General features: G+C 42.0%; 6 protein-coding genes across 6 annotated transcripts in view; 5 read left to right on the forward strand and 1 right to left on the reverse strand.

Annotated features, from left to right (window-relative positions):
- Positions 1-8653, forward strand: part of kirrel1a (kirre like nephrin family adhesion molecule 1a) — a gene marked incomplete at its 5' end in the record, with an annotated part of 17972 nt that extends 9319 nt beyond the window's left edge. The window contains 13 exons of the mRNA XM_030780289.1: positions 133-282; positions 599-756; positions 957-1107; positions 1359-1464; positions 1611-1759; positions 2110-2237; positions 2522-2648; positions 2939-3039; positions 4139-4355; positions 5601-5708; positions 6261-6388; positions 7198-7275; positions 8039-8653. Of these exons, the coding sequence (XP_030636149.1) occupies positions 133-282; positions 599-756; positions 957-1107; positions 1359-1464; positions 1611-1759; positions 2110-2237; positions 2522-2648; positions 2939-3039; positions 4139-4355; positions 5601-5708; positions 6261-6388; positions 7198-7275; positions 8039-8653 (2216 nt within the window). The remainder of the gene's footprint in view (positions 1-132; positions 283-598; positions 757-956; positions 1108-1358; positions 1465-1610; positions 1760-2109; positions 2238-2521; positions 2649-2938; positions 3040-4138; positions 4356-5600; positions 5709-6260; positions 6389-7197; positions 7276-8038) is intronic.
- A 4727-nt stretch (positions 8654-13380) lies between these two features.
- On the forward strand, positions 13381-20071 carry ndufs2 (NADH:ubiquinone oxidoreductase core subunit S2). Its single transcript, XM_030779700.1, has 14 exons — positions 13381-13484; positions 14562-14665; positions 15106-15296; positions 15537-15657; positions 15893-16005; positions 16395-16469; positions 16565-16642; positions 16771-16856; positions 17191-17310; positions 17425-17554; positions 17712-17807; positions 19236-19319; positions 19447-19504; positions 19912-20071. The coding sequence occupies exons 1-14, from the start codon at positions 13381-13383 to the stop codon at positions 19947-19949; spliced, it is 1398 nt and encodes a 465-aa protein (XP_030635560.1). The 3' UTR covers positions 19950-20071.
- Positions 20072-20553: 482 nt separating this feature from the next.
- On the forward strand, positions 20554-26430 carry fcer1g (Fc epsilon receptor IgFc epsilon receptor Ig). Its single transcript, XM_030779701.1, has 5 exons — positions 20554-20656; positions 22458-22552; positions 23575-23613; positions 25201-25230; positions 25891-26430. The coding sequence occupies exons 1-5, from the start codon at positions 20596-20598 to the stop codon at positions 25951-25953; spliced, it is 288 nt and encodes a 95-aa protein (XP_030635561.1). The 5' UTR covers positions 20554-20595; the 3' UTR covers positions 25954-26430.
- A 3856-nt stretch (positions 26431-30286) lies between these two features.
- hacd4 (3-hydroxyacyl-CoA dehydratase 4) lies at positions 30287-35043 on the forward strand. Its single transcript, XM_030780882.1, has 8 exons — positions 30287-30368; positions 30958-31064; positions 31913-32040; positions 32471-32583; positions 32985-33091; positions 34248-34379; positions 34658-34773; positions 34983-35043. Exons 1-7 carry the CDS (start codon positions 30364-30366, stop codon positions 34738-34740), a joined length of 675 nt encoding a protein of 224 aa, XP_030636742.1. The 5' UTR covers positions 30287-30363; the 3' UTR covers positions 34741-34773; positions 34983-35043.
- Positions 35044-35103: 60 nt separating this feature from the next.
- focad (focadhesin) lies at positions 35104-77732 on the reverse strand. Its single transcript, XM_030780253.1, has 43 exons — positions 77647-77732; positions 77337-77411; positions 76813-76967; positions 74315-74413; positions 69995-70096; positions 69351-69576; positions 68655-68861; positions 67835-67922; positions 67364-67557; positions 65992-66252; positions 62260-62364; positions 61045-61146; positions 60060-60190; positions 59730-59856; positions 59213-59347; positions 58811-58861; positions 58591-58674; positions 58248-58392; positions 55613-55801; positions 52944-53065; positions 52362-52454; positions 51529-51617; positions 49988-50029; positions 49110-49218; positions 48859-48975; positions 48367-48605; positions 47814-47903; positions 47287-47434; positions 46799-46918; positions 42957-43079; positions 42709-42786; positions 40251-40322; positions 39897-39999; positions 39661-39741; positions 39284-39412; positions 38922-39037; positions 38300-38560; positions 37383-37472; positions 36939-37116; positions 36583-36680; positions 35991-36242; positions 35719-35794; positions 35104-35459 (listed from the first exon to the last, which is right to left on the reverse strand). The coding sequence occupies exons 1-43, from the start codon at positions 77701-77703 to the stop codon at positions 35386-35388; spliced, it is 5433 nt and encodes a 1810-aa protein (XP_030636113.1). The 5' UTR covers positions 77704-77732; the 3' UTR covers positions 35104-35385.
- A 4343-nt stretch (positions 77733-82075) lies between these two features.
- On the forward strand, positions 82076-125360 carry mllt3 (MLLT3 super elongation complex subunit). Its single transcript, XM_030780812.1, has 13 exons — positions 82076-82087; positions 82670-82850; positions 104463-104545; positions 104710-104853; positions 106308-106340; positions 106441-106569; positions 109097-109708; positions 120013-120085; positions 121437-121575; positions 122333-122432; positions 123089-123157; positions 123275-123346; positions 125229-125360. The coding sequence occupies exons 1-13, from the start codon at positions 82076-82078 to the stop codon at positions 125358-125360; spliced, it is 1779 nt and encodes a 592-aa protein (XP_030636672.1).
- Positions 125361-143012: the final 17652 nt, after the last annotated feature.

Here is a 143012-nt window from a genome sequence, read left to right on the forward strand (position 1 = left end):
AGCACTGGTCCAGTGTAAGTGAGCGTGAGGAATAAGTGTGTATGTGCGTGTATGTGTGTATGTGTGTGTTTGACTCTCTCCCTCCCTCTCTCACTCTCACTCTCCCTCCCTCTCTCTCTCTGTCTCTCTCAGCCTGGCCCAGGTACCGTGTGTTGAGGCTGGTGGATGTGGGTCAGTATAACCTGGAGATCTCTGCGGCCGAGCTCTCTGATGACTCTCTTTACGAGTGCCAGGCTACGGAGGCTGCTCTGCGCTCCAGGAGAGCCAAACTCACCGTCCTCAGTGAGTCTAACACTCTCGCGCTCAAAACACATCCAAAAACGCAGCCTAAAAATATCCCAGCACCCCAGAATTATGATCCCAAAACCCTCGCTGGTCACAGTTAAACAGTCACTGCATTCCAGTTCAAATCAGCTCCGAAATAAAACCCGAAACAGGATTGTGTGCGCAACCGACGCGTGAATGGTTATAGCGAGATAATATCTTTTAATAAATTACCTTTCTTTTGTCTGTTCTCCTCTCTGACGTTCCGAATGATAACTGACAGTTAGAGTGTATGCGGTGTGTGAGTGTGTCTAATGGTTTTGTCTCACTGCAGTTCCACCAGATGACCCTGTAATTGAAGGGTCTCCAGAGATCCTCCTGACTGCAGGAGTACCCTATAATATGAGCTGTGTATCCCGGGGGGCCAAACCCGCGGCCGTCATAGAGTGGCTTAAAGAAGGCCTACCAGTGGAGGGAGCAGTCAGCACTACAGTCAGTGGACTGCCTCAGTCTCTCTCAAACACACACACACACACACACACACGCACACGTGCACACGCACAAGCACATGCTTTTCAATAAAGTGTAATATCAGTTGTTTCTCTTTATCTAAAACTGAGCAAGAATTGTTTTAAATATGATCTGAAGTTTTTATCGAACGTTTCTGAAGCAATTCTGAAATTCCTTCACAGGAGGTTCTCCCGGATCGGAAGCGGGTGACTACACGGAGTTATCTGCCAATTCTACCTGTAGACACAGATACAGGGAAAAATTTCACCTGTGTCACCACTAACCTCGCAGTGCCCATGGGCAAACGCACCACAGTTACTCTGAACGTCCACCGTAAGTGTGTGTGTGTGTGTGTGTGTGTGTGTGTGTTTCATACATTCAGACAAAGATGTAATGCACCAAAACACAGGTTACAAATGCTAAAATCCATAAAACATTTATAGTTTCTAACTGAAAGTGTGTTAATTTTTTCTTTAATTCAACACTGTTGATTTTCCTCACTGAGTAGGATTCCCAGCTGTCTGTGTATTTTGGTGGATTTGAAACACCATGTTAAAGGGGACTGTATTTGGCCTTATCCACAGACCCTCCTGTGGTAACACTCTCCATTGAGCCACGGTCAGTCCTGGAAGGAGACAGAGTCACCTTCACCTGCCAAGCTACTGCCAACCCACCAATCATGGGCTATAAGTAAGTGTGCGTGTATCTGTGTGTGTGTGTGTGTGTGTGTGCGTGTGTGTGTGTGTGTGTGTGCGTGTTTGTGTGTAGTGTATTTAAACGTGTTTTGAATCCCTGTGCAGATCAGAAGTTGAGAACTGACTGTTTATTCCTCACAGGTGGGCAAAGGGAGGTGTCGTCATCCAGGGGGCGAGAGAGAGCGTGTTCATCACTAAGGCAGATCACTCGTTCTTCACCGAGCCCGTCTCTTGTCAAGTGTTTAACGCCGTGGGCAGTACTAACGTCAGCATACTGGTGGACGTCCACTGTAAGTTCAGACCAAGCTGTAGGACCTAACACAGTGTTCGTGTTACCATAACAACCCAATGTCACCATAACAACCCAAGACGCCTGTCTCATTTGGCATTCCTCGTTTTCCGTTTAATTTTCATATGCATCTCAATTGCCTGTGCACCAATGGTGAAACCAACCAATGGGTGTCAGCACTGATTCACTTGTTCATGTGCTCATCTATAATTCACTGTGTGTCAGCAGCTAGCCTGTCTGATGGGATTAACTTCTTCTTGCACACTTCTGTAACTCATTCAACCTCACGTATGTTCTGTAACTCTCTCTCTCTCTCTCTCTCTCTCTCTCTCTCTCTCTCTCTGTCTGTAGTTGGTCCTATCCTGGTTGTGGAGCCCAGACCAGTGACAGTGGACATTTATTCTGATGTCAGTCTTAACTGTAAGTGGGCTGGAAACCCTCCTCTTACCCTCACCTGGACCAAAAAGGGCTCCAACATGGTGAGACATTGTCTAATCTACACCTGTTTCTCTCATTCTCTTTATGTTTCACAACATTGCACTGTCTTCCTGTATGTGGTTTGTTTCTGCTTTGTAGTGTGTGTGTGTGTGTGTGTGTGTGTGTGTGTGTGTGTGTGTGTATGGTAGGGGTGTCTCTGTCACTTTGTTATTTTGTCTTATCATTGACACCATTACTTCCTTCAGTTAAAAAAGTTAGGATGAAAAGATTCAGTTGAAAGAGCTCTCTCTCTCTCTTTCTCTCTCATCCCTCTCTCATTCTCCAGGTGCTCAGTAACAGTAATCAGCTGTTTCTGAAGGCGGTGAGCCAGGCAGACGCTGGTCAGTATGTGTGTAAGGCCATTGTGCCCAGGATTGGTGTGGGAGAGACTGAGGTCACTCTAACAGTCAACGGTCAGTCGCAGTTTTACTGTCTCTTCATCGTCATTACAGTTCAAACAAAACAGAACATCTTAAAAAGACAATAATGAGGGATTTTCCTGTTTTGTTCGTTGTGGGCATGTAAAGACATTTGGGAATTTAAACTGTGATATCGGGCTTGGATTACTTTCATATCATTACTCATACATTCTACAACTGGGATTTTTGCTTTAATTACAGTAAAATAAAACATTTCGAATATGTACCCTACATTTTTTTTGTTCAGTGACGTTAAATGTACCTTTTTATTTCTGTCCACTCAGGTCCTCCCATCATTTCCAGTGACCCTGTTCAGCACGCGGTCAGGGGAGAGAGAGGAGAGGTCAAATGTTACATAGCCAGCACTCCTCCTCCTGATAAGATAGTAAGTGTTTGGTCATTACTAACTCGGTGTCATTAACAACTGATTCTGGATCAGCTCTCCCTCAACCTGCATCGACATTTATAACACCGTCATCGAAGTTAAACAACTGACTCTGTAACAGCAAGAATCTTACAGTTGGCCGCTTCATTTCGAGACAGTTCATTTCTGTGAAATAATACTTTGTAATATATAAAAACAAATCTAGTATGTTTGCATACATCCTCAGAAGTAGAATTAAAAAAAAAAGGCTATTGTACCAGTTTTATCCCTGAGGCTTTGTTGTTTTAGACATTGGTTGTGTATTAGTTTTGGCATACGGTCATGCTAATGGTTAATGTTAAAAATAGGACTCGGTATCTGATCTCAGATCTGCTTAGACAGCTTCCGCTCAACAGTTAGACTGCTAGCAGCACTCTCCCGCTAACTCAGCCAATCAGCCGAAAAGTTGTACAACTGTTTGTGGTTTAGCAGCACCGTCTCAGAATAGCTCACCTTTAGCCAGCCCCTGCGATTTAGATAGCGCTGATCGTAATTCAAGATGACTGCTGCCGGGTCCTAATGCAGAGTACAGAGGGAGATTTATTAAATATGAAATATGGGAATGGAATAGTCGTTCCCTTTGATGCTTCGCACACCGCTACGTTTCTCGGTTTCCGGAGTAAATGGAAGCTTACCGTAACATGTGGAGTGATGCATTTTTAAAATATGTTCATGGTTTGTATGAATAATCCAATGTTTTTTGGGTGGGAGTTTTAAAAGGAAAATGTAGTGTTTTGTCACTGCTTCTAAATCCTAGGTCGCTGCACAGAGAAAGCATTTACCCCCTGTGGCTGGTGTGACTGTGTGTGTGTGTGTGTCTGTCTGTCTGTGTGTACGTGAGTGTGAATAAGTGACGCATGTATTTGCGTGTGTGTGGGGACACTGTTGCAATTCTGCAACCAACAATCAAGCACAGCCGCTTCAATTTTAATGTTATTTCCACAGCAATAACAAAATAAAAATCATTTCAAGGTACTTTTCTGTACATATGTTTGTGTGAATTTCTGACCTCCAAAATGCGAGCTCACAAGATGTGTGTGTGTGTGTGTGTTGTGTGCAGGTGTGGGCGTGGAAGGAGAACGTATGGGAGAAGGAGAAAGGAACCCTGCCGGAGAGATACACGGTGGAGCAGAGCAAGCCCTCTTCTCAGGGTGGAGCCGTCTTATCCACTTTAACCATCAACAACGTGATGGAGTCCGATTTTCAGTCCACGTACAACTGCACCGCCTGGAATGCCTTTGGGCCCGGCACCATGATCATTACCCTGGAGGAGAAGGGTATGCCCATGGAAGCACACACAACATACGATTGCTGTAATGTAACAGTGTTACAGTAGTTATGGTTACGGTAGTTTGTCACTGTTACTCCAGTTTCAGCTTGCCTGTCTCTGTACAGTTTAAAGTCTCATTTAGGATCTTACCAAGACCCTTGGTTGAAATCTTATCAGGTGGTATCCATGTTTTAAACTTGTTTTTTTAAACTCAAAAGATTTTGCATCAGTTATGCATCAAGAATGCTTCTACCTGGAACCATTAAGGGTTCTCCTGTGGGGACAAGCAAAAGTGACCTGAATACGATCGTCATAGATATTGTAGATGAGCTTTAGAGATATTGGCAAGTTCTCAAAGCGTTTCTTAAAATCTTAATATGGTCTTGTAAACTCTACACTGAATCTTAAGAGATCTTGATAGGACCTGAAGCGATATTAGAAAGTTCTTAAAAGAGGATCCTTTCAGGACCTTCAAAGACTCTTTAAAGCTTTTGGTGGTGTCCTTATGACATTACCAATTTTTCTCTACATCAGATCAGTTTTTCTTTAGCTTGTATCTTTGGTTTAACCTTGCTCAGGTATTTTTGAGTGAGACCAGTCCCGTATTGGGGTCACTTGCGTGACACACTCTTAAACCCAGAGGTTTGAGTCAGGAGTTCTGCCGCGGGCATTAATGTAAAAGCAGAAAGGCTATGCTTTCCTGTAATGGGTTTATATCACACCATGTCGCGTGGAGCCTTCAGGGATTCCCCACTGCGCTCCACCCAATCATTATGCATTTCCTGCTTTGTGAGGAGGGTGGACATTAGTACGTGTAGAATGGGTCTTGATGTATAGGGCAGAATTTTTTGTGTTTTCCCGGGTCCAGGCTCCTGTTTGGGCGATGATTTTTGAACCGAATTATTATTATTGTTGTTGTTATTATTGTTATGTTTATTGTGTTTTTATTTTTGTTATAATAATAATAAGAAGAAGAAGAATAGTAATAACCAGATCAGAGCTATCACTTACCATCCCATTTTCCAAAGCCAAAGTAAAAGAAAGTAAAAGATTCAGTGTAGTTCTCTGAGATCTTTGTTAACAGGGCAGTCAAACTCCATAAGTAAAGACACTTTAATCAAATTTAGTCAAATTTTATTTCAAATTCTTTCATAAATCCAAATCCAGCTGTGTAGTTTTAAAATAACTCTTCAAAGCTTATTGTAAACTGCCTGGCCCTTGGCGTTTGAGAGTCATTGTCTGTGGTTTGTAGAAATACTGCCAGTCGGGATGATCGCTACTTTAATCGTGGTCGGTTCCATTGTGCTGCTGCTTGGACTGTTAGCCTTAGTCGTCTTCTTGTATTGCCAGCGTAAAGGAAGTAAGTAACACACACGCACGCACACACGCACATGCACATGCACACATACACTGGCACTAGAGCTGGCACAAATATTTGTAATGATTATATCCTATCCCAGTTTTCTCCAGTATTCCTTTTTCTCTCTGACTTTGCTCTGTTGGTCTGCAATCTTAATTGACTGGATATGTGAGACTATGATTAAATCTCAAATGAATGTCATATTCGGTCCTGTCAATACATTAGCGTCTCTCGCTCAATAGATAAGGGCATGAGAGATGAGACCATGAAAGAATATCTGGACAGGGTCCTAGTATTGAATTACCTCAAATACATTTTAATTATGGCCTGACTTGAGCATATTCAAGCTAGCAGACAAAACACACACACACACACACAAACACACTCACGACTTGTAAACAAAACTGCTCTGCCAGAAATTCACGGTTGCAACTTTATCGTAATCCTAACCTTCATCATTTAGAAGAAAGCAGGTCGCTCTCTCAACATTTCGTCGGCAAGATCCTCTAGCAGCTTCAATGTTCATGACAACATACAATGCTTTGTCATCAGGTCGGCGTGGGGTCACGCTTGGAAAGCCAGATATCAAGGTCGAGACCATAAACAAAGAGACGCACAGTCTAGAGGAGGACACGGGCAGCGTTTCCACGGCAACCCGAATGGTCAAGGCCATGTATTCCGTGAGTGTTTATGACAGTGTACATTAGACGTCATAGGCGGAGAGGGAATTTGAGATTTCAGCGCATTATAATTTCTAAATAGGAAAATAATTAGAATTTTATTTTTCAAAATAACTCCTTTAAATGTGAGCTAACCAGCTAATCATCATCTGAAACTATTCGTTTCATCTTCAGCCACGGCCGCTGAAACTGTCATAAAGTTTTTAAACTTCAAAATGATTCCAAAATTAAAACTGCAGTTTAATTTTTAAAATGACACTCTGAATGTAGGGCTGAAAATAATTTATTAATTGGAATATCAGGCAGATATTAATGAAGTTGATTCGTCTCCAAAATCATTAAAAAAAAAAATTTCTGCATCCAATAAAATATGGTGTAGAAATGATCAGGGTTTTTCTTAAATGATGTTGTTTAGTTGACTTGAACATCTCTTAATTCAAATCACAAAATTAATCACAAAGCATTATAAATTCTTTCATTAACTGCCTTCTTACGTAAACTTGTACCTAAATTTGCTAACCCTGCTAACTGTTGTCTTACTGACCCACTTTACACCGCTTAACCTCACTGTCAAAACTGAATTAATCTTCTCTTCTTTCTCAATCTCCCTCTCTTCCTTTTTTCTCTTTCTCTGTTATCTCACATTGGTTTCCACCCCTCTTTGCGTTGCATTTCTTCTTCTTCTTCTTCTTCTTCTTCTTCTTCTCTTGGTTTCTTTTTTTCCTTTCTTTGTTTGTTTGGGGTTTTTTTTTTTCTGTTGTTTATGGTTTTAGTTTTTGCCCTCTGTGACCCTTTCTCCCTCCTCCCAGCCCTTTAAAGACGACATCGACGTCAAACAGGAACTGCGCAGTGACACGCTGGACACTCGCCAAGACTACGAACTCAAGGTGAGTTCTCTTTTTCTCTCTCTCCCTGTCGCGCACACACACACACACACACACACACACACAAAGTATTTCTCCCCTTGACTTCATCGTGCCAAAGCTATAACGTTATGTTTGACTCTACACGGACAAACGATGCGGCGTTGAAGATAAGTAGGAAGTCGCTAACAGACGACAAGATTATATTTTATTGATTTCTCAGAAAAATGTTCAGTGAAGAATGGTCCCTGCATTTGTAGTTAACCTGATTAATTGCCTAGATTATTGCTCTGTTGTGATAGAGGACTTGTGTTGAGGTTATTTTTTTTTTTTACCAGAGGGAAAATAACTGCCGTTTTTATTTACTTTTTTTTTAATTTATTTTGAGCCTTTAGGATTTAAAATGTAAAGGTATGCCCAGAGCCCTTAATCAGACCCAGGACCAGATGTTACACTACTATAGACACAGCTACCACGACCACATAATCACTTCTGCATCACACTTCCTAATCATCACACTTAAAGTTTCACTTACACGTCAAACCAAAAATACACTCTCAATTCTCTATTTAACACCCTTAGTGTCTTGTATATGAAAAGACACAAGTGTGAGTAAGTTCAGAATCCCTGTAACAAAACTTTCACTTTTTTTTTTTTAAACTTATTTTCCACTGGCAGACCAGGGTGAAGCCATTTCTTATTTATGATATTATAGATAGACTGCATGCTGCTCTGAGAAAGTCTATGATAAGCCATAAGAGAAATTTTTCTTTCCCTTCCCCTGTAGGATCCAACTAATGGATACTACAACGTTCGAGCCTCTACCCACGATGAGGGTAGGCCTGCTTCACGCTCCATGCACTACCCTGAGTTTCGCCCCTCCAACCAACCAGGGGGCGCTGCAGCAGTCGGCAGCAGTGCAGGAGCCGCGGGGGCCACCGGAGGTCCAGGCACACCGGGTAGTATGGCCCCAGGGTCTCGAGCCGCCTGCTACGACCCCAGGCCCCCGTCTAGACTCTCTCACAACAGCTACGCTCAGTTCAACACTTTCACCCGCGCGGGACAGACTCAGCAACCGCCGCCCAACACCGCCCCGCAGACGAGCGATTTCCCCGGTGACTGCAGCCTCCTGGACTCCTCGCCCCAGCTAGCTTACGACAATTACGGCTACCCGTCCCACTATCCGACGTACCGAATGGGCTTCGCTCCAACCAGTTTAGCTCCGTTGGAAGGAGGGCCAGCCTATGAAATGTATGGGGTGGGGCCCAGTGTGGGAGCTGGGACTGCCACAGGAGCTGAGACTGGACTCGGGAAATACGGGAGCTCCACCCGTTTCTCTTACACGTCCCAGCATTCCGATTATTCCCACCGACACACACAGAGGATGCAGACGCACGTGTGAAAGAGAAGCGCTATGCCACCCTCAGTTGCTTCAAACACACACATACACACATACACACACACATATACACACACTTACGCAAAAACATTCATAGACATGAACGCATTATTAAACACAAAGTGGAATTTGTCATTGAAGAATAAGGAGGAGGGTTGGAGAGAGTGAGAATTAGTTCAAAAAAGAAGAGAGGCCAAGAGATGAGAGAGCGGAGGAGGAATAGAGACAAGGGAATTCTCTTTCCATCTCTTTCTTTCTCTTCCCAGCTTTCACTTTTTTAGTTCTCAGCTCCAGGAGCTGACAGCGAGAGTCACAATCAAGGCGAGGAGAGAACAGAGGAAAAAAAAAAACGGAAGATCCTAGATCTTGATAATAGTGAATGAATAGCATAGGCTATAAATTGAGATGACCACCAAAAAAAAGAAGAAAACAAAAAAGAAGAACAGAACGAAAAACGGAGGGAGTCTCTCTGACTATTTGTTTGTGTGTTATAGTACAGGAACTTGTATGATCACTCTTAAATGGCTTTCTTGACTCATCTCCTTACTTTCTTTTATGACTGACAAAAAATGGATGGACCAAAGCAATATGGCAAAGAGCCAATTCACTGAGTGCAGCATTTTTATCAGTATGGTCCAGTGATGTTTCCCAAATGGGGAATTTTGTGCTGTCTTCTAATCGATAAGAATGTTCCTACTTCCTCATTGGTTGGAACATGAATTAGAAGACACACTCATTGGCAGCTAAAAGCCCCAGAATTAGAGTGCATTTAGGTCCTAATAGGTATTGTTAATCAGGTTAGCAAGCTTGTTAAATAAGAGCACAAACAGTGTATGGTAAAAATGGAACATGTGAGGTAATCCACGCAAATGGAATTGATTGGAAACAAATTGATGAGCTCCCTGTTTTCCTAGTCTGCTTCCTAATTAATATCTATCTAGCCATTTGCTTTGCTAAAAGAGCTAATCAAATGCTAAGCAGCATCATTGCTAGCTCACTCCCTTACCATGATAGCCTTTCCCATCAGTATCCATGGCGCAGTCAAGAGTCTGATTTAGTGGCATTTAACTTGTAATGCAGCTTTTTGACATTAGATGGCATAATTCAAGACTGTGAAACCATGGGGACCAGTGGAGTTCTAGAGCTAAAAACTAAGGCTTGACTGACTGATAACTTCAGTCATACCAACAATAGAGACCAATAGTGTCATTCAAACTTACAATATTATCATTAATGAAATGCTTGGTAAGTTTAGTTCAGTCTGCTATCACCCGCGAAAATTATTTAGTTAACATATTTTTCTGTATTATTTAGCATTGCGTAATGTTTGGGGGGGTTTTCTTCTAGTTCTCTTGTGACAGGAAGGTAAGGAGACCAGTAAACAAAGCCATTTAATTGTTTTCAGATCAGGATGATGGTTTTTCTGACAGCCATTTTTTGTTCACAATGGTACACGTTACAGGGGCGGGACACTGACCGGAGGGTGGTGTAGGTTGGGTAGGGATTGGGCTATCATGATTGGCCATATATAGCTTTTCGCTTAGTGTTTTACGTGGTGATTGGTCGATCATCTTAGAGCACATATGCTTACATATATACAGTATACACATCAGAATGCCCCACGCTTTTACCACGGTGCTTTGTTGTGGGGTCATTTGTTTGCACTGCATTCTGGTTTTCGAGCTTAGATTACCCTTTTATCTATCTGTACTCTCTCATTTGCACACTAAGGCTAGAGCGTTATCTATGTTTGAATATTGCCGAAACACAGAATTATTTTTGTCATATTTCTGTAAGGAATTGTGGACCAAAGGTTCAATGTTAGTGTATTAGTCATTATTTGGGTGATATTCACCTCAACAAACAAGGAAATATGCAGATTATTTTTGTTTTTTTGTTTTTTGTTTTTTGTTTTTTTTGGACTCGGCTTGTTGTTTGGCAGGAAATGACCGGGAGGTGTCAGAAAGAGTAGGGCTTTTCAGAGGGGGCCCTGTAAACCTGAGGTTTCAGCTTTTGGTTCAAAATAAATTACTAACTAAATATATAAACCATTCCCCAAACTGCTTATCCAAGATCAGGTTGCTATACCTTAATACCAGTTCTTACTGGCATTCGCAACAAAGCAAAACTGTTCTGGAATCAGCGCTTGGGGAGCATTTGACCAGTTCAGAGTCAGTATTCTTCATATGATCCTATATAACAGTAATGTTCACTCACACGTATTACTTCTGATTATATGGATTATTTTCTTAACTCGTGAAACATGAAGGTTTTTTTGGGTGGGGTGGTCTCCTTACACAAATATATATATATATATATATATATATATATATATATATATATATATATATATATATATATATATACACACACACTCAATAACACCCCTCCCAAGAAGAGATAACTGACATTTGTGCCAAACAGATGCCTACCTTGAAGTATTTTCCGCTGATACAAAAACAGAAACTACCTGATGAGGACTGTTGGCCTGAGTCTACCAGATGCCTACAAAAGAGACTAAAAGAGAGTCCAGTCTGATGATGATGATGATGATGTTGGTGGACCTTGACAATGACAAAGATAAAGACACTGTTGGAAAAGGCTCTCGGCATTTTGGCAGCGAGGTACTCTTTGTAGCCAATTCATTCTTGTCCGAATTTCGATATGTTTCGAGTGAACGAGTCCTGTAAATACTTTTCCTGTGTGTTACTCCTATTTCAATTATTATTTTACATCATCAGTGTGAGATGCTCTTAAATGCAGTATTATTACTTTTAACTGCTTGAGGGAAAAAACAAACAAACAAACAAACAAAAAAAGAACACAACGGAAAGACTGAGGGTTTGCAATGTGATTGACAACTCACAGTACAAATGGAGGATTTACAGAAACGAAAGAGTAGAGAAACCTCGTGGAGCTGCGCTGAACTTCACTTGGGTGCCAAAGTGCATTAGATGTGTGGGGAAATATCATGTTTAAAAAAAAAAAAGTCATATATTTACCTGAGCTGTCATTCACACTTTTCACTCAGCCTTGAAAAATGCAATAGGTCACTTTTGAGTGTTCTGATTGGCAAGAGGAGTCAGGTGTTCTCTTGGCTCATTTTTGGGACAGTTTGTATTCTCTTCCTGAAGGACTGAATTTCATGAAGAAAACAGAAGAGAATAAAAATGAAGAAGGGGTATTTGGGGTTAAAAAAAAAAATAAAGAGTGGCCTTAGGAAAACATGTCTTTTTACTTAGTTAGTCAATCCCTCACTTTATCAGCCCTTAGAAGGCCAGAGGAGTGTGTGGAGTGTTTAAAATGAAGGGGTGTGTGTGCGCGTGTATGAGTGTGTGTGTGTGCGCGCGTGCGTGTGGGTGGGTGGGATTGCGTGTATGAGAGTGGGTGTGTGTGATTTAATGTATGGATATCTTTATGTAACCTGTTCATTTACTTCTCTGACAGGCCTCCTATGCTTTTATTCTGCTGGTAGGACTGTATCCTGTATTATTGTGTCTTTGACTTTAGAAAAAATAAACGTTGATCTTACTGTACTGTTCTTCGTAGCTGAAAATGTTCAAAAAGACGTACAAACAAAAGTTATCGAATTTTCAATTTTTATTTCTTTTTTTTTCCAATATTTTTTAAAAATGGTATGTAATTATTTTTTCACAGTATTACAGAAATAAAAGCACTGTTTTTATAAGAATTAATTATATGTCTCCTTGTACTTAATACTGATAAAGGAATCTGCTTCATTTTCATGTTGCAGACTATATCGCCACTTAACCACTTAAGTGCTATTAAGCTGAATATTTTTGTCTGGACCTTGTAGCACTTAACGTAGAAAATACTTTTTAAATCCTTGCCCTGATTATTTGAATAAGGAGTGTTAAGGCTGGCCCTGAAAAAAGAAAAGGAAGAAAGCGAAGTGGTCGTTTGAACTGGAATAAAGAACGAAGAGCAGTACTGTATAAATAAATAACACATGTGATCGTTTTCTCTCCAGCAAATGTCCATGAACCAGGGCGCTGTGCTTTCAAGCATACACACAACCCGAAAATGACTGGTCTGAAGTAGCAAAGCCATTACCAGAACTGTCAATAAGTTATGAGTTATGACAGAAATCCCTTTCCTCGAGTGTCCTGCAATTTATCGAATTCACTGGAAATTCAAGTGAAGTGCCGTGCTATTATGAATTCACTAGTGGTAACCAGAAATTAACGCGTATAGAAATGAAAACCTTGTGTAGTTTATAGAGCGTCTCCAAAAGCGACACCCAGTGGCTACAACTGCAACATAAATAGGTCTACAGTGGTATTTCTTGCTTCAGTCCCTTGGATCCTTTATGAAGCACAGTCGTGAACTAGCCCGGCACCACCATGCCTGAGGGCTCGATGATTAATAGAATAGTTGAATCTGGTGCTGACTTAGAAGAAATGGGACTAACTGAGTACTAATGTCAAAAAATGTGTTGTCGGATAGATGTTGAAGACTTAGATTGGGTGACGCGGGTCTACATTATTGTTGTCAGTTGTTCGGTGTGGCAGTCCCCATCTTTTAAGAGGTCATAACTCACATGGCATAAAAACCGCACGCCAGTGTTGAACTTGAACTTCAGCGTGCTTGACGGTCTTAAGTAATGCTAGGTTCTAGGCCTCCGAAACGTAGGCGGCAGTAGTGAAGCCGGTTCTACTCAGGGGGCAGCTTTAAAAAAACAAAGTGGAAGACGTTTACTGCCAGTGAAGATGGCGGCGACAATGCTGAGGTCGCTTACCAAACTCGGACGTCCTTCAGCTTTAATTTTAAATTCTAATATCGCTAGTCCGGGGTGTGCATTGCTTCAGAAGAGGTAAATGTGTTTACATGGATAAATATGTGTGAGTGTGGTTCTTATCTTTGTTTCCTCGATAGATGGGGAACAAATTCTAAATGTTTGGCTGAAGAGATGCTAGTGTTAGCTGCTTAGCCGGTCAGTGCTACCGTAAGGCTTTAAAGAGCACAGATGTGGGTCTTGTAACTGTGCAAAATGAACGGTGAAGTTAATCGCTTATGTGGACTCTATGTGTGTGTCACATTTGTAATTGAACAGTGTTTTTGCCTTTGTAATTCTGTTTTCTGATTTGATAACCTAAGTTGTGCCTGTCACTGTTTGGTAACAGCTAGCCACGAAAGCAAGATGTGTTGCTGGTTTTGCAACTAAGACTGCTTGCGGGAGACCTGCCAATTCATCTTCTTAATGAGTCGCTGAGGTTTTAGAAATTTGGATTTTTGAGGACAGTCTAGAATGTGCCTCTTAAATGGTCTCGCCCCGACGCAGATCACAGTATAGGAGGTTGACATGTAGTACTGTATTAGAGTTTGAAAACTGTAATACGTCAAATTTGTGGAGGTCAAATAAAGCAAGCCTCTCTCGTTTGTGGATTAATGAGGATTGCTAACAGAAGGTTATCCACTTTAATATCATCGCGTCCTCATTAGAGATGTACCTCTGTTCATGTCTGCGTGGCCGTATTTTAAAATAGTTAAGCAACAGCGTAAATAGTTGCAGTTTATGTAATGCTCAGTTTAACACTCTTGTTGACAGTGATACATACACAAGTATAAAGTTCGCCAATTGTTATTGTTAAACGAAGCACTGTAAACAAATTCCCTTTGACTATTAAGTGGGAAGTGAGGTTAGCTTAATTGTTCCCTCTGAGGTAGATCATGCTATGGTGCGAGATACGCAAATTCTTTCATGAGAAATGGTATCTTCCTTGAATCTCAGCTTTGTTTACACACTAAAGTTAGTATGAGCCAACAATAACGGTAGCAACCTTTTTCAGACTAAAACAGCTGACAGTGATCAGGGGGTACCCTTTGGCGTTTTACATTACGAGTATACACATTCTCTAACTGTGTGCGCGCGCTTGTGTCTGTCTTTTAGGCAGAAGCAATGGCAGCCCGATGTGGAGTGGACAGAGCAGTACGCTGGGGCAGTGATGTACCCCAGTGTAATAACTGAGAAATGGGCACCCCCACCATGGAATGGTATGTCCGTCTTACGCTGTCATCCCACAGGCTAATTTCTACCCCTCCCCTGCTTTAATTCTGTCTCTTTCTCTGCATGTTACTCCTCCCCAATCATTTTTGAATATGACGATGACCTGAACTTATTTTCCTCTACTCACGGATATCCACTTCAGATTGTGTCCTCCTTCAGTTGTTCTTTACATTCATCCTAACGTAAAAGGATTGCTAATTACCATTTGTTTTGTTTGACAAATACTTACATTGCGAAGGGACTTCAGAGAATAGATTCAAAGTAGGAAAGAAAACAGTATTGCCAGGAACGTCATAGGACAAGGCAGACCCAGATACATCGTCCGTCATTTCAAATGTCATGAAGACATAGCAGCAATGGGCGTTATTTGTATGTGTTTGCACCATGTAATCGAAGCCCCCCGCCCCCTCTCTCGTTCTCTCTTCAGATAAGGATCCACCTGCAGAGAAAGAAGTGTCTAACCTGACCATAAACTTTGGGCCCCAGCATCCCGCGGCCCACGGCGTGCTGCGTCTGGTGCTGGAGCTGAGCGGAGAGTCGGTGAAGAAATGCGACCCCCACGTGGGCCTGCTGCACCGCGGCACAGAGAAACTCATCGAGTACAAGACGTACCTGCAGGTGGGTTACCACGGCGAACGGCCTCTTGCCTCACGCGGGGGCTCTACGGCGACGGTCTGGAGCCGTCGCTAAAAAATCGCCGCGCTGACCTTTCCGACCGGTCAGAAAGCGGGCGCGCCCCTGACGTCACGGCGCATAACGCAATTTAAGACTGACCCAAGCACGGCGTACGAGTAACAGATTTAGGCTAGCCCGAATCTTGTGGTGTTAGTGACTTTCTGTCTGGTTCTGTGATTCTAGGCCCTTCCGTATTTTGACCGCTTGGACTATGTGTCTATGATGTGCAATGAACAAGCCTATTCCCTGGCCGTGGAGAAGCTGCTTAACATCCAGGCCCCGCCCCGCGCGCAGTGGATCCGAGGTGAGATTTCTTTAGGTCCCCATTCAGTCACCTTAGCAACCGCCTCACTGCTCTACTTCAGAATTACAGTTATCTGCTCGCAATGCAGAAATGGTGTGTTTTTGTTTTTTTTGTTTTTTTTCCTTACAAGTCCTCCAGTGCTATTTACACTAAGAGACTGGTGTCCTTGGATTATCCATCCCTTAGGTGGACTGAGTGACTGAATGTTGTTGTTGTTGTTGTTGTTGTTTCTCAGTGCTTTATGGAGAGCTGACCCGCATCCTAAACCACATCATGGCCGTCACCGCCCACGCCCTCGACATTGGAGCCATGACCCCGTTCTTCTGGATGTTTGAGGAGAGAGAGAAGGTGGGGGTTGAGGTGGAGGTGGAGTTACAGAGGATATCTCCACCCCACTGCTCTTAAATTCTGTCGTTCCTTTTTTTCGGTTTACGAGGGCCTCTCTAGAGGGGTGTGCTATGGTGCGTGGTTTGTTCTCATACCCCTTTCATACCCCAAGACCACAATGTGGAGAGGAGGTGTTTCACATGTGTGAAACTGTGCTACTAGCTTCAAAGATGAGTTAATTTAAAAAAAAGAAAGAAAAGAAAACATGTCGAATCTATGACAATGATTATGTAAATTGACACGATTACATTTATATGTCTGAGTAAAAGAATTTTGTCTTTCTCTCAGATGTCAATTGATAGATGATTACATTCCTATTTTTGAACAAAATATTTCGGTCTTTCTGTCAGATGTTTGAGTTTTACGAGCGCGTGTCCGGAGCGAGAATGCACGCGGCTTACGTCCGGCCTGGAGGAGTCCATCAGGTGAGGTTTCTATACCAGTACGTCGAACTGGTGTATCGCACAGATTCGTGCCTTTGCCCTGGTTATGGGTCTGAATAGAATTGTCTTGGTTACAGGACATGCCTCTGGGACTCATGGATGACATCTACGAGTGGTGTAAGAACTTTTCCTTACGCATCGATGAAGTGGAAGAGGTATGGGGCCTCTGTGAATGTGTGATTTCAGATAAGGCAGATTTGACCTCAGGTGTTTTGAGAAGACCAGTTCTCATCGGTACCTTGGTGGGGGGTTTTTTTTGTTTGTTTTTGTTTTTTTAACACAGATGTTGACCAACAATCGCATCTGGAAGAACAGAACTGTGGACATCGGAGTCGTTTCGGCCGAGGACGCTCTCAACTACGGTTTCAGGTGAACCTCGCAGAGAGATTTCTGTTTTACGAGAGTTTTATGCAAATATTTGTTTTTTAGCACTTTTATTTATTTCATGGAATTAGAGTGAGGTCGATACAACCGTGCAGCTTCACAGCTGTGCGTTTTTGGTTCAGACTTGGAAAAAGTGAAAGATTTTAATCTCAATCCCTCTCCCTCTCCCTCTCCCGCTCCCTCTCTCCCTCTCCCTCTCGTTCTCTCTCTCTCTCTCTCTCTCTCTCTCTCTCTCTCTCCCTCTCGTTCTCTCTCTCGTTCTCTCTATCTCTCTCTCTCTCTCTCTCTCTCTCTCTCTCTCCCTCTCTCTCTCTCTCAGTGGAGTGATGCTGAGGGGCTCTGGGATTAAGTGGGATCTGAGGAAAAGTCAGCCCTATGACAAGTATGACGAGGTGGAGTTCGACGTGCCTATCGGAAGCAAGGGTGACTGTTATGACAGGTTGGTATACACCATGCTGACATGCACACATCCCTAAATGACAAAACTCATTATCCACAGTGTGGTAAACTTGGATTGAGTCTCTCTCTCTCTCTCTCTCTCTCTCTCTCTCAGGTATCTGTGCAGGGTGGAGGAGATGAGACAGTCTTTGAGGATCATGTTGCAGGCGCTCAATAAGATGCCAGCCGGAGAGATCAAAGTAGACGACGCTAAAGTAGCTCCACCCAAGAGGTCTGAGATGAAGGTGAGAGAATCAGCTCCGTTTGGGGTTTGCTTGCGTGTAACAGTCAGCGTCTGTGTGCGGTTGTTGCAGTCACTGTGATTTGCGGGTTTCGTCGAGGGGCATGTTGTAATGCCTCAATAAGACTTTTTTTTTGTTTGTTTGTTTTGTTTCTCCATAGATGTCCATGGAGTCACTGATCCATCATTTCAAGCTCTACACAGAGGGTTACCAGGTTCCTCCTGGAGCCACATATACCGCTGTTGAGGCCCCCAAGGTCAGTGTGGACGTGTGTCTTAATCATTTCTGTCGTTTATTAGAGCTGCACAGTTAATTACATTGGTTGCTAATGAGAGGTGCTATAGTTTCTGTAGTGCTCAGTTCAGTTCACAGTACAAGTCTAATGAACCGTGGATTTTTTCTTTTTTTTTCACCTCAGCTCTTGAAAGTGATTTTTTTTTCTTTTTTGTCTTTTTTGCGATCGTGACGCCAAATCATAGCGAATGCATATTCTCGGTCTCGGTGCTTTTAATCACTGAGAATGACATTAATCATAATTTGATGACAGTACACCTTTTATCTTTCTTTTCTTTCTCAATGCGAGAAAATATCTGCATCGTGATTATTGCGCTGTCTGTATGCGCTTTCATTGAGTGGAAATTTACAGTAGCATTATTGACGATTTATTAAAACTAGTTGCTGACAGCGCTGTACAAAGATTTCATATCTGACAGGAAACACACAAAACATGACAGCAGATCATCAAAAGGCACCATAACCAAACTAATTTTTGAACCGTGTCTTTTTGAACCGTGACCCAGGAATAGAGGTACAGATCAAACAGTGCATAGGGTGATCTGTAACACCTCCACTGTTAACCGTCTTCGTGACTTTGGCCTCTGTGAAATACTAAACACAGACAGACTGGGTTTAAATAGCTTCGTTTCCTTAATATACCCGCGCAGTCAAGCAGCAGTTGTCTGCGTATGCACGCGATCACGCTAACCAGTCACTGCCGTTTTCATCGAGCGTTCTGTAACATCTGACCTCAAATTCACACAGTCCTCTGTATTATACACGCTTTCCTACGAACGCGCCATAAACAGCCGGCTTGTGAACCAAAATTTAAAAAGTCTGTTTCTCTGTGCAGATAATGTGTTTGTTTTTGTGGGGTTTTTTTAAGTTCGGCATTTAGAGAAAGAACCGAAGCGTAAGAAAAGTTGTTTTTTTTTCAGAGACATTGTCACTTGTCCTCTCTTTGTAAGGCCTTAAAAATGCACTTACGCCATTTTGATCTGCTTATGATTAATTGTTGTTGACCCGCTCACATGTTTTCATTGAAAAATATCATCGCCGCACTGACAGAAGAACATATGGAGGGACAGAACTAATACAATAACTTCATAAATTTTTCCTCAGCTCTCTTGTAAACGATGTATAAAAACAGCAGAACTGTTAGTGTTTGTGATGTCAGTGAGGATATCACACAGATAAGTTTGTTATGTACATACATACACAACTGTTTGTTTCATATTCCCACCCCACCCCTCAATAATCGTTCACCCCTACCTCTATTAACATATGAACGATGTTATCAGGTCTTGGCACTGGAGTTGGGAGTGTGAGTTTTGGGAGGTTTTAAAAACGCTGTTTTGTTGAGCTTTGGGGTTTTTAAAAAAACTCTGTTTTTCAAACTCGCCTTCAGGGGGAGTTTGGCGTGTACCTGGTTTCTGATGGATCCAGCAGACCGTACCGCTGCAAGATTAAGGCTCCGGGGTTCGCTCATTTGGTAAGGAACCCAATAACGGGGACGACACCCAGATGACGTCACCTAAACGATGCTATTTATTATAAATCAGTTGGTCATTAAAACGTGTGTGTGTTGTTTTATTTATCTGTTTGGTTTTTTTTGGCAGGCCGGCCTAGATAAAATGGCCAAGGGGCACATGCTTGCTGACGTGGTGGCCATCATTGGTGAGAAAGATGTTCTTTTTGGTTTAAAAGTATTTCTGACCGCATCATTGTTTGATTCTCGTGGACCAGGGCTGTAGCTCAGCATTTTGTCGGTGCTGTAGCCACAAGAGGAGCGTATTAAAGATGTGACTTTGGAGGCTTTTTTTAATTTTTGCAGAAGCGCAAAACTGACCACAAAATCAACCACTTCACTTTATCGCTTCCTATCGACCTTAGCGATAGAAAGTTCTGGTTTTCAAAGTGCTGTCCAGAGAGAGTTTCATTTTCTGACTCTCCTATGAAGTATTTAAAACAACAGCCATCGTAGTTATTTTTGAAAAAAAAAAATGAATAAGAAATAAGTAGTTATGAAAAAATAGCATGTTTTTAAGCTATTATTAAAAGAAAAATTTCTGTTTTCGTTACAGGCACGCAGGACATTGTGTTTGGTGAAGTTGACCGTTAAAGAAACAGTTCCAACGACTGCTCTGTCTTGCTCTGTCTCTCCAGTCCGCTGTCGTGTTGTTTAGACAGACAAATTCTCTCTTACTCCTCCATGTATAAAAACTGAAACTTAATAAATATTTTAAAACTGAGGCACTGGGTCCAGCCCCTTTTTTTCTTCATCTTTTTTTTTTTTTTTTTTAACAGATTGTTTCATTTTGGCTTTGGGGTAGTGTTGTCTGTTTTTTTGTTTGTTTGTTTTTCCCTTTTTTTTCTGTGTTTATTTTGATGATTAACGCTTTGTCCGTTTTGTCATGACATGTACATACATTACAAGCTACAGTATCTCATGCAGTCCTGCGTCTATTACAGTAATCAAGTAGGCCTACTGTCAATATGAGGTAAGGGGGGGGGGGGGTTAGTTGGAAAAATGGCAAACAGAATCAAGCCCCCTCCCGCCCCCACGCCTGTCGCTTCGTCACATCGCTATGTGGGAGTGGTCTGAACTTCAAAACGGACAGAGTATAGACCTAACCACAGTTTCCCCTCTGTGCCTATCCCTACCGCGTCTTCCTAGTCGAAGCCTTTTTCAGAGGTACTTCAAACAAAGTGTCCGGCAGGGTATACACAAACAAGCAGTTTTCTGTTCTGCTGCGATAGCGATCGCAATGAAAGGTCAAGTCTCTTCTCTCGCCGTTCTTTCTCTGTGGATGAGCTTCGGCAGTGTGAGTAAGTTGTCTTTGAATTAGTCTAAGTGTTAATTCGCTAAAGTCTGTACAACTTTAGGCCAGCAGCACATGACGGCCTAAGTCCTTGGTTTAATTGACACCAATAGAAAATATATGATGAGGCCTATTTATGAATTTGTGACAGGTTGAGAATGAAATGAAAACAGACATTTTCAGCCATTTACTCTATAACTATGTTAATGAAATGTTATTGTGTTATAGCTCACTGTACTCTTAATTAAACAGACGTGATAACATTAAAAGATTATTCATTTCCTTTAAATTTGTATCGGCTTGCCATTATTTCAGTTGCGGACACGTCCTGCTCCGTCAGATGATGTTCATACTTGTTTGAAGTTGAGTTTTAGAGAATCGTGTTATAGTTGATAGTTCTTATCAGTGTTTAACATGTTATTGTAACCTAATCGTAACAAACTGTTGCTCTTATTTCACCATGATTTAGACAATTAGTTCAGTAGTCAAGGCCGTTGCTGTTTCCATTATGTGACAGGAGGGGGGTGGGGGGGTCAGGAACCGCCTATTCAGTGCGAGTGTATTTCTGTGAAAAGAGAAGTGATCGCTCGCAATTTTCTCTGCCTGGTGGTTTCGCAGCAAGACCAGAGCAGCTATATGTGTTCAGAGGCTATAGCTATCTCTGTATATAGGCCTATCAGTTTCGGTCCCTCTAGCGCGACAACATTTATACGCATGTAAGCTATAAAAAGTCTTCACGTCTTATCGAAGCTGATTAATTAGTTGATGTGAATTCATGCTCAAGGAGATTCCAGCTCTCACTCTGCCCTTGTCCGAGGTCCCGATATTCATATGCTGTGTTCGAAATATCCACTTGTCCACTCACTCACTCACTATATATTGTTTTCGACGTCGAACACTTACTATGTAGTGCACTATATAGTGAGTGAGTGGACATTTCGAACACAGCAATCGTGTCCCACCGGCTTATGTATGACCTTCCTGGTCATGGTAACGCTACATATCGTCATAAATACAAACATTTCGCAAAACGTTTTCAGTCGCTCACAGACAACTCTGTAGAAAAAAAAGACCTAAGAATACACAATTTTGTTTTCTTTATAAGGCTGATGAAAGAAATATTATTATAATTAATAATAATAAGAATAATATCAAAAACTGCTTAAATAAGTTAACTATGTCCTCCACCATGAATGATTTTCACTTTTCCATGGTGAGGATTAAAATGTGAGTGCGAACAATAAAAACATTCACAAAACACGGGGGCATTTCCACTGCACAGTCTCAAGTGACGTATCTTACATTCAGCCTTTATCAATGTATGCGCAATGCTTGTGTGACTGGCATGAAGTTGAGTATTCCAGTGTCATGATTTCAAAAGAAAGCATACTGGAATCTGAGATTCTGAAATAAAAATATCATAGATGTCTTGAGCACATTACTGAACTTTTAGTAAGCCAATTTGCTAGTGTTCGGTGCAGTAGTGCAAGCAAATATGTACTGCTGTTGGTTTGTTCTGCGTAATGCACACGACGGCAGAAGAAAAGAAAAGTTATAAAGTTGGTTACAAAGAACAAAAACTTTAGTCCTTTTGGTGGGTAATAGCATTCTGCCGAACAGAACACCTAAGTTAACAGAACAGAGAACTGAACAGTTAAGAGGTTCTCATCATGAAGAAGTTCGGAAAGCTCTGACCAAATATCAGTTCAACGTTGGATGCATTAGGACAGGTAAAAATGTTTCGCGCTGAAGTCTTTGTCTCTGTGAAATGGGGCCCTTTTTTTTATTGTTTTCTCCGTTTCTTTGAGGTGCCGCATTGGAGGAGCCTAAGATTTGCTACATCCTGGATGGTATTCTTTTCTTTTATGGAATCCTTCTCACCATTCTCTACTGCAGACTCAAGGTACACCCATAGATTCTTCACATCTTATTTACACTCTCAACACGGACGAATAAAAAGGTCACAAAATAGAATCAATTTATGTGTGAAGTAATACAGGTACTATGCTGTGTTTAAATTCTCAGACATGTGGAAAATGTTCCACATTCGTAATAACTGAGTAAAATTGACCAAACTCCTTACAAATTCAATTCATTCATTACATTCTAATTTCAAAAAACAAACAAAACAAACCATTATGAATGCAAAAGACTAACCTAAATTTAAGCTTTGTGGCTCTATACAGCTATGGTAGTTTGTCATCGTAAAAATGTACGGTAAAGTTAAAGAGAAGTTTGGCCCTATGATGAGAGCTGCTGGCGCATCTTTCACTTCACGAGAAGTTTTGCGCGTGATTATCCGCGGATTCTTACTAATGTCAATGGAAGAATAAAGTCCAACATATACTACAGCATTTTAACTGAAAAGCTTGGTTCACTGGATGCTTGCGAACAGAGACAGACAAAAGTAGATTTCATGGCCCAAAATTAGCTACAAAATGACAAACATGACAACGAATGTATTTGTTTGTTTGTGTGTCTTTCCAATGACCATTTTAGAGGTAAACGAAATCAAATATGTAGCTGCAAACCAGCACGAACCAGGGGATTTAAACTTTTATCTTAAAAGAACGGTCAGATTACTTTCTTATTAAAGTCCAAACTGTTTCATAATTGTTACAGGAACAGTTCTGTCTTAGTGCTAACGCAGGTCGTATAGATTACTGAAAACAGACGTGTTAACATTTTATGTTAATGTTTTCAGATATGTATGCGTGTTTGTATGTATGTATTTAGTAATTTTACATTTTTAATAATGATTACCAAAGGAACCTTCTCGCTGCAGTAGGTATATTTAGAAGGGTCTATCAAAACTGTGAGATCTCAATTATGTTGTTTTTTTTTTTTATTTCTCTTATTCCCGCACATAGTTTTTCTGTGTCACTGTGTCATGTTCTCTCACTAATGGTACACACCCCTTTATAGGTGATGAAGGAGGCTGAGAAGAGCAGTTCCTACAGTGTGGTAAGAATGACCCTCATACCAGAAGAGCGTAATGTCCAACATGTCCTGATTATTATATCCAAGTAGAAAGAACCAAATATTATCAATTCTTATCACTTAACTCTCCAGGGGTGTTCTTGTCACATACGACACGTTTTTGGTTGCAACATCTGCGCAGCTATATAACTTCATTAATTTCATTAATGACTTTTTTTTCAGCATTGTGACACTCTGTGATACCGTCGGCAAATCTAAAAATGCAAATTGAATTTAAAAAATTTGAAAATCTCATTTAAATTTAAACAGTTTCATGTTTTTCCAATGAAGAACGTTCTTCTGAAGTACAGAAAAATGGATCTGATTAAATCAGACTTGTTGGCCAAAAATGTGTGAGGATTCACACACACACAAACACACACATATGCGTACATCGCAGACTCACTCTTGTCTTCCAAACAAACACACCACCAGAAGGAAACACACCCAACACGTAGAGATGAGTTGGACCAATGTTACCCAAATACCCAAGGATTAGTAAATAAATTGCCAGGGTGTTTGGTTCTTCAGGGGAATCACATTACATTACATTTATTTAGCTGATGCTTTTATCCAAAGCGACTTACAAGTGGGGAAACAATTCAAGCTACAGTATAGTGAGAGACCTAGAGTAAGCACAAAGCACTATATCTATTCAACAGGGCAAGATGCAAACAATAAGTGTGAGTTTTCAGGAGATCAGGCAGAGAAGAACACAGTAGATGCAAGTAAGGCATGCTAGGGTGTTAGAGGTGGTAGATGTTCGGAGAGGAGGTGCTCTCGGAAGAGGTGAGCCTTCAGGAGATTCTTGAAGATGGACATCTCTTATCTCTCTCTGTCTGTTTCCCTCATAACAATTCAAAAACGTCATCTTTAATTCACCACAAATATGTAAGATTTTGCATTATTCTCATATGTACCCTCAAAATATCATTCTACAATCATTCTGCAACTACCAGTGTTCCACACCTAATAAATTACAGACTTTGGCCGTTGAGAGAACACGCGGTTGCTCTCATCTGATTCTCCCCATGATAAGGTTCATGATGATGAGATTAGCTGTTTTCTTCCACCACCGACAACCCCCCCCCCCCCCCCCTGCACCCCCTCCCCCTTCTCGCTTCTACATCCTGTTTTAGGTTTCCCACATGTATTTTCACTGACTAAACACATTTTTACCTGTCCCTCTCCAAGTCACTGTTAAGACACATTCAAAGAAACTGTTGAATAGTGTGTTACTTGCGCCAACTTTGAAAATATCATGTTTACACGTTGCAGTGTAGGGACAACAGCTTTGTCTTGCCCAGGCTCGAGTGACTGAAGTCGTGTGACTTCAAAGCTATGGAAAATTTGCAACAAAAAATTTCCACAACAAGGTGAAAAGTGACCCTGAGGGGCGTAGTGGACCTTTACGTTGGGGGATCATGTTTTCTGTGAATTTTTTTTTTTCTTTCTCAGTTCAAGCCAAAAAAAAGTTTGATGGACTTTCCATAACTTGGTTTTGTTTAATGTGCTCAGAGGTGCATCAGTATTGTGCGTTCTCTAATGATGGTTGTAAATATCTTTTTACAGAAGAAAGCAGCTACAGAGGGGGTTTATGAAGTAAGAGTTTTCATTCATACATACATTTGTTTATTTGTTTATGCTTGTTCATTTTTAACTTACCAAACATTCAGGATATAGGCCTACTTCTCTAGAATATGTTTCATTTAGACAAGCAATCACCTTTCTGATAGTGTAAAATTTTGGCAATAAATTTTAATTATCACACCGATAAAAGTGTACAGTTCCATTTTAAAAAGCTAAAGCAATACTAACCCGTTTCAACCCAAAATGAACATTATCCATGTGACAGTGTATAGCTTCATACACTAATGCATTATCTTTATGTGGCACCATATTCAGAAAATACTGTATTATTATGACTGTACTGTTATGGGGATGTTACATACTGTTACATGCTGTTACATACTGTTACATACTATTATCTACAGCTTAGCCCTCAGTGACACTGTTTCTTATAAAAGGGGACCTGGAGGAGGGCCCTTGGTTTGGTTTGTTCATTTGAAGTGTCACTCGGCCATTTTTAGTCACTTCCTTTTGCTTTCTTTGCAATCTCTCTCTTACGCACTCTCTCTCTAACACACACTCTGTCCATAACACGTACACTCTCTCGCACTCACTCTCTTTCTCGCTTCTCTCTCTCTCTGTCTCTCTCTCCACCTCCCTCTCTCTCCCTCCCTCCCTCCCTCTCTCTCTCAGGGGTTGGCTCCTCGTGATCAGGACACTTATGAAACCATACAGATGAAAAAAACAGGCCAGTGAGAGAGGAGGAAAACAGAGGAGATTAAAAACGTGACAATAACACCTTTCTCAGGGGCTTCCCGACCTCTGTGCATCATCGCTCTGTGGCTGGACATCTAAGCTCTTCCTCAGTATTGATAACTAGTAAACGTCATGTGTGTCTTTTAAGACGCCGCATGCATAGGAACACATGTCTACTGCTACTGTAATATGTTACCCAATGTCTTCGTCCTGTACTTTCTGATATGCTTATGTAACTATTGTAAAGTCCAATGAAGTAGCTAATATGCCAGTAACTTGCCCAGTAAGAACTGTGTATACTGTAAACTGTGTAAATTCTTTTATTTATTCCTTTTAATGAACTGGAGGACTCAGTTCTCACTGAAACAGCAACCTCCTACCCTGACTAATCAGGCTTTGAACACGGAAATGTATAATGTATATTGATACATAAACTATTCATAAATCTTAGTTAGTAAACCCTTAAGTCATGGTTTTGAATAATTTGTAACTTTAATAAAAAAAAAGAAAGAAAACCGCTTGTATTAATGGACTTTTTTGTTTTGTTTTCTCTTTGTTTTTCATTTTTTTTATTACCTGTATCTTAAGTGTATATATTATATACAGTTAATATGTTTCCACTTTTTTTAAAAAACGTTTTTATTAAAATACTAATCAAATGATGTGTGACTTGCTGTTGATTTCATGTTTTGTCTCCTGTGAGAGTCTGTCTGTCATTTGTCAGGTAGAGTTTCCGTTCTGGGGTACCATGGCAACTTGGCCCTCACTCTAACCACGTAGGCCTAGTGTCCAACTCACTTCCTGTTTCATGGGACCGCAGGGTTGGCCTGAACGCTTAAAAAATAGTGTCAGTAAAAAATGTGTCAGTTTTTTTTTTTTAATGCTTCTCCTTTTCTGTGAAATGAAACCAACTTTACAATGAAATGCGAGCTTGGGTGTGTGTGTGTGTGTGTATTTATGTACGTGTGTGGGAAAGTTTCATAGGCTATATTGTACTTTTATACGTGCCACCAAAATGATGCTGTCAGGCCGCAATAAAAGACACATTTGTGCTCTCTGTCATGAAAGTAGGTCCGGCAAATACGTTGCTTTTTGTGGTACTAAATCCTAAACCAAGCTTTCTCGGAAGTTGCAAAAATTAGCACTCGGGCAAACTAATGAAAAAATGAATTTTCGCCACTAGAGGGCAGCGTGCGGTCACAGTTTACTCTTTTGTCTGTAACAGCTATGGCTCTTCAAAAAGTCGACATGATTATCCAATCATGAATACTCTCTAAAATCTAATCTAATCTTTTATATATTCGCACACAATCTAACAATTTCATGATCAGTCCCCCTCACGTGTGAATTTTAGTGAGTTCTGCATAATGTCACTGAGGACTATTTGGAATTACAGTTTTTTAAATGGAGTTTTCCTCTCACCCTCACAAATGCATTAATTATATCATGTTTCGAGAAGTAATCTATATTTCCTCTTCACATTTTTGTAAAACATATAATTTAGGGGGAAATGTAAAACATTTGTAAAACATATAGTATAATTTAGACATAAAACATAATTTAGAAAGAGTGTGAGGGTAAGAGTGTGTGTGTGTGTTGGGCGCAGATAAATTGCTACGGTCAACTGCGGCATAAACCTTAAATTCCGCAACCATCAATTCCAAGTGTTGGTTCAGGACACAAAGCTAAACAAGACAAGAAACTGTCAGTCTGCCGATTGTAAATGTCAGTCTAGCGCTTAAGTATACTGTTTCTTTAAGACTGGTCGGTTAACAAATTAACAGCCGAATTACGGTCAGTTTGCAGTGCGTAAACAAATTATTATACCCTGAAACTGCACGTTTACAAGTAATGTGGTTTCAGTAGCACAGACCGTGGTCTACTGAGCAATGGGGAGAAAAAAACAGATGGTCAACTGAAACTGAGGCCAAGGGGTAAACATATTTACACCGTGCATTGAGATTTGATTTTGGTGATCCGATCACAAATGAACAGCTTTAAGTACGCCCGTTTACACCTGGCTTTAGAATCCGTGTCTCGAATGACCACTTGAGATCGGGTCTCACTTTCCCGCTCTATCTGAAAATAAGCACGTCAGTCATTTCCAACACGTTACCCCTTTAGCTGCCCTCAATAACTGAGTGAGTACGTGTGGAGTGCACGCTAAAGAAACCCACAGGCCAAAGCCCTTTTTTCCGTCAGCTCTGTTATGGCGTCGTATGTGTAGGCTATTTTTTTCTGGCATAGTTCAGGGGGGTATTCCAGAAAGCGGGTTTAGTGAAAACTTTGAGATAGTTAAATCAGAACAAGTAGGCTAGTATAGAGGAGCCCTTATGGCTTTGTTTTTTTTGGAGAATGTAGCCATAGGGCTCTTCTATTAGGAGGTATGACGTATCTTTTCTGATAAGTTCCAAACTTAACAGAGGAATCTATAACAAGCGACAGTGAAGCTGCTCTGGTAGCTAGTGACAGCCCAATGATGTATAATGACGTTTTATTTTTGCTGTTACTTTCCGACGATAGATTATTTTCAAAGGCAATTTGATTTGACAATACTGCCCTCCCATGGAAGTATTGTGCTATTGCAAACACAGCAACCCCGCAACAAGTGAGATCGTTATTTGGAAAAGCTTCACGCTTTATTTCACACAAGAACCTCCAAGGTAAGGAAACAGAGTTTTATGCATTTTTGGTGTGTACTTAGCAAGTACGTTTGCGCGATTCTACTGGATGGCAGCTGACTTTTTCATTAAATGGCAGCAGAAATGTCAAGCCCTCAGAGTCAAACTACAGTGTCACTAAAGTAATTTTGATATTCATTCATTTGTTCATTCATTCATTCATTCATTCATTCATTCATATAGCCCACTACTACTACTACTACTATATTAGCAGTAGTAGAAGTAGGCTATATGAATGAATAATAATATAAGTTTATTTAGAGCCCAGTTTCACTATCTATAGTCTCAAAGGGCTTTACATGTCTACTAAGTCAAAACATGAATTCAAACAAAAAATTAAATAGGTGTACCATGTTCCTCGTAGTCCACCATAAACAACTTCATTATTTTGAAGATCCTTGTTCAGCTGTTTATATAAATATTGGCAGCACCCCTACACCACCCAAACACACACACACACACACACACACACCACCCCAAAGATCGATCTGTAAGTACTTATTTGTGAAACTTGATTCTTGTGGAACAATAAAATGGCACGAAATATTTGAGTCAATGTAGTGGAGCTATGGCAGGCAGCATCTGGATTTAGTTTTCATTAGCCTAGTAGTCATACAACAAGTGGCCTAATAACTGCAAGTAGGCAAGGCTGACTACTGATATTAATAAAAATTCTACTATCAGTGATCTTAAAGTAGTGCAGTTTTGTAGGCTACTAGACTTGAGGAGATGCTTGAAGGTTAACCCCACACCAGACGGCGATATGAAGGCCTAACTCTATGCGTTTTTTCCGGGAAAAACGAAATTCTTCGAGTTGTTCAGGTTTTTATCGCTCTTTGCAAAGTCCAAATTGATCTATGCATCTATTCTCATCCCATCAAAGATACTGAAACAAAAGTCTAGCTGAAAGAGGTGCCGTTCAGCTAGGGCTGCGTTGCCTGGGTGACAAATGATGCAGTATCCTACATTGAGACAGTTTTGAACATGATATCATTAGTTACTGCTCTGTTATGAGTAAACAAAACATACAGAAAGAATCTTTGAAAACATTTGATAAGCGATTTTGGTATAAAAAAAGGGATGCGCTCCTTGAGCATATTTCCTTTATATTGCCTGTGTCACGTCAGCACTAACGTAGTTTAACTCCGTCAGCAGTCGGCAGTGCAATTTTGGCACGTTGTCAAAGCCAAAGCCAAACACTAGCTATAAATAATTGCTGAGAGTGAATGGCGCGTCAAGGTTTGAATGAAACCAACCAGCTATGAACTGTCTTTAACAATTTGGCTATATTATCAAAACCGATTTAAAAATACCTCGCAGACAGCAATTAGCCTGTAAAACGTGAAAGTTCTGATAGGTGAAGCGACATGTCAGAGGGATACTATAAATTGGAGTTTGTTTGTTTTTTTTAATTCCTTGTATTAGTATTTGTATCATGTAAATGTAAGACGTGAATGTAATTTTAGTAGTGCGACATAGTTCACTTTTCATCTCCATATCCACCACACATAAACTTCCCATTCTTCTACGGGACCGTTTTGCTTTAAAAAACAGTTGGAAATTTTCATCCTGTTTGGGAAAGCCCACTGGCCATGATTGCCGGGCCTTCCTCCTTGACGTCAGAGGGAAACGTCTGATGAGGACTTCCTCGAGCTTGGTTTTTCCAAAACAGAACTTTTACAAGGTCTCTAGTAATACGACCATCATCTTTACTGGTTACCTGAAGGAGATGAGGTAAGCATCAAAGCACGTCCAGCTGACGCGAGTCGCGTGGTTGAATTGTGTTACATAGGGATGTCACCAACTCAATCGTTCGACCCATTTCTGACTTTTCGCTGAACGTTAGTGAAGGAAAATGTACACAGACCAAAAGCCTTTTCCAAAGCATTTCTCAGTTATGTATAGTTACAGTGCACACTTATTTCTTTAAAAGGCAGATTAATGGTTAATTTAAATGTTTTGACTGTTGTATTTTTCCATTTCAGCTGCGATGAATTGTGTAAGAATGTCATGCATGGTCAGTTTGTCGGCACTCTCCAACGGCATAAAGTCAGTGCAATATGACTGAGTTATGCCGAACTTGTTCTTTATTTATATATTTATATTAACATTAGTATTTATTCATCCTTATTACGGTCACAGAAAGATTTGTTTAGAAAGCCAAAGTCGTTTCCCTCTCCTTATAATCATAGTAAGCAAAACCGTCGAATGCAGTTCATTTACAAATTTCATTAAGGTGGTTGGTGATTTTGTGGTGTTTAAAATGCGCAAATATATGACTGCTTCCACTAAAACACTTTTTTTAAAATACGTTTTTTTTCAGGTGCAGCTTCCGACTTGCATACTTATTTCTATACAACCTGCTGCAGTTTTGCGGGCACACATGGATATTCGCGAATATGACTGCAAGGTTCTTGTCGTTCGGTGGGGGTAAGCAACCTACATTTGTATCTGAAATTTTCGTTTCTATTTAAGCAGTACCGAGGACCAGCCCTCAAGCGTGTTTATGCTGCTGCCAGGGGGGTGCTTAGGATGATTTAGCAGACGAAAGGCTGTCTTTTGATAGCCTACTTGAGTTTTCCAAATAACTAACGCTTGTTAAAATAAGAAAACACTAAAAACTAAAGCATGGAACCCAACACTTGCATGATTTAAAGACATTTTCTGGATTCAGTTTCATCGAAGACATAAAACTATGTCAAATACCATGAACCTACGATATATGTGTATGTCTGTCACAAACGTAAACACTATTAAGGTAAAACGGGCAATTGTTTTGAAAATCCACCTTAGTCCGGGAAGGTCTTCCACAAAGCAGGATTTCTTCGTTGGCCAAAAGTCAAAACTGTCCAATGAGAGAGCATCTCCAAGTGGCTATTCTGGACTTATGACTGAAGTTATCCAGCGAACTGAGAAATACTTCTTCATGGAAAACCACCATGGACTAAGTTGAATCAGTATTCAGAAATCCAGCCCCAAAGTGTTTAAGGACACCATCACCTGGATATCATCACTTCTTTAACCTCTAACACCAGCTGTCCCCCGAAGAAAAATGGAAAAAGCCAACTAGCGCACAAGCTATGAGCACACACACACAAAAATACTTCTCTTTTTCTATTACATATGCATGACTGACCTTTTACGGTTGACAGATCTGAGACTGATTTTTCATACCTCCTCTCATTCCAGAAATTGTATTGCATTGTTTTGTTTTGGGGTTTTTTTTTTTGTGTGTGTGTGTGTGTCTCACACTAGATTGTGTGTGTGTGTGTTCTTAGACGCCCTGGCAGACACCTTCTACTCAGTGGGTGTGATGATGAGTCTATGCCAGCTGCTCTCTGTGCTTGAACTGTTTCATATTGCAGATGGCATCGAGAAGGGCAGTCTCCTTCTTCGCTTCATCCAGGTACATTATAGAAACTATTACAACACAGACATCCATATTCAGCACTGTTCTACGCATCTTGTGTTAGGCCGTGCTAAATGAAACTGCTGTATGTATGCGGAAGCACTGGTTCTCTAGAAAAAGGAGAAATATTTGACTTTCATTTGGAATGGAGAATCTGTTTTTGGTCGAGTACGTAGCATAGTTTGTTGTCTTGGAAACCAGCCCAGACTATCTACTGTGGGCTTGTGTATCCCGGCCCAACCTCCTAATGAATGTAATTAGTGCCGGTGTTGTAGTTCGTGAACCGTTCACGTTGAGTGTTAGCTCAAATACCGACGAATGGTCCAGCACAACTTAGACACTGTCTTTCATGTTCGTTTTTGAGTACACGTTATGTTTTCTGAACAGTTTACAAAAGAGTACAAAGTCTTCTTTTCCTTTTCCTCAGGTGATGGAGAGAAATTTCGTTCTTTTTGTAGTGATCATCAGTCAAGAGGATTTTCAGAGTAAAACTATTGTATGTGTGCTGTTTTACCTATGGAACATACTGAACTTATTCAGGTTTGTTTGATCTCACTTTAAAAGAAGACTATATGAAGTCTGGATCTACGTGGCAGTTAAAACGATGGCCAAATTTTAGCCACAAGTGTAATGGGGAAATTTCCTGTTATCTGCTCAGATGTAATGGAATGTCTGATCATTCTGAGCGTTTTCCCCCTCAAAGTCACCCTATATATTACTATTAATTTCATATCTCATCTATCTGAGCTTTAGCACAGTTTAAAAAGCTTTTCATGTTGTCAGTTAAGTCTTTAAAAAAATTAGAATTAGAGGTCTTTGTTTGGGGAAAAGACCAAAAACATGACATTAAGTGAAGGTGCCCAAGGAGAACTTTGGGAGACGATAGCGTGGAATTATGGTATGTACAGTGTTGTGTGAAAAATGCCTTTTGGATCTAACAGGTATCCACACAGATTAATGTGTCTCATTAGCACACCATCATCCAACATGCTGTGGGTTCGTCACACCCTGTCTATCCCTGTGTACTTACTCTCCGCCATAGCAGAAGGTACGTCCCAACATGTACCATGCACAAGAAAAGCAAACAGCAACAACAAAAAATAGGACTGACTAACACGGAGATGGAACATACATACATATATATTATTTATTTATTTGTAAAAGGGATTGGATGAATGAAGTGGTTACTAAGAAGACTTCTCAAAGTTGCATCTAAAGTTGATTGTGAATTAGACCAGGGAGTGGTTCCATTGTTTTTAACCTGCGTAATTCAGTTATGTGTCATACGGCAGTCATATCAATTCACTACATCAGCGAAGTGTTCCAAAGGAAATAGGGGTGGAAGAGAACATTGAAACGCAAATGTTCGCAAAGAATTTCAGGGAGGCTTTCCTCAAGTGATACTCATTTAATACATTTGCTTCAAATACTTTTCATCAACACATTACTCAGCTATTTAATATATTCTCCCATGTGCTTTTAATAAAGAGGGTTTTTTTTTTTTTTTTTCAGAATTTGCAGTATGAAACCCTTATTGGCTGTAAGCTGGCCAACACTGAACAAAAACCAGATAATATCAATGAAATAAGATGACTTCATATAAAAGACAATGATCCTAAAGTGTGTTCCAGTGTGTTCTAGCAAGTCCAGCCAGGATGTGGTTTATGTATTTCAACGATTGTGTTTATCTCAGAAAACACAAGTCGAAAGGGTTTAGTGTAGAACATGGCATGCGGTGAGGAAACAGCAGTTTGAGTCAGCAGGAAGTGAGTTTGTAGAAGGGGCAGAGAGAGAGAGAAAGAAAGAAAGAAAGAGAGTGTTTGTGTAAGCTGGGATGGGGTCGGTGGTATGAGGGAGTCAGAAAGTGCAGATGAGTACATTCCATTTTTTTGACAGACCCAAGTGTAAGAGAGAGATGAACAATCCATGGGAATGAAGCAACTCCCAGAAGAAGTGACAAAATGTACCAAACGCTTCATTTTAAATGGCAGAACAGAACTTACCGAGCGGTAACGAGCAGAATTCCTCGACATTACGAGGCCAAATATTTCTCTTCATTCGTCAGCCCAAAAAAAAAAAAACTCACCTCAAAACACAGCTCAAATAATTAAAAGTGCCCTTTCGGAAGTGCTAGCAGAAGACAGAGACTTTGCCAAGTCAGTTGAATTTTTTTGACTGTTTCTTTCTTTCTTTTTTTTTTTTAGGTGTCAGTATTTATCAGGCTCTTCCATATTTTGAGTCTCAGGGCATGTACTCAGTCCAGCTGACAGTGCCCGTCTCTGTTTACATCCATTTCCCTCATGTCCTCAGGGCTTATTTGCCTCTGCTGGCCGCAGGTAAGTCACGCTCGGAAACCAGACCAGATTACGTAACGCTGCACACTCGCTGAAAAGTAGGTAAAGCCATAAAGTGTAAAACAAACATTGCTAAAAAAGAAAAAAAAAATGCACGTGCGATACTATGACAACGCTATGCTGAAAACTGAATGTTGAGTGTAGATGTTTTTATTCTTTTGCAAATTACAATGGCAGTTGTAGGCTTTATGTAATTATTAATCAAAATGAGAAACTGAATGTTAGAATGGGCTGACACAACTTTAAATCTTCTGTTCTAGGGGCATGTGTAGCTGTGTGGCTTTTGCTTCAGGAGAGGCAGCAGATTCTGGACAGTTGGAATAAGAAGCAGAAAAGAAAGTGATTGGGGGAAAAGGGAAAGCATACCTCATTTCCTGTAAGATTCATTCATTTCTTGGATGGCTAACAGGAAAAAACTATGAAAACCAGATGCACTTTAGCTAGAGGGTATCAAAAACAATGTAGAACAGTCACTCCAGGGTGGTCTTACTGCGTACACAGTCAGTGTGTTTCTGTCCTGCTCCGGATGTAACCTTTACTGCAGTGTTTATATAATCATAATACTTTTTTTTTTTTATCTTACAGGACCTCTGGTATGTGCTGGCTTGAACAATCAATTCCATGGGACACTGATAAAGGAAGTCAGTGACAAGTCATTTTTTATTGGTGTATATTTTCCAAGTGTACTTAGTCCCCACCCCCGCCCCCCCCCAAAATTCATGGAAGCAAAGCTGTACATGTTATCTATACACTATAACGAAAGCTACGGCTTTGATCAGGCTTTTGACACACGTCACGTTTAAGAAGACCGTGTAAGTCAACGACAGTGACTTTTTTTTGCGCGTCGGCTGTATCGGAGCCTTCCCGGTGTTCTCCTTTCTCCGTCCGTCAATCAGCTGCGGTCTGTAGCTGACCGTAAGCGCGTGCGGCGAAGCGGTTCAGTGGTGCTTGCGCGATGGATGGTTGGCACTTGCGCAGTCTGCTTTGGTTACCAGCCGTATGCTCTGGTCCACATAGCCTTCTTCTTGAAATCTGGGAGTGATCTTAGCGCCAGTAAAGAAGCTGAATGGAAGAAAAGGGGAAAAAAAGAAACTCACGTAATGCAATATGAGGGCTACGCTCAAAAAATACAGAACAAAAAGAGCTCATGTTTATGGAATTACATTCAGCGTATAATAAACTGCGACAAAAAAAAACAAGACACTGGTCAATTTTCTTCATTTTTCCTCTTTTTTTGTCCAAAGTATGATCATTGTTTTGAATGTAACAAGTTGTTCTCATACAAACACCTCATGTTCAGTATTAAGAAGTTCTCACTAACCTTTGGCACTACAGACGGCTGTGTCTGAAAGGCTTTGTGCTGGACCTTCAGCAATGCTGAAGAGCCAGTCGATAAACTGTAAAAACACACACACACACACACACACACACAAACAAAACACACAAAACAGTCGTTACTTTCAAATTCCACCGCACCTCCGATTTCACTTTAACCTGATACGTGAAAATTTTTGCTATCTTTTGCTATCTTTATCAAATGTAACAGACAATTAAGGTAAATTTATCACCTCTCCGTTATGTAAAATGACCTACTTTTTGTGTTTGGGACTTCCATGGCTCTTTGGCTAACAGTCGCTTTACGCTGTATGGCAGTCCCACCAGGCACTGTGAAACTGTCTGCTCAGTGATAATAGGGTCACCATATAGGCCACAGGGCAAAAGAGGTTGCTTCGAGCACTGTCTCCATGGAAACCACTGGGCCCTCACACCAATCAGTAGCGGCATGGAGTGGTCGGCCCAGGAAACCAACGCGGCAGCAAACACGCACAGCAGGAAGTCTGTCGCCTGCGAGGAAATATTGGAAATATTCACCAGTGCAACACTAACACAGAGAGAAGTATGAAGGGGTTCTTGAGGGCAAATTGCAGTACTGAGCAGTGAAACACTTCAGAAGTCACACCCCCTCCCCATACCTTCAGGCATATATTAGCTTGGTAAACATTCCAGGAGAAGTCGGGAATGCTGGCGGTTTGCTTAAACTACTATACATTTGGCCAACTGCAGAGGAAAACTTAAGAATTCAACCCTTTGGCTGACGTATGTGAGCATGTTTTAGCTTGTGTCATTCCACACTATTTTCTCGAGGAGTGGAACAAAAAAAAAAAAAGAAAAAAAAATTGCACACCTCTTTGACACTACTGCATTTGACGTCTGCTGCTCCATACACAACATTTCTGATGTGTCCCATAAGCTCCAGAAGCCACTCCATTCTTCTGGAAACGCCTGAGGAAGTGAATAAACCTTCACTCCATCCATGTTGCATGGTAAGATTCTTCTTACATTTCTAACCACGACTACTTTAATTAGAGGTCATATGTAATCACTTCTAATTCACTAAAAACACAAATATGACGACAACAAAAACAACTCGGTAAATAAAACACTTGGTAGGGATACAGTTGCTTGTGGCATTACTATTCACCTGTATGTTGTCTGTCTGATGTGTTACTAGGCAACAAAAATGACAGACAAGCAGTTTACCTGTGTTTGAACCGGAAGTCAAACGTGTTTGGTAGAAGCATTGCGTGAGCAGCCATCCTATTGGTTCCTTGTTGGCGGTTCTAAGGGCGGTGCTGATGATGTCATTGAGGCCTAGGAGGGGAACTCTACCCCGGGAGCATAAGTAGGCCAGGATAAAACCTGTCTTTTCAAGGTTGGTCTGAAAAAATTAACCCCCGAGAGGATGAGCAAGAGCTGACTGATTTTATGTACGTAACGTTGTCGTCTACAGTAAGGGAAAAGTTGATAATGCAGTCTCTAATCTCATCTCTCTGCGGTTCATAGCTTTGATAGATCTGAATAAAAAAAAAAGCTCGGAGTGCATCATAAACACAAAACCCTTAAATTTAAAATCTTTTAGTACAGTGAGTCCCACAAATTTGAAGGACAGTTTCTACCTGGTGCCTTAGTGAGATTTGACCTTACCTCTGAGACTTTAGTGATTCTGTCTATCTCTGTATCGCTCAGTTCAGACAAACATGACGAGATTCCCTCGTAAAGCTCCACTTCACTGGCCTACAAAAACAAAAATAAGTCTTGATCACATCACACTCACACAAACGTAATCAATAACTGTTAAACAGACCGGGTTTTACTACAGGCTTTTACAAGAGACGGGGTTTTACGCTGGATTCAAGCCCGGAAATCTCACAAACAAGTTAATGTCTGTCGGCATCAACGTTACATTAACATGTAATGATGGAACTATTTAAAAAGGAAACAGGCCTTCATTTGACCTATTGGCTGTCATACTGACAAATTATTGAGATATGTTTCGACATGTAACTATAAAGGTATGAGGCAACTAATTAGGAAAATATCATGGATTTAACATTGCGAACGCTGAACTTTCTTTGCAAAGTAATATCAACCTAATGGACAAGCGACGGCAGCAACAGCCATTAAGAACACTTGAACACTTCTTTTTGTCAAAACAATTCATCCTTGAGTTCTTTGTCCCTTTAATCTTTATTCTTTTCAGTGCTATTCTCCTTTCCATTTTATACCACCTTACATGTGCAGTTGGTATTTCTGACTGTTCTAGTTATGCATGCGTTTATTTTTTTGGAATCTTTGTATTTAATTATGTCAGAGCCACTGAGCATGCTGGCTCTTTTTCAAGGCCACCGATTGGGGGGGGGTGGGATGCGGGCGCTGCCGTAGTGCCATGTTGCAGCACCCCAGGTGAAATTTGGGGTTAAAAGCCTTCCCAAGTGGCACAAAGACAAGCCAGAGAAACAGCAGGGACATAGGACCCAAGTCCTAAGGTACCATGTATTGGATTCAAACCAGGTTTTCTTGGCAGAAAGCCCCAGCTCGGCGAGCATGCTGGTGTATTTTACCTGGATACGGTCTGGCAGGAGGGAGAAGATCTTCTCTGTGGTGGAGCACAGGCTGGTCCAGCAGCCCTGGGGAGGACTGGGGAGGGCCATGGCCTTGGCCAGGCCACGGAGGACGGACTGACAGAGGGGGAGGCGCTGGCCGCGGGTGTCTGGGTTAAACTGCTGCACGGCTAGGCTTTCCACATACACCTGCAGCTTGTCATCAGCAACATGCTTCATCCATGTACCCAAACATTCGTACAGGTGAGCCTTGGTCCGTGACTAGTGGGGGAGAGAGGAGAGAGAGAGGGAGAGGGAGAGGGAGAGGGAGAGAGAGAGAGAGAGGGAGAGAGGGAGAGAGAGAGAGAGAGAGAGAGAGAGAGAGGGAGAGAGAAGAGGACATCAGGACAAGAGAGGTTTTCATTCGCCATTCATCAGAAACTGTAACATCAAGGGACAGTAGGACTCTGCTTTTGTGTAAAACAAGACTTCAAATCAGCGTAGTGCTTTAACCCCACCCAGCTGAAGAAAATGTTCAAAGTTGAATTAAAATGATGTGTAAAAAAAAAAAAAAAAAAAGGTGAACCAGAGAAATCTGGAGATGGGATAATCTGGTATGAAACAAATACACTGGAGGACTCACGCTCAGACTGTGGACCAGTGGGGGGGCGAGCCACACGCCCAAAAACAGCGAGGCACTCTGGGATGACTGGGCCTGGGTGGCGGCCAGCTCGACACAGTGGTGCTGCACCTCCTCGCCTGAGGGAGGACGGATTGAATACAAACAGTTTCAAATTGATGATTCTAACAAACTTCCACTTTCAGTGCCTTACCGTAAACTGTAACCGAAGATGTCCTCATTATTAAATCCTTTCAATATGTTTTATTTGTAATACAATCTCTCCTGTTTCTTTTTGTTTTGTTTTGTTTTTCCCTGATTAATATATCCATTCACTTCTTCACACAGAAGGAGTCTAAAAGAATGGAGAAGGTTAGAGTCATTACCAAAATTGAGTCTCATTAGAGGAGAGAGGATGGCACTCCAGTTGACAGGAGGATACTGGAAGTTTCCGCCCACAGTTGCCAGTGGTCCTAGAACTGCTTTCACCAAACTGGGGTGGGTAAACTCAGGCCCTGTGGACAAGCAGTACACCACAGAATATTACTTTAATGCTATGATGTCTTATGCCCACGAGAACTGACTCTGGGTCAGTGTTAGTGCTTTGTTCACAGGTATTTTGCCCAAAAATGACAAGAGACACACTGCTCTGTAACAGAGCTAGGAAGGTAGGGTACAAGACCAGTTAAAGAGATGATGATGTCAAGAGACAACAGGGTCATCAGTGTCTGAACACGTGAACACCCGTGTTCTGAGCCGGTACCTTTCCTTCCAGCTTCGGTGATGTAATCAACAATGGCTCTGATGACACTCCGTTCGGGCAGGTAACTGAAGTCCTGAGGCACTGTGTGGGCGAATGATAAGAGTGTTTCGCAAAATCCACGAATGAGCAACTCCCTGCCGTCGATATCATCGCAACGAGGGTTAGAACTCAAAACCTGTTGGTTCGAACCGACGGAGCTGCTCGTCGGGGAACACGGTTTTAAAGGGCGGCCTTACCTGCAGTCCTGCTGTGGCTACTGGACATGTGCGCCAAATGCAGGTGCCCAACTAGGCAAGCACCGTTCGACTGAAGCCCTATCGTTCCCGAAAAAGTGATGACCTGAAGAGGAAGAACAGATGGACGACGGGAGAGAGAGAAACAGCGTTTTAATAGAATACATACCATCGCGGTTTGCTCTAAACTGGAAAGTTTCCAGACAAATTTTGTTTTGAACCGGAAAATTTGCAGGAGGAGTGAGGTATAAATGATTGATATAGATTACATGTAATGGTGTGGTGTGAAATGGTGTGTCTCTTTATCGAAACAGGTGTGTGGGTGAGGAGGTCTGATTATAAGCACTTGTCTGGTACCTGCGTAATGGCTCTGATGACTTCATTCAGCCGAGACTGCTGCTGGGACGACTGTTCTGACTCGCTCTTCAGCTGTGGAAAAGAAAAAAAAAAAGGCTCTTAAATCAGACCGCTTCTTCTAACAGCCTCAAACAAATCATATGCGTGTTTTACATGTTTCTCGTAGAAAATGACCCTAGTAGTCAAAATGTGTTACTGGTGAAATACATTTGGGAGTTTAATTTGTAGACATTTCCCCCATCTCTCGTGTTTTAAAAGTGACTCAACATTGAAGTGGGGAAAGTCAAAAGATACTGTTGGACTCTTATTGTTAAGTTAGCTCAACAGCGCAGTCATGTGGTTAAATCTGGAAAACACAGTGCAGACGATTTAATTATTATTTTGGAAAGAGGTGACCCAAATCCACCAAAAGACAGCTCTACTAGATAGAACTGTCTATATAGAACATATAGGACATGTATACATAGCCTACCTAACGAACATATATATGCTTCTTTTACATAGATATGAGGGAGGATTAAGTGAAGACACAATTAAATGGAGTTAGTCCAGGCCAGCGAAAGCTTACAAATTACGCTAGGCAGCTCCCTTGAGGTGAATGTGAGGTGATGGATTGACTGAGGCATTTATATGCCCCGCTAAGCTTCACAAAACATCTCAATATCAGATGTCCTATTCAGATTAATATAAAATAACGAATAAACATAAAAGAATAAACTCAATCGAAGCTCCTCTCCGGCCACACTCCAGCCTCCAATCAAAACCAGTGCTGCTAGCTCTGAATACACCCTACAGGCACCGAAAAATTCATCCAGCCCACCAGTATCTGCTCTAGTGTTTCAACTTGAGTGTTCCTAACGATTTTAACTTCTGTATTGTACAAGGGCCAACAGTTTTGGCAAGTCATTTTTAAATTTTTTTTTTTTTTTACATGGTTGGTCGTATGTCAATGCTTTGACTGACTGCAATAGGACACAATTACTAGTTGTTAATTGCTATAATTACAATAATGATTACTATCAGTTATTATTAACTTAGCCAGGACGAGTTAGATCCCTTCTGTAAGATGACATTGCGAACTACGCAGTGCAGTCTGCTTTTGGTGTTAGATTGTCAACATTGTTGTATGCAACTCACAGCTACACAACAGCACTTAGAACTACACCGGGACTGTCTGTTGTCTCATGTCAGCTTTACTGTTCATGTATTGTATGTATTCATTATGTCAGTCACTTTGGATGAAGGCATCTGAGAAATGAATACATGTAAAAGTAATACATGTCTTTTCCAGCCAACTGGGAAAAATAAGACAACACCTGTAATTCAAGATGATTACATAAAGTACTGAATTGATACACCAAATACAACACTGTTTAGTTAAGTACATCGGGAAAAGTAAATTTTCTACGTTTTTCCTCAATGTATCAATTTTCTCCACCTTCTCCACCACCTTCTTGAATGAGAGGCCTCAAAATTTGCGTTTAAGTATTTTATTTAAAATAATCAAGACTATGATGGATGAAAATGTATTTTAAAACACCTGTATTTTTCCAACCATTTAAAATGCCTTAAACACACGTTTGAGCGACCATTCAGGGGCAGCAGCTCTGCAATCAAGAGAAATCCAGAAGGATCCAATTCAGCTAAGAGTGAGAGAGAGAGAGAGAGGGAGAGAGAGAGAGAGAGAGAGAGAGAGACAGAGAGAGAAAACAACCCTGCCTAACCACTATTGTCGAGTCTCGCCGTTTCCTTGGAGACACTTCCTGGCTGCCTTCCAAATGCGGTGGCATTTGCATTTAAATGGACGAGACGGGGGTGGGTGGGGTGAAGGAGGCGGGATAATGACTGGTGCCCACCGTTCCAGTGGCAAGAGGGAGGGGTGGGCAGTGATGGATGTAATTTGCCACACAAAGCCTCCGCTGGCACAGGTGTGGGGTGATGGCAGGGCAATGCCCACAAGAGACTGGCATTTCCATGGCATCAGCCCAAGAACTTTAGACTTACCAATAATGGCTCAGTGGTGTGGGCTAATTAGCAGGTAGTCAGCTGATGCTTAATGCCAGACTTTTAGTCAAGCTATTTGAAGCCTATTCATTCCTACCCCTCTCTTTAGCAAGTCAGTCAAATGAAGAGCAGCTTTCAATGACCTAGGATCCATAAATATTGTATGTTTCAGTCATGAAGACCTAATTTTTCTAAACAGCATCTTTAACAGTGATAGTTATTTATGATCTCCAAACTCAATGACCCAACGATATTCAGGCTCACTGCACGGATGCTGAATGGAACGATACAGCTATAGCAATTTAATTTGTATTCATTAATTCTTACAAAGAATTCATCTAAGTCGTTCTGCAAAATAGAGCTTCTAGTCGGATTCCATAAATGTTGGAAATTATTTCGAAAACAAGCACAGAGAAGTTTGAGTGTATGCAACCATGTGATCCCATTGACTTGCCTGAATAAGAGCACTTTCAGATCCCACCAGCGCGATTAGACCATTGAGTGCAGCTAACCTCTGCATGGTAGGGCAGCCCTAAAAGAAGGGAAGAAAGGAAAAAAAAAAAGAAGGAAAGAGAGAGAGAAAAAAATGTGAGATAGATAGAGAGAAAAAAACAGATTTTAGAACTGACAACATTCCACACTTGAAACCATATGTGCAAAGAAAAGACAGGCAGTGCGATTGTGACGCTCTGCAAGATGCACCTCTGCCAAAAGTATTTTGGTCCAAGCAGCCAACAGACGTGGGTAAAGGTCTTCTGCTTTGCCATGGCCACAGGAGGACAGACCGTGGATGATTAGTCCAAGAGCCAAGGCAAAACCTGGAGTCTGCAGAGTACACATGGAAAATTAATGGTGTTACTTGTATTCTGAGCTAATTTGCAAAACACGTTTGCAATATTTTACAGGGAAAGAGTCTTAAATGTTAAGTCACTATCTGACCACTTTTTCATGTGTCAAGTTTAAGCCCCCTGAGAAATGAACTCAAGTGAGATCATTCCAGTCAAGGAGTGATATCTGGCTGCTAATAACCTGTTTACCATGTAATTCTGTGAAATTGGGGTGGTAACAAGCAAATACGCCACTATATCTGGTGGTTTCCCAGACGGCTTGGGAAATCCCGCTGGGCTGTGTTAGCGGGGGGCGTTTAAATGGAGGATTAGCATGATTAGCAGGGTTATTACAGTAATCCCTGTCACAGCGCTAACCTAAATGAGGCTTACGCACTGATCGGGCTCTCAGCATGTCAAAAAGCCTTTTTTAATAACCAGAAGAAGAGACGTATTCGCTGATGAGAGATAAGATATGTGTGTTGTTTGAAATGATGCATGTCAGATACTTCCCACCCCGGCATCCACAATACACTTGGCCAATATTGAGATGCGAGGGATTGTACAGAGTACGCTGGCAAGGTTACAACAAATGTTAACCTGCTAAAATATTTCTTAACGGTTGTTGGCTCGAAGCCTTTTCAAGGCAGGGCAACAACACAAGGTCTCAGAATGTGTCAAAAGATCAAAGGAAGTGAGTCAACCTCAAATCCGAGCCAGGTTTCACCAGAAGTTCTTTCGTTACTTGTTTATGGAATGGAAGCCAAAGCTAATGACAGTTTTGGCCTCATTACCACTGACAGAAGCACAAAAGAAAGACTGCCGAGCAGTAAAAAGAAGCTTTAGGTGAAAACTTTATTGACGATTATGGGATGGAAGGGATGGCGAGTTGCAGCCATCTCGCAGACATCTGTGCAGACCCAATAAGCGTCTGCCGTTTGTGAAAGGACGACAAGAAGCCGAACAACAGAAAGGTGAGCGAAAGCTCGAAGAGGAAGTTTCCATGGCAGCCCGGCTTAACAACACCATTGCTGGGTTTACATGCTATTCAGAGATTACAAATACTTGCTGAGATCCAGCATATTGCTGATGACGCAGGCACATACCCAGGTGCTTTTAATGGCTTGGGAAGGCTTGTTAGAAAATGGAAAATAAAGCTTTGCTGACTCTTACGTTCTCTCCATTCTATGGTGGATCAGCAGCAATCATAGGGAATGCTAAAAAGAAGCTCAGCAGAATAGAGGAGATGGGTGTTATAACCCACAGAGGAAGAACCCACAGAGGTGGTCTGAAGGTATGGCTCCTATGATGAAGCCCAGTGGGGTAAGGCGACCTTACCGAGCTAAATAAATGTCTGCAGAGAGAAACATGTTCTGTCAACTGCTGGCAAGACGCCGGGGAACTCAGAGGGAGCCAAACTGGCCATCAAACCGGATCCCACCTCTGGGTTTTGGAAAGTATTGTTCCAGTAAAACCTTTCACCACCTCCATTACACCATGTTTGCCTGACCGGAGAGAGAGCTGACTCACGACCTGCTGAAAAATGACAACAGCTGGACATCGATTGCACAGCTGCACAGAACCTTCCGAGAGACAAACACGGAACGTAATTTTCCAGTGTTGCTGGCACAAAATAGTTTGGCTCGTCAAGTGATTGTATCAGCGAAGTGGGCTGATACTGCTCTTCCTAATGCTTTGTCCTGAGGCTTGCTGTCGTAGGAACCTGTCTCAGTAGAGACTGATTTTGTCTCCACATCTCAGGGTCTCACCACAATGGAAATCAGGAATGCACATGTTAAAAAAGGATCTGGCAGTGACTTTGGCATACAAACGCCCAAGTAGTTTTTCGAACAGTCTGGAATGTACCGTAGGAACAACCCATGGAACCTATGGCCAAAGCCTCAGATATTTTCCTGTCCAAGATTCTCAGATTTACTCTGAATTGCTCAGATTCGTTGTCAGTATTATTCATGTGTGTGAAAACAATCTGGTCGCTGTTGCTGCTTTATCCATAGCGTCGCTATTCGCCATAGTGACAAAAGCTCAACAAGACAATGAGCGTGGACTGAACATTGACCGTAGAGCACGAAGCCTACCAGCAACACAAAAGTTTTAACAGATTCAGAGCAATGTACATAGATGTGCTCAGCCAAGATATTTCAGAGGAAAGCTCGAGGAAGGCTAATCAGAGCATGTCAGGCTGGTTCCCGGGCCATTCTGGCCATCTCCCACTCCGGTTTGAGAGAGCAGCTCTGCATTCAGCAGATGGATTATTCATCAAAGTTGGGAGGCTTCTGAAACCATCCGACAAGGCCACTGGGACGCTAATGTTTGGCAAGGGTGCATGAATCTGTAGAGCTTCATATGATTCATCTGGTTTTGTGACACAACAGACAGCCTAGAACCACTTCTCATCACAGACTTATGTAGTACACCTTGGAAGAAGGTTGGGGCCGACCTATTCCAATGAAAGCAGCAAAGCTACTTTGTAGTCCTTGATTACTTCTCAAGATACGCCGAGGAGAAGATACTCGGTTACTTCAAAAGCGACTATGGAGTGACTCAAGGCAATTTTTGTCACATGGGAGTTCCAGGAACTCTAATCAGTGACGATGACACGAATTTCTCTTCACTTGAATTCACTCAGCTTGCAAAAGACTTTGATTTGGCTCACGTGACAAGCGGTGTAAGGTTTTCATGCTGGAATGGGGAAGCTGAGAGGGTTGTTAAAACTTGAGTAACTCCTTGGAGGACTTCCTCAAAGCTACTCCACTGACACATGAGGTTTGATCAACACAGCTGACGATGGGAAAGGGAATCAGGACATCTGTTCCCACACCAACCAGCCACTCAGCTGGAGTCAACAATGTCCTCTGTTTCACTAAGAAAGACACTGTACTGAAAGACAAACAACATGAAAAGTACAGAAAACAAAGAACAACTCCACCGCTGCAATTGGAGCCAGGTCAAAGATTTAGGACAAAGCATGCAAAAACAGGGGGAACGGTGGTGGGTCCCCCAGCCACAAAAAAGGTCATGTGAGGTGGAACACTGAGTGAAACAGTTTTCTCCAATCGTTTTCATCTCTGAGTGGTTCTGCTTCATCTGGCTCCGAGACTGTTTCAAGGTCAGTGAGGTTATATAAGCCCCGAGGGAGACCAAAGCAAAAATGAGAACCAAACTGGACCATGATGGAAAACGGATTTATTGTGTTCTGTACAAAGAGAAGTTAATGACCATAACATTACATTACCTGTAAAGCTGTTTAGTGACATTGGACGAAATATTAATATTAAATATTAATTAATTAAGTTCTGATGTGTGATTATATAACATAAATGAGTAAACCCTCAGCTAAAACGAGGGGAGGTGGTGGTACTCAAAAGGCATTAAGCTTACACTGAGATAAGAGAGACTGTGGAGGGAATGGTTAAAATAAAGGCCAAGCTGTTAAATTATTTCCCGATGGTTGCTGGCTTGAAATGTGTTCAAGATACGGCAGCCTTACGTTCTGTAAACACAATCTCAGTAGTGCTTTTCTGGTACTAAAAGTACTAAAAGCCGGATATTGTAATTTAGTACTTTTATCTTTATGGTTCATAAAAAGTTTTACTTGTTCACATTACATCAGCCAAAAACTATAACGACAGACACTTCTTGATGGTTAAGAGAGGTTTCGTCTACGTTTGATGAACGTCGCGGGAATGTAAGACTCACCTGCTGGCTCTCTTCTGTCATGGCGCGCAGTGTATTCATGATCTCCTCAGCTTTACTGGCGTCAGAGATACCAGCGCTGAAGCTTGACACTCCTACACAGGCCACTGAATAAGCAAGTACCTACAGAGGGTAGGATCAGTTTGTCTGATGTCGTTTATCTGATCAGTCATTCTGACTGATCAGATAAACGACATCAGATGGCTTCAGGAAAACGGCAATTGTTATCACTTCACTATGACATAGTTACCACTCGCAAAATGAATATAACAGCCGATGTTTTATAACTAATTTCTTGTCATTTCTAAGAACACATATGAGAATGTGTTCACTTCATAAAGTTTAAAATCTCTCAAACAAAAAAAAAAACCTGTTTATTCCAAAATTTACTGCAGTTTTTAAACTGCTATTATTTTATTTTTTCTTAATTTCAGATGGCTAATTCTCTCCGACTGCGGCGCTGAGAGGATGTCGCGGTTAAAACGACTTGCCTCCTGCAGCATGCGTCCCATGTTGCTGCTCTCCTGCAGGGCCTTTAACAGCCTGTCCTGGGTGAGGGCCACACGACCGCGATGCGCCACCTGACTGCTGGAGCTCAGAGAGCTCAAAACAAGGCCTACAGCCAGCACGCAGCCAGCACTGAGGGACAGAGAGGTTACGCGCATTCACCACTAGCATTCTTACCGCTGTATCAACAGTACAAGTAACGTTAAGGTCTGAGCTAACAGGGAAATGGCAGAGCTGAAGAAAAAATATTTAGCATTGGGGGGGAAAAACACCAGCACTTAAGATGCCAATGTTAAAGATAACTTTTAGCACTGACATTTATGTAGTCTATGTAGTTAATCTATATTTAATACAATATATAGTCAGTAAGTGCTAAATGCCTGACTGAAAGTCTGAAATGTCAAATCTGAGAGTTCTATATTGAGAGATAGGAGTAGGAAAAATGTAAGAACTTCAAGATAAATATTTGTGCTTGGAGAAGAAGAGTGATGTGAAAACAAAACAGACTGACTTGTACTCCAGATTGGGGTTGAAGCAACAGGCTTCCAGAGAATCCAGAGGTCCCGTAAGGAGCTCGTCAGTTGTTTGTCCAGAAATGTCACTGTGTACAGAACGAGGAAGGAAAAGAATCGATTGGATGGGTTGAGACACCTGAGAAGGTGACCTCAGCAAGTTCTGTTTAAGTACAGGGCGGTGAATTTCTACCGCAGGCAATGTGGTAACACTCAGAGAAGCAGACTCTGTTTGGTATTTTAAAAAGAGCTGAGAAAACAATTTGTGTGTGCGTGTGTGGTAAGCTACACCACAATGACCTGAAGAGAGTAATGCTTCATACGCAGAGACATGGAAGACTATGAGAACGAGACTATGGAATACATAAAAAAGGAAAAAAATCAAACAGAACCAGCTACCCTGTCTACGTTTCAATAATAATATAATATAATATTATATTATTATATTATATAATAATACTTTATATAAAACCGCTAACAAATCAGTCCAAAGACGTTATTCTTTTTCTCTGTTGTCTACAGCAGTGGGCGCCTGGCCAATGGAGAAGTTACCTGACTCTCTCTTCATGCAAGGCGGATAGAAACATGCCCAGGGCCAGGCCTGTGTGGAACTGCACCGCCTGGGACTCGTCCGCCCCCCGTGAACCCGGCAGACCCATCCCCAATATGTCCAAGATAGCGAGTACGCTGTCCCTGTGGGAGGTGACCAGCACGGGAACAAGCAGCGACAGGCCCAGAGCGGCACAGGAGCGGGCGATAACGCTGGCGGTATTCCCTCCAGAGTAGGAACGCTGCAGAGATAAGAAACACATTCCCAAATGCTTCACAGTATTGCTCATTCTTGACGTAAAAACCACATACCACATACTAAAAACGATCCACTATCTCCTCTGACATTCAAGTTCGGGTTCTATAACTACAGCTTCTGCAGAAAGTTACAATCAGTAGACTAAAATGCTTTAAAAAAAAAAACATACAGCGTATGGATCTGAAGCACTTCTTACAGTAAGTTACTCAGTTTGAGAAGCTGATGTGAAAACTCACATGAAGGAACCAGGGGAAGACCTGGCCTTTGGCACGATAACTGGTGCTCACGATGCACAGCAGAGTGTCAATCACCATGGACAGCCAATGAGCTGTCGGAAGGATCTCTGGGCCAACCTTTATGTAAAATAAGTTATAAAATAATATACATTAATTCATTAATAGTCTGCGCATTAGGTATTGGGCATTGTAGGTATTGGTATTGGGTATTGTTTTTCTGGGCTTCATGAGAAAACTGTGAGGGCAACTACCTCAAGCCCTTCCTCAGCTTCTGTTGGAAGACTGCTCTCGTACTTGGTCAGGACTGCTGCTAGGCCAGTTAGAGCCAAAATGGAGTTTCCCTGAACCACAGAACTGTCTCTGTTAATAAAAAGATACCATCAATTAACAGGCCAACAAGGTTTCAAAAATAAGACCATTATCAGTCCACTGAGGCATTAATCTCTCAGATCAATCTCTCAGATTCGCTAAACCAGACAATTTTACAACCAGACTGTCCAAGGAACTTTTTTTTTTCTTTTCTTTTTCAGAATAATGGTCATACGAAATTAATTAAGCCAAAGGATAGACTCAGAACTCGAGTTGAGTGAGATATCTGGAATCAATGAATAAATCACATTATCCTTTCCAGAACAGTCAAGCGTATCAGAGACTGAATGGTAATCTCTAGCCGCACAACAGAGATGATCCGACAGATATTCCTTTCACCGAGTCGATCGTGGTGCCTTGTAACTGATTTTTATCAGACAATAACCGTTTTAGCCTTCTGGCAACTGACAGCAGTTCCCACAAGAATGTGTCTGCAAATACTCCTGAGATATATACACCAGGACCAATTTTTTTTTCTCTTATTAGTCTGATTCCAATCTCATAAAGTGAGTGGATTTGGTCTGATGCTTTTGATTCAACTCTCTCCAAGAGTGTTTCAAAATGTTTAATTTAAAATGATGTAAGATGAATCAGCAGTAAATTCCGAGATCCTGAGGAGAAAGGAGGATGAAGAGGAGAAGACAAAGTGGAGGTCATAAGACGTAATAAATGGGAATGGGAATGAGGGGATGGAGAAGACATAATAAATGGGAATGAGGGGATGAGGGGATGGAGAAGACAGCTGAACAATATCACTCACTTTGCTGCAGACCTGATAACATCAGTTAGCTGGTCCCTGACCCTGAGAGAGAGAGAGACAGAGAGACAGAGAGAGAGAGAGAGAGAGAGAGAGTGAGCAAAAGAGAGAGAGAGAGAGAGAGAGAGAGAGAGACAAACAGAGAGATAATTTATTGTGCTGTGCAGTCAAAAAGGAGAACCTTTCATCTCCTCAGGCCATGATTTAAGAGCTCAGGTAACACACGCACCACACACACACACACACACACACACACACACACACACGCTTCTCGGTAAGACAATCTCTGACCCTACAACCCCAATGTCCTCATACATCCAAACTCCAAACCTTGCCCAGGGGCTCTCTGACAGCTCTCTGCTCTGAAGTCTTATGGAGAGAAATGTATTAGAATTTATACGGAACCCATCAGCACAGAACCAAGGTTGTCAGCAGGATCTGGGACAAGACACAGAATCTCAGCCAGAAACTGCTTTGTTCAATCACGTTCACTCACTCTACAATGGGGGATTTCAAAGAGGATCCATACTGCTCAGTCAAACGGTTGAATCCAACAACATGATCAAAGGTGGTATGTGTGTGTGTGTGTGTGTGTGTATGTGTGTGTATGTGTGAGCTGGTAGGAGAGATGAGGAGAGGCATGCCTCAGTGTGTACAAAACAAAGGGTTGTATGTGAATGTAATGAATTTTATGTGTGTGTGTGTGTGTGTGTGTGTAAAGAGAGAGAGAGAGAGAGAGAGAGAGAGAGAGAGAGATGGGGGGGGGGGGGGGTCAAGAGTCTCAGTTTGAACAGATTCAAATGTAAACGTAGTTAGTTTTAAGCCTCAACTAGGGGAGACTTCTGTCTTTACACATTTAGGTATGAGCATGTACGTATGCATGAGTAAACATACACACACACACACACACACACACACACACACACACACACACACACTTCCCTGTACCTTCCCTCTTCTGCAAGTGATTTTTGGGGCATCTCTAAAGAGTACTATAATCACTGCTTAAAGGCCGAGATCTGTTTTCAATTATAAAGATCCAGGCCAATAAAAAGCCTCCTCAGCAGAATTTCTGACAGTGAGAGTGCTGCCCTTACGGCTCCATCACTAATTCAATACAGTCTAATCCCCATAAAGGTCACTGCTACTCGCTCTTGATATTTTTAATAAGGTAATACACGACCAAAGAGAAAGTGAACGGAGCAGGTGAGCTGGGCAAGTGAGCTTGTTTCTGACAGCTGCACAATAGCAATAGGTTGTCAGTTCAAGCCTGACACGTCGGTAAATGTGTATACGAGTAGGAAAACATGTATTGATGTCTAATGGGCAGGTACGGGTTTGTGTGTGTGTGTGTGTGTGTGCGCGTGCGCGTGTTGTGTCCCTTACATCCCAGAACAGAGTGGTGTTCTGTTGTGTAAGAGTCTGTAGGTGTGTGTGGCTGTCTGTCTCACATATAGCATATAGCATTTGCAATGTTTTAAAGATGCTTTTTTTGCACCCTGTGCTTGTGGTGCGTGTGTGTGTGTGTGTGTGTGTTATCTCACCACAGCCATGCACAGTGTTGCTTGTACTGTAGTTCCTCTGGACTCTCCTTTCCCTGCTTCTGTTGCATCTCCAGCTCTGCTCTCCGACCCTGGACAGCACAGTCACAAAAACCATGACAACAGGTTACTATGACAATTATGACGACCAATCAAAGCAGTGGTCATGACAATAAACCGATCAGTAGACATTTTAAGGAACAAAATTTCTTTACAATGCAAAAGTTCTTTCATGAAAAAAAATAATGCTCAAAAAACAAACACAGAAACTATCCGGGCATTTATTTTTTAAATATTGTTCAGAATTGCAGTCACTTCAGACATGTTGTTATGTGGCTACGTGTGCTGGCTTTTAAGCCACTGTCTGACTTCCTACCGCTTTTAAGTCAGAGAGTCAAAGTGCTCATGTTTTGAAAGCCTGTTTCACTCTAGCACTGCAGAGTACTAATGTGATTCAGTTCTGGTGTATGTTTACAATAATCTCGCATTATGTGCCCCTCTTTGAAGAGGACGTTGACAGGTCGTGTTGCGCGTGCGTGTTTGTGTGTGTGTTTGTGTGTGTGTGTGTGTGTGTGTGTGTGTGTGAGGTGTGTGTGTGTGTGAGGTGTGTGCGTGTGGGTGTGGGTGTGGGTGTGGGTGTGTGTGTGTGTGTGTGTGTGTGTGTGTGTGTGAGGTGTGTGAGTGAAATCAACAGAAGTGTGCTGACAGCCAGAGTCAGAGGTAGAACACACCTTACAGGAATCCAGAGAACCCACATAGCACGCAGATACACACATACACACACACACACACGCACACACACACAGATACACACACACACGCACACACACAAGTACCTGTAGGACGGCATGATAAGCCCGACTCATGAAGCCTCTCCAGGCCTGGGGCAGGAGGAGGGAGCGATGCCATTCAGATGGCTGAATGTTCACCTGAGAGAGAGAGAGAGAGAGAGAAACAGTCAGAGAAAGAGAAAGGGAGGAAGGGGAGAGGGAGAGAAAGAGACAGCGATTCAGACAACTGCTAGAACTGAAGCATACAATCATAGGCTCCACCAGGTGGCGTCACCAAAGCTCAAGATGAAATTTGGAATTGTTTTCTGACTAAAACCGAACCACTTTCAAAAATAAAACTGCTGGAAAACACTACTAAAACATTCAAAAGAAAGAGAATAAAACTTAACTGTGCCTCATTCAGCCAGTGAGACCAATATGTCTGTTTCTGCACTGCATGCCATTTACGGATCAGTTTTGGTCACACCCACTTTCAAATGAAGCCATTTTTTTTTTTTTTAAACAGCAGGTAACAGAAGTTATTTATAAGTGAGACAGACAATGAGGGCATCAAGAAATGAATGAGAGAATAAAGAAGGGTAGACAGGTGCAGGATGGAGGTAGAAAGGAGTATGTGAATATAAGTACCTCATGAATGAGGGCAGATATCATTTGCTGATAACTCCGCCCTCTGCTGACGAGGAAGCGGTTGATTGGTCGTCCATCTCTGTCAGTCTGCACAGGCAGATCGTAACAAAGTAGAAGGCCGGCTGAAATGGAAAGGTTGCAACTTTTTATAAGTGACTTTTTTAATTTAACTTTTAATTAACTTTTAATCAACATTTATTAACTCATGCTAATAGCCTCTGTACTTTTAAGGCAGAGATGTTTTCAGTGTTCATTAGTGTCTTAATTACTTTATGCATGAATTTAATTTGTACAAAGGTTCTTCCATCACTAATACAATTCAATTTTATTGTTTACAACCAACACTGACACAAAGCAGCTTTACAGAATACTGTGCCTGGAACCTAAATGAGCAAACCTACATCAACAGTGGCAAGAAAAAAACTCCCTTTGGCTGAAACAGGAAGAAATCTTGAGCAGAACCCAGACTCAGAAGGGGGTGCCCTTCCTCCTCTGACAGGTTTAAGTTTATGAATAGTCGTTGGGCTATTAAGTGGTATGAGAATATATAAAAATCTACAAGAACTGAAGGAAGAGTAATTCAAGGGAATCCTCTGGTCATTCCAGACTTGGTGTGGTTACTGGTTATGTTTATGTTGCTTAAAACAGCTCCACTGGTTTGTTCCACTCCACTGGCTGTAGTAGCCATGGTTCATGGTTCTAACAATTAGTCTCCTTAGAAGAAATCATTATTTTGGTTGATGCTAATGTTAGCATGCTCAGCTCCGGAAATGCATCAAATCTCAGTCAACAGATTAGTTTTAATCCAAGAACCCAATGGTGAATAAACACGATCAAAGCAGGCAAAGATTTTTGATACACTTTCACCTTTGCCTTCAAACAAACACTACATCAATGTTCACCTGAGAGAGTGAGCCAAGGACAGAGAGGGAGAGAGAGAGAAAGTGGAGAATCTGACTGGTGTAAACGAGTATAAGTCATGTGACTACAGCTAGTCATGATGACCTCTGTTTTCTGAGTATTGTTCATTTCATTCATTATTCATAAAAAAAACCTATAATATTGGCATAGTATTGTAATTAAAAAATATATATATTCATATAATTATATACATATATTAATTACAGATCATACCAATATTATTGTTTTTTATGAGTTATACTTATGAGTTATATATACTGTATATATTAGGCTTGGGCGGTATCGATTTTTTCATACCGCCATACCTTCCGGGCATTTCACAGGGGTATACGGTATATGACGGTATTTGTGTAAAAAAAAAAAATCGTAAAAGTTGAGCTGCTGGTGACAGCAGTCAGATACAGATGTCGGAGACAACTCCTTGCTGAAGAGTTAAAAAGATCACCCTTTGTTTATTTCTCATTCCTCGAACACACAACATGATCACCCCGGGGCAGGGTGACCAGATGCAAGTAAACCAAATGTGGGACAAGTTTGCGTAGGACTGTGGGACATTTTACCAACGCTGAGAGGTAACCTAAAACTCTGATATAACTATAACTATAATTATCTAACTGAATAAGAAACATTTGTACTCTGTCTTTTGGCTCATAAACACCTACACTTTGTCCTCTAGTCGATTCCACAGCACGCCAGTTAGGCCATCAATATCCCCTCCCTTGTACAAAACGATATAGAATAAAAGAAAACGAAAGCAACCTGTACAACGTGAAAAAAATAAATGCGCATATGGAATCGATATTCATCATACAGTCGTAAAATTACTAGGGCGTTTAGATAACCACTGACGGATTAACCAACGGCTGATTCTCAGGCTGTCGGTAAACCTATTGTCGCTCGCAGTGTTAGAGCAGTCATGAGATATCGCTCGGAAGCATACAATGCCAAGATGAGCGGGCTAATATAATTTTACTATTCCTCAACTGGAAAAAAGTTAAGTAAGAAAACCCAGGAATATGTCGCAGCCCATTATCTTCTAAAAGGACATTTTCCTTTCTTTGAGGCCATGATGTCGCCTGGCAGCTTTTATCTTCGTATCTACCAAGTTTGTTTGTGTGACGTAGCCGTGGAGTTCACAGGTCTGCACAGTTTGATTGAAGGCCGTCAAGCCTCTTCATGACGGCCTTCTCTGCTCATTGGATGAAAGGCAGGTTATTGGAAAAGCTTTGGTAGGTTGCATTTTTATGAGCCAGGTTGGTGATTTTGACTTAGCGTTAAATGACTGTTCAATAGAGTAGAAACTATGCTGCACCTGCATAAGCGGCTCACGTGCCGGGCGGGTAAAAGAACGCATCCGTGTGTTCTTATTTCTGTCAATTAAAAACCCAATGACCAGTGAAAAAGTGGGACATTATCTCAGTATGCAGGATGCAGGACGAAAGGTGAAAATGCTGTGCAGTCCAACACAAAGCGGGACACCTTGTCACCCTGCCTCAATACAATATCTCCGTATCACTTTTTGACGGTATAGAAAATCATACCTTCAGGATCTCTAAATACCCCGGTATGCCGTAATACCTTGATACCACCCAATCCCAATATATATATGTGTGTGTGTGTGTATGTACTTTAATGTATACTTTAAGTAGTGTTTTTAATACATATTTTAATTAAATTGCCCCATGATCACAAGTGTGATCAAAGCCACTCCATAAAAATCATAAAACTATGTCAGACAAAAAGCCTACCTGCTAGGCCAGGTTTCAGACCCGGCTGTTTGTTCTTCTCATAGGTTTTCAGCATGAAACCTGGGATGCCAGCCACAGTTTTTCCCTGGTCTGAGCGGAGGTTCCCCCCTCTCAAGGCAGAGTGGTACACTCCACGAGGCATCTGGCTCATCTCCTGCTTAACCAATGAAGTAAGGAAGCTTTCAAGTGCTGTGTGAAACAGGGGTGGGGGTGGGGGAGGGGGAAAAAGCAAGTTAGACAATAAAGTCAGTGCTGATTTTTTTTTTTTTAACTGGTGAACACTCTGTTAACTCTTACACGCAAATCTTTACTTTTCTAACAGTCCTTTCCACTCTGCTGGATCGAACTCATGCCTGAAAAACACCTTTCCATTCCGTGGTAGATTAAGCGATTCTGCACAGAGAACTGATTTGAAGGGGACAAAAAAAAAAAAACAAAAAAAAAACTGCACGCTGAGGTAACAACCTCAACATATTGAAATGTGTTACCCCTAAATAAGGTTTAGGAGAATTCAAATCCAATGAGTCTTGACAGTTGCTTACTGATGTAATTCCCATTCTAGCCAGTCCACTGCACTCCCATTCTGAGTCCTTTGAGACTGTGTGTGAGTCCCTCACTAGGACAGATTTGGCCTTGTTCAAAGTTAACCTTGCTCCGAGACGCTGACCCCCAAAGCTTCGGAGGGAACAGAAAGGGTAAAGGGGCACAACACTGGGTGTTGGTGGGGGTTAAGGGGGGGACAGAAACCGTCTCGGACGAGGATGAGTGATTCCTTTGTGAGGGGTAATTACAGTGCTGACAGAATGGGGCAGACATCGACTCCTGCTTACGCAAACTTAAGTACTTTCACACACAAATACACACTTTCATCAAATCCCAATCACGCCTCCTACTCGTCTGTTCAATACGGAGGGGGTTAAAGATATCTTTGATCCATAGAAAATAGCGTTATGTTTTTTGGTTTCCTTAGTTTGTCGAACACTTTGCATATTAAAGACCTACAGAGAATTTCATAATGACTGAATTTACATTAAAATCATCAAATTTTTCTTTAAAAAAAACCTAAAAACTGCAATTTCAGGGATGATATCATGTACAATGTAGTAGGCATGTTGGCAAACCATACATGTACCTACTTCTGACAGAAAAAAACAAACAAACAAACAAACAAAAAAATCCGTTTTCCTTACATTCTCCTTACACACATCATGTAGATGTTGCTCAAGTGGAATTACACAGGTTGGCACACGGTGAACTCCATTAGAAAATTAGCTCCAAAGTCCATCTACTCCTCCTATCTGTTTCACTTGCAGTTTTTAGCAGCTAGACAATAAAGACGTTGGGATCCACAGGAAGGGAACTTGACATTTGATGTCAGAGTTTTCTGCGAACGTGTATTACGTTTCACGTGGGGTAACAAGAAAACCCATGCCTGGTCAGACTGATCATCAAAGTCGTGTCAGAAAAGAGCACAGAGGGTCAATTTACCAGTTTAAAATGTCCCAAATACTGGATATGACTGATACACTGGGGTTCAAGACGACCGAGGGCACGTGGAAAGAAAACTGCTTTATGAAAAGCTCAAATCGACTCCTCGGGGCACACATAACTTTCCGGTTTACCTGCCGACCGGGGTGGCGACGGCGGTTCTCCTACCGCCTCGGTGTTTTGTTTCGGCACAGAGAGTCGAGAGGAGAGCGTGACGGATAGTTTAGATTTAAGATAAAGTCATCGTGCTTTCTTGTGGTCTCGAGGGATGACGAGCACGATAAAGTCATGGTGGTTTCTGTGGTTTCAAGGGATGATGTGTCGCAATACATTTTTTATTCAGCTTCTAGTAAAACACGGGACTAAACTGTTGTCATTATTTCTTTTTATACATTTCGCAGACGCTATACAGTTGTTAAATGTGATGGATGGTTTTGAGAGAAGATCTCATTCATCCATTTTCAAAGCTGTTTATCCTAATTAGGGTTGCATGGGGAGCTGGAGCTTATCCTAGCAGGGAAACATACTGGACAGGTCACCAGTCCATTGCAGGGCAGACACACAGACAAATACATTCATGCACACATTCACAGCTAGGGGCAATTTAGTATCTCCAATTTGACTTGCATGTCTTTGGACTGGAAACCGGAGCTCCCGGAGGAAACCCACACAGAACATGCAAACATGTAAACTCCACACAGAAAGGCCCGGCCAGGAATCGAACCCAGGACCTTCTTGCTGTGAGGCGGCAGCGTTACCCACTGTGCCACCGTGCCACCCCCCAGAAGAAGATCTGCAAACTTTTTTATTCATTTGCCTCATAATACAAGCTCACATGGTTACGGTTATTTTAATATATATATTTATGGATGTAAATTTAACAGACGAGATTTCAACTTAATTAATTTAACTCAATTCATTTCTTTTGCGTCTGTGAACCTTAAAAGACCATTTGTCTTGTCATGCAGCAAGTCTCCAGAACTCCCAATTCTGAATTTTAAAGGTACACCTGCACCTTCTTACGCTGTGTCTGATATAGCTCACCAAATCAACATTTAACCTAATTTCCAACTCTAAAAGAATGAGTAAGAACCACTTGATGGGTACTTCATGTCCTTTCCATATTTAGGAGGCACCGTGATAGTACCTGGTAGCACTGCTCCTGGTGTGAGACCAATCAGCTTTACGTAAGAAGTTCCTGGTACCGAGACATCTTTCTCTTCATCTTTTTCTGTTTCGGCCTCTTGGGTCTCTTCATCTTCATTGTCTGGCTGCTTGACCAGCGGCCTCGCCTAATCGGAAGATTAAACAATCATTTTAAAGGATGTTATGACAAGGATGAAGATAAAATTTCATGACACACTTTAATGAACTCATACTGAAAATTCTTTTAGTGAAGTAACACTTTACTAAAAGAGTAACTGATTTCTCACGTAGAGACCGCTGGGATAAAGTCATAGAAACATTTTTTTTTTTTTGAAGGTTCTTACTTGCTCAGGGAGGTGTAAAATAGAATGACATGATTCTGGGAACTCCGAGAGTGCCTTGTAGCCACTGCTAGCCACCTCTGGGTCCTAAAGAGAAACGGGAAAAAAAAAAAATAAGATAAAAAGCCTATTCTGTAATTTACTAGGGTTGGGAACAATTCTTTAAAATTTCTGACAGATCAAAGAATTTGTACTTGTTACCAATAGAAACGTCAACACTGACCCGATTGAAAGCGTATCCCCAAAGAATACTGACAGCTTCACTGCGGAATTTCTGTCAGAAAAAAAAGGCGGGGAAAAAAAGATCAAGGACACCAGTAAAACTTCAGACTATATTCAGCAAAAAAATATATTCCACAACTGTGCTCCAGTATGTCCCCATTCCAGCCCAGGGGGGATCCGTGGCACTTTTTCTCTACTCAGCACTAAAGTACTTGATTTACTTGACCAAAGGCTTAGCGATAAGTGAACACTTGCAAACGTGAAGTCTTAAGGGTACTCTCAACTTGAACCCGAGAGACGCTACGTAATTCGACATCCATCGTGTCGATTACGATTGGGTTCACGGTTAAAATAAAAATTAAAAAAAAAAAAAAAAAAAAAGAAAGCACAGGAGGTCGAGTACCTCATACTCCTCTGTCTTCACATTCAAGTGGGGCACCAGTGCCAGCAGCTCCGCCGTAGCCTTCAACACCAGGGGTCTGGAGTCACAGCTCAGTTTGGGTGAAAGGGCTTTCCATGTGGAACCAATATCGACCACCTGATTGGGAGAAAAACAACAACGGAACGGGCGAATCGAGCAGGAACGGCCTGGATTCTGAAAGCATGCTGCGTTGCGTGTTAAGCTGAAGACAAGTCTCCATCGCTGTAGTCTTTGATGGATCGCTTTTGACAGCCTCGTGCAATCAAAAGGAGTCTCTGTCACGATGCGTGAACATCCCGGCAGCAGCTACTGCAAAAAACGTCTAAAGCGACGCAAGGCCGTGCATTTTGGGAGCTTGAATACGCAAGCACAAAAAAAGTTTCACCCCCAAATAAACAAAAAAAAGGATATAAAAAAAACTAGAAAAAATCCAACTAAAGAACTGAAATACATGTGGGTGGGTGTGTTTGCGGGGCTGTGAACAAAGCAGTTCTCTGACCTCTGCTCGACAGAGCTCTTGGAGGGCCAGTAGGGCCATGGCTGCCGGGGTGGCTTGATCCTGTCTGCTACACTGGCCCAGAGTGTGAGAAATAGCAGCCAGCATATCTCCCCCATGCTGGTAAGGCCTGTAGGAGGCAGAGAAAAGAAATATGGAAAGGTACAAACTAAATAAGTCTATAATTACGGTTAGCTCCAGAGCTGTGTTGAGCTAAGTGAGGGAGGGTCAGTTTGCTTTTAAGAACAGGCGACGGCTGTCGAGGGCGGGTCGGTGAGGTGAGAGGAGAGCGAGAGGAGAGTGACAGTTGGTCGTGGCGAGGGGAGTCCTGACCTCTCTCGGCAGATGTCTCTCACGCAGGCGGCTCTGGCCAAGATCTGCTCCCACTGCGTCTCCTTCCCCACCACCGTGGAGGATTTTTCCAGGACCGCCATGAGTTTTTGCAGGTCAGGATACACTCTGTCCTATACACACAAGCGCATGCACATGCACACACACACAGAGAGAGAGAGAGAGAGATGGGAGCAACCATTACATCAAGTCAAAAGCTATGCTGTTATTTCCAGAGCCGGCAGTTAGTAAACGCTACAAATTAGCCTTTGCGTCATTAATCAACTTCAGACGACGTTGTAAAACAGCCGTGAAATATGACAACAAATAAGAGGTTGATCGCATTAAAGCAAATCTTATTTTCCAAGCTCTCTAACTGGACAGCCAACGAGGAGAGTGTAACTTTATTGCACGTCCTTGGCTTTTTTTTTCTTTTTTGGCTTATCAGCACAGTCGCAGCCTCTCTCGGGTGCCGTGTAACGAGTGTGATTTAGCATCCTCATTACTCAGTGGTAAAGGAAGATCGGCCCGTGAGTAAAGTTTCAGGAGGATATTAATCTGCCCATAAAAAAACAGAGGGGGCAAGGAAACGCATGCTTAACACGCCGCGACGCGGCGCGGCCGCGTACCGCCTCCGCTCGGAGAATTTTCGACAGATCCCAAAACAACTCCAAACTGGACCCTAGGCAAAGCTACCTCGGTTTACACGGTAAATCTACCGCCGCTGGAGCGATGGAGTTTAACAGACGGAGCAGTGTTACGACACTGTTATTTATCTAGTTTTATTGCGTTATGGATGACAGCTACGCTTCAGACAGGGTAAGAAATCACTGGTCCTTAATCATTAAGACATACCAAAACCACACGACCGCCCGTAATATAAGACGTATGGAAAATAAAAGTGAATGAAGGGTGAGAACTTGGAAAAATTACAGTGTTGACTTCTACGTTTAACCCAAGTGTTGTTTCAGTGAGGGTAATGGCATACCTCCTTTTCCCACAGGGCAGTCATTAAACGCAGAGACACGGCCCGCAGTTTGGGGTTGCTTCCCAAAGTCTGGAGAACATGAAGAACCTGTGGCACACAAAACTGGGGAAAAAAAAGAAAAGTAAAATAAAATAAAAGAAAAGAAAAAAGAAAAGAAAAGAAAAGAAAAGAAGAGAAAAATAGAAGAGACAGGGAGGGGTCAGCGACAGATCGCTTAGATGGCCGACCAACGGGCTTCTACGGCTGTCCCCCTAAGTGCACTTACATCTTAACCGAAAGGATCTTAGGATGAAATCTGGTAGTTTGAATGCTAAAATGTTACCTGCCTATTCTCTTAAGTACCGCTGAAATACTTTAATAACATTGGATATTGGTCTGTGAGTGCATTAGACTTCCTGTTATTTACTTAAAGGATGAGAACTGAACTGTGTTGGCAAGGGGTAACATTGTATCAGCGGGTTTAATAACCGTAAAAATCACGACCGCTTTCAGAGACCGGCGAAGTTTTTTTTTAAGGCGTACACGGGATAATCATGCGGGTCACATTACGGGTATACGGTCCGTGTTGATGGATGGGGAGCCACAAAACAATTTCCCTTTTTTATTTATTTTTTTTTTTTTACCTACATTTCATGCACTGTGACATTTCCTGTTTAAATATGCAGTCTGAGGGAAGACATTTTGATGATGCAGCGTTTTTTTTGTTTTTTTTTTCCAGGCAGTGAGCGAAATGTCAGAGCTCCCATACCCACATACTGTACATGCAGCCATTTAAGGAAAGGGAGGGGGGGGTCCTCTCTATAAATAATATGCATTGTGTAGGGAAGCAATGAATAACAATGGTGAGTATGACAATGGAGAAGTCAAGGTTTTATGGATGTGGCCGAGTATATACAGCCAGGTGAGCAGTTTCCATAGAAACAAGGAAACATAATTACATCCCAAATCCCTTTATATGCCAAGCTATCTGTGTTACTGCAAGCTCTGAAAAGATTCTTTTTTTTTTTTTTTCTCTTTTATAGTTCACAGCATAAGGAATTACTTATAAACCTTACAAGCCTTGAAAAACTAACAGAAACAGATGAGATGTGTGTTACAACACAATTTCTGCTGGCAGAACTGGCTAGCTGTATTGCATAAATAAGCTTGGCTTTATGTGGAGAGTATTAATGTGACGAACATCAGTGGTGAATGTAGTTGCGTTATTGATTGTACCTTGTGGGTTCCTAGTTTTGGTAAGGTGTAGAGTACAGAGTGAGACAGAGCTGGATCAGAAATCCTGTTCAATTTAAACATCAGGACTGGGAGAAGACAAGGGACCTAAAGAGAGAGAGAGAGAGAGAGAGAGAGAGAGAGGGAGAGAGAGAGAGAGGCCCATTAACAAAAAACACCAATGAGTACATATTTCAATAAGTGCAAAATTAAGAGGGAAAAAAGGTGGCAATGGGGACAGAGACATGGGGATAATTGATTAAATAAACCGATACTGAATAACAGGGCAACCAGAATGTGAGAAAGTGATTGAATAAGAGTGAATGAGTAAGACAGACAGGCAGATCGAGAGAGAGAGAGAGAAAGAGAGCCAGAGAGAGAGAGAGCGCAAACACCAAATTGCAGTGAGGCATGGAAGCATGTCTGCTCTTAGATGCTTTTTTTTTAAGGGGGTGGGGGGGGGGGTGTCTGCATTTTTGCACAATTCTTTTCACTGTTCTCATTACCGCTTCTGCTAAGCCCGCACAAGGCTGTCACAAGTGATCCATCTCTTTAGCGTGGACTTAGAGAATACCAGGATACCACATGGTGAGAAAGTACCGAGTGCTCCGCGAGCTTTGAAGTCGCTTCCAGCAGCGGGTTCGACTCCCCCTCACGCTCTCTCTCCCTCTCTCCGAGATTGCTGGTAGCATCTTCTTAAATTGTCCCGCGCTCTGTCGAGTACGGAGAACGTTCTAGCATTGGCGCGCGGCCCGGGTTTCCTCAGCTCTTAAGAATTGACGGAGAACATCCTGATGTGTTTAGCCCGAGGGCGGAGCTGGAGTCAAGCACCGAGGAATAGAGGAGGAGGTTTTCATCCGAGCCAAAAGAGTCAAATCCCATCTCTCAGCTCCAAATACAAAAAAAAAATTAAAATAAAATAAATCCAGTAACCGCACAAGAGAGGCTCGGGAAGAGCGTAAAGACCGCAACGCTTCCCGAAACCTCACGTCCGCGGTCTTCAAAGTGTGTGTTTTCGCAAACTCGCTTGACGGATACGTATGTCGATCATAAAAAGTGAACTGGAGAGCTCGGATCGACTTAGAGACCAGTCAGTGCTTCATAACATGTCACTGGTCTGAGAAGCGGACTGGAACTCTTTAACAGTTCTGCCAAAACTGGTCAGTAGTCACATTCAATTAGGCACAGGCGACGACTTGCTCAAAGAGGCCCTCTTAACACATCGGTAGCACCTCCCTCTAATTACTGATCTAGGATCAGCCGTGTTCCGTAGCTCACGCTGCTCTGGGGACTGTTGGTCACTCGGCACAAATGAGCCACTTCCCAAGCACACTTTGCTTGACCCCACGGAGTAGAGAACCTCAGGTCACTGCTTCCCTCCCCCATGTGGTATCTTAACCCACCCCAAGACGCTGTTCTAACCTCTGAACTAGGATTAACCCCGAACGTCCCACAATGCGCCCCTCCCTGGGCAGGCCGAGAGGGTGACCCGCCCTTCCAGCTCGGTTTCACCTCTGACCCCCCACAAGGCAGCCAATTAACAGCTCCAATGTGTGTCGATAAAGACGAACAGGCTAAGGTGTGAAGGTAGAATGGGGATGGTAAAAAAGAATTAACAAAAAGTGCAACTAACTGAATAAAAAAAAAAAAAATGATGAAGCAGTGGTAGAATAAAATATAGGGTGTTTGGGGTGATATTGTCTGTTGAATGGTGAAATATTATTTTCGCAATTTAGTTCACATTTGCCTAAGTGACAATAAGCAATTTCTAAATTTCATTCAAACCATTAGACAACACACTGTGAAGCCCATTACAAAAACAAATTGCAGCTCTTTCCTGAGAGCTGATTGGCTAACAGGCTTTAAACCAAGAGGGAGCAGAATTACGGAAGGATACATTTTTATGAAAACAATACTTTGTTAAAAGCCATATATCATAGGTATCTCTGTAGCTCAGAATGTTGTTACGTCTAAGGCTAAGCTGCAGTAGCTAATAAGGAGATTTCTCAGAACGTATTGGTTTTATATTGACCGTTGACAGGTCATGTCCTGTCTCCCCCATTGTCTGTGCTCCTCTCGTTAAAATCCACAGTGACAGATCTTTACAGTACGACCATATCTTGGAAGACCTTCATAAAATGGCCAAAAAAAAAAAAATCTTAAAAAGTTCAGCCCAAAACTTCATTGAAACGAGCTGTAATCTGTAATGTACACGTAAACTATAGACCTGCCCGTTGACCCATTTACTGGTCTTAAAAAAAGAAAAAAAAAAATCTAAATCTTTTAATAGGTAAGAAGAACGGACTTCACAAGTCCCTGGTTTCTGGTGGCAGGACACGCTGGCACCATCACCAATACAGCCTCATTTACATAAAGTACTTATCGCTTCCATTCCTGTGCACTGAGCATGTTGCCTAGCAACAGTGACATCTGCATGCTTAGTGGTCGGAGATGGAAGTGGTGGGGGTAAAGAGGAGGGAAAAGTGATTTTGCTCCACAGTAACGAAATTCTACCTCTGCACCCCATTAAAAAAGGAAAAGTAGGGGTGGGGAGGGGGGGAGTGGGGGGCTGGCAGAGGAAAAAATAGAGAGAAGGGGGAAAAAGAGAAAAAGAGAGAGAGAGAGAGAGAGAGAGAGAGAGAGACAGAGTTTGTGTGTGTGTGTGCGTGTGTGTGTGTGCGTGCACTTGAGAGAGAGAGAGAGAGAGAGTGTGTGTGTGTGCGTATGAAAGACAGAGAGACACAGAGAGAGAGAGAGAGAGAGAGAGAGAGAGAGACCATCACCTGTATCCCGCAGTTGAAAGACTCCTATTTAACCGAATTTGACATAAATGGATAATATGTGCCCAGGAACAAAATGTTCTCAGCGAAAATATCCTGGAGTTGCTCTTCGGCACTGACGCAACACGATTCAAATCGAAACATATGGAACTGACAATTCTATGCACTACTGAGTTAAATCTTTGTCTTGGAATTTCTGTGATACCGAGGCCTTTCAGAAGAAGAGGACGTTGCGTGCTTGCCTCTCACTTTCAGAGGAAAAACCAACGCAAACAAACATAGATGTAATTTAATAATAAATAAATAAATAAATAAATTAAAAAAAAAAAAATCAGCATGAGATACGGAACGTAGGAGATTCCCAAACGTAATTTGCTTACGGCGCCTCTCAGGCGTGTAATGAGACTGATTTAGCATCCTCATTACTCAGAGGTAAAGCGAACATCAGGCCCATGAGTGGAGTTATGGCCGGATAATAATCTGGCCATTAAAACGGAAGGGCACGAAGAGGCCCGCTAAAGACAACACAAGGCCGCACGCTGTAAAGAATACCAATAGGCTTGAGATGTTTAGTCCTTACTTAACACAAAGCCAAACCGGAGCCTTACATTCTCCCCTTTTTTTTTTTTTTTTGTCGAACAAATGTAATATATTAATATAACGTTAATTTTTCACGCGCGGCAAGTGGGTGATCGATGTGTAATCCACAAAAGGCACTTGGAAAAGCCCTTAAAACAAAACAAAGCAAACACAAAATTCAAAGAAGTCGTTCTTTTATAACTCGGTGCTGTGGGACCATAAGAACCAGCGTGAGATCAAATTAACAACCTCATCTGCAAAGTATTAAAAAAAAAAAATAAAACAACTTGTAACACCAGAATATGACAAACAGCCTAAAGGCACAGACTGATTGAATTGATTGGCTGATGATAATGTCTATCACTCCAGGCTTTACCTGAGCTGGGTCGATCTGTGCAATGGCTGCAGCCGTGTCCAGGGCCAACCTGCAGACGTTGCTCTCGCCGGTGAGGATGAGGTGGGTGACCAGGAGAGGCAAAGCGTCTGGAACACGCTGGCAGAAGGGCAGGACGGACTGGACGGAGTAGAGCCAATCGCAGGAGGCCACGGGGTTCGAGTGGAGGCGGAGTAAGATGCCAGAGCTCACCTGTAGCTCAGTGTACCACAGGCTTAGAGGCAACGTCAGCTGAGTTTTAACCTGGGAGAAAATGTTCGAAACACACACACACACACACACACACACAAATAAATAAACGGATAATGAAGGACCTGATACAGAACAGAGTCAAGCCAGCTTTGGATGAATGATTGGCTGGATGGCTGGATGAGATGAAAATGAAAACAAAATGAAATGGTTAGATGGATGGACAGATGGAGTCTTAATCCTGTAGTCTCGGCTTCAAGACAACATTAACCCAGCCTAAGTCTCAAACCCAGATGTCTATGTAGGTGTCTGGATATTTGGACTTAAAGTCCTGGTCCGGATTTGCGCATGAAGACATAGGCATTTAGGCAAAATAACGTATGCTAATGACAGAGTCTCTAACAACCTTTGACCTAGTTTAAACTAAAAAAAAATCCATGTTTTCTCATTGAATGGGATATGGTGTAACTGTAAGTCAAATGAGAATGGAGAACATAATGTTCTTTTGGTGTGTTTCATCCAATTTACTTTTGTGTTTCATATATATATATATATATATATATATATATATATATATATATATATATATATATATATATATACATATATATATATATATAATAAGGATCATCTTCAGTAGCAGGGCAAATTTTAAGCACAGTTTTGTAGTCTGTGGTGGTGCATTAAGTTACTTGTCACAACTAATCCAGAAGTCCAGTAAATAGCTGTTAACACATTTAAAGCACTTGTTACCAGTTAACACACGGTCAAGTCCTCTTTAGAATTTGACATTTAGTGGGTTTTCTTGGGAAAAACAACACACTCAAAGAGGAGATGACAAAAAAACGAACGTGCTTCATTACTATACTATCACACTCCCTAACCTTTTAACCACAGTTTAATTTTTCTACTGCTTTTATAGTGCAATTATTTTCCATTGAACACGGTGATAAAATGGAACCAAATTTACCATGGTTCACAGTGGTTTAAATGTTATTAATGGTAACAAACATGGTGCAACATATGAATAGTTTTTACACATTTGTTCTGTCTCTAATTTCCTGTGTACATAGGCTGATCTTGGTCTCCTTCAAGACTTCCATGGTCTGGATATGGATCTTGAGGGATTCTAGTGAGTGGAAGGGTCGTTGGACCTTCACCGTACCTGCTTTGGTCCGCAGGTCTCTCTCTGGACCGTTTGGAGCAGTGAATTGACCAGGTTCTGGTTTCTCGTCCTTGTGTGAGTGTCCATCAAAGCCTCCATCAGGGAGGAGGAGGCAAACACCTGCAACAGGGGCAACACCAACAGTGTGGAACCCCAGGGAGGCTTCTCATCTTCGGGGGGCACTATCTTTGCAGCTGTGCGGGACAGAAAACAACAGACAGCCAGTTCTGAAAAGGGAGTTTCTGCATTTTTGGCGGGGAAAAAAAAAGAAAAAAAAGGAAGTATTCACTAATATGCCACCCTGCTCTTCAACAAAGTCCCTAAAATTTACAATTCTTCTTAACTGCAGCAAGATAAAGCAATAATACGCTTATCCCTTCGAATGAAAGCTCTCTCTCTCTCTCTCGCTCATGTGGAAAACTGCATCATTGTGTCATCAAATATGTCACTAGAGGGGACAGAGGGCTTTACCGAGCTCCAGGAGGGCAGTCTGGTGCAAAGTCGAAGCTCGAAGCAGGAGCAGGGAGACTGCCATGATTGTTTGCTCTGATGGGAGGTCCTGTAGGCAGGAGAAATGTTTCAAGAAGAGACAGGCAGACACAGATGGAGTCTTTGAGGGAGGCGGAATGCAAAATGACAACTGCTGGAGGCTGGTGTGAAACCACCGAGGATCTTTTAGAGCGATACGACAGAAGGCTTTGAAGAGATTAGCATCACACCGTGAGCCCCGTTTGAAGTCGTCGTAGCGAGCCTCTCAGATTTTTGTCTGCTATAACAAAAAAACAAATCTCGAAGCCTGAGGGGAAACAAATACGCTTCATATAGAGTCGTTTTGTTTAGGAAGGGAGGCGGTTTTGCCTTTTGTTTCGGTATAGATACTGATACCCTTAAACGAAATGCGGCAAGGCTGTCAACAAAAATGCGAGAATTTTACTAACCTCTGATACACAGCTAGAAGAATAAATTATGAGGGTTTGTTTCGAGTGTTTGTCGAAGACATTGGTTTAAGAAGCGTTGTGCATTTAAAACAGAATCTCAAATATTCTTTTTTTTTTATGTAAATCACATATGTATCTGACTCACAGATAGGCTGAGAACAAGTTGCAAATGTTATGCTTACATGCATATCACAGCACGTCACAACTGTCAACTTGTGCAAAAAAAAAAAAAAAAAAAAAAGAAAATAGGTCAGGATTTTGTACTAGCACAAATTATTAAACATCTTATTCACAAATCCGACCCCTCGCCAGCTCAGCGTTCCCGTCCCATCCATCCCGTCCCGAGGGCTTACCTCAGAGCAGGAAGGCAGAAGCTGCTGGAGGGTATGGAGGAGAGGACGGAGTTCCCCACCCAGCTCCAGGCTGACTTGGCAAGCGCAGAGCAGCTGCAAAGCCAGCTTGGCTCGCTCTGTCCTCCAGAGCTCCGAGTCGGAGAGCAGAGCCGGGCACACAGCCTCTGCCAAGCAGCCTATCTCCACCACGGCCATCGCGCTGTCCACCTACGGGGGCAGAGGCGACGCGGTGAATGCATCCGTTACGGGGCCGAGTGTCGGGTACAGAGGGAATTATCACTCTATGGATGATTAATGGACCGTCAGGGTTAGGACGAGAGTTAAGAAAAGAAGAGTTTAAAAAATAAAAGAAGAAAGGCACAATTTGGACATTTTATTCGCTATCTAGATCAAGTATCATTGAAATGCTGTCTCCCATACTCAGGATACATGCATATTGCACTGTGTGGACCAGGGATGGGCAAATCCGGTCCTGGAGGGCCATGGTCCTGCTGTTTTTCTTGTTGACCAACTAAATACAATCTGTGATTGGCTGAAGAGCGTGCACACCTGTTTTCAAGGTGAAAATCAACAGGTAGCTGAGAGGTGAAAACAAAAACCGGCAGGACACCGGCCCTCCAGGACTGGATTTGCCCAACCCTGGTGTAGACTATTTTGAATGTGTGCGGGCTGGCTGTTCAATATCCTTGGGCTAACCTGCATGTGAGGAATCAGGTCAAGGAGACACAGTATGAGGTTTTGGAGCACCACCGTGTTGGGGTAACCCAATCCTTGGTCCCGGTCGGGGCGGGATTCCTCTCGCTTAGGCAGGAGTACGCGGAGGATGCTGTGTCTGAGCAAGGCATTCTCAGCCAGTCGCTGAGGTTCGCAGAACAGATATCGAAGGAAAGGAGCCAACATGGCCACGTAAGCAGGCTCATTTCTACAACACACACACACACACGCACACACACGCACACACACGCACACGCATATGCACCAGACACAGCAAATTCTAATTTAAGAAATATTCTCATAAAATGAGATCCTAACTTTACCAATAAAATTTAAAACAAACTGTCCCATAAATGTCAAGTAGCCTGGATATGTGTCAAGGTGACATGCAATATCTACATGTACTAATGGAATAATCTAATTTTGCATATTACTTATCACAGGAATTTCATGGAAAGAATATTTTTACGTAGTCAAGGCTTTGTCCTGTTGTGTATTTGAGTTGGTGTTACTGAAGTGGAGGACTTGTTTTGGGGAAAGTTTTTGGTTTCAGTGAGAGAGCGTGTCTGTTTTATCGCTTGCTCGAACCCTGTTGTGCGGGCACAGCACTGAAAGGAAGCGCAAACCTGTCAACAGCCTGCTGGATAAAGTCATCAATCTCCTGAAGCAGCGCGGGCCAACAGTCTGGACGATTCTCCAGCACCGTGATGTAAGGGTGGGGGTAACTCCTGCCTCACACACACACACACACACACACACACACGCATGCACACACACATAAGCACACACGCACACACACGTAAGCACACACGCACACACACATATACGCACACACGCACACACACATATACGCACACACACATAAGCACACACACGTAAGCATAAGCACACACGCACACGCACAAAATCATGTTAACAAGCGCCTCGATCCACAGACTGAAACAACATACCCAATAATATGATAACGCTGAGGTACAAAAGTAATAAACGCACAGAGCGGAGGTTTTCCGACACTGAGACAACAGTACGGGTGAAAACATAACTACTGTGTAAGCCCTTGACACAACATTCTCCTCGTATTAAGCTTAACTCATTAAAGCCACAGTGTGTGGAGAAAGAGGTTCAATATGGGGAAGCAGCAAGCATAAAGGTCACTTTGAAAAAGCAACTGAGACCCAGTTTCAGTTCAAATGACAAAGCCATGCTATGCTTCCAAGCTCAGCCTACAGACTACTGTATATCAGCTATCTGATAACTGGGGGTTTAGGCCAACTAAAATCAGACCACCTAAGAGGTCCCTCTCCACAACAAAGTCCCTGTCAACATCTACAAATGGTGCTACTGTCCCGGTAACAGGATCTTGGCGCTACGAGACCCGAAAAGGACAATGAGGAGGCACAAAAAACATTACACAGAGTACCTCTGTGCCCCCCTGACCCCACAGAAAGACTGAACCCCGGGCCTCCTTCTCCTCCTCCTCCTCCTCCTCCTCCTCCTCGCATCTCTAGCCGCCGCCCCGAGCAGAGAGAGGGACTGGCGTCAGCAGGGCTAAACCCAGCCTGAGACCTGGCCCAAAGCCCACTGGGGAAACAGAGGGTCCATGGTGAACCTCGCGGTCCAAAAGGGACACTTGATTCTACAGAATTACAACATCCAGAAAAAACAAACAAAAGGAGGACTCAAAGCCTGGCCGGTGGCAGATTCGCTGAGCGCTCTACCGCGGTCTCCCGTAACTGCTCCGCGCACACCGCGCGTTCAACCCGCATAATTTGTCTTGGGGTCACAATTACGTTCGGTGTTTAAAATACGGCATCGTCTCTGTTACGGAGACACAGAGCAGCAAATTGCAGATGTCACATGGTCACATGGATGGACAGATCTCTAGGGAGAGTAAGAATGACTGAAACTTGCTATAGAGAGTCTATTCTTTCTTTCTCTCTCTCTGTCTAGTCTTTGAGCGTGATTGATCTTCTTTCTGTTTTGTCTGGCTGTAAGCTAAGGGGCGTGGAAAACGAGCATGTATATTATCCTTTTTCTTCCCTTCTTCCCTTTCATCCTTCATTTAAATCAATTTATAGCGTCTTGCGTAAAATGTATCTAAGAATAGATGCTAAGTAAGTTCACTTTGCCTCATACTGTTTATTGAGGTAAAACAACTCGTGTTCATGGACATGTCTGGAAAACAGTCACCGCTCAAACTGCACATCTTCATAACCCTCTTTATAATTTTACAATCTGAAATCTGAACGGGCCCTCCCGCCTAATTTTCTTCTGATGTTCTTGTGTTTTATTCTTTTTGAAAGAAACCAGACAAAAAAAAAAAGTTTTCTTTTTTTTTTTTTCTCTTCTCCCCATACTGGATATCAAATAGAAATGAATGACACTGTTTTGAAAGTTTGGATAAGATCAGACGCAGGCTCCGAAAAAGAGAGATGACTTTCATAAAAGTTAATAAACAACTCCACGCTCGTGCACCGCAGAGGCGCCGGCCACGAGGGGATTTACTACAAAAACGAATGTTCAAAAATCATCCAAAAACGTGTTTGAAACAACCGTATAAGAGTCACGAGATTACAAAAGGCTCGGTTTATTCTCGAGAGAGGCTTGACATGAAACAACTTCAACCAGAAAGCGAAACGATTCACAAACCATGTAACCACATCACACCAGACATAACAAAGGGGGTTTACAAAAAAAAAAGGTGCGTCTGCTTATGTTGTCTCTCACGTGGGACACAACACAAACCAGCCGGGTCAGGCCGAAAGGTTAGAAGCCAGTGTTGACAAGGGGTAAACATGGCATCAGTCATCGCAAAGTCTCCTTTAAGGGTGTCCAAATCGGAAGGAAGCCCTCTCGTGCCGAGGGCATGCCTGTCCGCTTCTTCTTAGGGCCTGTCGCTCAAGCTAGACAAAGGAGACAGGGTAGCCCCCCCCCGCAAACCGTCGCACCTATACATCAATCTATCTGTGTCTCGCTGTTGGTTACTCTATGTCTCAGCTCCAGGACAGGGTCAAGCCATTGATCAGATCCTGCCTTTGGGCAGACTGATGTGCCATTACCTGCTCTCAGGGCCAGACAATGACTGGACGGGCAGCAGACGGCCGCCACAGTTCAAAGGCAAGTTCATAAACAAAGCCTGGCAGACAAAACAAGTGCAGGGGAAGCAGCTCCGGTTGTAGCCAGACAAACCTGACACACTTGGGAGGATTATAAGCGGCAGTGAAGGCTGAAATCTGAAACTTCAACCACGTATTCCCCTTATTTGGTGAGCGCCACGGCAGAGAGGAAAGTCACTCACACAAAAGGCAAACTCAAAAAAGGCTTGCAGTATTTTCTGAGAACTCCTTTAAATTGTTAATGCAATGGGCCTTTTAAGAACAATGTTGCTTAATGGAGAAATCATATTTGGTTCGAAATAATTCTACGGCACGCGCGAGACAGTCCCACAATGATCAGAGCTGGAAGTAAAATCACGACATACGTTCTGAACCGTGTTTTTTTTTTTTTTTTTTCCTTCGGCGAGGAAAGGGTTAACAGAGCATAAGGGAAGCTCGGAGCAGACGGGAACGCGCCATTGGGCTGTTCCCCCGAACCCCTCCGCTCACGCTGGGTGTTTAAGTGGCTTAGTGACACCGCGGCAGATTGGATGGGGCAGAAACGGGCAGACGGCCACAATGGGCACCACTGGGCACCCTTCATTAATCCTGAAGCCCTCCCAGTAACCGACCAGTGCCAGGCGTAAGGCACCAATCATAGCCGTCTACCCATTCATCTTCTCGCCAGGGAGTGGCTGAGACAGATAGTGGGGGTGGAAGAGAGAGAGAGAGAGAGAGAGAGAGAGAGAGAGAGAGGGAGAGAGAGAGAGAAATGGAGAGAGAAAGAGAGAGCAAAAAAAAAAAGAGTTGGCGTTCCTAGTGGCTTAATTCTCTTTACTGTAACTGATTTAGAGGGGCCGCGGAATCGAGCTATAGGTTCACTTCAAAGTGCGTAGTCTGTGGGAGATTTAATACAAAATGCCTGGATGAAGGCTGTATGGTTTCACTCATAGGAAGACGTTCCTTTCTGTTTTGCTGCACCGGGGAAGGTAGGAGGTACAGAAACTGCTCATATTCATTTTCTCCCTGAAACTTTTATCAGAACCCTAGGCTGACCCAAGTGAAAACTAATCCTGAGAATGACATTTGACCTGTAGTTCACCTTTTCCTTCATTGGGGAGGACTTCTCTTTTTTTTCCCCTCTTAAGACCGACACTCATTAGGCTCTCGTTAGGATGAACAACTGACAAAGAGTACTCGTTGCTTTTCCTTGGTGACATTACGGGACAATTAAGGACTGAGGGCCGAAGGCTGAGGTTATCTTCGTCTCACACCTCCCTAACGCTCTCCTGCTGTTGACATGGCGATGACCCTCATCTTCAAAAAAAAAAAAAAAAGAAAGAAAGAAAGAAAGAAAAAAAACAAAGCCAAAAAGACCTCTATTTGGTTTGGGTGTTTAGCTACTAGCTAAACTAAATCTCTAGGGTGTGGTCCTCTCTTAACCTGCATGCTGTGAAATTCAATTAGCGCATAGCGTTTAAAGCCAGTCAGCATGGGCTGATTTCATCGTATTAGCCAAATTAGACATTTATCACCATTAATGAGATGTCCCCCTCGAGGAAACAACTGGGTTGATCATATGGAGAGATCAATTTCAGGACAATAATTCACTAATGTCTGTTCCAAAGGGATGTGTGACCTGACCTCCACTGCTCCTCCTGTTTATTACCCTATAACTTATGTCCGTCTGGTAATAAGAACGGAATAATTTTATTTATCCGGAACATTCCCTAGTGTAATAGAAACATGTCGAAAGGTCCTTAAAGTGAAAGTATTTGGGTTTTATTTGATTTTGTGGGAAGATGGATTCACTGTCATACCGAATGTAATGGAAGTATGAGATTAACTGACCTGATAGAGTAGGGGCATGTGAAGGGGGTTTCTTTATCCTGTTGACTTGTTTGAATCTGGAGCAGTTTCCCAATCACCTTTAGTAGGCCCTGCACATTCCTGTCAAGTACAAACAAAAACATGAATATCGATTTAAAAAAAAAGTACAGTTCTGCGCTCTGTCAAAGTATAGCTTGTCTGAGATTCATTCAGCTGGTTCTGGGCCTTAGACACAGCTCAAAAGGAACTAGCAAGAAAGTGAACATTGTGACCAAGATGGAGTCAAGACAAGAAAACTATTCTTTTTTTATTATTATTATTATTATAATTATTCCTGAAGACCTACATCACTTAGCATAAATTTAATGCAAGTTGACAACAACCATACATACTGGTTGTGGAAGGCAGTGGGGGAGAGAAAGAGGGGGAGGGGGGGGGGGGAGAAGGAGAGAGAGAAAGAGAGAGACAGAAGGGGAGAGAGAAAGAGAGAGAGAGAGAGAGAAGGGGAGAGAGAAAGAGAGAGAGAGAAGGGGAGAGAGAGAGAGGGGGAGAGGGAGAGAGAGAGAGAGGGAGAGAGAGAAGGGGAGAGAGAGAGGGGGGGAGAGAGAGGGGGGGGGGGGGAGATTCTTCCGTGGGGTTGATGCGTTCAGATCTCAGAGACAGTGTCTTCGTCCCGTCGTGACAGTACGTAGGTCGAACGCTCCTCATACGTCCTAAATCACTTCAGGGTGACAGCGAGAACCGTGCTTTCCTTTTCATCCCAAGCCTCCTCTTTCATAGCGTACGCTTCTCTCCGTCTGGGTGCCTGCGAGCTGCCCCCCCCCCCCACCCCCACCCCCCCCCACTCCTCGTCTCCCCCTTTTGGGTTTGACTACTGTATATATTAACCAAGGGAGGATATCACTCCTCAGTGACAGCAAATTCATCTGCATTGCTGCTTTCATCTTCCAAAAACCCAAAGCTCGGCAGAGCTCTTAAATGTTGAAACTAAAAGGTAACCGGCGGTGAGTTCGATTATTCGCATACTCCGTGCAGCAGAAACTAAAGAGGAGCGCAGAACGCCCACTGGGCACAGATGCGCAGCGTTAGCTTAAAAACACATGCGAATCCTCACCTCAATGTGTCAGACCAGACGCGAAAATGGAGATGTACTGGATTTTTTTTTTTTTTTCTTTTTTACATTTTTATTTTTTTAAGTGCTTCCACCTGGTTACTGTATTAACTCCAAGGAGATGAATTATACAGGCAGTAAATTTGCGTTTTCTTGTGTTTCCACAGAGTGGTAATATTTCAGTTCGAACCACGTGCAACTGTGGACCAAACACGAGGTCGGTTCAAGCAGCAGACGACAGACGCAGGCTTAAGCCGCGTCCCTCTCCTCTCCCTCTCTCTTTCTACGTTTTTTTTTTTTTTTTCCGCCCGTTCGTCTACATATGCAGATGTACGTTGCCGAGTTGTTTCATCGCTTGTCTGTCCCCAACCTACGTGTCTACGAATGAGCAGTGAGAGGTGTGTGGGACTATAATCACATAGCAGCATAGCCAACACAAGATTAAAACTGCCTCCACACAAAGCTGATCGTCTGAAAGGCACCAAAATGAACATTTACATTGAATTATGAAAGCTGTGTATTCTTTCAGGACAAGGGAATAAACCAAATCCCCCCCAAATTTTGATTGTGGTGGGGGGGGGGGGGCCACGCCAACTTGAGCAGCATACAAAAAAAAAACCAAAAACAAATGTTCTATTTCTTGTCATTTTTCCTGACGCGTTTGAAAGCCGGGGAGCCTAAATAGGTCGGATCTCCGTCGCGGGCGTGAGGGAGTTAATGGGCTGAACAATTATGAGTCATGAGCGCAAACGATTGCTATTCTCAGACACATCAGTTGGATGAAATGGGGATATTTTAACGTCTACCGTCATTTCAAGGAGAACATTACTTGACCAAGGACTGCAGCAGAAGCGGATTCTCATTGGGTTTCAGGCAGTTTACAGGACACCTCTGGGGTCCATTTTGTGACAATAGTCATTGCATCAGCAGGACTGATAGCCAGTAGTCAGCCGCCTCATAAGAAATATTTGACCCTTCTGTCACATAACGGTGATATAACTTTCATCATGGGAGACCAGTAGTATGAGCACTACATAAAACAAACATTTATCACAGAACCGGGAGTTAAAATAGAAGCTTTCTGCTGATTTTGATTTTATCTGTATCATGAAATGGCATCGACAACACAGACGATTCTTATATGGTTCGTATATTCTGTCCTAAATGAAGTGCATTTGTGTGTGTATATTTGTGTATGTGTGTGTGTGTGTGTGTATGTGTCTGCTGCTTTATTCAAAGAGTTGTAATGATGGTGCATCCACAGAACAGGGCAGATCAGTTGTAGACAGAAGGGGAGGGACTCAGGCTTGGGAATGTTGATAAGAAGGGATGTAGCTGGGTGGGAAGGGTGTGGTTCATAGCTTTGGTCTTTCGTGGTAAAGCCCAGAGAAGAGCAGGTCTTAAGTACCTGGCTGAGGGCAGGAGGTTTAAAATGCTGTTGAGCACGTAGTGCAGCTCAGCGTGGCCTTGCTCCACCAGCAGCACCAGGGCCTCACAGCAAGCAGTGCGGACCACTCCAGTGTCACTGCAGCACTGGTCCCACAAGGCCTCCAGAGCCAGACTCTGAAAGAGAGAGAGAGAGAGAGAGAGAGAGAGAGGGAGAGAGAGAGAGAGAGAGAGGGAAAAGGGGAGAGGGGGAAAGAGGGGGAGAGAGAGAGAGAAAGAGAGGGAGAGAGAGGGAGAGAGAGAGAGAGAGAGGGCTTTAAAAGAATGATTCCCAATCTCTCAAGACAGAGCTGCCTAGTCTAATATTACAAATATTTGCTTTGCACAAGCTATAGCAAAAAGTATTACTCAAGGATCTGTCTATAACATAAATCTTTAGCAAACAATTGCTTTCAGCCGTATAAGGAACAATAAACAGACAGTAACATTAATTGGAATAGGAGCTGGTGAATGGAACCTGCAGTGCGTTTGTGGGATGGCACCCACCTGTGTGGAGGACTGAGAGATTTTTTCATTTTGCCCTTTTTCCTTCAGCACAGTCGTAACCAGACTTCTCACCGCCTGCGGACACAAAGAAAAAGGCAGAAACAGAACGTAAAGGCTTCCTTCATCCAAGCTGCAACACAAAAATCGTCTTACAGCAAAGTGAGATGAACACAAACAGCACCGTCTTAATTGAGTTTTGTTTTTAGTTTTTTTTTTTTAACCAAGCTTTTATTAAGCTGTTTTTTTTTTGTTTTTTTGTTTTTTACTCAGCAGTGTACGGCTGAAAGTCAAATGAATCCAGTGTTTTTACCTGCGCTTGTATAAGAGTGCTGGGAAACTCAAGTCTCTTCTTCAAACTCTCAGACATCTTCACACATCAGTGTAGCTGGCCTATCCTGATAGAGAGATAGAGAGAGAGAGAGAGAGAGAGAGAGAGAGAGAGATCAACCTTATAAGCTACATCCCTAAACGCACAGTAGTTTTGTTTTGTTTTGAGGGGGTTTTTTTTGTTGGTTTTTGTTTTGAGTACAACATTGACAGCACTGATCAAACCACTGAGTAGTTGAATCAGGTGTGCTGGAGTTCAGTTAGAGGAAAAAAAAAAAAGTGCTGCCCAGCTGGTTACACAGGGCAGAGCTGAGAAAGTGATCCAGATCATTGAAACATGAGCCGGCAATGGAACTGAATACTTTACAGGGTGGCCTACTCCACAACACTGTGAAGATGTCAATAAAGCCATCTAACTCTCTCTCTCACACACACACACACACACACACAGCTAATCTCTTTAAATAGAAACATTTTGTCCGTAATTACAAGTATCCGATGACTTTTGGCAAGAGGACAATACACAACAAAGAAAGAACAAGCTATGTGACTCACAATCAAGTTTCGCAATCAAGTCAGAATTATGAAAGGTGGGTTACTTTGAGAAAAAATAATAGGCACGTTTAAATGAGTGAACAAAGGACTCTAAGGACAGGAGAGTCCACATAATCTCTTTCACATTCATTTAGTGTTTACACCCCCACAGTCCAAATGACTCTTGACCTTATTTTCTGTGATCACAGGTGTTTTAGTCACCTCACCAGACCAAGCACAACAGGTGAAACCAGATCCAACGCTGCCTTCAGGGTGATGCCGACACCAGATGAACGAATTCAAACTAGTGTATTCCTGTGAGGGTAAAAACAATCCTCCCTCAAACAGTCAAGTCACCCCCCCCCCCCCCCCCCCCCATGAAAACCAACCCCAGAATCAACAGATAAGACAGAGACTGACAGGTGGCACGGGGAAAGCAGCAAATTCTGACATCAATGGGATGCATTATTCAGAGCACACCTTTGCCCGTACTCTGCCACCAAGATGCTGACGCCTGAACTTTTCCTGTCTCAAGTTATCTCATAAGGAATGACAATGTAATGCCAATGAGGGGAGCAGCTGCTTGCCTGACTGACGCAGACTCATGGCCAGGGGCAATGCATACATGTAGGTTAGTTAGTTCATATGAGAGAGAGAGAGAGAGAGAGAGAGAGAGAGAGAGAGAGAGAGAAACACTGAAATGCCCCTCTAACCCTGCCCCACCCTCCAGAGACTGATAACTGACAAGCCAGCACAGCGTAGCTACAACCCCACTACCTGCTGCATCCCAACCAGGACTGACACCCATCTCATAACCCAGCAAACCACCACATTACAGGAACAGACAAACCAGGTAGGTTTAGCTGTTATGTACTAATTGTAATAGAGGAACTAATGTTGCGCTGATGGCCTACCCTTGCGTGAAAGAAGCCATTCATCTCTTTTGTACATAAACCAAATGTCCCTCACAAATAATAACCTAACAATTACTGTAACTGGCATTAACAAGAAGATGGACAGCTAGAAAAAAACTGAGAAGGTAGAGATTAGCTACATGTGAGTTTAAAAAAAGTCATTGTCAAAAGGTAATTTTAGGTTAAAGTTTGTTTATTTCAATGTGACTGACAGTGTTTAGAAGACAATGTTTTATTTATTATTATTTTATTTTTGTTAAAAAAGAAAGCTCAACGCGGATGCGTGTTGCTTCTCGTGGAGGACTGCTCAAGCGACACAAACATTCAACTTTGTTTGCTTTGTGTCAACAATGAAATTCCCTGGCACTACACTCGACGAGTTAGATCAGTGTTCTACAGTGAGTTTGACGACGTTACACCCTAAAAAACGTCTGTAAGAAACCGTTTGGGTTATTCTAAGACCTCCAACCGTGTAACAGACAGGTTTGCTTGTGCACATCATAGTACAAGCATCGCTGTCAGCAAAGCGTAGAACTAAAAATATTCCAGGGATTTCTACGCAGCTTTTACTTGTCTGCAAACAATGTAGTCAGCCCTGTAGTGCTTGCTCTGCAATGCCAGTGTGCTGACAATAATGCTACATTGTGACCATTCCTAAGCTGCAGGACAGTGGTTAGGTGGCTATAGTTTGGCAACTGTAACATTCCAACCCGAAAACTAATCAGGTAAATGAACTTCGAAAAAATACCATCATCGTAAATCTAGGTATGACGTGGTATGACATGAGGTGAACGATAAATACTATGTTAACTTCAGGTCAAGCCGTTAACTAATGAACTAGTTTTCATTAGAATGACAGTTAACGAGGCCGGGTCTATTTAAGTTACACAGCATTCGCCAACTGGACAACTACCTGGACATCAAAAGGGCTGGAAAAACTTGGATTACAGAGTCTGAGGAGCATTCGTCAGGTTCAGTACTAGCTTGCTAAATAACTTTTTTCTGCTGCAAGCTAGCTATGCTGAACTACCGGTGTCCGATCCAACCAGTCATAGCAAGGGAGCAAAGTAAGGTAGCTAATGTCATAAAACGTCCAGATGACTCCATTCAGTTGCACGGAAATCAGTCCAGAAATAGACAAAGATAAAGACTAACGTAACAGTACTGCGGAAAAATATAGACGTGTGTTGAGAGCATATAAAATGAATGTCTTATAAAATGAATAGCCTTACCACACACATTTCCATTAGCACACTGAATTTCTTAAGTTCACTGACTAACGAACCGCTATCCCACAACTACATGCTTTTACGGTGCGCGAGTAGGACCAAAAATATCAAACCGCAATTCGGTTTGGAGTGCTACAACTGTGCGTACATGAATAACATCGGTTTTGTGGAAAAATATGTCTCCAGAAGGCACTCTGACATACAAAGTTCCCATGTCAAATTTTAAGCACAAAATCATCTCCATAATAACTTTTTTCGAGCACAGTTCGATTGTTCCGTTTCATACTGTTCCCATGGCCCTTCTTCTTAGAAAGGAGTTCTGTCATTTTTCGAACAGCTATCACGAAAATCAGAAAATTTTCAAATAAATTATAATAGGTCCACTCAAACATCACGATAATTCTGCAGAGATATTAATATATCTCGTTTAAGAAGCCCTAAGCCGAATTTATGCTTTACAAAAAGACAATGGGCGTCCCGTAAATTGTACGAGATATAACTGTGAATTTAATTTTGAGGTTTATATATTTATAAGTATATGAATACAACACACACACACACACACACACACACACACATATATATATATATATAAACATGACATTTATAAATTTGTAACATTTCGAACAATGATAAAACAGGGCAAACTCATACAAATGAAGAGGAAGAGAGGGAGAGAGAGAGAGGGAGAGAGGGGCTTACATTTTCTATCCTTTCCTTTTTTTTCTGTCACGCAAATCCAGGGACCTTGGGTCTGGATTTCAGTGACCCTTTGGCCAATGTCCACCGGCAATTTAAAAGCAGTTCGTTATTCACTCTGTCACACAGCATCAACTCTGCACCATGGCCCATCTGATCTCCTTGGTTCGTTTCTTTGTCACTCTCTTTTCCAATAAAGGTAATCCTTGTCAGATTAACACTTCAGCACTGCACTACGCCATTATTCCCTCTTCTCAGTCCGATCTGTGGTAAGAACACAAAACCCCTCTCCACAGCTCTGAGACTCTTCGGAATAACTGTTGGCTTGTGCATAGAATATCTAATAAGTTTTTCCGCGGCCAAGAATAAAGATATTCACCTGGACTCTTGTGTGACAAGAATTTTAAAGATTCTCCCCTCCCCCCGGACCAAAACGCTGATATTTTTATTTTATGCAGAGTTAATTTACCGAACGATATCCACATCAATTAATTTATTCATTTGGTGCGAAAGGCTTATTATTTAGTAAGGGAAAAAAGTTTATCACGGTTATGTCTAAGATAACCACTATGAGGCAACACGGCGGCAGTTATTCAAATTAAACAACTCGCGTTTAATTTGGAGATTGTGTGTAGGCCTACGTATCAGACACGTGTCTCTGCCCTAAGTGTTCATTGTCAACACAACAGTTGTTGACTGGTTTATGCAGAACAGACCGCGTGCTCGACTTTTCCAGTGTGGTACAAGTGGAGTTAACGCTTCTTAGGACCGGAGAGGTTTTATACGGACTGAATGCAGCATGACATTGGTTTTCTGCGCGTTCGCGCTGTCTCATTGGTTCGCTTTTCCCACCGCACTGTCTACAGCTCTTGTCCGAGCACAGAAACGGCGCATGCGTCTTACTTTACTCCTCAGCCTTTGAAACTCGGGTTGAGTTCAATTAAGAGACCATGTCCGCCATCAGCCGTCTGCAGTCCTCTGTCTCCTCATTTAAACCAAATTCTCCATGAAATAGCATTATCGCGTGGCCTCAAGAATGGCCAGCTCGGTAAGTATATCACGGGAAACGCTGCTTTGTCTGGATCGCTTCCTCAATGTTGTTTTTCTGTGCTTGAAGAAGGGGTTAGCGTTCAGCGCATATCTGCTGAGGATTTTCCAGCCATATTTCCATCGATATTCAAGTACAGTAGAACTCGGAAAGCCGAGAGGCGCTTCTAGAATGCTGCATTTCTCGCGTATTAGAGCATGTCTGCAAAAGTGATGCAAGTGATAGAATACGAACCAAAGGCTATTAATGAAAGCTTTTAACTTCACCCTACAACATTTGCGAGGAGAGCTGCAAAAGTGTTCGCAAATCCTTCGTGTTCCGTTTCCGAACAGCCAAACAGGAGAGACATTATGATTTTATCCATAATGCAATACAGAGGCATTGCCCTCATAAAAGCAAAGCACATTTTCACTATATCCGAAAATGTTTACAGTCTTAACAAGTTTCGAACTATTGGTATAAACGCTGCAAACACACTTATTTATTGACTCTCGTTCTTGTTTCATTTAGTCACATGCAGTAAATTGGGCTTTTAGGACGAAGAGATCTGTAGCATCAACCGTTCTCTTTTGGTTATTTCAGGGTGCTGTTCAGGTGAAATTAGAACTTGGACACCGTGCCCAGGTCAGAAAGAAACCCACTGTGGAAGGTTTTACGCACGACTGGATGGTGTTTGTTCGTGGACCAGAGCACAGCAACATTCAGCACTTTGTGGAGAAAGTCGTTTTTCATCTGCACGAAAGTTTCCCAAGACCAAAAAGAGGTAGGAATTGGGTTTATCCTGTTGAAATCGCACGGGAAGCAATGAAACTAGATATTTTGCATATTGGTTTTGAATAGCGTCTGCTGCATATGACTACTCGTGAACCCATCTAGACGTAGCTTTCTGTCGATGTCGGTGATTTGCGATGGTTTTTACTGTAATCTAATGTAAAAACTGGCATTGTGTTTTTAAACACGTTCCCATTGCATCGCATCGTAGCTGCTGTGTCTGATTTAATTGAGCGATGTTCTGCCCTCATTCAAGTTAGTCTGACTACGGTGAAGTTCACCGGAACACAGTCTAGATCAGACTATCATTTGCTGTCTTGGATCAGTTTATGTGAATATATTGCAGTGATTCTCAGTGTTTGAGCACGTGTAGATGAACGAGTGGAGAAATCGCATGAAGTTGAACTGGAACGCGAAACCAGAGTATTGTGTCCGTGAGAACATAAGTGTGGTTCCGTAGATCTCAAGGGCTAGATCTGCGGTTGCCACTTGAGCGAGACCGCTAGATTTACCTTCAAGCTGACTGGGCTGTTGTCTATTATGTTCAAAGTTAGCATGTGCTATATTAATCCAGACCTGTAACTCCCGAAATGTAGGTTAGACCTTTTGGAATTTAAATTACATCAGTTGTGTTATCATCTTACGGTAGGGTAGGAACAGATGTAGAACATCTTCGCTGGGAGGTTGTGCTCCTACGTGTGTTGTGGGTGTCGTGCGAGATGTTTGTTGTGGAAGTCTTGATCGTTCGCTAAGGAAACCGAGGGAGAGAAAATGCCTCACTTTAAAGGATGTTGCTGTATGTGGTATGTAGATAAATTGAATCGCGAGACAATTATTTAGTATTATGGCGAGGCAGCTAGTGGGCAATTTCATTCTAGTCATTGTTGTGCCAGAATATAAGATGCCAAGTGTAACAAAAGTTTTTTTTCGAAACCAAATTTTTCATGAAAATCCCAGTAACATTTGTCATCCAAGCTAAATGTCAGTACGTCTTGCATTTAAGTAATTAAGTAATTAGGAAATTCATTTCTGCCTCAGTTTTCTTGAATGTGATACTTAATGATAATTTATCGCCAGAAGCAACGTTTGAAATTGCCACAAACGTTTCTCAGCATCTATTAAAAATGAAACATTTTCAAATGTATTTAAATGTGTGGAAAGCTGAATATTTATGAAATGTGTCTGTAATTTATAATCGCATTTAACACGTGTGATTTTTCCCCAAAATGTAACAACATTTAATGAATGCTTTAGCAAATTTATTAAAACATTGTTACTTTTATTAAATGTGTATGTTTTCTAGTGTTTAACAGTAATGTGAAAGTGGTTTGCATTTAACAAATATGTAAATGTTTACTTCACACAACAAATGGATGTTTTTCCCCCAACTGTGAACACGTTTTGCTATTTTTTTGGGGGGGGGGGGGGGGTTTACATATTAAATGTAGGAAAAATCAAATATTTATGACATTTTGAAAACGTTACCGTATATTTAATTAATTTTTGTAGCTTTTGCTTTTGACATTTATTAAATGCAGAAAATATTTGACACATTTATTTTGCAGTAAAAGTCCCAGCTTTCATAAATGTGACTGTTGAAAAATGTAATACACATGTTAATCAAGTAAAATTAGATTAAATGGAAAAAAATATGTGTAACAGATTTACCATGTGGCAAAATGTGCATGGTATTTGTTAAATGTTGCTTTAACTTATTCAATGTTAAACTGAAAGTTAGCAGTGGTAGCAATAAATAAATGGCAATATAATGTTGATTTTTGGCTTCAGTGTTGAGTAAATGTTATAATTTAGGTAAAAATGTTTCAAAATTCTGCATTTGACCCTTTTGTCACATCTGGCATCCTGTACGTGTAAAGGGTGTGTGCGTGCGTGTGCATGTGCGTGTGTATATGAGGGAGAGTCTGTGTGTGTGTGTGTGTGTGTGTGTGTGTGTGCGCGCACGCACACGCGCCTGTCTGTCTGTCTGTGTGCGCGCGTTCACAAATGAACAAGCACATGACAAGGGAGAGGTACAAGTCTGGTAACTTGTAGCGGTTGTCACAGGGGTTGGTGGAGTGTTTGGCACTACGGAAGGGATCAATTAAAATATTTGTTGGTTTGAGATCCCCCACCACCGCCACCAACCCCTTTCATTTTTGCTGTGCATTTTTTTTTCTTTTTTTTTTTTTTGACTGTTGTTCAACGTGACAAGTGCTGGGAAGTGTGCCAGACTTGGAGCCTCGGAGAGACGCTGTCATACCGTAATTACACACCACTCCGATTGCAGGAGAATGCTGGCAGTTTATTGAGAACACTTGTAAGACCATGCTGCTTTCAGGTCACTTTGCTTTTTGACTAGTTTTATGGTTTGTTTAGGGGATCTTTTTGTGTGTGTGGAAAGACTGACTAGTGTATGATGATTATATGCGGTTGGCATGACAACAGGAGATGGGTCCTTCTGGTACAGTCATGAAAATATGGTAAACAGAGAATTAAAGAATGAGTGGTCGTGTTCAGTCATATTATTAGATTATTATGAAAGTAATGTGAGATGTACAAGTATAAACTTTGTTCTTTGTAGGCTGGTCAGTGTTTTTAGCTTCATTAGTTTAATCACTGTCGTGACCAGGAGTATCACCATCATAAAGCTAAAAAGTCAGAATATAAACACTTTTTAGCATGAATTAGCTTTGTTTATGCATATTAATGTGGAGCAATTGAGAGAGGAATTGCATCGAAAAAGGCATATTTACTTTGTTTCAAACGAGAGTTTGACGTGCTGAAATTCTGTTAAATACCTGCAAATGTTGGGTTTTTTTTTCTATGTGCTTGTAAATAATATTATCTTGTCTCCAGTTGTGGACCACTCGACAGTTAGTTTGCGTTAACAAACCATTGTTCCAGTCTGTGATGTGTTGTTTTCAACAAATGTTTAGACTAAACATGAAAAGTGTGGAGTGTTTTAATGAATAAATTAGAGTGCTGGGAATCAAGGGATGCGCTGTATAAATATATTTCATGTTTTTTTCATGTTTGAATATGTAAAACGACGTGCTTTGTTAGCAAATGAAAACCCGCGTCTTGCTCTGTTGAAAACACCTGAGGTGAGACGTGTTGAGCCTGATGTGGCTGAGTCTCCGATGTGTAAAGTACACATATATCGCTAAGGCCAGTGATTTATGCTGCAGAAGTTGATGGACTTTGAAAGTTTACTTTGGATCTACAGAAGATGTGCTCTCCAGAGCAGCTCAGCAGCTGTCTGCAAGTGTGTGTGTGTGTGTGTGTGTGTGTGTGAGTATTTATGTGTATGTGTGTGTAACAGTGTGGTGAAAATCTCCCCTCTAGTATTTATTTTCCTAAAGCATTAAATCAGATCATAAATCAAGGCCAGTTCCTAATTTGGAAACTACTAGAAACCTGGTCAGAGGACCTACGATGACAAGAAGTGTACCAAATGAGGGTTTGTTTTAGCTTATCCCCCCCACAAACCCCTCTCTCTCTCTCTTTCTCTCTCTCTTTCTCTCTCTCTTTCTCTCTCTCTCTCTCTCTTTCTCTCTCTCCTCTTGACAAATGCATTGCAGGACCCTCTGAAAAGGCTCCAACCCCAGCAGGATACTTAACCTTCAATAAATCTTCTTATATGACGCTAGCCAGGAGATTCTCCAAACCTTTGGAAGTAAATGGTACACACGTAATATGCTTTCTCAAAGTGACAAATTATAAGTCTAAGTACTTCCTGAGCTCAACAGCCTTTTTTTTGCAAAGAGTTCCTAAAAGAGATCCTTTTGTTTTAAAAAGGAGATAACTGATTTGATGGAGGTCTTTGGTCCAAAGAGGATTTGTTAAAGTGGGTAATGTTTATGGCAGCATAAGAGAAAACGGAAGAAATGTACAGCCGACAACCTCTGGCCTCTACTTCTTGTATGATACCCAGTCCATACAAGGTGTGTGTGTGTCTGTGTGTGTGTGGTGTTTGTATGTGTGTGCATATACAATCGTATATGAAGCATTTTAACATTGAAGTATTCAGACAGGTTGACATGTCAGACTTTTTTTTTTTTTCCAACTGTACAACGACTGTGTGTGTGTGTGTGTGCGTGAGTGTGAGAGAGTGTGTGTGTGCGATATGAACCTGCTCCCATAGACTTGGACTTTGCCATATTTATGCTACATTCGTAAGGTAAACAGTCTGACTTTTTTAGCCGTGGTCTCGGGGGGCTACGCGGCCCCTCCTCGGCTTTGATGAGCGCCGGCCGATGTCAGGAGGAGCGGACCGGGGAGGGGAGGGGGGGGGGGGGTTAAGGGGAGAACCTTGTAGCACAGGGAGAACTCGCAACACAGACTGGCCTGTGTTCGACAATTTAATACCAACGGTCTCGCAGAAGGCTCTGCATTAAGCCACAGATGCATAACCCCCACCACCACCCCCACATACTCCCCAAAAACCGCTCACTTCAGAGGGTAGGCACCCCAGCATTAGATCACTTCCTCTCCCTGTGTATCTCTCTGTCTCTCCTCTTTGCTCTCTCTCACACTCTCGCTCTCTCTTTTTTTTTTTAAGTCTCTCTACTATTTAATATAGTCCATCTCGCAGCTGTTCTGGATTACACTGGTTCCCTCCTCACCTTACTTAAAAGGAAGGCTGTTTTTTTTTGTTTTTTTTTCTTTTGCTCACCTTGTGTTCAGAGTCTGTCTTCAGGGTTGTTTTCTCAGCATTTCAGAAAGCAAATGTTGTGAAAGGGTGTCCTGTAAATGTTGCTGTTAGGTTTTTCTAAAATTCAGTTTTGAATGAAGATTTATTGTGTGATTTTGATGCAAAAGTTTCATCTTTTGTGGAAATGTCAGAGGGGAATTTTTTTTTTAATTTCTTTTTGGCGTATTACTGGAGGCGAGACATTTAAACAGAGCTGAAAAAGGTGTTTGGAAGAAGGGGGAAAAAATTCTATGATTAGCTGCCATGCTGTGTAGCCTTGGAAACCTGATATTTAGTGTGGGACCAGATTGGTGGTGGTGGTGGTGGTGCGGGGGGGGGGGGGGGGGGGGGGGGTTGCAGACACCTCAAAATAAATGGTTTGGAACATGGGTGTTCACTTCACCTCTCTTTCCTTTTTCGCTTTCACCACAGAGGCATTGGAGAAAATATTACCGAGCACCTTTTGGGTTGTCATGAGTTGTCACCAGCAATTTGGTCAGAGGAGAGCAGAAATACTGTTCAAAACCTAGCACAGAGGCCATTTAGTCATTTCAAGACATCACCCCCAGTTTAGCAATGTGGGAAAGAAAAAAAAAAAAAGGTAGAGAATTTTGTTCAGTCGTATGAAATATGGGCTCTCAGACCAAATTTTTTATATACGCATAATGTTCAGAATAAAGCAGTCTGTGCGGTATGAAATATCAGTTATGATCTGTAATGTGTCTAAACTACCCCCCCCCCCCCCTCCCCACTACTCCAACCCACCCACTGTGACCACTGAACCTTCCCTGTGGATTCATTAAAATTAATGACACATCCTTGAGGAAACTTTTAGAGGTACTTCATTAGAACAGGAAACCAGAGGCAGGCATTCAGGTGTCTTCTCTTTAAGGGAGAGGTCCCAAGTAATGGCACCATCATCACCTCAATGACCCATGCCAAAATTGTCATCTCATTGGATCTGTGTCTCTGAATAAGCTAGCTTTTAGCGGTAGCCCATGTACCTAATAGCCTGAAACACCTCAAGTTCCCAAAGCTCCGTATTCTGGGCCATGGCAATTCAGAAGATGGACTGCGTCACCTTATACCTACACAATGTTCCCAAAAAAAACCAAAAAAAACCCCCGAAGTTTTATGTATGTGTGTTCACGTGGCTGGAAGGTTAACACGATGAAGGTTGGGGTAGGTGTCTCAGAAACACAAGCTCGCTCTGAAAAACCCTGTAGAATATAGCATTCCCATTTCCCAGGGGTCTTCTCAACCTCGTTGTGTTTGATGTCGAGAGGGACACGGTGAGGCAAAGCCATTTTAGTAAGCTTTGGATAGCACTTACTCCCGCCACCCCACACCGACAACCCCCCCCCCCCCCCACCTTCGCGGTGTTCTAATGATTAGGTCAGTATGTTGGCCTCTGGGCGTCTTCTTCTAGAGCTTCTGGAGTCCTAACACAAAGCCTTTTAACTTCTCTCGCCCTCCCCACTGCCTTTTTACTTTTTCTCCTGATCGGTCCTCTGCGGTTAAGGAGCACATGCCAGATAAGTCAAGTCACCGATGTAACCCTGTATGTCCGATCTCCCGGGGCTGAGCGGTTTTCTGATGTTTGGTGAGAGCTGCGATGCTTTCAAGCACACACACACACACCCCCCCCCCCCCTGCGCCTTGTGTGCTGTGGGGTTTGCAAGGCTCCTTTTCACTGGGCGAGATGATTCATCCTTGGCGTTTCCTGCAGTGTTTTAACACCAGACGGGAGCTATCTCTTAGCTCAAGTGAATGAAGTCTTGAGAAAGCGCTCGGAACTGAGCTGTATTTGGTGTGCTGCATTGTTTTGTTTCATGTAATTGGATGCTTTGGAAGTTTGTGGTTGGCAAACTGAATTTCATTCAGTGTTTGGGAGGGGGAAAAAAGAAGTTTGGGTGGGGCCAAGGTTAATGTTTCCAGATACCACAAAAATCACAGTGCTACATAGTTATAAAACTGCTGGTATTGATATCAATTAACGAACCATTTTTCACCATTTCGCATCGTGAGGTTAGCATAATGGATTTTGTTGATTAGCCTTGGGGCCAAAGAAGACTGTTAATTAATATTGATCAGTACATGACAAAGATGAAGTGGTTTTTATTATTGTGTTTTAAAGAAGATTAATTTTACATGGATGCATTTGTGCTTTAGAAGAGGTCAATGAATAAAATATGATGAATACATCAGAAAGTGTTATGAATAAATATAAATAGCATTTCCGTGCTCCTCCTGTCACGGCCATATCGATTTCACTTAATCAGCAAAATACTGTACAAGTTTCATGAAGGTAATTGAAGAGTGCTGCAAGTCTGGAGTCAATCGACCGTGATCGGTTATTAGATTGCAAAGCTCTGAACATCCTTGTGTGCCAGCAACCAGACTCTCACACGTACGCGCTATCTCTCTCTCTCTCTCTCTCTCTCTCACTCACTTATTCACTCACTCATTCTCTCCTCTCTCTTTCTCACTCACTCACTCTCTCTCTCTCTCTCTTACACACACACACACACATTCTCTCTTTCTCTCACCCGCTCATTCACTCACTCATTCTCTCCTCTCTCTGTCACGCACACACACACACACACACACACACATTCTCTCTATATCTCTCTCTCACACACACACACACACACACACCAAGCCAAAATAATTGGGTCTCTAGCTGTATAGCATGATATGTCACCCTTTTCCATTTTGAATAATTCGTGGTCATTGACTTGACACATTCCCCTCTCGATCCTTTCACATTATGGCCGACTGTCACTGAGTTGCTATGTGAACGACCATTTTGATTTACTCAGTCCTTCCCCACAGCCCTTAAACCAGGAGCATTGCATTACTTCAGCTCAGCCGTCTGTGACAGCATTTCTGTCAGAACTTCATCTATCGAACTGCTTGTCAGGCAACATGTTTGTGGCCTTTAGGAATACCACAGAGTCCCCTGAATTGATCACTTTGGTGAGCAGGACACAAATGCGGCTTTTGTGAAACCAAGACAGCAGAGAATAACCCTCTAAGAAGCTATACGCACATGCTTGGCTTCACACAGAAAACAATTAGACAAGCAAGGTTCGAAATTAAACATTTTTGACGGGGTAGAAAGGACCCGGCATCTTATTTGAGACTCCTGGATGTACATGCCAAACATTCGCAAGAAAACGTCAAATTCCAACGGAAGTTTTTATTTTTTTAAAAGAATGATTTTCTGTATTTGTTCCTGCATGTATTTGTTACTTGGTTTGTTTGTTCCTTTCTTTAGTGCCATATAATGACTTTTCTCTTTGCCATAATTGAAAACAATACATAACCGCTATTGTGCACACCAAAATTTTCTTCTTGTTACATATGACTGAGAGCGAAAAGGGGACAGGGGTTATTTTAACAGCACTGTATTCATTTTTCATCATAATTTTTTTTTTTTTTTTTTTTTACTGTTTGTTTAAAACTGGGCTGTGACCCCCCCCCCCCTTATACAAAAACAATTTTTGCAACCAACCATCTCAAAATTAATTTAAAAAAATAAACTTTACTGAAACTTCTCTTCAGTCACATGTACGAACAAAGTTGCATATGCTTGTTATCTGTTATAACAATCAGTCTTGGTTTCTTTTTTGAGTTGGATCTGTCCGTTTTACATATCTCACACTCTTTAGCCTTCACCAGCCGTGGGGCCTAAATTAATCATATTTTGACACTTGAAGCTGTAATGTTCATTCTAGCACAGGTTCCTCTTTTCTGGAGTCCATGTTCGTGTTTTTGCTAATATTTTTCTGAAGAGAGCCATAGGTTCGTAAAAATAATGAAGCACCATGGCGCGCATCAAACTTGAGTTGGAAATTTGACTGTAGAGCCTTAGCAGCATGTATTTGCCACCTAATAAAAGTTTCGCTAGCAAATCCACGTCCTCAGGTATCATTTTCTGGCAAAATTAGCGTTAATTCAAACCTTGACTGGAGTGTACCATCATGTGTTCTAGATTTTGGAAGGAATCAGAAAGAGGCTCAAATCAGACAGTTTGCCATTGTATGTGTCTCTACAGTTTTCCTAAAAAAAGAAAGCCAGACTTTATGTGCTGTAAGGCTATAAGACATCCTGAACAGAAAACAAAAGCCCTTTTTTTTTTTTTTTTTTGACCCTCCCACCCCCTAAACTTCCCCAGACTAGATATTCGGGGAAGCGTGAGTCCCTCCATATTTCAGTCTTTCTCTCCTCCTCCTCCTCCTGCTCCTCCTCCTGCTTGCCTTGGGCAGCAGACAGGAATCAAAGAGCTGCAGGAATTGGCCAGTAATTGTTTTACGACTCAGCAGAAATCATACCTACTTGTATAGGTGGCACACAAAGAGCAGAGGCTATGAAACTGTAGGCTGCCATCACTGCTGGCTTGAAAGGAGCGGAAAAGGGAGGAATGGATGGAGGGAGGGAGGGAGGGAGGGAGGGGGTTGGATCGGGGGTGCTCGTGAGCAGTAGCCCAAAACAGGAACTGGGCCATAAATGCTCGGTCTCCCCCGATTTTTTTTTTTTTTTTCTGTTTTTTTCTTCCCCTCTTTTTTTGTCAATGAAAAGGAGGGAGGGTGGAGGAAGTGGTTTATTGAAGCATGCTTTATATGGGCTGTCTGTTGGCAGGTCTTTATATGGGCTGTCTGTTGGCAGGTCTTTCACTCCTTTTTCTTGTGTTTGTGCTTGCAGTTAAACATTTGTCGTACCCCCCCCCTCCCACCCCCCCCCCCACCCCCCCCTTACTGTACCTTCAGAAATGAATCCTGGAACATTTCAGTCTGAACTGGTCTCATACTCTTATTGTAGAAATGAAGAAAAGAGAAAGGTAAAGGCTTGTTTGGAGTGGTACCACAAGTGCATTATTGTTAGAATTGTCTCAAAGCCAATTCCAGTTGGACTACTTTATTTATTTATTTATTTTTGTAAATTGGAAGTCATGACTAACTATGGAAAAGCTTTTTTTAACATTGCAAAAAGGCCAGGCATGAGTATTTTTGGTAAAGCGTGCTGTTGATTGGCCCGCCCGGGTGTGTCCAGATTTTAATCTAAGTGTCAGGGAAATTCACCCATTGAGTCTTTCCAAATGAGCAGAATAGTCCCATTGATGAAGTATGTTTTGGTCCAGTTCTTTTTTTTTTTTCTTTTTTTTTTCCCCCCTGCATTGTGCCTTCAGAGTCCCAGATCCTGATTATACATTCTTTTGGTAATTCCATCACATGTATCATCTCAGAAGGATTCCATTATAATTTATTCTAAATGTCACTCCAAAGACTGAATGGTATGTCTGTTTAATGGCCAAAATGTATGACACAAACTAACGTTTTTTTTTTTTTTGTTTTTTTTGTCCTTTCGGGAGATTTGATTTGTAGCAGCAGTTATGCCAAGGATGTGGGGTGAAATCAGACCCACAGTCCTCGGCCGTACACCAAGGGGGAATCCTGCCGCGGCCATTGTCCGTTTGGCAGGCGCTGAGAAGCTTAACTCGACCCCGAAAACATTGCTGGGAAACCGAACGCTGCTTAAATTGTCATAAATCCACGGACTCGGAGCTCAATAATAATGTCAGTCAGAAAAGAAATGCACATTTATAAGGTTTATAAGGCGAGCAGTTGGAATTTTTTTGGCAAACGCGCAGGTTTCCCTCTCCTTGATTTGTTTAAGGATTTTTTTTTTTTTGGTAACATGGTCACTTCTCAAAGAATCGTTTGTCTTTTCTCTTTCAATATGAATTATATGCGATTAGTCAGGGTATTTTTGCCATATTTTACTTTTCCTGAAATTGTGACCCCCCCCACTCCCCCGCTCCTTTAACTAAATGAATGGAAAGATATGTTTTTGTGCTTAAGGCATAGTGCTGGAGTTTGTTCAAAAGACCTTTAAGCAGTTATTAGACTTTCATCGTTGCTTGTTTTCTTTCTTTCTTTCTTTCTTTCTATTTTTCATTAAAGCCATTTTAATAAGACAAGGCACAGTTCTCAAAACCTGGGGGAGATGGACAAATCGATATGGTTGCGTTGCATCTCCAAACAAGAATGTAAGTGGATGAGAGTATGTGAGTGTGGCTTCTCATCACCACAGTACAATACAAGTCTCAGACGTGTGCGTCAAATGTTCGCTCCTTGGACGAGTTCCCTTTACTGTTAGGAGGAAGATACGGTTGTCTTTTTTTGTCACCAGTACTCGTTAGATGCCAATAGTTTCCTTGGAAGAGATCAATGAACTCTGACAAGACTAATAAACCAAAATGAAATGGAATCCATCAGTCTGCGTAAGAGTATTTTCACATATGTACCTGACCGTTTTTCTCCTTTATTCTGAACTGTATGTGAAGATTTATTGTGTGAGGGCTGATCAGAAAAGGATGGTACAGCATGCTGCAGTTACTCACTGGCTTGCAAATCGGCGTTCCCTTATACATTTCTCAGTGTGCTCTATAACTTTGGACACACAGCTCCACCTGCGATGTATGATTTGTGACTGCTTAAGCTACGAGTTTGCTTCAAACAAGCTACCATGTCAACCTGGTCCAGCCCCCGAAGCAGACAGCTTCACTTTCAGTGTTTCCAACTCTGTTAAGTGGAATTCATTCTTTCCACCTGCTGCCAAGAGGGACTTCAAAAGCAACTAGGAATTGATCCCTCATTTAGATTAACCCCAGGGAAATCCACACGCCAAAGTCGCTCCTTCCGCTCTCTCTCTCTCTCTCTCTCTCTCTCTCTCTCTCTCTCTCTCTCTCTCTCTCTCTCCCTCTCTCCCTCTCTCCCTCTCCCTCTCCTTTGTTGGGGTGACCTTGCAAAGAGGTGGTGATTACATGAGTGATGCAATATAAGCCTTTGTTTTAAGTCAAGGAGTGTTTAGAAATTGGGCCACATGTTCAAGGTTGGAGGGCACTAAGAAAGCAGAATGGTGTTCTACTAAAATCCCTTCACAAGGCTTTCAGCCAAAAGTTTCACTTTGATGTTGCTGGTGTCCTGTTCACTTGATTGATTTTAGTGTGTGGATTTTGCACTGCTCATTTTCGCTGATGCACAAACGAAAATTGAAGCATCTGTAAAGGTTTATCAGTGATACAGCACATAAGATGAAAATAACTGAAGCCCAACATGAAGTGTGTGTGTGTGTGTGTGTGTGTGTGTGGAGACAGAAGTACCACCAGTGGGAGAAATTCTTTTCTATTCGTTTTGTCGGATAACGTGCATAACCGTTTCCAAGACCCTGAGATACAGACGTCGAATCCTTCATTTGAAACTGTGTGAAGGTGACTTTGGAAACAGGACAGTGTGGAGCATCAAGACAGTTTAATGGCCACCGCAGCCCCTCCAGTCCAGCGGCTGTTCAGTGACAGCCCAGCACACTGAATGAAATACGGCCTGGACTTAGCGACCTAAACCTTTACAAGCAGGGGAGCTTTCAGAGGTAAGCTGAAAACAATACTATACAGGAAATTAAATCACGGCCCAAGGAAGTCAAACCAGTCCTAGTGGCCGCCATTAATGGCCTTTTAATGAGAGGCACAGTGGAAATTTACCCAGCAACTGATCACCTTAGTATGGTGCCAATTAGAGGAACTCGAGTGCCCAGTTCCTTGTAAAAGCTCTCACAGTTTTTCTTGATGGGGGGAGAGGAATGGAGAATGTGTTCTTTACCCCATCCTAGCCACTAATGGTCAATTACTGGAGACCACTGGCATGAGGGAGAGACCTAGGTTCCAAGGCCAGCATGGGCAAGGCGGGGGGGGGGGGGGTTCGTGGTAGTGGTTGGGGGGTGGTTGACATGCATAGAAGGTTTCTCAGTCAAGGCCTTGTGCAAGATTTACTTATTTGCCCTGTTAGGCCAGTGACCCTCTATTCTATTGTCGAACCGAAGACTTAAGCCCTGTGAGAATAGCAATTCTTGTTTCTACAAAAGGCATTTCCTCGTGCAAGTCTTTAAGAGATGGAAACGTGATTTTTTTTATTTTTTTTTTTTCTGTTGCAGTTAGATGTGAGTCTCAACTTTGAGTCATTTAGTACAAAAACCACTTGTTTAAAGTCTGAGACTTTTTGTTGTTTTAATCAAATTTTATGAAACAAGGTTATGTCAACTAACACACAAGAACTAAAGGCTCAAACGCAAATAGTATGTTGCTAAAAACATTAAATTTCTGTGTATTTGCAGAAGAAACGTACAATGAAGCGGGCAAGGAAAAATGTTTGAAATTCTGGTGGAGGACTGCAGTTATGCAGGAGAGACCCCTGCAAAAAAACGGAATTTCAGGCTTTTAACTGCTGAATGCCGAGTATTCATTCTTGGGGCTTTTCGAATATGCACTTTCACAACACTCACTCTCTCTCTCTCTCTCTCGTGAGATATTTTCTTACCGAATTATTAAGTATCCTGCCAGGGTCTAACATTTTAGGTATTTTGACCAGACTCTGGGCAAGGACAAGGGTCAAATTATAACAATGTTGTGGTTTCAGTTAAGTGTTTCTGTCTCTGCGCGTGTGTCTGTGCGTGTTTTCTTTCACCGACATACTTGGCTTGAAGGAACGTTACCTGTAGCCATTTTTCACGTCAGGAAGACAAATCAAGTCATTTTGATGTGCTGGGGTTTTTTTTTTTTTTTTTTATGTTTTATGAGAACTAATATGAATCACTTGCCCCAAGTAATAAAAGAAAATAAAGTGGGTAGAAATGTAAGTAAATTACAGATTAGCTGTCTTGACAGTGATTGTAGGTGTCAAACGTATGTGGAGACTTTTTTTTGTTTGTTTGCGTTGCTTGAAGAAGAATACACAGTAGACTAATGAATTTGTGATTTTTATTTTATCCATTGCTGAAGCTTTGTCCCCCCTTTTTTTTTTCATGGCTAACTGAGCCTGTCCTCCTCCGCAACTGTCACTGTGAGACAATTAATCAGGGAACCTGAACATGTTTACAGCTGCTTGCTGTCCTGAGGTGAGATGAGTATGAGGCTCTCAGCTGGAAGTGATAGGAAGCAAAAGAATATCCTGGGGGTTTTTGTGTGTGTGTGTGTGTGTGTGTGTGTGTGTGCGTGTGTGTGTGTGTGTGCGCGTGCCCCCACTTTGTCGGTAAATGAGTGTGTGCGCTCGCATGTTCGCATCACTTTATCTCTGCTTGGTTTGAGGCTCTAACCACTGGCGTGCTCCATAGTTTGTTTTAAATAAGCCGCTAAAAAGTCAAAGTTTCTTCAGCTGTATGATCTTTGGAGAGAAAAAGAATGGGTTACAGTACCGCATGGTTCTGTAGAAGAATCCAAACAAAGTTGAGGGATAAATCTTGAAATGCAAACAGCCACGGGCTAGCTGCCTACAGACTGCCTTTTTTTTTCTCTCTTTTCAGATCTTTTCTAAAACGCCTCTTCAAGCGCAGGAGAATCTTTCCCGCCACAGGGTGACAGATTCTTTACTCTGTTGCGTAAGTCAACCGCCAATCCCGGGATAGACCCGCAATGGTCTTAAGTGAAACGAGAACCAGCCACACCGGCATTGATGTCGGCCGACGCGATAAACACTTGTATGTCTTGTCTGCGTGAGTTGTTGGTACCCACTGCTCAATGTCACAGAAAAACCACAGAGCTGTGGTCAAACGGGACAAGTGACGAGGCCCCACGGCTTGAGGGGGAGAGAGAGAGATTTGGGCAGCTGTAATTACAAACAGAGGCATCCATGTCGCCACTTCGGCAAGGGTCCTCAAAGAACAGGATGCGGCAGCTTGTTTGAATTCAGGCTCCCGGGGTTTATAAAAATGAACCAAGGGAGAGGCTCAGCATTTGCCGTTTTCGGGGTTGGCATCTGAGGAACAGCAGTGAACACCCCCCACCCCACCCCCCCCCCCCCCCCCCCGCCCCCCCCAAAAAAAAAACAGGCCCTTACCCTGACCCGTCATGCCAGCACTTTAGTGAGATGGGATGGAAAGGCTTCAGAACTGCCCCCCCCCCCCACCACAACTTGTGGATTTGAGAGCCTGCAGCTGGAAAGTTGCAGTATGAAGTGTGCTGTGGGGGCAGGGTGTCTGAGAAGCAGATGTTGAGGGTGGTAGTGGTGGTGGTTTTGTGTTGATGGGGGTCGATGGAGAGCTTTGTGATGTGGAGGTTTCAATTGCTCATTTACACAGGCCTTTGACTACGTGCTGTAGTCTCGCGCATGCAGCAAGGCGCACTGACGTGCGTTTGTGTCTGATCTGTGGTACACAAATGAAGTTCTGGCACTTCTGGATCACAGGAACCCGAATCTTAGAAGGTTCTGGGAAACCTACCAGCCCCCCCCCCCCCCCCCCTTTCCTTTTTTTTTTTTTTTTTTTTTTTTTTGGTGGCTGCCACCAGTTCCTGTGCTGTAGGTGTCATGTTCACACTCTTTGTGTGTAAGACGCTGGTCCCAAATGTCAAAGTGTGCTCTGACAGGTTCTATAACTCCCACAGTGGCCCTCTGTTCTTGGATGCAGCTGGAAAAAAAAAAAATATTCCCCAAGCATGTTACGTTTGTTTTGTTTGTCTGAGGAGTGTGCCTTTGGAAGGTTTTTCTTCTAATCCTAACCCCCACACCACCCCCCCAACCTCAACAGTGACAAACCGGAGCAAATGTCTATCCAAACAAGCTCCGGTCACCAGCAGGAAACCACCCCGCCAGGGCTTTGATTAGCAGCCTTCTTGGGGCAAAGTTTTCTCTCAGACACAATCTGTCTTCTCCTTGTCTGAATAAACGATGGCAGTGTTCCTCGCGGAGGGGGCTTTACTGACTTCTGAGTGTCTTTTGTGGTTTCGGGGTAACCGATGTGACTGTCCTTAAAAGGGATGTTTGCAATCACTTGAATGCTAATTGAGGGTGTTAAGCAGAGGGGTGAAGGGCCTACAGAATAATCTGAGTTAATGTATGAATCAGTGAACCAAACAGGTGGATGTGGGTTATGGGCTGTTGGAACCGCCTGGGACAACAGACAGTAACATGAAAGTGAATCTCTCTGGGTGGTGTTATGTCTGCAGAATAATACAGGCCCCCGTGATGCATGAAAAAGTATTTGCGGATCTCGCTAAAAGAGCGTGTAGTTGTGGTAAACCCGAGTGGCATGAAGCCGGACGTTAAATTTGCAGATCTTTACAGAGTTTTTAAGTGTTTTCGCGAGGCTCGAAATAAAACGATTTAGCCATTAAGTCATTTTTCTCCGGTAAAATATGTATTTTTTTTGGTCCATTTCTCTTTTCTAATTTTTTTTTTATTACTTAAAGAAAACACCATTCGCGATCATGAGGAATTATATGCTCATTGCCACGATTCCATCATACCAGTTTCATCACCAATGAATCTAATGTTGTCTTACACTTCAAATCCAATTCTTGTTTATACAATAATTTGTCTTTCCATTTGCTGGCCAAAAGCCCATTCCCCTCTTGCTGATGATAGGGCAGTATTAAAATGCTCCCAAATATTTGAAAATGCTTATATTAGCATTAGTGCTTTCCTGTAATTATAAAGAGGCCAGTGTTTCCTCCTGGGGCAGGAAAAGCCTGGCCAGGGCTGAGAGACTATCAGAGGTGGGAATGGTCCCAGTGCTTGGCAGTCATCATCGTGGCACCCAAAACCTGGGACCAATTATGGGCAAACCAATATCATTTTGTAAATGGTTTGTTATTTCAGGTCTGCCACAGTTCCAATGTAAATGAATGAAAGGATTTGATGAGGGCCCAAATAGCACTAAAAATCCCACTGCATCTGCTCACCATACCCTGAGTCTACCTTTTTTTTTTCCACCTCTTCTCCAACCAGAGAGAGCATTACTGCTTCAAACCTTTGGCTCTTCATCCCTTTTTTTTATTTGCTACCAGGTGACATCCTGCATGCTAACTCAGGTCAGGTTTTTTGGGGTTTTTTATTTTTGCTGGTTAGCATAAATACTCGTGGAGTAAGCTCAGCAGAAGGTCTTTTAGCTTCATTATCCTGGAGAAAGAGCAGGCAACTTGCTCATAGGAGCACTGGCCCACGGACGCAGCGCATTGACCCTGGTCACGCTAGCAGGTGATTTGGCCATGGAGAAACCTCTTCCACTGAGAATATTTAATGATTACCTCGTCCTACACCGCTCACCGCTCACACTCTCCTCATGACCGCCCTGACCAGTATCAGTCCTCCTCTATGGGCTCAAAATCCATTAGAGTGTCATAACCAATCGTTCCCTTAGAGTCCTGCAGTACAGTTTGGCAAAAGCAGAGGTCTAGTCTAATGGCTGATGTGAAATGCTCACATGTATTTTAATTGTGTAGAAGTCTCAGACCTGTAGACCTGTAATATAGTGGAGGTTTCCCCCCCCCCCCCCCCCCCCCCGATTTATTTATTTATTTATTTATTTATTTATTTTACCGTGGAGACTGAAAGGAGTATAACCATAGTTTACCTCAACCTTGAGATGGACTTGCCCATCACACTGTAGTTGGAGTATTCTGTTCATTTGTCTAGTGGTACCCTGTGTGGTTCTTGACTCGTTTTAGATTTTGCCTGAACGCAAGGCAATTAGTGTGAGTGTCACTGGAAGTTTAAGCAGAAGAATTTAATCAGCATGGTGGGTTTTTTTTTTTGTTTGTTTGTTTGTGTCTAAGGTCATTTTAACAAGTCACGCACAAACACGCATAAATACGTTTTGCCCTTACCGAATATACATAAACATCTTAGGCCCTTACCAAACACACGTAAACAGATTTATCCCTTGCCACCTTATCTTTTTGAATTGAATAAACACAGCAAGTTGTAGCTGCCGAGGTTATGAGCAAACAGGATTTTGTTTTATCGTTATAATGTGTTGCCTTTTGTTTATTTGCTTATGACAGAGAGCTTCTCTCTTTTATGTTTTTTTTTTTTTGGTTTCTTTTTGAGACATTAAAGCAAAACGATGACCATGATTCGTTGAGTCAACCTCTTCCCAGCAAGCTTAGCTCTGTTATGCGATTACTTCTGAGGTACGTTCAAAGCTGTTGAAGCTGTTTGTCTTGACATAAATGTAATGAGCTTTGGCCCTCGTTGAACTGAAGGCAGATGTTGTACTGTACAAAAAAAAAAAAGAAAAGAAAAGAAAAAGGTTGTTTACCCTCGCAGCGCAACAAAAACATATTTTACTACTGAGCCTTTTGGTTCAGCAATAAGATGGTAATCTGAGTCTAAAGGGAGCATCGAATTCATTTTCAACAGACCACAAAGCAGCCGTGGTTTACAGTTGAAAAAGAAACCAAATATGTATCATCTGGATCCCCTGAAACAGAATATGGAGTTGAATATGGATCAGCTGGAAACCCTGATAAGATACCAGGGGGGAATTGATAATTCTGTTAGCGAGTCCAAAAAATGTCAAGGCGCAGACTGCAAATCAAATGTCAACGACTATCGGATGATAAACAAACCCTGGTGGCTAAGATTAATCGCTTAATCATCTTTTCAGCTCATTAAATATTAAACAGCCGATGGCTGTCTCGCCAGACGTTTTACATGACCGCCTCCTTCCTTGTTTGTCTGTCCTCACAAATTTTATTTATTTTATTCCCCCCCCCCCCCCCTTGTCGCTACAGTTTGGCTCTGTGTCTTCCAGCTTGGCCTCATTATGACTTTGCTTTTGGTGAAAGGGCAAATGCGTTGTGACTGGCATTGTTCTATGATTGGCATCCTGGCTTGACCCAGGGGGGAAAAGAAACAAGCGAGTTCTTTTGGCTTGCTCCAGTAAAAGGACTGAGAAGTCTCTCTCTGTCTCTGTACTGCTGTAATTGTTGGCCAAGTTCCTGTTACAGGTCAACGAGTGTATTGTGCACCTCCACTCTTCCAATCTCAACTTTGCATGTACGGTGACCTTTTCAACTTAAAAAAAACGAAAGCACGCAAGCCAAGATAAGAACGACCAACTAGCTTCCCGCAGTGCAGATATTTTTTTCGCTTAGTGCTGTCTCTGATCTGTTCCGTCTATGGAATCGTTTATTTTCTTTACTACTTTTTTTTGTTTTGTTTTGTTTTTTTTTGGTTGCTCCATTTGTTTTTACTGAATATTGGTGAGAGTTTAGAAATCATTTTACTCTCCATTTACCAGATTGTTTTACCACAAACATAATGCAAATTCATTGCCTTTTATCTGTTGCGATAGCAAAGAAAACAGTTGGTCGAGTTCTCCTTTTCTTAGAAATGGTTTTGAAAGATTTTTCTATCATAGATGCTCTAGCAATGCAAAGTGAAGAAAATGGAGCCTCGAGAAACAGACTTCTCCTGAATTTGAAAAAGCAAGCGTCTGATTACAATACCTCGTTATGCCTTGTGTTTCTTTAATGCAGTGATCCCTGAAATGCGGGCTGGCTGTGTTTGTTTCATATGTCCAAACCAATGCAGCAAATACACCTGAGAAAAAAAGATTTATTGACTATGCTCTTGGATAACTTCTTCCAGGCCTCGCTATTCCAATGTTTTCTTCAAGGCCATCCTGACAGAGAATCATTCAGAAAAATAAAATCACTTGTGGTAGTAAATATGAACGCTGCAGGATTTATTTATTTATTTATTTATTTATTTATTTAAAAAAAAAAAAAGCTTTTAAATGCCTCAATTGCAGGTGCTTTACATCTGTTTTATAGAGTCATTCCGATACCACGCCTCATTCTGAGTGGTTTGGCTCATCTTGTTTAACAGTGGCCTGTGCTAGCAACATTTCTGCCTAATTATGCCTCGGTGAATTGAGCCTTTTAGCATCGTGTAATTGAACCTGACCCGGCCGCGCAATTAATCACGACCCGCAATGTTTGCCTAGCTTCGCTGGGCAACGGACGCTTCGGCCCAGGGAGCAAGGTCAACCGCCGTCTAGCCGCCTTAGCTGTCATTCATCCGCCCTCGGAGTGGGCGGGGCTTGGCTGCCATGTAACCTGATAGGCAGGTTACCCTGGAGCTGGTGCATGGATGTCGCGCTACAAGGGGTTCCTCGAGAAGAACAATACCGTTAGGGGGGTAACCAGAGGGGTTCAGTTCCTCTGTTACCTTGTCAATTGTTTTTGGTATTTTTAACAAAGTCCGTGCTGTTTAAATGAGTAAGGGCCATCACGTGTATAGAGTATCAAAGGGCTCGGAATGTCTGTTAGAAAATAGTTCATAAATTTTGGAGTAGTCAGTACATATTGTTTAATTTTAAAGGATTCTACACATATATTCTGTATTTTTTTTTTTAAATGCAGAATGACAGGTTTCTGAGGATTTACATCTTCGTCTGGCTTTCTGAAATACGAGTGTTGTATTTTTATTTATTTATTTTTTCATCATATACTTCTTTTTTTTAATTTTGGTTTTTGAGACCATTGTCGTCTTGCTTGCGCTAAACAATGTTGTTTGAGCTTTTTGTATTCATGGTGAATTTGGACTTCCTGTTCTGTCACAGATACCAGAGTCCTCTCGTCAAAGATCCTATATCTGTTCTCAGGGTTAACTCAGATGGCCAGGTTTGATTTGCATCCTGAATACTTTTACGTCACCGTTTAATGTTTAACTTCTGACTCCTAAAGGAGCCAAACTCGACACAGTGAAGCGCACAAAGGCCTTTTATCTTTTTTTTTAGCTGGCATAAGGAAGCTCTACAACACACCTGGCAAATTAAAGTCGTAAACATTGCATCAAGGTTTTAGGACCTAAGAGAAATCCAGTAGCGCTTTCAGAAGCTAATTTCTCAGCAGGTGTCTCTGTGTTCAGAAACAGACACAAACACACATGTACTCACCCACCTACTTTGGATTGAGACTAATTGGCACTTCTGCTATAAAACCACGCGGGACGAACGAGAGCGAGAGACAAACATGTATCTCATGGGAGGCCACCAAACTCAAACTCATGACTGTTAATCCTGAAGTGCTTAATAGGAACTTTACAGTGTTTGTTTGTTTGTTTGTTTTCCACAAAATTTTGTAAGCAAGAGAGCATGTACGTGTTGACGGTTAAAGGACAGCATTTTTAATGATACAGTACATTTATTGTGTACCGCGGATGTGTCAGAAGCATTGATTTCTTGCTAAGGCTGCTGGAGGATACCAGGGAAAATGAGTGTCTAATCACTAATTAGTTCCCATGAGGGACCATGAGCTTTTCGTTCTTTTCTTTTTTTTTTCTTTTTCTTTTTTTTCTTTTCCAGAGGACACCTTACCTGTGCTCTTTCCCTGATAGGTGGGCACATATGTTAAATGTTAAAACTGCTGTTTTGTTCAGAGAGAAGTAACCTTGAAAACATAAAGAGGAATGGAAACAGTTTTCCGATCCTTGCGGCCTGAAAATCGTACCGCTATACAGCGTAAACGTAACGCTTTTGAAAAGACTTTGCTCCCACTCAGTAATTGGTCGTTTTCTTCTATAACGTCAAAAGCTCTTGAATAGGTTGATGCATTTTTTCGCCCCTTTTGCACTGAGTGGATGAGAATCCACGTCTGTTTATTGTGGGCTGATGTTTAATGGTGGCTTTGCGTGTTCTCACCTTATCTGTCTCTGGAGATATTCCTCCCTAATGTCTTGCAGTACAGACATACCAGTTTGTGCTACCAAGAGGCTAACGCTGTGTTCATGCCTAATTTAATGCACATTTAGCTTCATGTAATGTTGCCTTGATAATGGAGAGGCTGGTTGCTTGACTGAGTAAACAATGTCTTTATGCGCCTCCTAGAATGAAAAAAAACAACAACTTGTATTTCACAACAAATTAATTGCATTGTCGCACTCATAACACTCCAGCTTCTGACTGGAGTGCGAAGCATAGTGTTTAATCTCTGTGGAAATCAAATGTTGTTACTCTAAGAAAGACAGGTGCAGCTCTATAAATAACACGTATTGCTCATTCTTGTTGTTCTCTGTTTTTGAGTCGTGTTTAACCAGTGAATAACTTGTGCTTTTCTTTTTCCAATAACAGTGTGCAAGGATCCACCGTACAAAGTAGAGGAGTCAGGTTACGCCGGCTTCATCTTGCCTATTGAAGTTTACTTCAGAAATAAGGTACACACTGAATTTGCATTTTATTTATTTATTTGGTTATTGTATTCTAAGTTAAATCATGGGTGCTACGTGCTATAGTACTTGTAATTGTATCACGAATAAGAAAAAAAATGTTTTTTTTTTTTGTTTTGTTTTGTTTTTTTGTTCATGTATACATCCATCAGGAAGAACCCAAGAAAGTGCGCTTTGACTACGACCTGTTCTTGCACTTGGAAGGCCACCCACCTGTCAATCACCTGCGCTGTGAGAAACTCACCTTTAACAACCCCACAGAAGAGTTCCGCAGGAAGCTACTCAAGGCCGGAGGGGTATAAATGGGTGTGGATGTGGGGGGGCGGAGTCGCAAGTAGTCCCGTGGGGGGGGGGGGGGGGGGGGGGGGGGGGGGCAAGCAGAGCAGGTTGTGGAGAGTTAAAACAAGAAAAAAGAAAGAACAACAAAACTGCATGTGCTGTAAATTATGGGTGTTCTGCAAGTATAGCTTGCTTAACTCATTTAATTACATTTTCATGTCGCAAAGGAAAAGATTTGGAGACATTTTCAAGATTCAGACATGTTATTTTGGAACACGCGTTTTGGCTGCAGAAAATCTCTTTTAAAATAGATTTTGAAAATGCTCCTTTAGAACGGAGAGGTACGTAACCTGAACGCATCATTTGGCACAGGTTGCTTTTGCACACTTATAATAGTCGATTTGTCACGTTTCAGCTGTGGAGGTGTTAACCTACTTGTATTGCTCAGGTGCTAAAACATGAAGAACTATAAAAGAGAGAAGTGCCAAGAGCCCTGAAATCGTCTGTTTTTGGTAGCAAATGTTCAGGCTATTGAAACAACCCACTATTTGTTAAAGTGAGAGTTAGTCTTGAACACACACACGCACACACACACACACACACACACTTACTTTGAGGTGACAGTACCATCACACCCTTGCAGGCGGCTTGACATGAAGGTCTCCATCAGTACTCTAAATATTAAGGACCGGTGTCTTGCAATGGAGCCTAATGGAATTATAGCCCTCATCTGCCAAGACAATGAGTAACTTTACTGGATTAGGCAGGGCAAGTCTCAGCCTGTATGTCTATCACCACGGTAACTTGGGTTGTCCTTGGCCCGACGCCAAAGAGGACTCCTCGCAAATGCCTTTTTATGAATGAGAGTTAAGTGGGTCGTGTTTACATAATTTTTTATGCTCCCTTCGCAGTACCTCTTTAAAAACGCATACATTTATGAATGAACGCATGAATATCAGCAAAGATCAGTCTATTGTGTGCAAAGACTTACTTTGATGTATGCTGTTGATATTTCAAGAAAATATTCATCTTTGCAAGGTCAGGCCAGTGTTTTTTAGCTTGGCTGTCTTAGCTAGATTCCAGTAACTCAAATGTTTTATGGCCATGGGTATGACATCATCTGTCTTAGTGCTGATTGGTTTACAGATGAGGCGTTGCAGAAATCGAAACAACCGATTGGCAGCGTCCTCAAGTGCTATTTGAAGTAGTTTAATTAAAGAAGTAGCAGTTTGCTGAAGCAATATCACTTTAGCTGAGCTGATACCTAGGAAGTTGTGTTCTAATTTACCTGATTGTTTTGGCTGTTGAAAGGCATATTAAATCACTGGGGAATGGGAGGGCGATATTGCTTCTCTTGCCAAAAAGAGCACAGTGTCGATGTTTGTGTGTGTGTGTGTGTATGTGTGTGTGTGTGGTTGTATGTCCCTGATTCTTATTAGCATGCTAATTTTTTGTGCTTTCTCCTTGACAGCATCCTCACAAAAGAGGTTCAGAAGACTCTAAAGTAAGGACGAACGTACCTTAGGAAATCTGAATGATTTTTAAATTGAAATGAGTAATTTCTTTGTTCATTTGTTTGTTTGTTTTATTTTTGTGGGGGTCAGGTGATGGTCATGCAGGAGGGTTCCACATCTCTTTTTGGTCAGCACCTGAAGTTACCCACCCTGCCTAGCAGCTCTCTCACATTGACCTTCTCAGACATCAAGAAGAGCAAGTCCTTTCCAGGGTCAAAGGTGAATGCAGATTTCAAAAGAAAAGTCCCTGGGGCTTCGTAGAGTCACCCCAGCTTTCCCCCTTTGCTTCAAAACGTATTCCCAGCTCTTCAAAGCCTCTTGCCTAATCCAACATATTTGGCAAGTTCAAAGATGTTTAGGGTATTTCACCGGGAGGATTTTTAAGATGTTAAACTTTGGCTTAAGTCGAGTGTTTCTTGGCTGCTGAGACGGCACATGCTTACATTCTTGTGACGTGCTTTGAGTAACCGGGTGTCCTATTACTGAGGGAATCTGGAGTGAACTGCGAGATGTCAGTGGAGATATTGCACATTTACAATACTCACATGTAAGCTTTGAGGATTAGACTCGCCAAAAAAAAAAAAAAAAATACTCAAAAAAAAAAAAAAAAATACATGAACTGTAGCCGAAGCTTCCATAGGAGCTGAGAGTGACTATTCCCCGCTGTCCCGTTAGATCAAATGACGTTATCGCGTAAGGGAAACCTCAGAGCCGAAAGCGAAACGTTTTTTTCGCCGCACATCAGCCCAGTGTTATCCGCCGCGGTAGTAAATTGTGCGCGCCTATAAAACACCACGTTGCTTCGATTAGGTTTTATTTTTAGTCTCTAAAGCAGTATCGCTTTACCCGCAGCCTACTGGGAGAGCGTAAGCATGGCAAGGTTATGAGAGAGCTAGTGCACATGGAAACAGTTTCCAACCCAAACAGACCTTGCTTGTGATGGATTAGTGACAGATCAGGGGTCACGCTCAGGCCCCCCCCCCCCCCCTCCTCCTGTGCTGCTATACCGTCCTCTTTAACAAATACAAAACGACAATCCACGTGCTGTTGTCTTCCCTCCCCTGCTTCTCTCAGCTTAATTAATTGAATGGGTTTTTTTTTTCTTTTTGGGTAAGCTTGATTAGCCTCGTCTCGTCTTAAGTATCTGTTTGTTGGTATTTTAGAAAATTGTGCTTATGTAGCGGTGATTCATGACCTAAATTAGAGAAGCATAGTTTTGATAACGCTTAGGAACAAATTTGGTTTCAGGATGTAGTTTATTTAATTACAAGTAACTTGGAAAGACGGTGTAAATATCTGTGGCTAGGTTAGTCTGTCTGGAAAAGTCTTCTCCCTCCTCTTCTTTTCTCGTTCTCTCTCTCTCTCTCTCTCTCTCTCTCTCTCTCTCTCTCTCTCTCTCTCTCCCTCTCTCTCTCTCGCTCTATCTCGCTATTCTTTCTCCCTTAATCTCTCAAACACATACACACGCTGTCAGTTGACGTAGCGCATGTGCTGTATTGGTCTCCATCGTAGCAGTTTATCGTACAGTACCCATCTTCATGCCTATGTCAATGCTTGTTGCTCAAGTATAAGGAAAGTAGCTTTGGAAAAGCTTGACTGTTTTAAAGAAATGACCCTCCAGCACAGGGGAGTGCAGCTGTTAATGTGTAATTTTATGACGTGCCTTCGATTTCGCTTAGTTTGTAAGATTTTATTGCCTCAATATAGTTTTACATCTGCTTGGTGGACTTCACTTATTGGGACTGAGGTCATCACAGATATGTTTTTTGTTTGGGGAGGTGGGCTGTAACTTTTTTTTTTTTTTGTGAGGGTCTTCAAATCATTTATAGTTGCATTTCCACAATAGCCAAAGTGTCCCGTTCAGACTTGTAAAATTTGTTGAGAAAAGCTTTCTGAGTCTTTTCACTCTAAGACCTGTTTCGTCGGAAAGAGGTGGGGGTGGTGGTGGGGGTAGGGAGGCTGGGGGGTGGGTCAGTTGTGAAGAAGCCTCTTTATGCCTGTGGGTCCCAGGGTCAGGAGCAGATAGACAAAATAAAAGCTTTTTAGAGCTAGTTTGGGCAGGTCGTAACACACCGAGCGTCTAGACCGCTTAATGGCTTTACTGCATCAATGAAATATTGACGGGGAGCAACAGGCACGACCTCACGACAAGCTGCTAGCCCCCATAGCTGAACAGGAAGGAGTGTACTTGCTCCTTCCTCACGTTGCCCACCGTGCAACTTTAATAGGCACACATCTGTCTCGCAGCATTCTGTCTGACCCTCACCCAAAACAAAAGAGGCTTTTTTTTTTTTTTTTTCCTTCCCACAGGTTGCTTCTATAATTCTGGACAGTGATGGCAAAAGCTCGAAAGGCTATATTTATTCATTCGAGAAAAACATGTTCATTGCATTTTAAGCAGGTTTTGGGGGGGGGGGGGGGGGGGGGGGGGGGGGGGGGTTGTTTTTTGTTGTTTTTTTTGTACTTGAAAAACAAAAACGGGATTTCACAGGCTTCACATGCTTTCACACTGATACATTTTAGTCACTACCCGTTTGTCTTAGGTCCCCAGCGATGGAAATATTGGTGCTTGATTTAAAGAGAAGCTACTTTGCCATAACAGTAATAATCATTTCTTATTTTTTGTGAATTTCCACCAAAATTGCATCCCTGTAATGATATGCCTTGCTATATTTATATACATATATGAGACATGTTCCCTGAGGCATTCCAGTGGATTGATATCTTTGTTCTGATCTGACTGCAGGATGGGTCCAAAAGCAGTGATGCTCTCACAACCACTTCAACCACCAACAGCAACAGCAGTGGTGGTTCGCTTAAGCTCCAGAAGCCCTCCAAGGAGCTCAAGGACAAACCTTCAAAGGACTCAAAAGAGCCCAAAAGTGCCTTCAGAGACTTCAGCAGGGACCCGGGCAAACCCCCCAAAGATTCCTCCAGGAAACCCAAAGAGAACCAGCCACTCCGTGACGAGCGAACCGTCCCCAAGATGGGCTTCAAAGAGCCCAAAGTCTTGTCCAAAGAACACCGGCAACCCCCAGAGCTCAGTTTCTCACACGGCATGAGCTTGGGAACGGGTAAGCGCCCGTCCGTTATGGATTACGAGGACTCCCTGACCAAAAAGAAGAAGAAGGGCTTCTCAGAGGTGGCGACGCTAAAGCCACCGGTTTGTTCCTCGTTGCTCCAGCATCACCATTCGGATAAAAAGGTGCTGAGGGACAAATCCCAGGTCCGACAGGGCAAGCTGAGAGTAGACAACGAGACAGCGGAGAGGAAGAAACTGTCGACACTTCCTCCGTTTCAGGACCTGGTGGATCCCAACGACTCGGACATGGACGACAACATGTCCACCAAATCCGAGGTGAGTAAGGCTGGTGCGGTATTGGCGTGGTATTGCGAAGATGCTTCCTCGGTCAGCGAGCGCTGTCGTTTTATGTAGCATTGAATCCTCTTGATTCAGTTTCTTGCGTCGTGTATGTGGAAATGATCCCCCTCGATTCTGGAGGTGCTGATGCGTAACTGAAAGCTTACGTTGCGTGGCTTAATATTCGAATCCTTCCCTCATGCAGAATCATGTTTATAAATTGCAAACAGTCTTTTTTGATGCATTATGAGACAAGACTGGTCAAACAAAAGGGTTTCAGTTGCCTTTGTTGACTAGGTCGCATCATTACTCTTTCATAAGCATTTGTTTCTGATTGTGGGTTCATGATTGAGTGGTCTCTTGCAGCTCCAATGAACGTTGATGAAAATAGACTGTCTAACAGATTTTCGGTTTACATGTGCGGCTTCCTTCGGTTCGGACATACGCTGTTCAAAAAAAAAAAAAAAAAAATGTAGACTTTGAGAGCTAATGGTGGGAGCGTCGCGTTTGGCTTTGAGGAGACCGTGATAGTGGCCAGGGCTTGCTGGGCGCGACAGGACTGTAAACATCAAACAAAAGAGGTTCAGACAGCCACTGAGAAGATTCCAGTAATGGAGGGTTCTGGTTAGAGGGGAGAGAGCTAATAAACTTGGTGGGAGTTCAGGCAATGCAGGCCACATTTGTCTACATGGCGCACAGGAAATCAATGCCACCCATAGCAAAACCCTTTCAGCTCAAGACAGGAAAGGGAAGAATGGGGGGGCGGGGGCGTGGAGGGAGGGAGGGAGTGTGTGTGTGTGTGTGTGTGTTTGGGGGGGGGGGGGGGGGGGGGTGTCTCCTTAACTCAATGCCAGCTAAGGTTCAGACTGTCAAGAGCACAAGTGCTTCTCGACCTATGTGCTTAGAATTTTAGTTCCTGTGTATTTGGGGTTGGGGGGGGGGCTCTGAGTGTGTGAATGCTAGCTGTGTCTTGTTCCACACGGAAAGAATTCGACAGGTTATCGCCGATTTTTTTTTTTTTTTTTTTGCAGCAAAGGAAACAGCAAAGTTCTTGCTGTTCTTAGTCTTAGTCTTTTACTGCTCCTAAGCACAGAGAGTTTTGATGGTTGTTCTAACCTTGTCCTTGGTTTTGTTGTTTTTCTGGATTAGCCATTTACGCGGATCACGTTCACATGCAGCATACGGACAGCAACCTTGACAGCTTTTAGACTCCCTGTTAGGTCTGAACGGAGATCACCTCAGAAAAATTCAGATGAATCCAGATCTTGGTTTGATCTTTGTTTAAGAAACCAGCCTTGGGTGTTAACAGACAACTCAGTCACTTTCCATTTTCTTCCCTGGATGCGATTCATAAAAACAAACCCTTTTCTTTTCTTTTCTTTCTTTTTTTTCTTTTTACCCAGATGGATTTACCACATGTTTTATAAATAAGTAATTCTGTACCTAAATCGGCTCAATGTGTAAAACAGACATTGGATATTTGTAAATCTATTAAAGTATCCCAAATATCTCATTTAGTTTAAGTGGGTGATTTATTCACAGTTGGTGTAATGTGCTGTTGGCTTTATTTGTTTTAACCTCAAAAAGCTTCCGAGGCAGCTTCCATTTGACGGCTTTCTCACTCGGAGTGTTACGTCTTTGCCAAAGTTTAATTCAGAACTAGGAGTTTCCGCGCTGGCTCGTTGGCTCAGATGCGTAGTTCAGCCAATATCAAAGGTCTCACAGAGGCGCTGAATTTCTGCGCCTCCATGGATACCGTGGCTGTAATCTTTCCCTTAATAAAAAAAATTGATTTGTAGAAAAGTCCACACATGAAATAGGTTGTCTAAAATTTAATCTGACACCCATATTAAGAACAGAACCGTTCGAAGTTTCACACGTTCTTAATGTGTTCTTTAACCTTCGGACGTCGTTTGGTGAACGTCATTGTTTCGCCCGACGTGCGATGAGAGGAGGTGAACGAATTTGCGTTTCTGTTCGTACTTCTCGACGTTCACATTTTTTCCCCACCCTCCCCTCGTGCCGCGTATATCAGAACGTCGCACGCCTCCAAGATTCAATGGTCTGTGAAACATCTGAATATCGAAACCGGCCAAGACTTTAGGAAGAGTGTGGGGTTCTGGTGGACTTGTCCCAGGACTTTGTAAAGGGCTGTGGTATTCTCTCCACAGGGCTGGACCTTACACATTTGGTAAGGAAACAGTCCACAAGAAAGAGGCTGTTTTATTAGCAGGGAAGCCAAGTGGTGAGATTTATGGTTTTATGGCACCCAAGAAGAATGGTGGGGGGAGGGGGGGGTGGACGCAGTGAATGGCTGGGAGTTCTCCTTTCATCTTGTTGTGTCCCAGTCTTGGAAATAGGGGAATGGAGAAGCTGTCTGTATTTATGATAGAATGCATCTCATTATCTGGTCGCATTCCCTTTCACATTCAGCTGTTTTCCTTCAGGCCCAGCCAGCCAGTTGTGTTTTTTATTTGTTCAGTTATTTATTTGTTCTTTGGCTACGTTGGTGATTTAGATCCAAATGGTTTTTTGGCCAGAAAACAGCTGTATCTTTATCTAATTCAATAAAGCACCGTTTCATCTGAAAACAAAGGGGTGTGTTTGTGCGCTTGTGTGTGTGTGTGTGTGTGTGAGTGTGTCTGCGTGTGCGTGTGAAAAATGGAGTGTGAGGTGAGTGTAGACAAATGCCAGGTGCTTTCCTCCAAATGTCGCATAGACTCTAATCTCCAGTGGCCCTGCTCTGGCTCACACTCCTTCTGCCTTGTGTGTGTGTGTGTGTGTGTGTGTGTGTGTGTGTGTGTGTGTGCATTGTGGGTTGTAGATTTTTTTTTTTTCTTTAGGTGTTAGACCTCTCTGACCTTTTTCTTTCCAGTAGAGAGCCAATGTGGATTTTCCAGCGGTGGAAAGGATGAAATAACACATTCTCCTTTCTCATTCTCCTTTCTCTACCAGATCTGCTTCGATTACTTCATAGTTTTAATCTTAATCAGGAGATTAGAAGGCTACTCCTTAACTCGCATAGCTACAGTTTGTTCAAGTAATGTTGTATGACTTGATGAATGAGCACAGGCAAAGTAATTCTCACGACTCTATTTCAGTTCACTCTTCAACCCAGCACAGATCAAATAAGAGAAGTAAGTGTGTGTGTGTGTGTGTGTATGTTAATTCCTATTACAACGCCGTTCCCCTTTTCACACTGTAAGAACAGCATACTCTCATAACTCCATTTAACCTGCACTTAAATATACCTCAGTGTTAATTGCTGCAATTCCAAAGCTGCGTTTTGTGGTTGATGTCACTTTGTAGCTGTTCCTGAGTCAGGGGAAATGGATGGAGTAGATTGATGGGGGAAACCCAATGCTAAAGTCTGTTTATGACGCCCCATAAGAAGACTGCCATGGTGGCTTGCAGGGGGAGGCCGGACCAGAGCCCTAAACCAGAGCGGCAGGCAGATTTACGACACCCCCCCCCCCGCAGAAGCCGGGGCCGTAAACCCATAGACCAGCTGCGTGCCGTTGCTAGTCGCAGTTGCGTGACAGCTATGGAAGTTTTTGTGGCCTTTTTTGTTGTTGTTGTTTTGTTTGTTTGTTTGTTTGTTTACCTCGTTGCCAAGCCTGGCTAGCGTGAAATTTTTTTTTTTTTTTTCTTCGTATTGTGTCTGCAAAATGTGTTAAAAACTCTATATTTGGGGGTAGTTGCTTGAAACAGTTGCTAACTGCTGTGGTGGATAACTGTTTGAAGTGTCTTAAGTTCCTTCAATGCAAATGGACACACACACACACACACACAGACTTTGGACTTTCACTTTCCTCTGTTATTTCCTCTGTTATTGTGTCACATTACCTTCGAAGTCATAACACGAAATGAAGGAGCTAGGAGCTCCTTTACTAAACACTGAAACCAGAGAGGTTCATAGTTTCCTCTTTGCTAGAGTACTATGCTAATGCTCTCAGTGTCACCCTCTCTAATTGTCATGTGTCTTTGTGTTCAGTCCTCATAAATTTTTGCATGAGGATAGAGGGAGAGCATTAAGAGTTTGGGTTTTTTGAGGGTTTTTTTTGGGGGTTTTTTTTCCCCCCCAGTGTATAACCCAAAATGCCACACGCACGTTTATGTACTTTTTTGTTGTCGTTGTTGAAATAATCCCAAAAGGCTAATCTAGCATTAGAGCTTTCAAATTTAATTCTTGTTGGTGACATTATAATCTGTGTGGTAAGGAAAATGGTCCTGGATCTGGTTTTAGTTGATACTGTGGTTCATTTCCATTCGTTCAGTGGCAGGCCATGAGAAATGGAGGCTCTTTGATTTTTTTTTTTTTTTTAAGTTGGGCTGGGAGGTTTGGGGGGGGGGGGTCATGTTAGAAGAGGCCATGGAATTGTTTACTCTGCTGCCATAATTTAGCAGCTGACAAATGACAATTAATTCTTTTTCTCCTGGCTGTAGTGCTCCACTTATTTACATTAGAATGTCAGAGAGATAAGTTACAGGCACTTTCATCTTTCAGAACAATTCTGTAAACCAAAGGGCTGCCTTTCCAAAGTACTTATCCTGCTGAGCTGCTCTGAGAATGAGCTTAAATAGAAAACTCCTTTTTTTTTTTTTTTTTCTGTGAACCAAGTTACCTTGAGTTAATGCTTTGTCGCTTAGCTCAAACCCTTTTTGTCCTTTTCTTCTTTCTTTCTTTCTTTCTTTCTTTCTTTTTTTGTACACCAGAAGTGTAAAAATCGAATGGGTGCCCTATTGGCAGACTTGAATAAGTCGAGCAAACGGCCACTTAACTGCAACATTTGCTCAGCAAATGTTTTATTTTTGTTTTGTTAGCTTCTGGGTCTTTGTGAATCATTTCTTGGTTTTGGCACTCCACCCTAGGCAGCAGGCGGTGACTGTTTTGATGGAGGCAGTTTTTTCATTAGCTCTAAAGAAGTAATGTAGCGTTTTACGGCATGACCACTGCACGGCCATTACTCAAAGCCGGGATGACAGGTAGACAAGGACCCCAGTAACTCACTCACATTCACTCTCTCTCTATCTCTCACTCTTTCCGTCTCTCTCACGTTTTCTCTTGTCCTCTTTTCCACCCTATTGAAAATTGGAAAACAACAACCAGGTAGGATGATGACGACTGTGATGATGATCTTAACATTTGAAGATCAAGATCTGCCTGCTTTCCCTACGCACAAATGATGACATCAGTTTTATTGGAATGGCGTGAGGGGATGCAGGGAGTTTGGGGGGGGGGTAGGGTGTAGAGAAGGGGATTTCTTCACTAGCTTTTACAAGTGTCTAGTTTGAAGCAGTTGGACCTGAGCTGAGAGAAAAGCCACTTGATTTACAGGGAGAACTCCCATCCATGCGTTTGATGTCAGCGCGACGCCCAGACAGACAAACAGGCAGTAAAATGCACAGAGGAAATAAAAGGAGAGTGAGAAAGAGAAGGTGGTAGTGGGAAAGGGAGAAAGGGGGTGTCGGGGGAGGAGGGGAGGGGACATCAAAGAAAGTTGCTTTGGTTTCTCTCGGACCCTCTGAAGAGATAGGAGTAATGTGTCTTTACCGCTCTGTTTGAAGGACACTTGGCAGTGCTGATAGTCAGCCCATATTTTAGTAAAGTGCTTCTCCAACTACCCTCCGCCCTCTTGAGTCACTGTTGTTGCCACCCCCGTTTCCCTCATCGTGGTGAAATCCGTAATAACGGCGCGGAGCGAGGCGTTCTAGAACACGGCTAAGAATTTAGCGCGGCGTTACTGCCGCTCGCGGGGCGGCCAGGGGCTGCAGTGATGGCTTTTGCGGACCGGCAAACAGTTCCTCCCCGGGGTTTCATCCGGGCTACTGGAGTTTGGAGAAGGCTGTTCGAAAGGGATGAGAAAATATTGCCCTCGCAACTGTTTTTTTTTTTTTTTTTTTTTTTTTTTTTTCATGTTTGTGTCACTCGCTATGGGGGTTTTTTTCTCACTTTGTGAGGAAAAATAAAAATGTAAGCCTAACTGGGGTCTCAAACTGGAAAACCTCCAGCACAGTTCTTTTTGATTTTCAGGATATTGTGTTCGCTTTGGGGATCTGAGTCATCACGTTCAGTGCTGACAACATAGCGCTGCAGGATCTGATCAGTTAGCACCATTTTCCACTATTTCACCTTTCACTTATCACACTAACAGTTCCTCTTGCCAGTTTATTTTTTTTTCTTTTCTTTAGAAAATAGGAAAATAGTTGTAGCTGGCTGACTCAAGCTGTCCGCCCTCCCCTCTGAATTGTGTAGACTTTCCGTATCAGCTAGAATCAACAGCTAAAATGTGGCCAAAACTTGGCCTGTTGTAAATCATCGGAGACTTTTCTACTTTGCTGGAGGGGCTGAGCAACTTCTGTTAGCAGGGTTTACTTCAGGAGACTCAATCCCGTTTCACCGAAGGGTCATCGGAGAAGAATGTAAACAAATTAATTCAGATTAACTTTAATGGCTTCTTCAAATTTCCTTATGGGCCATTCTCCAAGAGGGATTAGCTTAATAGTATCTTACTGGAGTTTCTTAGCTTTTTTTTTTTTTTTTTTTTTTTTTTTATTGAGGGAACCATTTAGAATGGTACCCTCTTTAACTTCAAACAACAGTGTAACGCATGCCACAGATCAGAGCAAAAACCTTTCGGAGATGGAGTTTTCAGCTGTACAAAAATGCTGCAGCTTAAATCAAACGCGAAACTTAAAACCCCTCAGCACCCACATCGAGAGATTGTAGAGGGATTGGACAAGACCCTCCTGGAAGCCTGTTCCAAGCAAAGTTAATAGCAACTATCATAAGCCTGTCTGAAGTGAAACAATGGGTATTTTGGTGAAAAGGCAGGGGAGGGTGAAAATAAATAATATATATGTGTGTGTGTGTGTGTATATGTATGTGTCTGTGTGTGTGTGTGTGTGTGTGTATATATATGTATGTGTCTGTGTGTGTGGGTGTATGTGTAAAGCTCTTTGCTGGTGGGGTCACCAGTAGTATTTGTGCTTTGTGTGGGAGACATACCAGTTTTGACTAATGTCAAGAATTAATAAATAATTAGGGCTTTGATGCTCTCGACAAAGCTAGGCAGATCAAGCAAGGAGCTGTAAGAAACAACTGATGTTACTTTTTTTTTTTTCCAAGGAATTCCCTTTACAACTGCAAGTAAACACAACAACTTCTCCGGCTTGTTAAATGCACCGATTTAGCGGGCGTCTGGCTCAGTGACTGTATATTCCATTATCAGGCTTGCCTTTGCTTTTGGAGAATGCCAGGCTTTCTCAAACTAAATTGCCACCTGTGTGAACGATTTACAGCCTCTTTTACTGCCCACGTTTTCAGTGGCCACCCAATATAAAATCCATTGGCGCTCGGTCAGTTGGAGTACCTTTTTCTTTTTCTTTTTGTATTTTTTCTTAAATCTTTTTTTTTTTTTTTTTCATGTCACTTTTCGTAACGTCGTCTACTGTATTTTGAAGCCAACTGCTAACCACCGGTACGTTTGGTCGTTAATCATCGTGAATCAAAGCATATGTACAGTGCTTAATAGCAGAGCCAGCACCTTTTTATGGACTATTTATTCACACTTCAATATAAAACAGGTGCCTGAATGGTCCAAATGATTGATTTTTTTTTTGCCCCTGCTTACTGTTTTTAACTAACACTGAAAAGAAAAATAGCCATTACCGCAAGCCTCCTACCGTGTATCATAGTTTCCATCATTCGTATTATATAGGAAAACAAACAAGCAAAAATGGTCTTAACGTTTGAAAATATTGCAACCCTAACAATCTTTTTTTTTTTTTTTTTTTTTTTTTTAAATAGATGGTTTTCCTTCAGCTAGAGGATGAAAAAAGACCCACCTTTTGGCGTTCAGAATAGTTTTGAAAATGTATTTTTGTGCGATACGGACCCTCGTCCTGAGTGAAGAGTATTCTGTAGAGAAAATAAGTCGTATCAGTCTGGAGGAAGCAATGAGAATGGGCTGCATGCTGCAGCTAAATGAGCTGTGTCTTGGAGCTTAATAGTGTGTTCTTTGGTGCTTTACACACAACCCATACACAGAAACAACATCAAATTTTATTACCATTCAAAGGGACCCCCTTTTTTCCCTATATAAGATGACTTACTGCTCTTTTGCAACGTGTTTGGGGGGAGAAAAAAAAAAACAGAATGCGGAAAGCTACCAGTAAGAGGGGACACATAATAAGCCGCACAACATGAAGGAAATGTGGTATGTTGGGCCGAAATGGCTCGAAAGCAAAACATTTTTTTTTTTTTTTTATGAGAACGAATGATGAAGTATTTTTTACAACTCAACCACTGCACATTTTCATCGAGGGAGGTCGAGACTCTCTCTCTCTCTCTCTCTCTCTCTCTCTCTCTCTCTCTCTCTCTCTTTTTCTCTTTCTCTATCTGTGTGTGTGTGTGTGTGTGTGTGTGTGAAAAGGCTGTAAATACCGCAGCCCCTGGGAGTCTCGCCTGTAAAACTGTCACATTCTCCCCCTTAGTGGCAGCCAGGGTCTTTAATCTCTCTCACTCTGTGCTTCAGGAATGTACCCGTGAACAACAGGTATGGATACAGAACCTCACTCTCCCATTGACAAGCAAGTTAAACCAAAATTTCCCTCGGCTAAACAAACCATTAGGTCTATATCATTACCAAAAAACGAAAACCGCTTCAGTCTGTAGTTTGGCACAAATAAAACCTGATAATTAATGACTTACCCTTTGTCCTCTTGTGTTGTTTTGGACATATGGTGTCTTGACCTCCATTCATCTTCTCCCTGGTGTTTTTTAATGTTGCGAGGGACACTCATCAAATAAATGACGAGTTGTTTAACTCATAGTGGCTTAGAACTGATATGAGATACCAAATTCCAGGGGAGTACACTGAGGGTCTAATTTTCTCATAAAACTATGAGTTGTAGCGGTGGAAAGCAGATAGGATCTGTGGAGAGACGTCTGCTCCACTTCCTCTGAAAGACACAATCTGTCACAATCTCATTGTTGCGAGTGGCCTCAGATCTTAATGCGATATGGCCGAGGAAGTTCAAAAGAGCCTCGTAAATCTCAACATCCCGCGCGATTCATCTAAAAAAAAAAAAAAAAACAAACAAAAAAAAAACGGGACATTTCAAAGACGCCACAATGAAATCCAGCCAAACAAATGCACAGAGGAGCAACTAAAAGAATGCGCGTCTTGTTTTGAACCATGTGCTTCATTTTGCTGACGTTTTGAAAGTGGAGAACGAAGACATTTTTTAGAGAGGAGGTGTTGTGGCTGTGATTTGGAGTGAAGTGGATGGTGTGGGATTGTTGTTGTGTAGGGTTGTTCATTAAAGACTGTGATTTTACAGTTCTTATATATATGTAAAGTGAAGTTGTCTCTTGGCCATTGTCAAATTGTGTGTGTGTGTGTGTGTGTGTGTGTGTGTGTGTGTGCACATAGAGCTGGTATGGCCAGTGCCTGCAAGTCTGTGTGTCCCCGTAAATCAGCCTTCATTGGGAGGGCTGGACAAAAGACCCTGATTTACAGTGGGGAGGAAATGACCGTTATGCCTATCAAAGCTATCAGCATGCAGGACACCCCACAGATAATGGCACAGGTTCCTTCCACCACTGGCTTTTGGGCATTTTTCAGCAGCTCTCTTATACTATCAGCCATTACTTGCTGTCCTGTTACCTCCGCAAGATGATTTAGCACTGACGGATAATGACAAACATATTGTCACCAATTAGCTTCCTTATCTGACATAACCTGTACACTCGAGAGGTGCAATTTTATCAGCTTATCAGAAGAAGAGAAAAAGGACTAGTAAATGGTGAATTTGATTGTGTAGATGTTGCTAACCATGAGTCCATGAGTTATGGATATATGATTAAAACAAATTGTGTGAATACTTCAGGGTCTGTGGTACAGCGTGACTGTAACAGCATCATGTCATTTTTCTATTGTTTAAAACAAGTAGAACATTCAACAACAATAGAACATTCCTACATTCTTACTTCCACGCATAAAATTTTAACAAAAAATCAGTGAACTTTTGCTGCTGCTGCTGCTGCAAGAAAAAAAAAAAAGATGGTTTGTATGACAGATGTGTATATCTTCCATGCAATGTTTGGATTTTATGGTATTTTAGTCCCTTGTGTTTTTTTTTTTTTCTTGTCGTCTTTTTTTTTTTTTTTTTTCCATTTGGCTTTTTGCGCAAGCTGAAAAAACTTGTTTATGTGTTATTTTCCCATCTTACCCTCTTACCCTCACCCTCCCCCAACGCCCCCCCCCCTTTTTTTTTTCTTTCTTCCTCTCTTTCAGTCGGAACAACCCAGCCCTGCCAGTTCGAGCTCTAGCTCAAGTTCAGGATTTGGACCCACTCACAAACGTCAAGGTAATTCCAACCGAGCCAACATCCTGTTGCTTCTGGCTGCCTTTAAGGGACCCTCTCCCTGGTTTGGCCTAAATACTGAATATGGGTTAGTGTGTCAGACGTTCTGTGGAACTGAACAAAATTTGTTTTCAGAAACGGCACCGGCGAGGAACAGATAAAAACACTCTCTTTTTTTTTTTTTTTTTTTTTTTTTTGGCTCTTTGGTCCTCAGGCAAAAAGAAAAAAAAAATCGGTGTTTACGTGATGGTACAATAGCTTTGTAGATAATAGCTGAAATACAGTTTCTGTCCGCTTGTGAGTGAATGGAGATGCGCTTAAAGCCCTCTGAAAAGCACCATTCATTTTTTTTCCATCCGCTGTTACCAATAGCTTTGGTTTCATGTCCTCTATAGCATGGCGGAGTTGCGGACTATGTCCGATCAAGAAAACGTAGAAAGTGGATGATGGCGTTAAGAGAAAACGGACGAGGTCCGATCAGATCGAGGTTCTTCATTTTCAAACCCCATTTGTGTTTGTGTTTGATGGATTAGAATGGCAGACCTAACCCGCAGAAAGGGTATTTCTGTTTCTGCAAGAGCTCTTGTGGGTAACCATGGATACCAGTGTTTACCAACCCATGTCTAACAATCAACACTGAACTGTGTGCGTAATTGGCCGCTGAGGCTTCGAATATTGAGAACAGCATGATACCGGGATCCGCGCATCTTTGATAGCTGTGTCTCTCTGGGTCATTTCAATAGTCATGTTACTGTGTATTAACAGTGTACTTGATGGACAAACTGCATGACTGTATCTTGAATTAATTGAGTGAATAATGTAATGTATCTATATACGTGTGTGTGTGTGTGTGTGTGTGTGTGTGTGTCAGTTACCAGGATGACTTTAAGACAAAGACTTATTTATTTACAGTGTGTGCTGTATGATGTAATATCCACTGCTTACATTTTGGCTTAAATTTGATTGTTTTAAATTTGAGTATATTTGAGATGCACTAGACCAGTGAGTTGGCTTTGACCTGAAATTTCTCTTGAACAGTGTTTTTTCCAAAACCTCTCCACAATTTTCCCCAGCCATTTAACGTATTCGCCTCTTTCCCCAAAACTAGCCCCTCCGGTTCTGCTACTCAAGGGCTTGTTGTCAATATAAACCATGTGTGCTGGAACTTGAATAGAGCAAAGATGTGAAATGTCTGGGGGTACTTGAGATTTTGGGAAACAGTGCAGTAGAGCAATTAAGACTTTTCCCGTGTGTATTTGATGCCGCGTGCGTGTGTGTGTGAGAGTGTGTGAGTGACTCATTCAGTCTCGGTCATTTGTTTTTTGACCCCTGCCATGTTTTTATACATATCCAGTGCTGGGACCTCTACACTCAATAATCCAAGACTTGCACTCAGATGATAACGAAGAGGAGTCTGAGGAGGAAGATGACAATGACTTAGACTCAGACCTAGAGAGACCCATTCACACACACCTGACGCACCGCCACCGCAGGTAGACCCCGCCCGCCTGCCTGGTCTTCACCCGTCTAAGTCTCGCTCCATGGAAAGAAAAAAAAAAAAAAGAAAACTACAGTCTCCAGATTTGTTTCCTTTGTTTGTTTGTTTGTTTCTGCTGGTTCTGCTGGTTGTCTTTTGACAAAGTGACATGATAGTCTTGCAAGAATTTCCGTCAGATGAGCATCTTTCAAAAAATATCATATAATAACATGTAATCGTATATTGTAATAACATATAGAATAATATACCATATCTGCCTGGTTAAAGGAATGTATGTATTACGATTGAATTAATAATTGAGATTATTAATGGAATAATGTCTATGGCAAAAATAGGCACTTTCAGTGCTGCCATAGGATCTTCTGAATCAAAATGCATTACATTTCTTGAAATAAAACACAAAAGGAATCTCTAGGAAATCTTTCATGAAATCTTGGGAAAAGTATAAAAACTTTCTGTGTATAGTTTTGTCAAGTATTATCTTTCTGTGTTAGACTTATTTTCCTCTTATGTTCGTAATGACTAAGCAAATCAAGCTGTAACTCTTTAATCCTGCAAAACAAACCACATAAGAGTACATTTGATAGTTTAGATCATTTAAGCTTAGCCTCTGAGAATTTATGTCATATTATTATTGCAGCGCGAGAAAACATGATTTAAAGAGAACAAAATAAAATGTCAGTCCTGCTACAGTCACATAAAAGAAAACAGCAAGGCTCACTGATTGGTTAACAAGTATCACATGTTTGTAGGGTGAGTTTGAGTGACGGCAGTGACAGTGAAAATAGCTCCGCCTCCTCGCCGCTTCCTAGAACTGATCCATCACCTCTACTAAAGACCAGCAATAACCAGGTAAGTAGGCTTATGTCTGAAGTGTCCTATTTTGTGTCTCTGCCTATATATATATATAATATACATAGTTGTTTTTTTTTTTAAATTATCATCAATATGTACGACATGGGTGGCTTGCCATAGCGAAAGTAAAGCTTGAAATCTTTATAAAAATGGGGTTTTTTTCCAGATTATTCATTCTAAACGGATTTAGGGTTAAGGACACACAGCATGAGAATGTTTTGTTTACCATTCGTTCATTCACATCACACAATTGAACACAGCTGTTTGTCATAAGCAATTACATCTTCAGCCGCGGTTTCCAATGATTCTCGTTGTCTTAGAGGAGATTTAGAGAAATATCCTGCCCGTATTTTCCTCATCTGTCATATTCCTTGAAATAACTACCGCCGTGAATGCCGGATTGTTTTCTATTGCCTCTCTTTAAGTGGCCTGAGAGACTGTGTACCAACTAACTGTGGTAATGCATAATGCTGATGGTTCTTCAGTGACAATAAGCATCTGCTTCTGCAATCGTATTGAGATATAAAAATATATATATATATATATATATATGTAATTTAGAAAAAGACATGAAATGGCCCACCAACCTGACATAAAATACGTCACTTCAGCGGTCGCACTGGAATAATGGAAAATATTTTGATTTCTTGCAGATATTAGAAGTGAAGAGCCCCATTAAACAGACGAAGCAGGACAAAAATAAAACTATCGATTGCGACAAGGTAGGCCTTTGAGTTTCCAGTAGGGTTCTTTCCCGTGGAATTAGACTAGTTAGGACTGTAATTGGTGTTCCCAAGGGTCTGAGTGGCTGTGTCATGTTTTGTTGTGTTGTGTTGTAGGCATATCTGGATGAGCTGGTGGAACTCCATAGAAGACTCATGACTCTGAGAGAAAGACATATACTGCAGCAGGTAGGTCGACTTGTGTTTTTTTTTTTGTGTGTGTGTGTGTGTGTGTGTGTGTGTGTGTGTGCGTTGGTGTATATGTGCGTGAGAGAGAGCATAAGTGAGAAATGGTGTGTTGATAAATTGTCAAAATAATGAACCAATCAGGAGGCAGATCCTTCCACAGAGGAAGGGGTTGATGGCTAAAGGTGAAATTCTCCTGAACACAAGTATTGCTGTCTCAGAAAAGACTCATTTTAACTACCTGATCAAGAGTGCTCGAAATCTGATCTCAAACGGAGGGTGGGGGCAGTGGACGGGGGGGGGGGGGGGGGGGGGGGGGGTTGTAAGTGCAGGCGTCATAGATCACTGAGCACTTTACCTGAGGACTAAAAGAGACCTGCAAAGTTCAAAGCTATTAGTCACAGCGTTACAAAGTCAACAGCTATCTGAGTGTAATAAATTATACCTGCAACAGTAGACTTTTGTGTCCACGAAAGTCCATGCAAAAGCAATGCTTTGTGGCATATAATTCTTTTGATTATGTTCTTTTCAGCCTGATTTGTTCTGACAAGACTGAAGGAGGATATTTAACATGTTCCAAGTATAGTTTTGCCCTGCTTATGAATTGTTTGGCTTTTAGCAACACTGGAAGCCTTCCCAAATGACGTCCAAGCGGCACAAACGTACAGAGTAATCAAGCTAATCCTCCCTGCTTTAGCCCAGTGTTTCACATCCTCGACCACAAACATGGCAATGATTAACCCACATTGCCTCCCCTGTCTTTTTTTTTTTTTTTTTTTTTTTTTTAAACCACAAATTTTGAAAATGAACTTGTATCATTTGGCAGGACTGTCATATAGCCTGTTTTCCACTCTTTAAACCAGCGCTAAAAATTTGCCACACACCAATTTTTAGCGCTAGTTATCTCCCGAGGAGATTTGTTTTTGGCATTAACAACAAAAAAGAAAGAGAGCGAGAGAGAAAAAAAGGGGGGGAAAAAAAAGGAGGACATCCCGTTGTTTTTATCCTGTTCACGCTGACACTGATGCTATTGGAGCATCCCGCTCAGGTTACTTTAGATAGTGCTAGTACGTTTTTACTAGCATCTGAGTTCTATCTCTGATGTCATAACAGGCCCCTGGGTCTCCCTAGCGTTCCTGGCCGCGTTTCAGGAGTAGGGAGAAATGTTTTCCACATGGAGGTCTGGCTTTGTAGTGTGAAAGAGTTCAGGTTGGGTCCTATTACTGTGGAGCTTCATCAACACAGGCACTCCTGAGTCCTTTGGCCCCCCCCACCCCAACACATACTACACCCCAACCCCTCCCCCAGTAATCACCATTGCGACTCCTCTCAGAACTGGCGAGGGGGGGCAAACCTGGGACCAATAAGGGACCGGGTCTGGAACAGTATCTCTCCCATTACAGTCGGATACATGGCACCGTTCTGGGGGGTTCCGGGCTCTTAAATGGAGCCTCGTTTGAGGGAGAGAAAAGAAAAACAGGGTTGAAGAAGAAGAAAAAAAAAAAAAAAGCCCATCACCAGCCACCCACTGCTCCAAGACGATTCTCTCAAATTTGTTTTCAATTAGGTAGTCTGTAACACAGACTTGGGTATAGATGGATTTGTTGATTAAATGCAGGTGGGCATCTCTGTTCTAAAGAAAATATTAAATTGTCATGTTGCAAGTATATAATGCTGCTCTCATAGGAGAAAGTCATGTCATCTAAGCATAGAGTCTGTTTATCATCTTAGAATGTATTCCCCCCTCAGACATATCCAGTCTTTCAGATTAACTTATGTCCATTCCACTTGTATGACGTGTTTTTATCTGTTTTTGCGCTCTCGCTTTCTCTCTCTCTCTCTCTCTCTCTCTCTCTCTTTCTCCCTCTCTCTCTCGCTCTTACAGATCGTAAACCTCATTGAAGAAACTGGACATTTTCACATCACAAACACAACCTTTGACTTTGACCTCTGCTCCTTGGACAAAACCACAGTTCGCAAGCTGCAGAGCTACCTTGAAACATCCGGAACATCTTGAAGAAAACCGAGCAGCTGGCTGCTGCGAGGAAGAATGTCAGACCATGTTCTTCCTCCTTTTTTTTTTTCTTTTTTTTTTTTTTTTTTTTTTTGTTGCTCTTGAATTCAGTGTTGTGCAGTGACAATAGTGGCTGGCCTGTTCCATCCAGAGGTTACTGAGCCCTGTCCTTCTCTGCCATACAACTCAGAGACAAAGAGTGAAGCTGCACTAACAACATGGAGATCATTCCTGTCGACCAGGAGCTCACCCAGAAAGCCTTGAAAACTTCGCTATGAATTTAAAAAAAAAAAAAAAAAAAAGTGGGAAAAACATAGTCCTTTGCTCTTAATGAATGTGCATATTGTTACCATGTATGTGTGTGTTTGGTTCTGCTCTTAGTGATGAACGCATGTTTCAACACTGCCTTATCACATTGTCTATTTATTGAGTTTTTTCAGATGTGTGTGTAAGAGCAAACGATATTAAACTCATTCAAGCACTCATTCCTCTCAGTTGGGTCAGAATAACGGAATGGCTTTCTCTGGTATATCGTGAATTTTGTAGAAGAGCCTGAAAATCTGAATGAGAATAAAAGAAACGAAGAGGTCACATCATTCGGAAATATTTCACAATCATGGAGGTACTATACAAAAACGAAGAAAGGGTTGGACTCAAATGTTTAGAGTTGTTGAATAATTGGAAAAAAAAATTCACTGGCAAAATTTCAAAGACAAACTGCAGATGATTGTAACATTCTGTCTCTTGTAATGTCAGACTGATAAATATTCTAAAATTGGCACTACCCTATGGGGATTAGTCAAGGCTTGTGTTTAAAAAAATACATTTTGTTGGCCAAATATGTTCTTAAAGAGACTAAGATCAAGTAGAAAGTTGTTGTGTTGTCAAAGCTGATTGTTATTTATTTTGCTGGGATTTCAACTCCTGAGCAGAAGTTCTTCAAACCAAGGGGAACTACTCAAGTGTCTACTAAAACTCCATTTTTTTGTTTGTTAATGGAAAACCATTCTTTCGCTTAACCAAGAAAAAATCGAAGTTTATTTAGCAGGTCTGCTGGACCATGCCTGAGTTAGAAAATCTAGATTAAACAAACAACAAAAAAAAAATGTCCAATTTGGACGGAATGTGCAGTTGAGCTGTTGCCCCATGCTTGAATTTTTACTTGATGACAAAACGAAACATTGTCTTCAAATAATGTGTGGAAAACATTCTATAAATTAATCTGTAAATCAATAAATATACAGATCTTATAAATTGGGCAAATGATAAATTGAGTGGCGGGATAGGGTGGGGGTAGAAATATTGGCACTGTTTGTAAGTAGTGTACGAATTTTTACAATTCTGCGCTTTTTTGTATTCTGTTGGACTTGTGTATTGCTGAATGAATCATGCCTTGTAAGCTTTTACCTTAATTTTCCTTAATCCATTTCTCAACCCAAAGAAGTTTTTGTTTTAGTTGAAATATCATGATATACTGTTTATATGTGTATATAAACTTTATATGTGATAATGATTATCTTTCCTTTCTTGGAAGGTGTTGACCTGCTTCCATTTAAAGTTCTTGATCATAATACAAAATCCAAACTGAATCTCCTGTACATGTGCATTGACTGGGGCAAATGTGATTTATTTTAGTTTTAAAACTAGTTTTACTTGAAATGAGGGTGAATGTGAAGTGACCTTTTGCAAGTGTAAATTGTGAGAACACATTGTAAAGAAATTTTGAATGGGATTTTCCAGTGGATTTAAAAAATTACAGCAAGTAGTGGATCAGCAAGCTCCGGGGGAAATTAGTTTCGTACAGTCTAGTGCGGTCCAATCTAGTAATGACTTAAAAGGTTTTGGTTCCTGCGTTGATACTGTCCATGGAACCACTGTTATCATAAGTCTGTATTGTTTATGTCATATCAAAGAACACGATGAAATTTCTTCCACATATTCAAAACTAAATGTCAACATATTGTATATATGGGAATTCCAAAGACTGTTCATTCGTTTTTTTGTTATAAATAATACAATTTCTTCAGCTGGAAACACACTTTCGTATTCCAGTTGAGGCCCATTACGGAAACGTGTTGGCCTTTGTGTCGTTGCGCTTTTTAAACAGAGTCAGTCCCCCACTTTAAAAGTTTACTCATGTCTAGGTAATCTCTCAGCGAGCGGTCTTAAGCCGCGTATCGTTCGCGAGGCATGTTTAAGAGCGGCTGTGGATATACAGTAAAAGGGGGAAAAGTTCACAAGCGCAGTTTATTAATACATCGGCCAAACTCCAGAGTTGGAGAGCTGATCCTGGTCTCAATTGGAAGATTGGGGGGGGGGGGGTAACTACATGTGGTTTTTATGTTTGTCAATGTGGGTGGTCCAACAATGAAATTTGGAGGTCCTCCAAAATCCCCATTTTCAGAGGGAGGGGTTGGTGTCATCCACAACTTTTCATCAAGTGGGATGTCATCAAACCGCACTGTATCCCTAGGGTTATGGTGTAAAAAGGAGTTTTATCGTGAGGGCTTTTGAAACAACCGTTTAGTGAGTGAGAGAAAGAAAGGATAAGAATGAACTAACTGTTCCCTTTAATTGATGAATGGTAAAGAAGCTCTCATTCCATTCAAAAGTACTTAGTTGCACTTAGTTTTTGTTTTTGATGCTAAAAAGAAAATCAAAGAATCAAAGTAAACTTCTGAAAGAAGGATTATAAAGACATCAGAAGGATAGTTCATTTACCAGAAGTAAGAAAGAAAGGGTAAGAGACTGAGCGTGGATTTGGGGATTCTTTGAACCTTCTCCAGAGTTACACATACTAGTTAACCTTATAATCATAAATTGAACTTGAGGATCTGCCAACTGGCAGAACAGATACTGAAATTTATTTTTTTATCAGTTAACAAGCCAAATATCATACATGCTTAGTCTTTACCGTAGATCCTGAGGAATTTTGTTACTGAGTAAAACTAGAACCTTCTGACCTTTCACATTTGACCTACATCTGAAAACTAAACGTGCGAAATGGTTTATACGACTAAAAAAAAAAAAAAAAATTCCTTTTTGTCCTGACTGGGAAAATGAAGGGAATGCAAGAGAGAATTAAGAACATCTCCAGATATCCCACTAAGCCTCCCCATTTAACACCAGCCCGTACCAGTCATCAGGCCCATGAAGGAGCAGCTGGGATGTGCCCTAGACGAGCTTGAGCATTGTGAGAAAGTCGTACACGTTTAATTGTATTGACACGCCACTTCATTCTTCATACTTCTTCATTTCTTCATACTTCACACCATTGAGGCCAACAACGTAAGAGATAACTCTTCAGAATCACGTTCTGCGCACCCCCAGCGTTTAACGTGGAAGCATATCGTTTTTCAGGGGGACATAAAGGTTGACTTTCAGAAAATGACTAATGTGAGCGATTCCACATCGTATCGTTGTTTTCACACAACGTGATGAGGACACCAGATCACTGTGTAGGTGGTGTCTTTATATATATATATATATATATATATAAAATATGTTACACCAACACTATAAATTTGTTTATGAGCTACTAAAAATACTGAAAGGTGGTTTTCATGTTCTTGAGATTGAGACAATATATATAGTAAATTTGCTTATTATCACCTTTTCATGATTGAAATCATTTTGGTGCCTAAATATGGGTAAATACTGTCCCCGTAGGGTATAGTAACACAATTCCTTTCTGATGTGCCACCAAGAACCATCTGCACTATGATAATTCTGCTACTAAATCAAGGCGGGACATGTACCGGTTCTCTCGCCAATTTTTTTTTTCTTTCTTTTTTTTCTTTTTTTATGAATGGCCTTCATCATAAATGTTTCGCGAAATATTTCACAAATTAAGGTGTAATTTCAAGATAATTCTGGGGAAAATCTGTGTTTAATTCAATCTGGAATCCCTCCAGGTAATGGTCATGGATAAATGAAAAAGTATCATTTACAGGCAAAGCCATTTAAACTCGGTGATCTCCCGTGACAAATGGGATCAGGCAAGTATGGGGTGAGAAACTGACCATGGGACCAAACTGAAGGACTCTGTAAGAGAGAGAGAGAGTGTGTGTGTGTGTGTGTGTATGATTAAGGGGTTCCCCCATAATCCACGTCATGCTCTCTTTCCCACCGAACACCTGTTCATTACTTCATAAATCCACACCATGAGCCAATTAAAAGAGAACCACAGAGAGTCTAAACCAAGTCCTTTGATGGGAAAACTGATGGAAGAAAAAAAAACCCCTAGTAACAGATGAAATGCGCACCCGAACACACACACGCACGCACACACACATACACACACACACAAAAAAACTTCTTCACCTCTCACATAAAGTATCTGTGTTGAAATGGGTGAGTGCAAGCTTCAGCTGTATGATTTAGAAGGGGCTAAATCATACAGCTTACCTTATGTCCCTCACTGATGCTTAGGGACTGGACATGAGCTGACTCTAATCATTTTTCTTCCCTTTTTTACCCTGAGACGGCTTCTTGGAATCTCTCACCAGAGGATCGTTCAGAACAAGCTACTCCAACACGTCTTTGAGGCTTTGCTTTCGCTCGGTGTGGTAAAACCTCAGGCTGGATGCATTTTCTTACTGTCAGATGGGGGGGTTGGGTTTGGGGGGGGGGGGCGAGGGGGGGGGCACAGCTGTTGTAGTGGTCCAGGAGACACAGTTCAACAGCAGGGATGAGACAGCCAGCCCTGTCTGCGTTCAACACTAGAGAAGAAGGGGAAAGCGTCTCGTCTCTCATCTGCTTTCATTTGGGGGCCTCCAGAAAACTGAGAAGAATAAAAAAAAAAAAAAAAAAAAAGAAGCTCAACTGCTTTTGGGAGGGGGGGGGGGGCGCCCTGGATTAACTTAAGCCATTTCACAGTGCAAAAAAAAAAAAAAAAAAAAAGTGAGGGAAGGGGACGGGAGACGGGGAGCGGGGGGGGGGGGGGGCGCATGGAACGGGGAGCGGAGCAGTTCACAGGCCGGCTCAGCAGCAGGACATCCTGTTTGAGCCTCCAAATACCATTTCCTCCGACTGAAGAGACACAGAGACATTGATTGTCAACCTGGCACGAGGCCAAGGCTGAGGAGAAAGGGACCCGCGGATGGCGTTGGAAGGCAGTCAAAAAGCACCTAAAGGATGTCATTAAAGCTGAAGGTTGATGAAAAGTCTTTCTCTGCCCTCCCTGCTTCCCCCCCCCCCCCCAAAAAAGCATCCTCCAGACCATTTGTGACAAAAGCTTGTAAATGTTGACATTAAAAAAGAAAAAAGAAAAAAAAAATTCTCTGCACACAGTGCTTCAAATTCAAGCACTGTGGGGGGGGGGGGAAAGATTCACAAATAGTTGAAACTGCATGTCACACTTCCAAAAGTTTATTCTATCTTTCAAACTTTTCCTTTTGCTTAGTGATTTCTTATGTCACTGACTGACAGACTAATAAAGAGGATAAATACAGTCAATGTTTAAAAAAAAAAAGGCAAAAGTAAATAGGAAAATATTATGAGAAACTGTTACATAAAAAAATTCAGCAGTAAACACCGGCCTTCAGAGAAACCGAACAATGCACCGATAATCGCTACATCTTTTACTTATTGAATTCGAACAAAAAAAAAAGAAAAGCAAATATTTGTCTAACTGTAATCCGTCTATGAATTTGTGTTTGAGAGCAAGCAGTTGAGGCGGGAAATTAATTGAGAAGGAAAAGCGGCGAAGCCCCCCAAGTTTCCTATTCTGCAAGTGATTTCATCCCCTGGCCTAATCCGCTATTGTCACCAAATTTGCACACAGTGATTCCGATTCAAAAGCTCCCTTATCATATGTTTTAGCTTAGTTGTGTCTGGGCCCCTTCTTCTGTGGCCAATCGTGTTGACCTTTCTGTTAGCTCCCTCTGAGGAATTCTGGGTGGCTGTGCTGTCGCTGTGAAAACGCATACAAATTAGCTTTTCAAAAATCAGATCAAGTTATGTAAAGAACAAAAGCAAGCAGACTTCAAAGAGGAAGGGGAAGAGTATGTGTGGAGTGTGTGTGTGTGTGTGTGTGTGTGTGTGTACGTGGGGGAGTGTACCCTTCATGCTTCATAGAAAGAACTGGATGAAGGATATCCAGAATTTTCCCAAATGACCGGTTTTCTCCCGACACTGGGGATTCGATTTTTTTTTTTTTTTTTTTTTTGCATCCAATTTCTCCATACCTCAATCCTCCCTCCTGTCCTTATCCCAAAAGCAAGCCCCTGCCCCCCCCCTCCCCCCCTCAAGAAATGGGCCGGACCTTTTGGAGCAGAGCACAATCCCAACCTGCTCTTTGATTTGGCTGGGGGGCAGCTTTGTTCCCCCCCGGTGGATCTGGGCGGGCCACCGAGCTGTGACCTCAGCCAGCCCACCCGTCTGTGTGAGCGTGCAGACACTCTCGCTTGCACACATACAATGCTGCACCTCAAAAACCCACTGAAAAGGAGGAGAAAGGCTGGAGCCCTTGAGAGAGAGAGAGAGAGAGAGAGAGAGAGACGGAGAGAAAACACACACACACACACACACACACTCCCTGGCCAGGACAAATTTGAAGCCACCAGCCTCTCAATCAAACCTTATCTTCCCCACAAAGATTTACAGACCTCGCCTTCTTGTCTTTTAAATAAAAGTCTTTTCTCTTCTTTTTTTTCCCACCCTTTTCTAGCAGGCTACCCGTCTATGGTTAGCTGAGTCTAAAAAATGTCACTACCTGGACTGCTTCACATTAAACTGCTACTGGCCACCTGTCACCAGAATCAGACTATGTGTAGAGTTGAAAGAAGAAAAAAAAAAAGCATTAATTCAGAGGTTCAACAATTGTTCTTTAATTCACCAACTGTCTTGTGTACCCATGCATCTCTTTCCAGTCTGGACAGAACCACTTTTTACCCTTTCAAAGAAAACATTTGACTTTTGTAAGAGCAAAACGACCTTTCAGTACTGCTTTCACTTATCATTCTATAGACTACAGTATCGACAATGGTACGGATTAGGTTTGCATCAGCAAACTTTGAACACGGTGATATAGATCTATTCACCCCAACACAGACAAATCAAAGAGATTAAAACGGCAAACATAATCAGGGACTAAACAATAAAACCAGACCAAATCATTGATTTTAGCTGCACAGATAAAATTGGTCTAAATTGTAATCCTATGAACGTTGCCTCCTCTTTCTGGTTTATTTGTTTGTTTGTTTGTTGCTTTGAGTGTTTGTTTGTTTGTTTTCACCAGCTGTTACAAAATATGTGTGACGACACACTGATATGGTATATCCATTAAAACTTCATAAAGCTTAAGTAGTCTACCATGGCCGTGAAGCACCCTTTGAATGACTGTCCGAAACTCTATACAGTACATTAAAGCCCCAAAGGTGTACGCGGCGTATTTCCTCAGCTAATTGGAAACAAATGAAAACTCTGCTTTTAATTGATTGAATGGTTCGGTTCTAGCCATGATGGCCCTAACTGTTACTGTGTTCAAAGGATTTGTCTTGATCTTGAGAAAAAGCTCATTATACACACTCTTTCAACACATATGCGCAAGCGGTCACGGGCATTTCGGTGAAGCACTGCTAAGGTTAATCAGGGATCAATGAGTTGAAGAGAGCGGCACCCTTATACGCGCCTAACAGAAGTGTCTATACAGCAGGGCTGTGTAAGATTACAAGCTTTAACCAAAATCACGATTCCAAAGATTTCGCACAAACTCTACTGACTAATTGTGTTTCTTACTTATTTATAATTCCAATCTTACTTATTTATAAAACCAATAAGACTTAATCCAAGTCTTATTGGTTTGCTTGTGTAAATCCACCGCTACTCAGAATACAAACTTGAAATAAATGACTTCGCAGTTAGACATCTCTGAATATAACCCGTTTACTCTGTCGCACGTGATGTAAGTGCGTACAGCGTTCATATCGTGTTTCGGAAGCATAAAGGGCTGACTATCTCTTTGCTGTCTGAGGATGTTTCAGCTAAGCCTACGTGACACACGCAATCAATCATCAAAAGCACTTGTACGGCCTTGTGCTCCCGCTAGAGTCAGCGCAAGTTCAGCCTTATCTTCTCGCTTCGTTTTCTGCTCCTGAACATCTCATTACAAAAGCCATCAGTATGGGGCAGAGATTAAAGGAGGAATCCGGAGGAATTCAATCATTCTGGAGCTTGAACTCTGTAGTAATCAGCGCTAAAGATCATTCTTCAAGCCTCCATTACAGTTCCAAGAATCCTCTAAATTTAAACTAGACTATACACTTAAATTTAGAGTACATTCACATCTTAATCGTGGTCACAGAAAGTCAGATACTAAGTGAATTACTAGTAGAAGCCCTCTCACTGTTGTTAAAGCAGTTATCGGACTGTGTGAAATTGCTAAGTCTCTACCAGTTCTCAGTGGTGCTGCCACAATTAAATTTGACAGCCGAATTAGAAAATATCAAACCTTACCTTGAATGTTCCCATAAACCCTGGAATCCCAGAAGGAGGTGTCTTGGCACAAAATGATAATTATCTACTCTGTCTTAAGATCCTAAAAAAAACAAGTGTTCCCATTCTGGCCAGACCTGACAACTCTGTCAAACTCTCAGCTCATGCTGGGCCACAGAGCCCCTGTTCTGACCAAATGTATTTTCCGTCACCGATTTGTCAGTTAAGCGTTCAGACACATCACAACAATCTTATTAATAGGTTTAGACAAGTTCACCAAATGTCCTCTCATGACACAAAACCCAAATTTGATGGAGATGTCAGAGGCACCTAGAGAAGGCCTCTAAATCTCAGCATATTTAACATGTGATGTCGCATTAGATTTTCACAAGGCCAGTTGTAGACGGAGACAGTTAAATTTCTCTAATGACTAGGGGAGGGCTCCTTGATTTTGGCATCCTCTCATCCAAAGACCGGGTCTAATTGGCAAAGGTTGAAAAACTGCTGAGTCGCAGTTGGTGAATGGCACTTGACTTCAGTGGTGCCAGCTTTTCATAACGTTGAAAGGAAGGAAGCCCTGCTTATCGGCGTGGTTCCAAAGCCACGGTGCTTTCTAATAAAACAGTAACGAGGTATTTCACCGAATATTTCCCAAGAGTGACTGTTCCTGGACATATTAAAAAAAAGAGAACAAAACAAATAAAAAAAAATAAAGACGAAAAACACTATGGGCTAGATCTAATCCCCATCTAAGAAATGCTTCCTCAAAAAGGAAGAACAGAGGATAACGGATTGTTAAAGCATCATACATTTAATACCTTAAGGAAATAATCTCTGCTCTTGTGATTATTACACAGGTACAGTGATGTTCTTATTAATGTCGTATACATATATAAACAAAGGCACAGCCACAGTTAATATACATTAGCATAGATATTCTTGAACAGCAAGATTATGAGATTATGAAAATAAAACTTCAGTCTAAAATATGTCTCATTTGAGATTTCTAACGCGATTTAGGAGAACAATTAAACTGGTTAAATAAAACGGTTAAATTCTCTTGGAATTGTCTCTCAGGAACAACCCAGAGCTAATGATTCGCACGCACAGCAATGCCAATAATCAAGCCAGGGCCTGCAGCCTCTCTGCTACACACCTGCACCATTAGCTCATTCCCTCATTGTAGACCCAGTTTAAACCTGCACGCAAGCAATTTGTCCCCTGTCATTTAAAAAAAAAAAAAAAAAAAAAAAAAAAAAAAAACCTACTTAAAGCCAAGAGAATGAACCCAGAGCAAATTCCATTTGAATACTTTTGAACTTCACCCATTCACCTTTTTTTTTTCTAGAACATGGGTGGCAGTTATGAAAAGGTACAATTACAGGTCGTACCAATGCATGGGAAAACCGCCAAATTGTGGTCAACGGCTGATGATAGAACTGAATGCACGCACAGTTATGTGCAGAAGCGGAACAGAAAACATTGTGCGTTCTAAAGTGCATTACTTTTCAAATTTACTGAGCAATATGACTGGGTAAGCTAATGTTTGCCGAATGAAGGTTAATTAATTACTTTACGTATTACTATAATCCGCCTGTTGCTGTGGTACAACACATTTCCACTTTATTTACATATATAGATTTCTTGGTAACGGATATATTATTTACATGCGCGATAAGCTTTTTTAAATTCCTTCCACATTAATGTGAGGCTGACTCCCTCTTGTGGGTCGGAATATCAATGCAGCTAAAGGAGTGTATGACACCAATTACAAGTTCATTACATGTCTACAGTTTATAATACAGATATAAGTTGCAATTCTCAATATTTCTAAATCCTGCGATGCGAAAACAATGTTAGTTCATATTATGCGGCTTCTGTAGGTTAAGGCCTGTCCGCTCATTTTAATTTCTGAATAAATTTCCTCGTTGTTGACTGACCTCTAGTGGCAAAATTCATATAGCTCTCAAATAAAATATATGTACAGAGGTATTCTTGCCTTGCAAACTGTTGTATTATTTTTTTTCCGCTACATACATTAACCAAGAGAATCACTTGATGTTGCGACGCATTTAAAAAGATATCAATAACTGGTTAATAGAATACCTCTTGAAATTACAACACGGATACATGTTGAGCTATCTGTTACAATAATTGCAAAATTACAGCGTGTGTGTGTGTGTGTGTGTGTGTGTGTGTGTGTGTGTGTGTGTGTGTGTGTGTGTGTGTGTGTGTGTTTGTGTGTGTGTGTGTGCTATGTTCATGTAGTGTCCCTGTGAGAATTATGCATAAGTATCTGAAAAGTAGGAGTATCATGGAGACACTCGGAAGTCAACGGGAACTCCTAACTAAGATATGAAAACAAGTGTGTGTGTGTGTCCTCTTTCAGCATGATCTTCCCCTTTCCAGATAAACATAGCACTGTATAGACACCATACAGAGAGGAGGTCCTCTCTCTGCACTGTAGAAACTTTAAGGAGAGGGCGTGTTTTCTCTGTGTTTTATTCTTACACCACACTGTAGACAGCGTAAAGAGAAGCTGTGTTTTCCCTGGCCTTTGCACTATACTGTGGACATAGTAGGGAGAGGGTGTGTTTTCTCTGGGCTATGTACTTTACTGTAGATGGTGTAAAGAGAGGGTGTGTTTTCTCTGGGCTATGTACTTTACTGTAGATGGTGTAAGGAGAGGGTGTGTTTTCTCTGGGCTATGTACTTTACTGTAGATGGTGTAAAGAGAGGGTGTGTTTTCTCTGTGCTATGTACTTTACTGTAGATGGTGTAAAGAGAGGGTGTGTTTTCTCTGGGCTATGTACTTTACTGTAGATGGTGTAAGGAGAGGGTGTGTTTTCTCTGGGCTATGTACTTTACTGTAGATGGTGTAAGAAGAGGGTGTGTTTTCTCTGGGCTATGTACTTTACTGTAGATGGTGTAAGGAGAGGGTGTGTTTTCTCTGGGCTATGTACTGTACTGTTGACAGTGTAAGGAGAGGGTGTGTTTTCTCTGGGCTATGCACTGTACTGTAGATGGTGTAAAGAGAGGGTGTGTTTTCTCTAGGCTATGTACTGTACTGTAGATGGTGTAAGAAGAGGGTGTGTTTTCTCTGGGCTATGTACTTTACTGTAGATGGTGTAAGGAGAGGGTGTGTTTTCTCTGGGCTATGTACTGTACTGTAGATGGTGTAAGGAGAGGGTGTGTTTTCTCTGGGCTATGTACTTTACTGTAGATGGTGTAAGGAGAGGGTGTGTTTTCTCTGTGCTATGTACTGTACTGTAGATGGTGTAAGGAGAGGGTGTGTTTTCTCTGTGCTATGTACTGTACTGTAGATGGTGTAAGAAGAGGGTGTGTTTTCTCTGTGCTATGTACTGTACTGTAGATGGTGTAAGGAGAGGGTGTGTTTTCTCTGTGCTATGTACTGTACTGTTGACAGTGTAAGGAGAGGGTGTGTTTTCTCTGGGCTATGTACTTTACTGTAGATGGTGTAAAGAGAGGGTGTGTTTTCTCTGTGCTATGTACTTTACTGTAGATGGTGTAAGGAGAGGGTGTGTTTTCTCTGGGCTATGTACTTTACTGTAGATGGTGTAAGAAGAGGGTGTGTTTTCTCTGGGCTATGTACTTTACTGTAGATGGTGTAAAGAGAGGGTGTGTTTTCTCTGGGCTATGTACTTTACTGTAGATGGTGTAAGAAGAGGGTGTGTTTTCTCTGGGCTATGTACTTTACTGTAGACGGTGTAAGAAGAGGGTGTGTTTTCTCTGTGCTATGTACTTTACTGTAGATGGTGTAAGGAGAGGGTGTGTTTTCTCTGTGCTATGTACTGTACTGTAGATGGTGTAAGGAGAGGGTGTGTTTTCTCTGTGCTATGTACTGTACTGTAGATGGTGTAAGAAGAGGGTGTGTTTTCTCTAGGCTATGTACTGTACTGTAGATGGTGTAAGAAGAGGGTGTGTTTTCTCTAGGCTATGTACTGTACTGTAGATGGTGTAAGGAGAGGGTGTGTTTTCTCTGTGCTATGTACTGTACTGTTGGCACTGTAAGGAGGGTGTATTTTCTCTGTGCTGTGATTGGATCAGAAACTCTGGAGCCAGACAGGCACAGATTCTGCATGCCTGTCATTGCTATGACTTATGTTGACAGCTCACTAAATCTTGCCTGACACACTTAAAAGATACACTCACATACACACACTGGTGCACTTGTGCACATGTGCACATGCACAAAAACCACACACAGAGAATGATAAAGGAAAAAATAAAGCTATGAATCTGTTTTTGGTTGTTGCAATTTTATTTCTTTTTTGTTTCATTATTTATTTGTATTTCTGTCCTTACTAAAATAGCTTTTAAGTCGTAAAATCCCTTTCCAAAGGAGAATACCAGTGTAACATGTAAAACCAACATAAAATTCTGTTTAACACCTTGTAAATCATACAACAAGGAAAATCAATAAATCAAGATCTTTCTTCTTTAGAATATACTGAGTTATCGCAGGCTTGCTTTCCTGCCACTAGGAGAGGTCAGGGTGAAACTGGAGAGTCATCTAAGTTCAATCCAAGTTTGCAGTTTTCAAATTCCAACCTCACAGCATCAATTCAGCTCACCAATGGGGCAGGGGCAGGGGCGAGGAGCGGAGGGGGGCACAAAGATCCAACTCATACAAACCTTACTGTAAAACCAAAGTGGATACGAGGACATTGAACAATAAACACTTGCCATTGTTCCCCACCCATTCAAAGAATTTTTCTTTTCGCCGCCTCCGAACATCACGCGAATTTGGTTTAAAATACTGTTACCTATGCAATCGACACCCGCTCTCTCCGTTTCTCACGGGGCCTCAAAACGTGACGTCCGGTTCCAACCTCAACATCTGCAGTTTACTAGCATATCATAGACACATTCTGTGTGAAAAACATTCCCTCAAAATGGATGGTAGTAGAGTCATGTTTCTGTGAAAACACAGTCTCAGTTACAGGGGGCACAGACCTACTTAATATAGTTCTCCAGACAACCGCTTCATTCTGGCAGCTAACTACCTTCTCATTAGCCAGCCTGGTCTGATCCACTCCAAATGTGAATTACCATACGGCTCAGATCTGCCCTGGGCACTTTAAGGACCGCTGTCAAATTGAGTTTCGTTTTTTGTTTTGCCCCCCTACCCCACCCCCCCCAAACTATATGATCGTGCTGTTTTTGACAGCCAAAGAAACCTTAAACCACAGATTGTGAAATTCGATCAATATGTCAACGTGATCTCTGGACCTTTTTAATGTGTTGTGGTTTCATTAGACAGTCAGGTCCTCTTTTGTTTCCAGATAGAAAATATCTCAAAACACTGATTCCCGGGAATGAAATGATTTCTCTCAGAACAAGAACTCGTTCACTCTCAATACCGCGCGCGATGGCTTTAAGACATGCGCTCCGAGATCTTAACTTGAAACCAACTCGAATTCGACAGCACATACGTAAAGCTCTAACCAAATCCACCTCTTGACCACGTTCTCACCTCCCAACCTATCCACCTCTTTCTATTTTCACACAGATCAGGGCTAACCTTTCAGGTCTGGAAAGCCCCTGCGTAGGGAAAGAGTACAACCTTGGAGTGGATGATCAGTACAGGGTTACAGATAGAGGAGGAATTCTCAGCTCTCTTGACCTCTGGAGCCCGTCTAGGTGTCTGACTGGATGTGAAACTGACTGATGTTACAGGTGCTGGCTGCTGTAATGGGACTGGTCATCATAAAACATATCCTGCTCCTCGCAGCAGGATGACACTGTGTGTGTGTGTGTGTGTGTGTGAGAGAGAGAGAGAGAGAGAGAGAGAGAGAGAGAGAGCAAACGCAAAAAGATCTAGAAGGATAATAATGTGTCAAGAAATGTTCCATGTCGAAGTGTGAGACAAATATGCATACGGGGGCTTTGGGTCCACGTACAAATATGTTACGATCTGTCGAAACCAGTTCTCATTTTCTTAATTTTACACCGAGAGGACCCTGTGGTAGAATTCATGTTTAGAATTAAGGCGGTGTGTCTGGGAATGTCTTAGTTATCGGGGGAAGGATTAGAGGTATTGCCTTTTTTATTTTCAGACTGTTGAACAAGACATCACTTGTCCTTTAAGAGGTGGCAGTTTTACAGTAGACATCCTATGCCTCAGACTATTTACAGTAAATGACATCAGGAAACTGAAGTACCTGCAGTCATTTTAGCAAATACCAGGTTACATTTATTTTACTCACAGCGTAGTTTATTCATTGTGTCAGACCAGTGGAAGAGTAAGAGAGAGAGCAAAAGAGAGAGAGAGAAGAAAGAAAGAAGAAAGAAAGAAAGAAGCATAGTCCTTCCTCCAACGCCATTCATAATCTCAGTCCAGAAATTCTAAATCTAAACAAGATTACGAAACTCATATTCATTTATGGGAAACTTTGTTGATAAACACCCCAAAAAACGCACTCATGTCTGCGAAGAGGTATGTGCGGCACAGAAGTACATTTGATAGCCATACGCTGCGGACACACTATCATTTTTGATTAATGGGGGTTATGATTTAACACCTGCTGCTTTAATGCAGCCACTGAAAGTAACTGTATCTGTCCATACTCGCACAGACAGGAGCCCCTTTTAAATAGCCCTCTAAATTTACCCTGTTTGCAGGACTAAGAGTCGTCTGGAGCTGGTGTTTTCATCAGTGAGAAAAAAAAAAAAGATGTCTTCACAAACTGCTAAATGTTTAGGGGGGAAAAAAAGTATAAGATGATGTTAATACACTTCAATTTAAACGTCAATTTAAACTTATATCTAACAAAGGTGAAACAGAGCCTGCAATGCAACGAAGCTATCAACCCAAAACTATGTCAAGGACCGTGTGATAGAGGAACAGAGAGAGAGGGAGGTGGAGAAATGAGAGCTGCGGCTTCCTTAGATTCCTCCTGTATTTATCAAGTGTGCATTACATCATAGCCAAAAGCCACATGAATGGCCTCATGGGATTGTTTTGTTACTATACCAGCCTGAGCAATCATGTGTCCACCACATGACAGGCTTTTTCAGAGGGAAGACCGTGGATAAATACACTCAGGTGTGGAAAGACTGAACTATGTTGGCTCTGTGTCTCCATGAAGAACGAGCCCTGTCATAGAGTTTGCATTGACTAATTATAAGATAAAGTGTAACATATTTCGCAAAGACGCTGATGAGGTTTATTGATTTTTTTTTCCCCTGACTGAACACACTCAGGACATCATGGACGAGAGGTCAGGATTTGGACATTGTTGAGTGATAACTAGCCCCTTATGTATTGTAGTCTTTGCCAAAGTTCCTACCTAGTCTTAGCGATGGTCACCTCTGTCCTGGGAGATTCTGCAGCTGTTGTAGTAAAAATATGATAATCCGACATGAATCTTTGCAGTTGTCCATACCGAATAATATTTAGTACATCAAAACAAGACATGTATTGTACATTGTATGTTCAGTGTTTAAAAATATTTTCCCCGGTAGTTCAAACATTTTAGTAATGTCGTGGAAAAGGTGACCTTTCAGAACTTCTAACAGAGCTCAAAAAACTGGGCCGCAGTTTATGTTATCATAGATCTATATCTACACCGGCACATTCAGTCACCCATTCATTCATTTAGTTTGCTGGCAGTTCCAAACACATATCTAACAACAGGACTATGTCTGTTAGTAAATTTTTCATCATGTTCTGACTATCACTCTTCTCCGTGTTCTGTTTGGCTTATAGCACAACCAAAATGATCCTCGTGTGTACAAGCGGAGCACAGCCCAATTAAGAGGTGAGAAGTGATAAAGGACTGATTTTAATGAAGTGAGTGAACAGATCTGTCTTTGTCCTTGAACAGCTGTTTAAGTGGCTCCCTGCAGTGTGTAATATAATCATGGTGATTTCAAAAGACAAAAAAAAAGGAAGAAGTGGCATTGCAAGATGTCATGGAACATGCAACTTAATAAGCTCAGAGTATACATGGAATGACACTTGAAACTAGGCGACAGCAAATCGTTACTGGTCGTAACGACAAGCACTGAAAAGGTGTTGACCTATTAACTGAAGTTAAACGTACTGCCAACTGTATCTCTCGGATTAATTAAGAATGAATTAGAAAGTAGGTTAAACGCTTTCAACTAAATATGGATTTGAAGCGCATAACTAACCGAAGCTCTCACTGGACGCCAAAGCAAAAAGCCTAAATGTCTTAGAGGGGGCGATAATGGCCTTCTCCTTGGAGCATCTGTCCGCTAGCTGTGCTAATCGTCTGTCTACGTGACAACCCTAAGAGTGGTATATGGAAGTATGTGCGGCTGCAAATGTGTCAGCTGAACTCCGAACTGTCAACGGCTGTTGTAAAGGTCGTTGAATTCATATTTCAGCAAAACACAATGCATTTCGTATAGCAATAGCAGAGAGAAAACAGTGAGATATTTATGAAGTACAACAGATAATTAATGAAAACCGTGATAGTTTTGAGCGAATATCAGCTCACTTGCATTCGTTCATTCAATAGCATTTCACCCCTCCCAACCTCACATAAGTTATTTGCTGGACTTTAGACACAGATCAGTTGATGTTTTCCCTCGTCTAAGCTGGGCAAGGATGTGAAAGGGGCATAATCGAATCATACTAAATGTGAGTCACGAGTATGTTACAATGATCGGGTAAAAACAAGTACAAGTAAGAATTTGGAGGAGGAACAGAGGTAAAGATAGGGTCCAAACCAAAAAGAGGCAAACCAAAACATACGTTCAAAAAGCGGCGCTGTCCACGACTGCGGTGCTGAACTTTCTCAAAAAAGCCATTTTTTGCGGCAAAACTTCTCGAGGTAATCAAATGTACTGCTGTATTTAATAGGCCTGATGATCGTATGTCTTGTTTTGAACCGGTCTAATAAACACATAGGCCTGCTGGTTTGACTAATTATGCTATTAAAAAATTATACGTAGGCAAACCATAATCTAAGCCTTGATTAAACCTGTTTTTAACAGCTTTCTGTTCATGCGAACAGGTTTAATTATTAATGTCACTGCACATTTATATGCGTCTGCATACCCCTCATCGTACTGTTGACAGAAAAAATATTTCTAGGAGATGATATGCGGTAGCACTCCGGTAAGACTGTTACCGCTTTTGTTGGATCACATGATCAGGTGGAATGATACTTGGGTGGGATTATGAGGGTTACTTGAGTGAATAGTTGAGGGTCTTTCTGGCGTGAA

This window comes from Chanos chanos, chromosome 7 (assembly GCF_902362185.1).
Source record: "Chanos chanos chromosome 7, fChaCha1.1, whole genome shotgun sequence".
In the NCBI taxonomy this organism is placed as follows: Eukaryota; Metazoa; Chordata; class Actinopteri; order Gonorynchiformes; family Chanidae; genus Chanos; species Chanos chanos.

Coding starts and splice junctions, on each gene's coding strand:
- ndufs2 (XM_030779700.1), top strand. CDS start 13,381: ATGGCGGCGACAATGCTGAGGTCGCTTACCAAACTCGGACGTCCTTCA. Junction 14,666..15,105: donor GGCACCCCCACCATGGAATG/GTATGTCCGTCT, acceptor TTCTCTCTTCAG/ATAAGGATCCACCTGCAGAG. Junction 16,006..16,394: donor TGTTTGAGGAGAGAGAGAAG/GTGGGGGTTGAG, acceptor TCTTTCTGTCAG/ATGTTTGAGTTTTACGAGCG.
- fcer1g (XM_030779701.1), top strand. CDS start 20,596: ATGAAAGGTCAAGTCTCTTCTCTCGCCGTTCTTTCTCTGTGGATGAGC. Junction 20,657..22,457: donor GATGAGCTTCGGCAGTGTGA/GTAAGTTGTCTT, acceptor CGTTTCTTTGAG/GTGCCGCATTGGAGGAGCCT. Junction 23,614..25,200: donor AGAGCAGTTCCTACAGTGTG/GTAAGAATGACC, acceptor ATCTTTTTACAG/AAGAAAGCAGCTACAGAGGG.
- hacd4 (XM_030780882.1), top strand. Junction 31,065..31,912: donor GTTCTTGTCGTTCGGTGGGG/GTAAGCAACCTA, acceptor GTGTGTTCTTAG/ACGCCCTGGCAGACACCTTC. Junction 32,584..32,984: donor AACATACTGAACTTATTCAG/GTTTGTTTGATC, acceptor TGGATCTAACAG/GTATCCACACAGATTAATGT.
- focad (XM_030780253.1), bottom strand. CDS start 77,703: ATGTCTGAGAGTTTGAAGAAGAGACTTGAGTTTCCCAGCACTCTTATA. Junction 40,323..42,708: donor CTGAAAGTGCTCTTATTCAG/GCAAGTCAATGG, acceptor TCTTTTCCACAG/CTGAAGAGCGAGTCAGAACA. Junction 40,000..40,250: donor TCATCAGAGCCATTACGCAG/GTACCAGACAAG, acceptor CTTCCTCTTCAG/GTCATCACTTTTTCGGGAAC.
- mllt3 (XM_030780812.1), top strand. Junction 122,433..123,088: donor TAAAGACCAGCAATAACCAG/GTAAGTAGGCTT, acceptor GATTTCTTGCAG/ATATTAGAAGTGAAGAGCCC. Junction 123,158..123,274: donor AAACTATCGATTGCGACAAG/GTAGGCCTTTGA, acceptor GTTGTGTTGTAG/GCATATCTGGATGAGCTGGT.